General features: G+C 37.9%; 3 protein-coding genes across 3 annotated transcripts; 2 read left to right on the top strand and 1 right to left on the bottom strand.

Moving 5' to 3' along the window:
• The first annotated feature begins 12,274 nt into the window (after positions 1–12,274).
• LOC115925089 (uncharacterized protein K02A2.6-like) lies at positions 12,275–16,243 on the top strand. The gene has a single exon (XM_030988267.1). It carries the CDS (start codon positions 12,275–12,277, stop codon positions 16,241–16,243), a length of 3,969 nt encoding a protein of 1,322 aa, XP_030844127.1.
• Positions 16,244–35,320: 19,077 nt separating this feature from the next.
• On the top strand, positions 35,321–100,222 carry LOC105441437 (ubiquitin carboxyl-terminal hydrolase 24). Its single transcript, XM_030988643.1, has 51 exons — positions 35,321–35,740; positions 44,728–44,917; positions 46,085–46,296; positions 46,788–46,949; positions 47,403–47,474; positions 48,414–48,554; positions 49,120–49,278; positions 50,326–50,440; positions 51,084–51,187; positions 51,674–51,781; positions 52,359–52,616; positions 53,552–53,635; positions 54,568–54,717; positions 55,303–55,434; positions 56,107–56,295; positions 62,038–62,178; positions 62,752–62,918; positions 63,478–63,658; positions 64,381–64,479; positions 66,890–67,012; positions 67,512–67,630; positions 68,531–68,615; positions 69,684–69,827; positions 70,281–70,477; positions 71,158–71,383; positions 72,593–72,761; positions 73,202–73,360; positions 73,764–73,998; positions 74,438–74,499; positions 74,953–75,144; positions 75,997–76,111; positions 79,852–79,996; positions 80,686–80,802; positions 81,502–81,729; positions 82,465–82,547; positions 82,913–83,051; positions 83,802–83,921; positions 84,559–84,776; positions 85,354–85,496; positions 86,280–86,412; positions 87,017–87,242; positions 87,862–87,965; positions 88,346–88,459; positions 89,115–89,334; positions 90,236–90,328; positions 91,015–91,126; positions 92,338–92,462; positions 93,345–93,458; positions 94,002–94,140; positions 94,807–94,961; positions 95,606–100,222. The coding sequence occupies exons 1-51, from the start codon at positions 35,465–35,467 to the stop codon at positions 95,921–95,923; spliced, it is 7,812 nt and encodes a 2,603-aa protein (XP_030844503.1). The 5' UTR covers positions 35,321–35,464; the 3' UTR covers positions 95,924–100,222.
• A 562-nt stretch (positions 100,223–100,784) lies between these two features.
• LOC580832 (glutaryl-CoA dehydrogenase, mitochondrial) lies at positions 100,785–115,639 on the bottom strand. The gene is made up of 9 exons (XM_030988631.1): positions 115,458–115,639; positions 109,798–109,977; positions 108,842–109,075; positions 108,163–108,292; positions 107,664–107,886; positions 105,851–105,954; positions 104,947–105,072; positions 103,427–103,587; positions 100,785–102,750 (listed from the first exon to the last, which is right to left on the bottom strand). Exons 1-9 carry the CDS (start codon positions 115,558–115,560, stop codon positions 102,677–102,679), a joined length of 1,335 nt encoding a protein of 444 aa, XP_030844491.1. The 5' UTR covers positions 115,561–115,639; the 3' UTR covers positions 100,785–102,676.
• Between the last annotated feature and the right edge of the window lie 28,540 nt (positions 115,640–144,179).

Here is a 144,179-nt window from a genome sequence, read left to right as displayed (position 1 = left end):
TTGTTCTTGCAAAAAGACCTAGTCCCCAAAACTCTTTTCCAATCATAAGTTGGTTTTTGTGTTTTGCTTCCTACTTGCTTTTCTTTCAATGTGCAATTTTCATCTTTTGTGTACTAGTTATTCATATTTATTTTTCACATTCATTTACCACATTTCCATGAAAAGCCATTAAAAAAAGAGTTTTTTTAAAAAATCCCTTCTAGCTTTCCTCTGCTCTATTCTCTCATCTTGTCCTTCTCTTTTGTTGAAAAGCTAACTAGGGATGGAACCTTGATAGCTAACCTTCTTCATCTCCCCATCCCTCCACTCTCCTCTGACTCCATCTTCAATCCTCCTCCCCTCCTTAGGTGGAGAGGAGTACATGTATGTATCACAGACTATTTACAGATGCCACCAATGTCCCAGACTTGAGAAGCCACCTTGGGCTTGAACCATTGTATCTAACCTCCTTCATCTCCCACTGCTCAATCCACTCTCCTCCGGCACCATCTTCAATCCTCCTTCTCTCCTTAGGTGGAGATGAGTCTGTATCACAGACTACTTCTTACTTTACAGGTGTCCTACGAATGACCCAGGGTCAGTTACCTTGGTGTTGAGAAGCCAACTTGGGCTTGAACCATTGTATTAATTCAACACCGCGCCCCAGTGGGGTAGCCAGGAATTCCAGGCTCCAACACACTTCACACAGACACAATGAAGCACTTTAGAATTTCATCCTACAATGGCCATGATCAATACACAGCAGGAGTAGATATAATTAAGCCACTTAATCAGGATAATTGGCAGCGAATCAATAACTTCAAGTTTTAAGTGAATAAGCTTTTAAAACATTGTGGAACAACAGCAGAAAAGCTGAAATGAGAAAGAAAGACAATTGATACTATGCCTCCTTAAATTTCAAGATAGTGTCTCTGTGGTTATTCTTCTCCACTAAATAGGCTTCTAAAACATAGCGAAATGAGAAAGAAAGACAATTGATCCCACGCCTCCTTAAATTTCAAGATTGTATCTCTGTGGTTACTCTACTCCGCTAAATGTTCTCTAACTGTTTCCATCCTTTCTCTCTTCTCGTCCGGCTCTCGATCTTTCTCTTCTTTTAGTTTTCCTGGATGTTGATTCCATCTTCCATCTCCCGGTTGACAAATAGGAGGAGATGAGTGGAATAAGAAGGGTAAAGAAAGAGATCTCCCATCACACTCACATCCTTGCACTTTTACCTTGGGTCAGCTGCTCAACTAAATCTTCCCCAAAATTTCCCCAGAGTTCACGTCCGAGCTAGAATTTCACATTCCACAGTTTGCACGACTGGAACTCGCCTCAAAAAAACATTGACGGAATGAAAATTTGTCTGTGATGTATGATTTGTTTGTCAATTGTTGCAGCTTAGAGGGATATTCTGCTACATTTGAAGATTTGGTATTAGATCTGTCAGTTGGATGCATGTGGATGACATGACATATTGGAATTACAGGTACAAGGCATGCCAACCATGTCTATAGGGATATCATCATTCTTGGGACAGCGTCACTTTCGCTTTTCTCCTCGCCTAAAATAGAAATACTCTCTCGAGATGGACTCCAACATTTTTTCTTTCACTCTTTGAGAATCCTTTTTCAAGATAAAACAGCTTTTCCCTTTTTTTGTCAATTTTCCTATGAATCATAAGTATTCCTGTCTTAAAAAGTTTTACTTCAACTGAGAAAATTGCTTTCAAAGAGGCAAGTTCGCAATGTTCAAATAGCACCTACATGTAGGATTGGGGTTGGGGGGGGGGGCAAAATCCTTTAACACACCCAAACATTATAAGTACATGCCTACAGGAGGTTACCAAAAAAAATGAGGAGAGGGGCACAGAACCTTCTACACGCACCATATGGGAGATATAAATGCAATAGATGGGGAGGGGGCAGCACCCCTTCTTCTGCAGCCCCTCTGGATTTGCTATACATCCTTTCAGCGACAGCCTTTCCTTTCAAATGAACATGCATGGCTTTATGTTTAAAGGTCAAGCTCTCTGAAGAAACCAGGATAATGATAAAGAAAGTACAAGAGGATTTGGCCATGTAACAATTTAGGTCTCTGATAGAAACATCTTGGATTCCGCTCAGGGTTTTACAAAAGGTTTCCCTCCTTCCCAGACGTAATGGAGAAAACAAATGTGGGGAACATTGTGTGAGAAACACAGGAGAATTCAAGAACATCTTATAGTCTAACCAGAGACATTTTATGTTAATCCCTGCTGTAACATCCAATGATCCAAATATTTACTAATTTTTCAATGCCAGCAAATTCACTTTACTTACATTAAAAACAAATCTTGTCTTGTCTGCTCTGAATACAGCCATTCAATTTGTTTGTAATAGAGATGGACGCTATAATAAAACATCTTGAAGAATGGATTAATAGTCAGATGGTTCATGCAGGTCCATTTATAAAATACAACTGTATTATGACATTTCATTAAAGATACCTTGACAATGACATCATTTTGTTGTCAACATCGCATTGAAAGGTTTAAGTGCGAGTCCATTACATCAAATTATCTCTCTGTTGCTCAAAATGATTTTATCTTTAGCCAATTGCTTTATTGGTCAAACTTCATCCTTTTAATATTTTTATAGCAATGACATCATCCAGGAAAACAAGGAAACCATTTCATACATCAAATTTCAAAGAGCAATGCCGGTACATGTACTTGAAAACATGTCTTCATGATAATTTCTAAGATTTTGAATTATTGATTGATTCTGTTAATAAACATTATCATTTGCTTTCTGTTTCTTTGGAAGAATTGACTCTACATGTATAATATATTACCATTTGTTTTCTCTTCCTTCATGAAATATTGCTCAATCTATTGATAGATAGAGATGGTTTGCGGATCCCATCTGAGTGATAGACTATCATCATAAGCAATATCATTGAAAAGCGATACGAAGATGATACCGGGGGAGTGTGTGCGTCATCATTACTGCTTTTCTGATTTCCCAAAATTGAAAAACCAACTGCTGCCGCTTTATTGGGAGCTTGTACGGATAGATGCAAGGCGAAGGGTCTGTGGAACAGCACCTTTGTATCCATTAATTGGGTTGCCTTTTCAGCATCCTTCCACAGTTCAAGGAGTATTAAATAGATGTAGACCTGACTAGCTCTGCGTTCAGACTAACAGATTTTTTCGTTAAGCGATATGATAAGAAATTACCTTTTTCTGCTCTGAAAATTTGTACAAAGAAACATTGTATAACGAAACATCATATAGCAAAATTTACATGTCTCTGTGCACTGTTCCAGCCAAAAATTTGATAAAGAATCTAGATCTGGTTTTAGTCTGATGCTATTTTCTACCCTGTACACCCCTTTGGCTATAAAATGATTGCTTAAAGATAAAGTTGAGTTCTGGTCATGTGATTGCATTGTGAAAGAAACGGTGTGGAATCTATCAGAAAAGGTTGATCATCTAGTATATAAGTATTTGTGTGTATTGTAAGGTTCTGGAATCATCAAAATGAAAGAAAGAAAGAAAGAAATTTGGCCAAATCTTGGCAAAGTTACAAGCACTGTACACAGAATGATGTATATGGGACTACACGAGCACATGGCGAAAAAAACCTACCCCCCCCCCCAATTTTTACGATGTTTCATGTCATATTTAGAATATGAAGGCATTTGAAGAGCCATGCTTTTCAGGGAACATGTTTAATCTGATGTTCTTCCACCCTTGCATAATGACAATGATAACGCTCACAAATTATTTTTTACCTCTTCCCAGAACTCAACCTTCTCTTTAATAATGTTCCTTTAAACAAGTTTTGTATAAAATTTGCTAGAGTCTGAACAGACTATTATTAAGACCCACTAGATTGTTCCTGACAAAGAACTTGAGGTTTCATTGTTCACACTACAGCTGATACAGTCTGAAAATATAGAGACCGCAGACCTGACAATGGACCTGAACAGCATGCCGCCCGCCTGTTCCCTCGAAAACAGCATCACTCCTTGTATCAACATGAATTAAATATCATCTATTGCAAGTCTACCAATGTGTAACTACTGTACACTGCTTGTTTCTTGCTACTCTCTCTTTCTCTCTTTCTCTCCATCTCTCTCTCTCTCTCTCTCTATATCTCACTTATTTACTTTTCTCTCTCTTTCATGTACACATTTAGAACCCAATAGGATTCATTTGTTCAAGTCCATTCCTGTCTAAATTGTATCACAAGTAATGCTAATGGTGCAGACTTTATTGCAATTGTATAAGTTCAAAATCACCAACCCTCTTCTCTCTGCCTCTGTCTGTGTCTGTCTGTGTCTGTCTCTGTCTCTCTCACTCTTCTCTCTCTCTCTATCTCTTCCTTGATTGCCTTCTCTTTAAATGGGTCACTATAAATACTTTTTAAATGGATTGATCATAAAAAATTACAAGTTCAGGTGCCTTGGCAAGGTCAGAAGTTGCTTTTAGAATAGATTTTAAACCCATCTTCCCTCATAGAAGCTGGTGGAATAATAGGAAAGTGACACAGCTTAGATACCATCTCAGCCATGTATCATGTATCATTTAACATACACAGAAGATTTTGGTTAAAAAAGACCCCCTAGGCCTCCATGTTGCTTCGAAGTTCTGTTCAATGACCCATATCGCAATAAAACATGATCAATCAATGCTTTCAATATTAATTGGATATAGTGAAAAATTGTCCTTCTCAGTAGATTACACATCTATCAGACCTGATCATCACCGTAATCTAATATCACCAAACATGCATCTTTCTTTGCTAAATGCTGTCAGGAAAATACAGGTCCTTTCACACAAGAAAAAACACTGTACAGTGTATACAGAAATATTAGATAAAGAAACACTAGAAAACGATTGTAGAGGTGAAAGGGTAAATCATGCATTCTGTACATGGAAAGTAAACCTTATTCTTTACCGAGTTCACAAAAAGTTTTCCAAAACTTTGTATGGTAACACGTTCCAGTACAATACACCTACATGTACATGTACATCTGTACGTTTCATTTTCATACAATGTTTTAAAGACCCTAACCGATGAGAATGCAACTTTAAGTTTATATCAATGGCAAGCTGAATGAAAGTAGAATACAAATATAAAGGAATAAAATAGCATATAATTGATATTATTGGAATATCTGGAGCTTTCCGTTGATATATAATTCATCAATTTCATTTTTCACTTCCGACAGGGGTCTTTACCATTGACCATTAACAACAACAGAATGAATTGATCAAAAGAGAAACGTGTTGTTACGCTCCACTATTCCAGACTCCAGAGTTATCCGAATGTTGAAATTACCTGTCTGAACAGGTTGGGAACGAGGTAAAAATCAACTTTTAATCTGTTTCTGCTTGATTTGACGCATCCAATGGCGTTATTGTGGATTAGTTACTACCATCATTACCCTCTGGTAAGAATGAAATATGTTATTGTCCCCGAGCTAAAGATGACAAATCGAAAAGCACCCTTTCTTCATCACAAAACCACCACAAAAAAGATCAAACTACAAAGGAGTGGCAGTACACATGGCATGATCAATCGTACCCCTCCATTCTCTTCGCTCGACTCCTCCGTCTAACCGATGACGACCAAAAGAGAAGCCAACGTATAGCTCTCTTACAAAGCAGTTGGCATAGCGTTCTACCAGTGCACAATTCCAAGCTTGATGCACAGCACACCGTAGTCTCAAAACGTGTTATAACCAACATTTGACAGAGGGCAAGGAGTGGCAGTTTTTCCAAAGTGGTCAATCTAACACTTTAACGTGCTGGACGCAAACTTTGGAGTGTTGGTTCCAGCAAAATATATAAATATAAGAATAACAGTTAACATTTGCACAGTACTTCCCCTGTTACCTACCTAATTCTCTTATCCACATAGCCTTTATACAGGAATTTAAAAAAGTTCCCGTAGGTGATGGGGTAACATATACCATTAAGTGATTTACAGAACATTAAATAAACAAGAGAACAATAAAGATAGATAGTGATAACAAATGGTTTGAGAAACAACATTTGTAAATGCTATCGCTCCTCCAGAGTCCAGACTTCCACCCTTTCATACTATTTTAGAGAGTTTTTAGGGAGTATCCTCAGGCTTTGTGGACGCTCCTTGGTCATTCCTGCAATTTGAGATAAATATATCCTACCTGACCACTTCCTCCACTCTATACACCTCCAGTCTTTTGTCTCTACATTAGGATATCAATAATAATAATAATAATACATAACATTTATTAGGCGCTTAATACTGATGTTTCTAAGCGCACAGTGTTCTGATTAAGAGAAGACTATAACCCGTAGAATTAAATTAGAAGAAAAAGCAAAAATACAAAAGTAACATAGATAAGGTAAGAAAAACAGTGGCAATCAACTAAATAAAGACAAATAATTATGGTGCGCACCTCCATTGACCGACGCACAACTGCAATTTACAATTTGAAAAGATAGGTTTTGAGTAGAGATTTGAATTGAGATACAGAGGGGGCGCAGTGAATAAAGGCGGGCAGTTTGTTCCAGAGAGCGGGGGCAATAACTGAAAAGGCGCGGTCACCATACCGGGTGTTAGTGCGGGGTCCAGGTGTTAACAGTAATGTGGAAGATGAACGAAGTGTTCGTGACGACGTACGGGAACGTAAGGATATGAGATCGGAAAGGTAAGAGGGGGCTAAGCCATTGATAGCTTTGTAGCACAGGAGAAGAATTTTGAAGGATATGCGGTGGTGAATTTTAAGCCAATGTAGTGAGTTCAATATTGGAGTTATGTGCTCTGATTTACGCGAGAGAGTCACAAGCCGAGCAGCGCTATTCTGTACCCTTTGAAGTGGGACTAGATGTGACTGAGGGAGGCCAGAAAGAGAAGAATTACAGTAATCGATATGGGTCGAGACAAAAGCATGGACTAATTTTGAAGTTGTGGGTCGGTCAAGTAGCCTCCTGATTCTACTGATCTTATATATACCAAAGGAAGCAGACTTACAAATATTACTAATGTGTTGTTTGAAAGTAAGATTGCTGTCAATATTTAAACCAAGGTCACGCACAGAAGCACAACAACTGAGAGAGCCATCACTCATAACAAGATCAGGAAAGGGGTCTGAGTTCCGAAATTTAGAAGTAATATGAATCATTTCAGATTTTGAATCATTAAGGCAGAGACAGTTTTGAAAAGACCAGGTTTTGATTTCATTGAGGCAACTGGTGAGTTTGTTCGCGGCTACTGTCCTGCTGTTTGGGTGAAGAGTTACATAAATCTGGGTGTCGTCTGCATACATAGTGTGTTGAATATTCTGATGAAGGTTAATAACATTTGAGAGAGGGCTGGTGTAAAGAATAAACAGGAGGGGGCCGACCACGGAACCCTGAGGAACGCCGCAGATGAGGGGAAATGATTCCGAGTTGGTGTCATTGATGATCACCTTCTGAGTTCGGTGCATGAGATAGGAGCGAATCCATTGAAGTACGGTGCCGGTGATGGAGAAGTCGTTCTCTAAGCGATGGAGTAACAGGTCGTGGTTGATAGTGTCAAATGCGGCAGTGTAATCAAGCAAGATGAGGACAGCTTCATTACCCTTATCTACAGCTAGAAGTAGGTCATTTAGGACCTTGACAGTTGCAGTCTCAGTAGAATGATGATTCCGATAGGCAGATTGGTGGATTGGAAACAAACCGAGATTGTCAATGTGGGCTTTCAGCTGTAGTGACACAATACGTTCCAAAACCTTCCCAAGGAATGGCAGGTTTGCGATGGGCCTGTAGTTCTTAAGTCCATTCGTGTCGAGACTCGGCTTCTTTAGGAGGGGAAGAAGCAGAGAAGTCTTAAAAGACTCTGGAACTATTCCGGATGATAACGAGAGATTGAACAGTTTGGTTATGTGAGGAAGGAGTTCATCGAGGACTTCCTTTAGAAGCCAGGTAGGAATCGGATCTAGCTTACAGTGTTTAGAAGGAAGCGAAATGATGAGCTTCCTGACTTGTGAGAGGGATACAAGGCAGAAATCAGAGAGTTCATGACGAGGGCCTGGAGCAAAAGATCTTGAAGCTGGTGCTGGTGCTACATTAGGGAAAGAGGATACAACTTTGGCGACTTTTTCCCTGAAGAATGTAGCAAATCTGTTGGCGAGTTCACTATCAGAAGAATGATCTGGAAGAGGTGAAGATTGAGTGGGCGTTGAGAGTGTCTTCACAAGACGAAACAGTTCTTTAGTGTCAGCATTCTTGATGAGATCTTTGAGATACGATGACTTCGCATTGAAGATGCACTCATAATATGACTCGCATTCACGGCGGTACAGCTCTCTATCAACAAAAAGTCCAGACTTGATCGAACGACGTTCCGCACGACGCCTTCGCCTCTTGGCTTCCTGGATATCATCGGTAAACCATGGCGCATCAGGTCTGATTGATACAGTCTTGACCTGGATTGGAGCGTGCTCATCAATCAACGTCCGCAAAGATGAGTTATAATGCTCCGCGGAAGCAGATGGACAAGATAGATCAGGTAGTGAATGGAACATTGTGTCAATAGAGTTGCGTAGAGAGTCCTTGTCAATGCTGCGATATTTCCTGAAGGAAACCTCTTTCTTGGGATTCTTCGGCCTTGCGATATCCTTGTTAGAAGCGATCGTCATGGCAATCACTCATTTTGATCTTAAGTTCACTGCAGGACATGATAGAATACTTTCTGGGCATTTTCAACTGTCCCAAATTAAAGCCAGAGAATACATGAACAGGCATTCATTTTCTTACAAGTATGCATCCATGAAAGTTTTAAAAAATAATAACTTGCATACAATTTATTGAAAACAAATTTTTGGCCTTGGTTAACTTGCAAAGAAGGTGTTTACTGGACAATTAGAAAAAAAACATGAATGTGCAGGCAATGTTCTACAACAACATGTTCAAGAACATTCATAGAAGTTACAATGAAAGAGATGAAATGTACATTTCCCTCTGTACATGTGGAATGTAATTTTCAAAGTTTAGATCCATTTGTGAACTTCATTGCTCCGAGGGATGTGTCACGTTGCATAGACCGGTATGCAATTATAGGGTTTTCATCAAAGATTTACATCTTACAAAGGATTTGTAATGAAAGGAGTAGAAGTTGACTCCTTGTAAATTTGTCAAAAGCTTTCGTAATAACATGAGCAAAAGAGAGCAAGGTTTTCTCCCACGAGTAGTAGCTCTCTACAACTGTCAAATCCATTCAACATTCATCAAAGTGTTTACAGCGTTTGCTCCGGCCTATATTTTCTTCTTATTTGCAGTGCTTTCTGCTTCTGATGTCAAAATAAAGCAGTCAAACTCTTTGAATGGGTTTTCTCTTCCTTGTTTTTATGTTTGGTCTTGCTATTTCCCTATAAATGTATGTTCTTCTGTCAAACATTCATTGTGTCCTTGTAATACATTTCTAATTTGTCCTACTGCAACAATTACATTGCTCTAAGTTATCTCTTCATCCAATCTCAACTACCTCCTTTCCCACCCCTCCAACATTATCCCAATATCACTCAAGTTTTGTTCATCTCTCTCATACTCTCATTATAAATTACTACATGTGTATTACTGGTCCTAATTGTCTTCCATTTTGTACTATCAATTTTATTGTTTGCAACAATATGAAGGATACAACTTACTACACCATTACAGTCACAAGTTCAAAATGTCTACAATTCTACATATTATTGCCCCCTCCCCCTTCTCCCTCTCTCTCTTTTAATCTTTTTCCAAATGAGTCTCTTCAGATCCCTCCTCCCCCCCCCCCTCTTCTCTCTCTCTCTCTCTCTTTAAATCTTTTTCCAAATGAGTCTCTTCAAATCCCTCCTTCTTCCCCCTCCCTCTTCCCCCTCCTCTTCCTTCCATTTCATATTCATGCACACACCCATCCCAACCCCAGACAAACATCACAAGAAGATCAGGCTGAAAGATATGAAGTAACCCCCAAGCTACTGACACACTTCTTCAACCGAGACCAGCTAAACCAAACACCAGCTTCGATTGCAAACACAAATTGTAGATGAATATCTCCCAAAGTCAATGTCATCTTACACTGCTACCCAATCAGCAGAGAATCAAACTTTACTTTCCACCCATGCAATCGGAATCGGACACAGAAGAGGAAATTACCAGAGTAAAATTGATCCAATAATACAAATATTGAATGATCCAAGGCTGAAGGTGGAAGTTATGTGAGAGTACAAAGACCTTGTTCTTGGCTTAAAAAGAATTGATGTAGACCTACAAATTCTTATCATTTTGATGTCAGATCAACAAGCACTTCCTTCCTTTTTCTTAACTGATCAACTATAGACTTGATCATGACCATGATATGATGTACAATGTACATGTATCTTCGTATATTTAGTTATTCTATTTGCTATATCTGATGTTGCTGGAGTGGGGGGGGGGGGGACTGTGTCTGAATAGTGTATTTAATGTACTGCATATTTGATTTGTATTCCCTTTGTGGCCATTTTCATATGTTCAGGTGCCTTCTGTTTTACAAGCCTTGTGCTTTTTTAAAGGTGTCCTTTCATGTAATATTTTTCCAATTGGAGTATTGATGACTGTTACACATGTACATGTACCAGTATATGTTTTTACATTGTTGGATGATGAATAAATTGAAAGTGAATTTATTGAATTGAATAATATCTCAAGGCCATGATATACAGACAAAGTTAATTATCTAGGAGTAAATGTGTGATATGATATCATTTTATATCTACATGTATGTTCAACAAATGACCTATATCATATGCCCATGATTATTGCTACCGCAGATTGTAATGCGGCTTCACATACATCTAATAAATACAACAAGTTGTTCATATTTGAGTTCTACAAAATCCAGCCTCAAGAAGACTCTTATTATAAATCATAATTAGTGTACAACACTTTACATGGTGGCAGCGGTGCCAGGACTTTGCTAGACCATTTTGAGTGCAGGTGGAGCCCGGATTTGGATTTTATGGACAATTTAAGCACCGTTTACCGGCCAGGCCTAGGTTGGGATTTCGTTTACGCGCATCGACCCCCTGTGCTAATTTGGCTCGTGTGTATGCGGTATGGAACTGACTAGCACGTATGAAAAATTACGCGCGCTAACCGCGGAGGAATTTTGAACGGAACAGTGTGAGTCGATTGTTTACATTGTGAATGACGGAAACTTCACGATTTGAGCAAGTTAGTTTTCCTCTACAACGATTTTGGACTGATATTCCGCTGAGATGAATTTTGAACTGAGAAAGGTGAAGCTCTGAACAGGTCAGCGATATATTTGAGGGACGTTTGAGTACTGCAGAAAACGACACTGATTATTTGGTGAGTCGCAAATATGAGATTTTAAACCCCCTACGAACTGAGACCGAGTGAGCCTATCGTCCGATAGCACAGCACTGATCGAGAAGTGATTATTTGACCTACATTCAGGACCAGCTTGATGCGGAGGCAGAACCAGAGCCTAGAGGCTCGCCAGGAGCAGAGCCTAGAGGCTCGTCAGGAGCAGAGCCTAGAGGCTCGTCAGGAGCAGAGCCTAGAGGCTCGACCGGGACCGGGAACAGTACAGTACAGCTAGGGCGCTATACTCCCAGCCCTGCATTTTGGTTTGGAACTGAGCCACACGGACTCGGAGCTCATCGGGAGGATCGACGACGTCGCTGGAGCTGGACACCTCGATCGACACCTAGTCTACATACCTATAGATCTAGACCTATATGAGAGTGAAACCTGGGAATACAGATCTCCGTGGAATAAGATATGAACTTGAACTGAGAGACACTAGATTTTAATCAAGATTCAACATTTTGAAATAATGGACGCTTTGCTGAATTCATTATTTGCACATGTTTGAATGGAATGGTTGAATCACCAACCTGACCAGGATCATTTAATGTGAGTAAATCCATGGATAGTATTGAAGGACCGGCTTATATTTAATAGAGACATGGAAGAGTTGGACTGGCAAAGGAATAGGCCTAAATTGCTTTGGAATTGTATTATTGATGATGTTTGTTGCGATGCAGTATAACAAATGCCATAGATATTTTGTCTCATTGCAGTATTGATAACACAGGATAGGGTACGTGTGAATTTTAATGTAACTTGTATATTAGGATAAGGCACACTATGACCTACTCCTTTATGTATAAGGCTGAATATGACTAGACTCTAGTAGTAGTTGTTTTTTATGTGACTTAGACTTCTAGGCTATATTAGATTTTATTGGCTGTTACAAAGTCACACACACAAACAAACAACATGGGAGAGATGACAGGAATCAACCCTCCCTGCATGGATTGGGCATCCAAAGATTTGCCGACTGAATTTAGAAATTTTCAATACTATTGTGAGTTGATATTTTCAGGGCCGCTTAACAAGAAGTCTGACCAAGAGAAATGTACATACATCCTGTTGTGGCTGGGTCAAGAGGGTATCAGGATTCACAAATCCTGGGGAAAGGACTTCAAGACCCCAGCTGAGGTCTTCGAAGCTTTCATAAAACATTTCGAACCAAAGACCAATTTCCGTCTGGCAAGATTTCAGCTGCAGAAATTGGCACAGGAACCAGCCGAAGCCATAGACGACTTCATGGCCAGATGCAAAATACAAGCACAAAAATGCAAGTTTGCGGACATTGAACTTGAAGGTCGCCTCATAGAACAGATCGTCATTGGCACCTCAAGCAAGAAGGTACAGCAAACATTGTTGGCCAAGGATGAGAAACTGACGTTAAATACAGCTTTGGACATCGCCAGAACCCAGGAGGCAACTGAGGCGGATATGAAACTCCTTCATGGTCAAGCCGTCAACGTTGATATGACGAAGCAACATATCCAAAGGAAGAAACAGTGCTCATTCTGTGGACTGAACCATCCACCGAGGAAGTGCCCTGCTTATGGCACCAAATGCAGAAACTGTGATAAAATGCATCACTGGGAGAAATGCTGCCGACTGAAGAAACAGGAACAAGAATCTAAACAGCAGTGGCAAAGGAAACAAGAAGCTACAAAGACATATCCGAAAAGGTCGCAAGCACAGAGATCAAAGAGACTCCATGAGATGAAAGAAGAGGAAGAAACAGAAGAAACTGACGACATGCGGTTTGAGACCATCTGTGTAGACCAGATCAGAAAGAACGAAGCCTTCGCTGTGATCGGAGTTGAGATCGGAAGAGGACCAGCGACTCTAAAAGCCAAAGTTGACACAGGATCTGAAGGGAACATTCTTCCATTACGCATTTATCAGAAGATGTACCCTGATCGCGTGGACTCTAATGGGGAACCTATCACAGGAAAGCTAAGAAAGTCACCGATAACGATAACAGGCTATGGTGAAAAGAGTGTTATTCCACAAGTAGGCCTACATACGCTGAGCTGTAACCACCAGGACAGACAAGCAAATGGAGAATTCTTTGTGGTGAAGACTCAAAGACCAGCCATCCTTGGACTTGAGTTGTGCCTGGATCTAGGATTAGTAGTCTTGAATTGCAGTCTGATGGAGAGCCATGATAGTCCCATCAAAGATAGAGAGCATTTGAAGACTTTGTATCCCGATAGATTTGATGGAATCGGAAAATTTGATGGGAAATACCACATCGTGATCGACAAAGATGCGGCTCCTGTGATACATGCAGTTCGACGATGCCCGATAGGCATAAAGGATGACATCAAGAAAGAGCTTGATGAGATGGAGAGTCTTGAAGTGATAGAAAGTGTCACTAAGCCAACAGACTGGGTATCAAGCTTGGCATACACCCAGAAGCCCAATGGAAGATGGAGAATTTGCCTTGACCCAAAGGACTTAAATAAGGCAATCAAGAGAAGCCATATGCCGATGCCAACCATTGAAGAAGTCCGACACCAGTTTGAAGGAGCAACAGTGTTCAGTACCCTGGATGCCAGACATGGATATTGGGCTATACAGCTAGATGAAGAATCAAGCCATTTGACGACCTTCAATAGTCCCTTTGGTCGTTACCGTTTCAAAAGACTACCTTTTGGCTTGTGTGTTTCTCAGGACGTGTTCCAGCAACGAATGAATCAAATACTAGAGAAATGTCCTGGAGTCATAGGAATGGCCGATGACATAGCAGTCGTAGGAAAGACGGCAGTGGAACATGACGCCAACTTACACAATCTGATGCGCGTCGCAAAGGAGCATGGACTCGTCCTGAACTGGAACAAATGCCACATCAAGCAAGACCGAGTGAGATTCTATGGCCTTGTCTTCAGCAAAGATGGAGTGCAACCAGACCCACAGAAGACAGCAGCCATATCAGCCCTGAACGCACCACAGAACGTGACAGAACTCCGAGAGTTCCTAGGCATTGTGACCTACATGTCACCATTCATTCCAAGACTTGCCTCACTGACTGCACCACTTCGGGAACTTGTGAAGAAAGATGTGATATATAGCTGGACTGAATCACATCAGAAGGTGTTTGAGACCATCAAAGATATGATCTGCAAGGAGACCACACTTGCTTACTTTGATCCAAAGAAACCTGTTGTCCTAGAAGTAGATGCATCGATGAAAGGCGTTGGAGCAGCCCTCACACAGGAAGGGAGACCAATAGCGTTTGCCTCAAAGTCCCTCACAGACACCGAGCAGCGATACGCTAACATTGAGAGAGAGATGCTAGCAGTTGTCTACGCATGTGAAAAGTTTCACACGTTCGTCTTCGGCAGAAGTTTCACTATCCTCTCAGATCACAAACCACTAGAGATGATCACTCTCAAGAACCTTGGAGCTGCACCACCAAGACTACAAAGACTACTGCTCAGACTCCAAGGGTATGACATGACAGTGAAATATAAACCTGGAAAGGAGATGCTTCTGTCTGATGCCATGTCAAGACTTAATCCTCTGCCTCCTGAGTCTCCTGAAATGCACATGAAAGTTGACTTTGTAATGTTCTCAGACAAGAAGCTACTGGAGATCCGCACCGCAACATCAGAGGACTGTGAACTTTGCATCCTGAGAGATGTAATCCTAGAGGGATGGCCAGGAGAAAGGCGTAAACTTGACAAAAGCCTGATCAAATACTGGCCATACAGGGACGAGATGTCCATTGAAGACGGGATTATCCTGAAAGGTTCAAGAATTGTCATCCCCAAATGCCTGACAAAGGAATACCTGAACAAGCTACATGAGGGACATCAAGGCATCATCAAATGCCAACTGAGAGCAAAGAGCTGTATCTTCTGGAATGGCATAAATCAGGAGATCGAGATGATGGTACGGAAATGTTCTGTATGTCAAGAATATGGGAACTCCCTGCCATCAGAGACTCTGCAGCCACATGAAATTCCTGTCAGACCTTGGCAATTTGTCACAACTGACCTCTTCACACTTGATGGAAGAGAGTACCTTCTTGTTGCTGACGTATACTCAAAGTATCCAATTGTAAAGCAGTTACCACAGCAAGCAACAAGTAGTGCTGTCATCAGACTGCTTAAGGAAATCTTCTCTGAACAAGGAACCCCCGAGAGACTAATGAGCGACAATGGACCTCAATACAATAGTGCCATATTCGTAGAGTTTGCCAGAGACTGGAATTTCCAACATGTAACCTCAAGCCCGAGATATCCACAATCCAATGGATTTATAGAGAGGCAAGTACAAACTGTCAAGAACACCATGAAGAAAGCTAAGAGAGATAACATAGGCGTCAACAAGGCATTGCAATGCCTGAGAGCCACTCCATTGGACAGCCATCTACCATCTCCAGCAGAGCTGTTACTGGGGAGGAAGATCCAAACCAACATACCGACCAGAATTCGGAACCAGTCACCCCAAAAGGATGACATCTACCAGAGACTGCAGACCAGGCAGGATGACCAGAAGAAATACTTTGACGACAAGCACGCTACCAACCTTCCCCCACTACACAAAGGACAAGAAGTCAGAATCCAAAATCAAGAGACTGGTAGATGGGACAGAGGAAAGATCACAAACAGGAGACCAGAACCAAGGTCATATGAAGTAGAGACATCATCAGGTTACACTCTGCGACGAAATCGTAGGCACATCAAACCAACCCAAGAGAGGGACAGCATGGAACAAAACCATCAACATGCTAGTGATAGACATAATGATGTACACGACCAGCAGAATGCACAAACAGAACAAACACAATGCAAACCAGACACACCATCGAATCACCACCAACCATACACCACCAGATCAGGTCGTACTATTAAGAAACCAGAGAGATACGATATGTAAAATATTGATATGGTTGGAGATAATTCAAATAATTGTTGTCTTTTGCTTTCTTTAACAATGTTTACAAGGTTTTGAGTAATTAGATTTAAAGAGACATATTGAATATGTCATGTTTTGTTTATTAATTAAGTTTATTGCATTATAAAGCAAGATGATAACTGAAGTCTGATCAAAACATTTTAGATAAATAAGCAAACAATTCGCATTCAAATGAAAAACAAATGTGATAGAATTTTCAAATTGTTTTTGGTGAAAAAACAACAACAAACAAACAAAGAAAGGGACGAAATTGTAAGTTCATATTAGCACAAGTTTAATTTCTTAAGCAAAGAATTTTAAAAAGATATTTTAAACAGTATGGATCTAAATATGAAATTAAGTTTTCATTGAGAAGAGGGATTGTGATATGATATCATTTTATATCTACATGTATGTTCAACAAATGACCTATATCATATGCCCATGATTATTGCTACCGCAGATTGTAATGCGGCTTCACATACATCTAATAAATACAACAAGTTGTTCATATTTGAGTTCTACAAAATCCAGCCTCAAGAAGACTCTTATTATAAATCATAATTAGTGTACAACACTTTACAAAATGGTGTCAAACAGAGTGAGTACATGTTGTTGTATTCATGCCATTACAAAAGCTGCATCTCAAATAAAGGTGTTACAGTACATGTCACTCCTTCTTCACTTACATGTACCTCCTCATTCTTTAAACTTTCTTTATTATTATTTCAAACAAAAATTCTACCACTGCTCTCTTTTGATGCATAAAGTACATGTCCTTCACCCAAGTACTGATGACTATTTCAAACATACACAAAGACGTAAGTGGGTCGAGCAGGCAATTCTAAATGTCTTATTTCATGCGTTCATTTGCTTTCCCCAACAAGGGTTTCCAGCCATGCCTCAGTCACACTGCAAATCCAACTAGAAACCAATCAACTTCAGGACCATCGGTGGTAAAGCAATTATTTTGTTTGGTCTATATTCAGTTGCATTTGTGTGACTGGGCTGTGAGAGTCATAGAAAGGGAATGAGATCACTAAACGAGAGGGTTGAGGAAGAAAGAAAGAGCAAGGGTCTGGCAGTAAACAGTTCAATGGACCTACTTATTGACTCTTCATCAATATTGACAGTGTGCACCTCGCAGCAGGAGCTTGATTGTATGGATCAGGACAACACGCTGTCACAAGTAACAATAATGCTCATTGCTCACAATCAAAACCTGCACGGCATGTGACAAAATAACAGGAAATTCCACCCTAAATGGACACTGGGTCGGCGGGGAGGAGGATGACGACATCTGAAAAGGCCACTTTCTTTAAAATGACAAGATGACAGAGGCCAAGTCACTATATAAATAACATTCAAGTTTCACTTCATGACTTACATAGTGAATGTTCAATAGTACATGTATAGAATATACTTGCGCGTTCTAATTGACAAAGATATTAACACCTACAGTTCATGTAGAGCCCTTGCCTTGTGGTATAGGTTTTGTGTAATGATTCACCAAATACAGTTATTCACTTATTATCAGAACTCCAGAGTTAGAGTATCATTTTGCCATGATTGGATATATATTAATTGACACATATTAAAGATAGCCATCGACCATAAAGATCATATCTTGCAATAAATAGCAACTGAAAATCTGAGTGATTTTAATGTATCTTAGGTTTTGTAGCACTTGGTTAACAGAATATCAAGTTAAACTATTTCAGTTAATGTTTCAAGAGAACATTGGTATTTTCTTTCTGTTTCAAGAGTTCAAATTTTACTAACAGGGATGCCATCACTTCCCACACAGGAGATGATAATAATCACAAAAGCACTTCCAACCAACTCAAGACAAGCTAGGATAACAGGTTACACAAGAGAGATCATCACTCTTCCAGGTTTTGCTGGGCCTCTTTTCTTCAAGGCGATCCAATCGCTAATCGATGTCTTGAGGAAATTGGCTCACACTGTAAATCTATAAAATACTATACCGGACCGTCATCATGCATAACCTGAGCTATGTACTGCTTTAGTATCGTCACGGTGATGAGGAGAATATGCTCTAATCACCCTCTGTCTTAGTGCTTCGATATCCTCTCTGATTACTATCTCCGATGGAGTAGTAATGAATCTTTTAATATCTGAGCAGGTTTTGGAGTCAGTGTAAAGATTACAGAGGCACTACAGTTTTTATTTGCTCCGCTCGCATCGGTGGAAAGACATGCTGTGAGAAGTCCCCTTTTATTAAGAACTTTGCAAGGAAAAACACATTAAGTTGACTATTTATGTCCTGCTCACTTAGCTAATGGTTTAACATTAAAATTTTCAATACCGGTAAACTAAATAATTAGGAAACACCTTCCTAAAACCTAATGCTCTTCTACCAGGAAACGGACAATTTACATGTATATATAACTTAATTTTACAAGAGTACAACCTCTATGCATAAAAACATGAATTTACCCTGAATTGGGTTGGTTTAAGCCTAGGAAAAAATGTATCAAAAGTTTCCTTCATTGCCAAACTCTCAAATATATTGGGTTGATATTTTTGGATCAATATATTTAACCCACTATGATTCATCTTCCTGTGAAACCGACATTGTGATGTATGAGGACCACATCAATATAATCAATACTTTGCATTTATTTGCAGTGCCCCATTAATAAACTTAGTGGGCGAGCTGTTAGATGCTTCCAAAGAAACGTTAGGTAATGTGATGACGAGAGAGGCTGTCAACTATAATGTATTGTATGGTATTGATTTTTAGGGGTAATTTGTTTCAAATGTCTGGTATGTGACAACATCCATATCCAGGAGGACATAGATGTTCAAGCAGTCATTCTGTTCTAGGCCATGTTTCATTTAAAAAAAATTATCAGTAACAAGTTACAGTAAATGTTACAAGCTCCTGAGATTGTGGCATTTAATTTGCTGAGAACAAATTTGTCACAGAAATTTAGCATATGTTATTGATAAGAAGTTTTACGAAATGTTCCAAACAGATGGATAGCTAAAACTCATTTAACTAAAATAACAGCATTACACCAAATTATGTAAACTAATGTTAGCCTTATTATTTTGCAAAAAGCCAGGGCTGTTCTCTGACAGACATTTGAAAGAATGTTTTGTCAACTTTGTCAGTGTTTGATGTATTAAAAATGACATGTACTGTACCTTCCATCAACTCAATTAAAAAATTCATATTATCTTATTCATTTTTTCCACATATTGTTAGATATTTTAAAATACATGATCTGATTTTATAAATATCTATCAATATTTTTGTTTAAAATGTGAAACAGTCCAAATGAACAACAGCAAAAAAAAAGTGGTATACTTATACATAATATATCCTGTATTTGTAGCCACTGCTCATTTACAGTAAGCCTCTAAGCATTTAAAAATGCATGAGTTTAGACTTTAAGCTTTCTTAATAGCTCTGCTGAATAAAGAAAACAATTGATTTTCAGCATCCTCATCCTCTAACACAATTGTGGAGGAGGATCTTGGTTTAATTAATAGCTTTTAAAATTCAATGGAATGGTGTTGGTGACTTTTTTTTTTATATTCTGCAGTTAAAATATTGCCTTAAAAAGACCATCCTCAAGTACCTAAACTTAATCCACTTGTTCAAGGATTAAGGATGGTTTTCCCTTGATTGTTGGGTATTCAATTAGAAGAATCAATATTACCAGTATACAATAGAAGGAATGCAGGTTTTAACCCCCTAAAGTCAATTGTTTACAAGTCTTCTCCAATACAAGACTTGAATGGGGCTTTTGTGAGGACCAACTTGTAACAAGTTTTCTCTTGTATTGTGGTCACGAAGTCCTTCCAAACATTTACTTTACGAAATGAGAACAATGGGATGAATAGTGTATTGACTATAAATAAAAAGAAATACTGATGTCTCACCATGAGGTCAGTAAAATTAGATTTAGACCAACTTGAAATAAGCATTATTTGCTAGTTTGTGGTTTAAAATCCTTGACAAAAGTTTTTTGATAACAGAAAAATTAGGGATTAAAAAATTATACTTAAAAAAGGGGGAAAGATGAAAAGAAATATACAGTCACACCATGTGGTCAGTTAAGTTAAGTTGTCTACAACTTGTAACAACCTTTTTTGTGATTACAGAAATGTTTTCCCAGCAGCTAAATATAAAGTATGAACAAGAAGATACATGTAGATTCTACTTTTAGAAAATGAAATAAACACAGTAACACTGTGTGGTCAGCAAAAGTAAACTGAGAAGAAAAAGAAAGTGGTTTTGTGGGTCAAGAAAGCAGCATGTTCCCTGGCCTGGGGATGGCTGTTTTGTAAATTGCACTTAGAACAAGAAAGAGTTGACAAGTGATGAGAGAAGCCAATAAAGAGTAAGGATAGCTACATTACTGAGATGTGAGTCACTCACAAACTTCCAAAGCAAAGACTGGAAGATTTGAAAACAAAATGATCTCAACTAGAAATATTGTGTGAACAGTGCACAAATTCATGATGACTGGAAAATATGTGATCTTGATTGCTTAATTTCATTTAGCTGTAATTTGAAACAAAAGGCATGATTATTAAAAATAAGACAGGAACTAAGTAGGAGTGGAATAGTTGCTCATATCATTTGAATAAGCACTACCCTTTCAATTTGATACAAAAAATTATTCATCTGGTTTGCTGATTTATTAGTTCACGCCTATGTATAGGTACTCTTACTCAAATGAGTGTTTTCATTGTTAAATATACCACCTTTGTATGTTTTGTTGAAATTTTTATAATAATTTTGGCATCACTTAATAAACAGAAACATTATAGAGATCAAGAAATTAATTTTCCCCAACTCTACATTGCACTTGCATTGCTCTACCTCCATAAGGATCCCTCCCTACCCCCTCCTTCTCTTCCCTTCTCTCTCTCTCCATATTCATACTCATATTTAAAGCATTCTTAATCCTGATTTCCTTATTAAATCTTAAGTTCTTCAAGTTAGAAATGAGTTAACGAAATTAAATCATAATTCATCTTTTACTCTAAAAGTATCAGTCTTGGCATGGTCCATTGATAATTTTCTACAACTCCATTAACAACAAAATAACTAAACATAAAAATAGCTTCACAAAGTTAACTAAACCATTTTCAACAAATATGTTTTTTTAATCTTCAAATAGATAAACTTACCTGTAAACTCTTTTAAGTGTTGAAAGTACTGTGCCGATGCTCCCTCAAATGTTAAAAATATCGCCACAATCGTGGCAAAATATATTCCTCTGGCCATAATTTTCACTTCTGTTGTATTTCCACTCTTTGAACTAACAGTGGAAAGATCCAATCATCAGGTTGTCAAGATGAAGTCACGATTAAGTTCCCTTAACAACTCCACTGAATTTCTCTTGAGTATTTTCTTCAAGACGACACAAAATTAATTTGAATACTTTCCACAGTAAATATCCGTAATTCAACTGTTTGAACGCGTTTATCTCCTCAGGCTCTTTATTCCCTAGATCCGCAGTCGTAGTAACAGCTTAGATCCCGCGTCTAAAATAGCGTCACCCAGGCCCAGCAGCTCAATGTTTCCTACCACCGCTAGATCCTCTCCGCTCCCCTGGAGTCCTCCGCGCTCCAAGCTGCCAGTTGGCCGTAAGACAAAAGACCGTGCAGACAATCCCCGCAAGACAATGTTTTCTAACAAAAGGTTAAACTATCATTTCTCGGATGGTTAATTTCTTTGTCATATGTCATGAAAATCCAAACAAAACAAAAGAGATCGATATAGTTCCTTCGCAGTAAGTTTTGACAGGTTGTTGCACGTCTTGGTATGAGTACCAATGTGAGACCTAAACACGGAGGCTTCGCTCCAAACAAAAATTAAATTGGTGCGGAAACTTTGGCGCACTCGAGCTCTCACACGCCGTCTCTCATTCAGCAAAGAGCGAACAGGCATTGGAGGCTGCGCAGACGATACGATACCAATATACCAGTGTTGTCCAGTAAAGCAGTGCTAAATCGATGGAAACAAAAATACAATGCTTGTTATTAGAATCCAATAAATGAATCAAGATTTGACATAAGTTGTATTTTATCGTAAGATTGATTTTGAACTGTGTTTTCATAAAGCAAGCTAGAATTGCGACCCGCTTGCGACATAGTTCGTGGTTGCAGGATTTAGAAACAATTTTTTCACCGGACAAGCTGTTATTGCGCCATCTATAGTATAAAACATTATATTATTCTTTCTCATTTAGATTACTTATTAAAATATATCTGTATGGATTTATCAAAGTATTAGTGCCGCCTGAATTAAAACCCAATTAGTCATTATAACGTTTATGGTACGACCTTAATTCTGGTTCGCAGCTTACATGAAAGTGTCACAAAAAAACTAACATGTTTATCCCCTGTGTATCACGCAATTTCGATATTAGGCTAATTAAGTCAATGGGAATTATCCAAATGTGAAGGAAATGAAATCAAAGATAATATGAGTAAATTAAACAATTGAGTTATTGTCAGTTTTTTAAAAATTCACATACCTTCCTCCACTTTTTTGTTCATGTAGAGCGTTTCATAAAAACAGATGGAGAAATATGTGGGATCTTTAATGGATTTCGCTTGTTATATTCGACTTTAAAAATGTTTCTAAAGTAATAGCCACAAGAAGAAAAGAGGTCTTGGATGATATTGTCCTGATGGATCGAATAGGGTTTATGAAGGGACGAAATATAGGAGTAGCGATTAGAATAATTAACGAAGTTGTGTTTCATATATCTCATTTAACATGCCTGTGCTTCTGATAGCTATTGAATTGTTTGCTTTTTTGGATTCGGTCAGCAGTTTCATATATGGGTGAAAATAATATAAAGTTGTATCTTTAATGCAGGAAAATCGACTGGCTATTTTAATGTGGAAATGGGTGTGAGACAAGGGGATTTTGTTTCTATGGATACGAGGTATTTTCAGATGAAATATGAACCATATCAAGGAAAGTAGATAATTGTAATAATAAATTTATACAAGTAAAAGGGAAGTGCATATTTTACAAAAACCTATTCGATAAATATATATACATAAAAATAACATATTTTAGACCAAAGTGGAAACTTGAGATCTTTTGCATATTTCCAACAGTTGGGATCGAATGATAAATGACTTAAAACGAATACAGACAATTTTATGAAACACGTGAAGTTAGCTGGAAAATAAATATGAGAAAAGACAGTGATACGATTCATGATGTACAAGGAATTGCGTTTGTACTGGGAAAAAAGTAATATATCAATGAATGATATTGTATTTTAAAAATTCTACACAGAATTTCTTAAACAGAAATCAGTGACACACAAAATATTTTTGAAATGATAAAAGATAAACATGTTTTTTTCTTATAAAACATTAAAAAAAAGATTTTTAAGAGACCACGACAAGGTTCATTAAATAGCCGATTAAGAGCGTTCCAATTTAAATTATTGCATGAAATTATTTACACAAACCATCATTTGTATCGTTTCAGAATTGCCCAAACTAAATTGTGTTGCTGCTGCAAAAAAAGGAAAAGGAGACGTATCGTCATTTGTTTTATGATGGTGAAAAAGTTCGTTTGATCTGGAACGACTGTAATAATATATTTGACTTTATATCCAAAGAGTTAGAAAGGAGGAAAGGAAGAGAGAGGGGTTCTGGGTAGATTGTGTTTTAATGAAAGAAAATTTCAAAAATGTTAATATTATAACATGTCGATAAATATGATTCTCATTTTTGTTTGTTTAATTATTTAGTCTTATTCTACAGAAGAAAAAAGCAATGCCTATTCTTTAGTATATAACATGTTGTGTACGAAAAAGAATATAGGCCTATAACACGTTTTTATTTTCTTTTATTAAACATTGGATCTTCTTTGAGCTGCAAGTTTATAAGTGACTCCGCTTTTGCACCATCTAAAAAATATCATTCAGTTCGCCTGTTCCCCGAATATAACCATGTATCATCACACACCTATCACCGTGATTACGTAACTTACGCACCCTATTCACACTAACTATCTAAAACACCATCTAAACACCCTATAACAAAACACCTATTCCTCATTCAGCCTGCAGATTCTTAGATTTAAAAAAGCTGTAATCGATATAAGTATAATCAATATTATTTCTTTTGGGTCTGAATATTGTGTACGAAGACGAAACGTCGCATAGCGAGATGGGGTTTGGAGCAGGGGCGGCGATTTCTTTTCATGACCGTGGGGGACGAAACGCATAATGAGCAAAAACTTTTCTTCTTTTTTTTGGGGGGGGGGGGGGGAGAATTTTTTTGAATCATCACCGCTCTTACATGTTACATGCAGGCCCCGCGGAACGTTTTTCAAAGTGGGAGGGGGGGGGGGCTAAAGTATTTGTGATCAGATAGAGCAAAGCAAGTGGCGCGTAAATTGGCGTGGGGTCCAGGGGCAAATCCCCGGCGGGGTCAAGGGGCGGAGGCCCATGAAGCTCAGAGCTTTTAGGCATTGAATAAGGGTCAGATGAGCATATTTTGATACCTTATTTGTGACACTTGCATGCAGGTCACTAATCGGAGTGGGCCCAGGGGCGAAGCCCCCAGAAACTCAACGGTTTTAGACATTAAATTACGATCAGATGATCATCCATGGGCTCGCTTAGGGCCCTGGTGGGGGTAAGGGGGCAGAGCCCCCGGAAGCTCAGAGAAAATCATGCCATTTCAGCAACATTTGTAAATTAGTCACTGGTATCGAATTAGAAACAAACCACGTTTGAATTTTATCGGGGGGGGGGGACTGCCCCAAGCCCGAGTGAGTGAGCATAGTGGACGAGAGGGGTGAAGGTGCCGACAGCTACCCCCTCACAGGTTTTGAAGTTTTGTTGTATTACAAAATTATATTCCTTAGGAAAACTATAGTATGAAAAGAAACAATATATATTTTTCACATTCACTTTTCTACAATATTTATTTGAAAATTTTGAAGGATATTATGCGAGGGAGCTTAGCTCCCGAGTCAGAAGATTTTTGCATTTGTATATGTCTAAACGCTGCACTCTTCGGTTCTCCAAAGCATAATAGTGTGTTGCAGTCTTTAGTCAGTATTTGCTGTACATTATTTTTTTTGCACTTTTTCAAATTTTCCGGGGGGGGGGGGGACGATCCCCCCTACAAAAATCGAGGGGGGGGGGGACGTGTCCCCCCGTCCCCCGGGATCGCCGCCCCTGGTTTGGAGCATCGTTTCAAATTAAAACTAAATAAAACACCAGGCTCTCTGGCCCGTGTAAGCATCGTATCGAACAAAGAAAGTAAAAAGAAATTCGTCAAGTCACGGTCATACAATCACCACCAAGAAAATATCCGCAGTCTCAAAATAAGGTTACCTGTAAATGAATGAAAGATAGGCAGGGACGTACATCCAAGGGAAGGTATGTGGGGGATAGTCTGCAGGCACAGACCCTTATATGACACTTTATCAACAAATCAGTGTGCCTTGAGAGAAGTCTAGCCCAGCTACCTACTGGTTGTGTCAATATAGGTCAGGAGCAGCTACAGTACATGGCCTATGGTAGTAGACTCACTTTTACGATTGACCAGGGTTTGTGCTTGCAGACTATGTGGGGGAGGCCATGGTGTTAGAATTTTTCGAAGGGATCTATCCGAATTAAAACAAATTAAAAAAAGAAGAAGTGTGCATTGTAATAGTGCGTGAATATTCCATCACACACTGTTAATGCTCTGAAATGCAAAACTGTCAGTACTCGTGGAAAATATTCACCATCGTACGATGAAGAAAATTATACTTTAACAAAAGAAATAAAAAAATCATTAATCAGTAGGATGGAGAATTTGCACAACAATAGAGGGCCGAGGAGGTAAGCCTGTGACAAAAATAAGAATTAACAATATTTGTTATTAGTCAAGTAGTTCATTGCGTACTGGATTCACTCAACTTCATATTAATAAACCAATCAACGGTATTCATAGTATTATTTTTAAAATCTTATTTAATCTTACGCGACATATGGAAGACAAAACAGGGTATGATACTCAATTAAGAAATATTTAATTCCTCATTTGTTCACCCTTTATAGTGTATTTTAAACAGTACTTCTATTACTCTTGATAAAAAAAAATATCAAAGAAAAGGGGGTCTTCCCTTTTCCAAAGCCTGAAATAAAAAGAACCTTTACAAGGAACTCCTAATAATTTTCAATTAAACAAGAATAACACGGGAACTGGGCTGCTGCTTTTGAGAAAATTAGATGAATGTGTATCCTAAATAACTCAATAACCCGACTTAGTATTAACACGTGTGAGACATTTTATAGGTGAACTCCGCCCCCCCCCCCCCAAATAAAGAAATCCGATAAAAGGACGAAATGTTTTGTTTTGCTAACCAGATAACTGATAACGAAATCGCAACTCTGTTGAGAGTTTGTGTCGTGGAGCTCTCATTAATTTATACCTCAATTGGTATGGATTTCTGTCAGTTAAATCCTATCGTCAAAACGCCATTTACGTCTCTGGTTGGTACATTTTGAGAACGTTTCCAATCGAATGTATTGTTTATCGTTTGAGGGACATAAAAGAAATATTTTCAACATTTTATATATCCCTAGCCTGAGTACAACTAATAGGCAGATAGGAAATCAGCTAAAGCTGACTATGGCTAACTGTTTGCTGCAGATTTTTGCTAGCTATGAAGAGTTACCCAGTGGGCGACAAGCACGTATATGTATACACCTGCATCATTATTATACAGATACGTTACTGTAGCCTGATAAAGAGATTACCAATCACGCCGATATGCCTGTGCATATTTTCATTAGGTCGTGAAAAAGGAACAATATTATACATGGAACAACACATACATGATAACAAGAGAGTTCAATGCTCCCGGATCTTCGCTATCCCTTTCGTTCAAAGTAACGCTCTCCAGCCTCTCCTCCTACCAACATTACGTAACTTTAGCACCTCCACACCAGGCCTTGAGAAGAAGCAACTTACAAAAGAACGACTAATGAGAGTCCATTGTCTCAGTGTAGACCTGCGCTCATTGGCTGAAAGTCTTGACGAATCGCATCAGCTTGCTATTGATTCCTTTTGTTTACTAGGAAGCGATTCACTCATGGCTTGGCCAATTAAGTCAGGTTACTCGGGGCAATCTTTCTTTGGATGTTTCGGTATAAATTTGAAAACAATTCTAGTTGTTCCTCAGTCTTCCCTAGACTTATCCGAGCCATCAACAAGTAACTTATTTGCATTTTTGTCACTTTTGATCTCTGTATTGTAATTTCGTGGCGTTTAAATACTGTTGCTGAAAGCCATATCCGAATTGTCTGATTTCTTCGTTTGGCTAATTTTTAAGCGCATTTCGTTCCGACTCAATTCTTTTTCAATATCTTTACGAGTTGTCAAGCGCATCTCATGGCAATATGTCTGTCATGTCGTGTAGCTCATCCGATTCAGATCACGAACCTCCTGTCGTTCTCGTACTCGGTCACAGTTACATCAGCCGTCTCAATCAATACATCGCGCGCGATCCCAAGCGGGATAACCTCAGTCTCGAGAAATCTTCTGTTCTCTCTTTCATGTACGATGTCGGTCATGACCAGCCAGGCAGCGTCTTCTCCGCGTCATCGCAGCTAGATCTCGTCTGGAATCTATCCCCAGACGCTGTGGTCCTCGATCTCGGGTCCAACGACCTGTGCGACAGTGGCGCGACTACCGAATCCACCGTGCTTTCGATTGTCGATCTTGCGCTTCGTGTTGCGCGCATACCCGGCGTGCGTCATGTACTCGTTTGTGGTATCATACCGCGTTTATTCGTGCCGAAGTGGAAGCCGAACTACAACACGAACGTGGCCGATGCCAACCGCCTGCTCGCTAAATTTCTGGAAGGTTTACCGAACGTGCATTTTTGGCGCCATCGATCTTTTGCAGTTAATCACGGCAAGCTTTTCGCGCATGATGGTTTTCACCTCAACGATGCCGGTATGTTGAGGTACTAGCGAAGCATCCGTGGCGCTGTCATGAAGGCTTATAAGATGGACTGATTTGTGCTTCTGACTTTATTTATTTTATATTTGCTCTTCTCATTTAAAAAATTCAAATGGAATAGAATACGATCAACTTATATTTTTGTAAAGCGAAATAAATAGATAAATGGAAAAATTTATCATGGTTTGTGCGTATATTAAATATGAGATACCTAATATTATAGCTAATAAAAAAAAAAGATCGAGTTTTCATGTTATCTCAATGTGTGAGTCATTTTATTATTTTTTTCGACAAACCTCCTTTGTGAATTCGGACCAGATAACTCAGTTTTAGATAACTCACTTTGAAATCATTTAAATTGAATGGGGGAAATGAAGAATGAAATGATTTCGATCTCGTATTTTTTTAAGCCAAATAAATAGAAGAATATGTTATGGGCTGTTCATAATTTGAAAGCATTTTTCAATAAAAACAAATATATATTTCATATTGTCTCAATGTGTGAGTCATTTTATTATTGCTCCTCAGAAATTCGAGAAGGATTACCAAATTGAAAACCGCTATAGATCATTTGATTTTAAATCACTCTAATAACTGCAAGTGATATACGAGAGTAAATAAGCAAGTGAAGTAGGTTATAAATATTGCAAAGAAGTATAATAACGATTTTTGTTTTGGTTGTGAGGGGGTTCTGTCATTAGAAATATATCCCAATTGATTGTTACGTAATGAGAACTGGTGTATTATGGCAAAATTTGTATAATTAAATTGTTACTGATTTCACAAATATTTTATGTTGCAACAGTTTAATCCTGTTTCCAATAATTTTTTTTATAGATATGAATACAATTAACTAATTTCGTTTAGAACTCTAAATAAGAAAAAGTAACGAAAAGTGTAGTGTATCATGAATTAAAAGATGGACTAAATATGGTAGCATCAAATCGTTAAGTGAATTAGACTGCCGAGCAATGAATTATCTCCTGCTCCTTGTCTTAAAACCATATCTTACTGTTTTTTTTTAAACGGTATCATTTGAATTTCTATTTCCCAGCATTATTTTGAACTGTCCCGAAATTTCTTTCCTTTCTTGAAATGAGACTACAGCCCTATCATATTCATAACTAGGCGTTGTGGTGTGCGCCTGTAATCAAGCTAAAAAGTGGAAGTTACAAACTGATTCAGCCGAGAACGCAGGTTCTAAACTGAGTCACGTCTTTCGGATGGTGACGTTAAAAGTCGGTCCCCAGAAATAATCATATCTGATTGATACACGTCTGTAAAAACCCAATTACACACACACACACACACACACACACACACACACACACACACACTCTCTTTTCATAGGGGATATTGAAAGTGCGTGTCCTCCCAGACAAGGAGAAATAGCCTCTACATGCAGACTACGCCATTTGATATGAATATTCATTTGTTGTATTTAGATACCATAACCTCATCTTTCATACGCCTGTCCGGCATGCATTGCGATCAATTTGTAGCCTATGTTTCTATCAGTAGCGTATAAAGGAGCTGGACTGGATGAACAGCTCTAACAATAAATGACTAAAAAATAATGAGTAACGAGCACATTAACCCCCCCCCCCCCATAATCTTCAATCTTGCACTTAGCCAATAACAAAGGCCAAGATAAATCTTTATCTCACACACTGGGCAAGTATCAGAATCACAGAAACGTAGAGCAGCAGAAGTGAGAGCAAGACGCCCTAACACACAGCCTGGCGAAAATCATCGAAATCGATGGATAGCGCCAACAAACCCAACAACAACAACAACAACAACAACAACAACAACAACAACGTGAATAAACATGATTATATGATGTCACGAAACGTCATCTGCATCGCTCAACCTGCTCTGTGCAACGGACTGCAGTACAGTAGGTATATAGCAGCCCTATGTATTTACTGATCATTCTTTAAATATGTTTCATTCTCCATAACTTCAGTCAGTTTTCTCACTCCTGCATTGCACAAGCCTATATAACCAAAAGATAATATGGAACTGTGAATGACTTAATAATATGAATTTATAGAATTAATGATAGATAATTATGATTCTATGAATATATTATAGAGGTAAAAAATCTAATGACAACCTTGCTCTAAATAATAAACTAGATGATATTTCTATAGAGAGAAAGACATGTACAAAGTTTCTTGGTGTCTATATCAATGAAAAACTTGACTGGAGCGACCATTCAAACACATCGTTACATCAATCTACAGAAATATTGGCATACTGTATTAGATAGATAAAATATTACTTATGCTATATAATAGTCTAATTTACCCACATAATATCCTATTGTAATATTTTGTGGGCAACATCCAAGTGTGTGACTAATAATATTCTTCTGCTGGAAAAGAAAGCTGTAGGCCTACGCTATTGCTTATCGTGATCATGTTACATATTTCCTTCCTCCAAATTGCCATATTTATGTCTCGGGGGTCTCAGTCATGTAGAAATGCTGTTAGCATGCGTGACCACAGGTTTCCAGACACCCCCTAAACGAAGATTTCTTCTCAAGCCAAAATATATCCTAAATGAGTATTTTGCGTATCCCCCCCCCCCTTGACTTCACACCCTAAACTGATATTTCAAAAACGTGTATCCCTAAACAAGTATTATAAATTTGTACCACCTTGAGCATTTTGAAGTGCGATAGGAATTACCATTCAAGTTGTTTACAAAATGTGAAATAAATCAAATTGCGCTTCTGATGTAAAGTTCACAATATAACAATGTATTTCAAAAGAGAGGCAATAATATCAACCTGTATACTTCCAAACGAGTTTTATGCACAGCCATCACAACTCCTTTGTTTGAAAAAAAGAAGAAGTAGTGTTTACAAAAAGTACACAGTGTACAATGGGAGGTACTATTTTACTATGCAAAACAAAATATAAGGGACCAGCTATAATAATAATAATAATAATAAAGTAATTTTTATAAAGCGCATAATAATAAATTCTCGATGCGCTTTACAACCAGCAATTATACAATAAATTACATGACTAATCTTAATATTTAATTATACATGAATTAAGAGAAATACATATCTATAGGCGTGAGACTTGGTAGGTCTGGGTCGAAATGAAGGGCATCCATCTTGATCTACTAAAGATCATACCAGCAGGCGCAGGCGGCGGCCGGTATAGTTTTGCCAAAGGGCGATTATTACCCATTTACCCCCCCCCCCGGTCTGGACCCCCGCGAGGGCTAGAAAAATAACCCTAAACGCGTAAACCGGCGCGTACAGCAGAATTTTGAACCATTTTGAAAAAGCGACCTAATATTGGTACACAGTGGTGACCAGCAGTGGCGTAATGATCAAAAACGTTTTTTTTTTTTTTTTTTTTTTTTTTTGGGGGGGGGGGGGGCAGACAAAAAAAAAAATCCGCATCACCCCACTCTTACATGCAGGCCCTGCTGTTTTTTTTTTCAAAGTGGGTGGGGGCAGGGGCGTCGCTAAAGGGGGGGGGGGTGGAGCACCATAACAAAAATCAACACCCCCCTCGTGAGCAAATAACCCCCGAACCCGTCCCCTAGTTTGTACGAGGGTGAGCTACGATGCTGACTAAGTTGACGAAATAAATCGTATATTTATGTCGTCGAGGAAAATGAACATGTGCGCATACGCAAGTACTATACTGTGCGTCCCAGAAAAAAACGAAACCGAGAATTATCGAAGTTTTATCATAACTTAATCACAATTATAATTAATAAATGACACACATTTGTAAAGCTTAGATCCTCCTCTTACATTTGATGCAACTCATATGTTGCATATTTCATGCATGAGTGATAAAAAACAATTTGAAGAGAGGGTACCAAAAAGTCATTTGGCGGGCGGTAACTGAATTTCAAAGAGAAAAATCACATTTCGAGAAAGGTCATTTTCTGACCTTTCATATGACACCTCAATCAGGAAAAATGAGCCAGGAATAACAAAGTTCTGTTTGTTTAAATTAATGCTTGTATCCATAATTTGATAGAACGAATTTGTTTTCACTGGTTGCCTGCCATACCAACAAACAGATGTGACAAAAGACTTAACTCCGTTTCGTTGACGATCAGCCATGCTCAAAGAAGACGAAAGAGCCCCCAGAAGCTTAGGGGTTTTAGGCATTAAACTTTCGTCAGATTAAAATCCGAGGGTCCGCCTTAGGGCCCTAAATGGGGTCCAGGGGGCAGAGCCACCGGAAGTTCAGGGGTTTTAGGCATTTAATTACGTTCAGATGGGCATTTTTTAATACCTTATTTGTGACACTGGTAGGACACGTATTGGCGTGGGGTCCAGGGGGCGGAGCACCCAAAAGCTCATGGGTTTTAGGCATTACATTACCTTCAGATGAGCATCCAGGGGGCCTACCTTAGGGCCTTAGGTGGAATCCAGGGGGTAGAGCCCCCGGAAGCTTAGGGTTTGAGGCAATTCATGACGGCCAGATTAGCATATTTCGATACTTCATTATTTTGTGACACTGGCAGGTCACTATTTTTTCTCTCTTACATTCTATTTCTCTTTAATATCATTTTTCAAAAAAGTGGGGGAAGGGGGGGGGGGGTGTCGGTGGGGGCTCGAGGCCCTTGAGCCCCGCCGTTCCGCGGGCCTTGACATGTAAGCCTCTATATAAGCATATTTCTTGCTCGGCTGTAAATGAGGAAATTGTCATTTTCCTACAAACGCATACAAAAGTATAATCTACTAAAAAGTGAGGAAAAATCTTGAAAGTTATGTTATTTCAGCAACATTTGTAATTCACCGGTATCGAATTATAAATATACCACATTTGATTTTTTTTTTTTTTTTTTTTGGGGGGGGGGGGGGCAACTGTAACCCCCCTCCATCAGTACGCCAGTGGGCCCTAGCTCCCGCCGATATACACCTTGTTGGCGGGGAAAATTGCAACTGACCTCCCTTGAGAGAGATAAGGGCTTTTTGCCCCCCCCCCGATCCACAACTTGTTAGCGGGAAAATTCCAACTCAATATCTCCCTTCTTTTCTTTTCTTCTTCCTCTTTGTTTCCTCCCCTTTATCTCATCATTTCCTTTTTTCTTTCCCTTTCCTTCCTTCTCTCTTATTTTGTTGAAGAGGGGGGGGGGGGGGGGCAACAGCCTGGGAGGCAAGGTCCTTTCGGTTCCCCCGATTTCCTTCTTCCCCCTTTTCTTTTCTTCTTCCTCTTCTTTCTTTCCCTTTCTCTCCTCTTTCAACCCTTTCCCTTCTTTTCTCTCTCCCTCTCCCTCTTTCTTTTTGCGGGGGGGGGGGGGGGCAAGGCCCGCTTGGCCCCCTGGATCCGCACCTGGCTGCACCTTGTGATATAGTTGCCTACATGTGAGCAAGCTTAGAAGGGGAGAGGTTAGTTGTATCTATACTATAAGCCCTATATGTTTGAATGAGGCTGACGTGGGACATGGGTCCCAGACCTCGAAGTGAGAGTAGTTTGAACTTTCCAATTGATTGAAAAAATAAATATATGCCTGATTGTGAAAAGTATGCCTATTTCAACAGTTGTATATTAAGGCGCGAAACGATTCGCATAAAATTGCACTTTGTTTTTTTCTTCAAAAAAGACCTGAGCGTATTTCTGAATTTCACAATTATTTGCGCTTTTATTGGCAGAAAACAATTGAGTCTTTCAACAAATTTTGGAACCAACTTGCCTGAAAAAAAAAACTTTTTTGGGTCTTAAAAAGAATGAAAATCCAGGGGCTTCAGGGGGCTCTGCTCCCTTAACTATCGCCGGGGCGTTGCCCCTGGACCCCTAGCCGTTTAAAAACGAAGCCCCCAATTGAAAACTCTGGTTACGGGCCTGTACGGTATACTAATTACACCTAGTGGTCAACTAACAACAGGTAAAAGTCATTTATCGAAGGGCAGTTATATAGAAAGGAAAAGGGACACCTAACAAAAGTAAACAAGGGGGAAATTACATCATGAAAGAAAAGAGGTTCGTGTCGAGTTAAGTGGGAATTTAACCGAGGTGAAATATGGCATTTCCCATACCAAAAAGGGCATTTCCCATACCAAAAAAGGGACATTCATTATAAGTAAAAATAGGCAATTGTTAGAAAGGAAAAGGGGCACGCGCCATAGAAAGAAAAAAAAAGTATTTTTGTCAGAGGTAAAAAAAGAATATTCATAATAAAAAGGGAAAGGGACTTTATTGCAAAAGAAAAAAAAGGTACTTATAAGAAGGGGAAGGGCTTTATTACGAAGGAAAAAGGGGTACCTACCAGATTTGAATAGGGGCATTTATCAGACATGGAAAGTGGCAATTTTTTTAGAAAGAAAAGAGGGGCACTTATCTGAAGTAAAAAGGGATACTTGAAAAAATGTGGGGGCAATGTTCCCCGTAGGAAGGGGGGGGGATCGCCGCCTCTACCGCAGGTCATCCACAAAAAACATTAACAAGTTCTATCCATCGGTCAAAATTACACCATTTTCGAGGTTTATTTAGCCTTTTTTTCTCGAAAATTCCCCCCCTCGAATTAATCAAACAAGTTTTAAAGTTGAGATTTAATCCAATCAGAAATACATTTTTTTCCAATACAGAAAGTATAATTTTTACGGTGCATATAATAGTTTTGTATTTTGACCTGCTATGCATAACATATTGGTTGGGAGGCCATGGACACAATGTTCTTAGGGAATTTTTGGTTCTTTTGAAGATTTTTATGAAAAAAAAACGTTCAAAATGCTTTACTTTTTGTAGTTTACTGGTTCCTTCTTCAATAATTTACACAGCTATAAGATATAAACTTGGCGAGCTATAGGACATCTTCTCCTCTACAACTTTGATGATGAAATTTAAAGGACGACAACATTTTCTGATCGGTAGGTTTTAGATGCTAAATGATGTAGTGTCGGTTACATTTGTTAAAAAATTGTATTAAAAAAAATGTGCCACTTTACTGATTTATAGTGCTTTCGACGAGTACTAGCATAGTAGACGAAAATGCACAGCCACAGAAAAGGCGATTCCACTTGTTTCTACATGATGTCGTAGTCGCACGGCGCGCTCGCAGGTTATGCGCGAGCGCGCCAAAGTTTATCGAACCCAACCCATTCAAGATGGCGACCTACAGTTGATCATAATGAAAAGGCACACAAATATAGGTTAAGACTGTTATTCGTCTTAAAGTCGAGCGACATTACAGATTCCGTTGATGAGATTGTAACTTAGAAGTGTTACAATGGAGCCTAGCGAAGAAAATGTGCAAATGCTCATAAATATGGGTTTTGGAGACCTTACAGATATCAAGAAAGCACTCCGCCTTGCACAGAACGACGTGAACGAGGCAGTGGCGATTCTCACGCAGGAACAACCGGGTCTGAGTTATGAAACAGTGGAGGAGGAAACGAAGGAAGCACCGCCACCGGGAACTCTCCGGCGGACATTTGGACCGCAAAACCGTCTCGCACCCGACCCGCCCCCTCCTTCCTATGACGAAGCTGTTGAACCAGTGGAGGTATTTTTAGTTGTTGTTGTTGTTGTAATCTTAAGTTAAAGGGTTTCTCAAATTATTTCAAGCCAGGTCAATTTCTAAAAATAATGTTCTGATTTGATTCATCAGAAATTCAGAATCAGACATCACAGTTGTTTTTTTTAGAGGAGGGGAAGCAAAACATTACAATCAATGATTGAATGAAATTCAACAAATTTAGAATATTAATTATGCCAGTTTAACACTTCATAAACAAGATTCAATTAGGCCTAATGATTTGAAAACACCACTGTCACTGATACTAAAAAACAATCATTTAAACAAGCCTCCAAGAGCGACTCAAATTGAGAATGTGAAGGCCTAAGGGCTGTGACGTAAGAGGGAAGACACAATGCCATCATAATATTATGCAGCGATGGAGGTGCTACACAGATAGCTTTTGTTTGCCCTTTTCTAAGAATACTTCCACCTGTGTCATTGAGTGCACTGCTTGTGCATATAATAACTTTCATGTGCATGTATCCAGTGTTCTGTCTCCATGTATTTCACAATTCGGTCTGCAATGACATGTATCTTCTCATGCTCAGACTGCAACTATAAACTGGCTTTTTAGCGGCGGGTCTTCCCTATTACGTCGAAAACAGAATTGCACAGCGGACAAAATTTAGAGTTGCAAATCGGTCATTTCAAACGAAGATTTTTTTGGCTGGATAACAATGTTTGGCTTTCATACTTACTTTATTTCATGTATAAGACTTTCTTCTTTATATTATGCAAAATTTATCCAAATCTGACAACATTGTTTTTCTTCTCCACCCTCCTTTAAAGTTACTCTACCGTATATCAGTTGTGCCTTGTGCATGGTTAGTCTTCACTCTTTTAGCAGGGTGTTCAGTTTCACTTACCTATTGAAAATTATGACAAAATATTGCCAAATTTTACAGTCTTTTGCGTCCGTTCTGAATTAATATGAAATTACCGCCAAGGGTCTGGAAATTTTGTTTGAGATTTGTATGATATTTCACTTTGCAAATATGCAATTATCTTATATTTGATTGATTGCTTTTAGTGATGAATCCGTTGTAAACTCCTGTGTGCGAATTGAGGTCTCGTTTCTTATAATGACGTTTTCTTGAGTTGCAGTGTATTCTGATCTGACATTGAATTTTGTCTCTGGAATTCTTTTGCGATATTAAATTTTTTCCTGTCGCACCAATTTGCGTCCATTTGGTTATAATTGATTAAATGTATTTGTGTAGAATATGAGAAATCATAGATCAAATATCACATTTCCTAATATTTTTAAAAATCTCAGCGAACCTACACTGTACAGTAGCTTACATGTATGTGGGCAATTCCGTATGGGAAAGAGGAAAATCACCAAATTCTTAATTTGATCCAACTTCAATAATTTGACATTTTCCATGTGGTCAAGAAATCACTTGTGACGGAACTGAAAACCGTTTGGAAATATCTTTTACGGTTTTTTCTGAAAAATTTATTTGAAGTTGGGGCTATTTTGGGGGCCACAATCACATGATCATGATTTAATTTCTTAAAATTCAGTGGAGCAATATATTTAAAACTTATTCCTCTATATTTATTCCTAATTGAACAACATCACAAATAGGAATCAAGATTTGCAAATTATTTTCAAAAAATGAAAAAAGTTTTTGTGTGAGAGATTTTTCAATTTTACCCTTAAAATGGCGTAATTCCGTTACCAAAATTTGAAAGAAGTTTTACTCACAAAGTTATTTCTTACTTTTTTTTTTTGAAGTTGCAAATTCTCTTCCTTTATCTACCTACCAACAGCCCTAAACATTAATTTCAGAAGTATCTACTTATTTTCCTATCAAAACACTGGTAACGGAATTACATGGTAACGGAATTACATTGGTAACATAATTACAAGGGGCAGCAGCATTAGTAATGAGTGGTTCGTTTTTCAAGAGATGGACCTGCTGCCTCATGTACATATAATGTATGCTGTGTTACAACATTTTTAATGGATTTTGCCCCTTGTTTTGAAGTAGTGGCTTATTATATTAACTGTCTAACTAAAGACTAAGATCTGGCTTCGATAAATTCAATGAATATTTTTTAAAAACTTTTTTCAAATTTGCATAAAGACTACAAACTAGGCTGGGAATTTTAGATGTGTTTATTTTCATTCACTCTGAACTTGCAATACCAACATCTCTTATGAAACCTTTTGATTTAAGCATGGAAATACTTCATATTATTTCACCTATTGCGATTTTAAACAGTGCCTTTTCTGATTTTTATTCTTCACTGATCTCATCTAATCTATCGAAAAAAGAAAGAAAAATTTCATTAGAAGTTATAAAGCTAAGACCATAGCGCACTAGCCCTCTTGCAGACTGTGAATTTCCCTACTCTACGTATTATACATATGGGACTTTTAAAGGGAAAGGGGGGGGGGGGCAGGGTGACTTTGACGATGTCCGCTAGCACTCAAAGAAAATACCCCACGAAAACACCCTAAAAAACAGCTAGGTGGAGGTTGGAAAGCAAGGTCTACAATACATGTAAATTACCAAAACAAAAAAAGGATAATTCATTAAAAGTTAGATGGCTACACATGTATAAAAGACCATAGTGGACTAGTCTTCTTGCAGACGGACACTTTCGTTATATGGATGGGGCCATTGGAGGGGGGGGGGGGAGGGGTGACTTTGAATCAGTCCGCTAGCACACAGAGAAAATACCTTTGCCGATGACTATATGTAGGTGGAGGTTGAAAAAGCAAGGTCTAATCTAGCGAAAAATATTTAATAAAAAGTAAAAAGGCTTTGGCAGGTACCGGACTAGTCCCGTTGCAGACGGTTACTTTGCAGACTCGTAACACGTAAAACATATGGGACTGAGGGAAGGTGTCAGGGTAACTTACTGTATAGGTCCGCTAGCGCTCAGAGCAAATACGTTAACAAATGACAAGGTGGAGGTTGAAGGGGAAGGTCTAATCTATCAAAAAACATGTATTTTATTAGAAGTTAAATGTAGATGGCTACGACCGTAGCAGACTAGCCCTCTTGCAGACGGTTAATTTCCATACTCTACGTATTAAACATAAGGAAAGGGGGGTGGCAGGGCGCCTTTGACTAGATTGCTAACGCTCAGAGAAAATATAACTGTTTGGAATGAAGAATGATGACAATGGTCAAGTTTGTTACATGTTGTAACAAATTCAAGAACACTGATCAAGTATGTAATTAATTTTAAAAGAATAATAACCAACTATTAAAGAATGATAACAATTTAGTGAATTGGCGTAATGATTTACAAGGTTTGACATTTTATTGCAACTCTGTTGATGACATTATCTTAATTAATTAGTTTTGAATCGGGTGCTAGCTTTTGTGGATTGAAATTGCAGTATGGAATCATCTGACAAGGTTTGTAATTAATTTTAAAAGAATGCTAACCAGTGCTCCCTCTAAGGCTCTACCATTAATGTCGAAAAATTGGCTCGACAGAAATATGAGATAGGGGAATGATTTACAAATTCTGGTGTGAAATATTATTGAAACGCTGTTGACAAAATGATAGCTATATTAAGCTCTCTTTATATAATTAGTTTAGATTTTGGTGGTTGGCTTTATGGACTGAAATCATTATAAATAAATATTCATGTGTTTTGTTTTTAATTTACACCAAGATCCCTGTGTTGGGTGTAGGCAGTATTATTAGTAGCACTTAAGTGTTTTGGAATTGTTTGAATGCTTAAATGTAACCATCCACGACGAACAGGTTGTAATGTTGCAATTTTCAATCGATTTTGATCAAACCTGCATAAAATAAGCTTTGAAATAATGTATTGCATGTGGTATTTGCTAGTTTAATAGGCCCTCACAATAGTCAATAAAACAATTGAATATCCTTTGTTTCCTATTGAATACTGTGGAGTTTATTGACCTGTTTCTATAAATTGGTCTTGGCGACTTCACAACCAGTTTGTCATGTATGGTCACAAAAGTGATCTGTATATGTGTAATTCCGTTACCGCCAAATGGGCAATAATATATGTAGTTTGTCATACTTTGTGTGATGTTCCTACTTGCAAACTAAACCAAATTAAAATTAGTTGTAAACTAGTATATGATAACACATATTGACATAAATTTAATCACTACACACCAATATTTGCTCAGAAATGTCATATTTACTTGCTATTTAACAATATAAAAGACACGTTTTTCAACAGTTTTTAGAAATGAAGTGCACATATGAATTGCTTTGTAGTTTAAATCAATTATTGCAACCCCTGAAACAATTAAACAACAATTTAAGCCTAAATAATGTTTACAAAATTACCTTTTTTCAAGCTTATTTCAGAAGACGTAATTCCGTTACCATTAATGTAATTCCGTTACCGCTACCTTCTTTCATAAAACCATTCGGCATAGATAAACCATGACAACTTCACCAAAAAAAATCTTGCCATGGGACAGTCAACAATATAAGCTCCCTTTATTAGCATTATTTCACCCCTAATTGGCTGCAGATTTCAGACGAAATCTTTTCAAAGTTAGTGTAAAAAATAACCTGATTTTTCTGCCGTAATTCCGTTACCGACACACTTTTGGTCCTGGGGTGTTCCGAATGTTGAAAAATAATTTTTTTAAATGTGATTTGCTACCAGGTGCATAATACAGAAAGAATAAAAAGATAAATAATCACCTAGGTCTAACCCCCTGTCTACAGTATATCAAAATAGAGCCCAAATTTCTCTGAAATGTAATTCCGTTACCGTGGAATTGCCCATGTAGGTCACCCCATCAAAAGATACATTGACTGAAATATGAAATCTATGAATTTGGCCTAGGCTAGGGCTGCCCCCAATGACTAAATTCAAAGAAAGGGGTGCAGAAACAAAAATCAAATGAAGAATTTCTTTTAAATTTCCAATGCTGAACATGCTGAGTTTGCATTTAACTCACTGTAAGTCTTTTTACACTTCATTAAAATCCAAGTCAAGATGGGTGAGTACACTGTAAAAGAACTTGTTGAGAGTTTTGGGAAATAAGGAAAGATAAATCTATATTTAAAGGTTTTGTATTTGACAGTTTTGTATTTGAAAGTTTTCCAGTCTTGCTGCTATAATAGTGTAAATAAACATACTCTTTTACTGTAACTACAAATTTGGCATGAAACTTTTCAGGAAAAAAAGTCAGACACGAGTCAGATGTGTATTGTCCTTGTAAAAACTACACTTGGTTTATGATTGTTTTAGTTGTTGTTGAATGCATCCTAGTATTGAGTAGGTTCCAAGCATCAGAAGTTAGTTCACAAAATCTGTCACTTTTAATTGCTATATATCTAAATGAACAAGGAAGGATAGTAGGATACTTGTAATTTTTATTTAAGACATATTTTGAAGAATATTGATTATGGAGCACCAACTGACTGAAGTGAGTGAATGCCAATTTGGAGGACTTTTAGTGCTCAATTAAGTAATTAACTACAGTAGAGAAAACTTATGTGAGCTTCCAGACTACCATCCAAGATGTGTAAACTATCTCTGGGCATATTACAAAAAAGTAGAAGGGCATTTCTAGGCAACCCTTTTCATAAGGCATTGCAACATGTACCATAATATCCTTCAGTATAAGAATGAGTATAAGAAAAGAATGAAAGCTCACAAATTATTTTCCATCATCACCAGATCTTAATCTCCAATCTCTCAATCTGTAAGTTGGACTGCACATGCTGCCCCTCCCCCATCAACATGCTGCCCCTCTCCAATCAAAATGCTGCCCCTCTCCCATCAACTGACACATAAACAAGGAGAAGTCCAGGATAAAAAGAGAGAAATGGGAAAGGGATAAGTACAAAAGGAAATAGGACAGGCTTCCACACCCTTCCTCTAATCAGAGGCCTCCGTATAAGATAGCATATCATTTTCAGAGTTAGACTGGTGTGCCCTCCACCCCCCTTCTCCGACGCTAATTTCCCCTCCATGACAAGAAATTGATGAGTAAAGGCTTATCGAGGTGGCTCAGTAATTAAAGTAGATATTCATTGATTTTAAAAACTAACTTTATTGTCATTATTGCAAAGTTGAAACTTTGATTCGACAAGGTTATCAAAATTCAATGCTTGGAAACATTCGAAGTAACGATTATTATAAATTACAAAATGCTTAAATACAGCCCCGGCATAGCACCGGAAGAGCTCTCTCCAAATGCTGCTGAGATGTGTGAGATCACAGTATGGACATGACTTGCACAAGCAGACGATGTCCCATGACATCTCACACATTTTCAGTGCCTGTGTTTTCATCTTCTCTTGAGTTCTTTCTCTTACTTCACTACCGTTACGCACGCATGGTTTTATTTTGATGAAAAATGCAGCGATACAAAAATAAAGGAATCTGTCGCTTGTAAACAAAATAAGACGTCATTGTATATTCAGCTGCACACATCGGGGTATGTTCGGCATTTCAAGAGGGAACAAATGCCGTCCTTAATATCATTCCGGGGGGTTTTCAATTTGAAAGTCTGGTTTCTTTGATTGTTAATTAATCCCTATCCTGTGTATTTACAAGCAAAAGATTTTAGTTGTCAGAATCGGGTCATATCCTCTTTTGAATGGTTTGACATGCCATTACATTTATATACACTCATTATAATTTGGGAAATAATAGCTTTGCAATTATGTTCATTCTCTATGGGATGTCGTCTGCTTGGATAGTGTTAGCCTATAATCTAGGCGGAGTGCCGATCTTTTTTCTTTGCTGCTAGACTAACCCTAAGCAGAACGTCTGATACGGCGAGACTACGAACCGTGAGTCGCGAAGCGGCTCACCGCCTATAATCACTGGTCTAGCTTTAGTCGTTGTTTTTTTTATTATCGACCATGAATCCGTGGCAGTTTTTCGTACGAAAAAACCTCATGAATACGAAATGAACTCAACCAATCAGAAACACGTATGGAGAAGAGTCTATGCATATGCATATTATAAATCACGTGACATTACGTCATTTTCTTCATCCAAGATGGCGGGTAGTTCATGCGACGACGATCTTCTGCGAGAAAGTTTATCATATGCGGCCAACAAACTAGGCATTCCTAATGGAAAATTCAGAGAACTGCAGGAATCCGCTATTCGTAGCGTTATTGAAGCCGGCAGGGATATTTTTGTTGCATTACCTACTGGTTTTGGAAAGAGTGCAATATACCAAGCAATCCCCTTGTGCTGTGATTTTCTACGCGACCACGGATTCTATGATCATGATGACTCGAGTCGTTGCCGTTGTGAGGAGACTATTTAGTGGTCCATTCAAAGCAAGGGGGAACCACTAATTTGTCATTGTAAATTTGATACGATAATTGTTTTACCATACAAAGATATATGTTTTATTGTTCACATAAAACTACAATTTTTTGATATTTCACAGTAGTAAAATGATCATTTTAAAGATTTTTTTTGTTTCATCTCCCCTTCTTCCTTTTTATTACCCCTATTTAGTAATGGACGAGCGCAATCTTTTTTCGTTGCGGTTTCTTATATCTGATTGGTCGAACGTAACATAGGTGTACCTTATTTGGTAGGGCTGTTGAATGATTCATAGATCCGCCATTTTGAATATATATGAATATTGATTAGCTAGACCAGTGATTATAGGTGGTGAGCTGCTTCGCGGCTCACGGTTCCTAGTCTCGCCGTATCAGACGTTCTGCTTAAGGTTAGTCTAGCAGCAAAGAAAAAAGCTCGGCACTCCGCCTAGATTATAGGCTAGGATAGTGTTGGTCCATATAGTGACGTCATCAAAACATCATTATTTTTCCGGCGAATCTCTCGTATATCCCAGCTGCTATGGAGGTGGTTGTATTTGTATTTTTATAAATCACCCGATATGTAGTTGACCTAAAACTTGTACGATGGCCATCTGTTAGCTTACCAGTTTCTAGTGATACATTAGTTGGCACATTTGTGATCTTCTTTGAATTTCACCTTTAAAGCATTTGCCTGTCAGTTTAAGTCCAACCCAGGCAGGTGACTGAAGTCTGTGTTGTATGTTAATGTGCCCCTCTGCTGTTCCACTGATGCAAGCTAGGTTAGAGTAGAAAATATGCCCTTGGATAGGATGTTAAATGGAGTAACCGTGTAGAGGAGAGTAACCACCTTTGCATGTTAAGAACCCACTGTTTCCGGACCCCATGGAAGAACAGGCGTATTTTGTTAATACGCCTGAAATGGGCTATCCGCCGTATATCTCATTTATGTATGTATTTGTATGTTGTGATGATTTTATACGGAAATAAAAACAAACAAACAAACAAACTGCACTAGTCATATTTAAGAGTAGGGGGAAACCCTGGTGTATTGGTTCATCACCTCATCTGCACATCCCAATCAGTTATACCAGAAGGAGAGACCTGAGGGTTTATTGATTCAGTTTACTTTTTGGTTCCCAGGCACAGGTGATCGTAAAGATGGTTATGATGGTGGTGGTGGTGATGATGGTGGTGTTGGTGGTGGTGGTGGTGGCGGTGGTGATGATGATTGTGGCGATGATGGTGATGGTGCTGATGATTGTGGTGGTGGTGTTGGGGCGGTGGGTACGGTGGTAATGATGAAGATGATGATGATGATGATGACGATGATGATGATGATTATGATGAGTTGAATTGATGATGATGATTAAGGTGATGATGATGATGATGGTTGGACTCTTGCTACGCCTCTGTGACTACACATGTAATAATAATAATAATAATAGTGGGTTCTTGTAATAGCGCTCATGTCTGTCAGACTTGACACTCCTGGCGCTCCCGATTATTACCCTGGCTTTTGCACAGCTGCCATTACGGCGCTCAAGGAATTAATTCCTGCCAGGTACCCATTTACCCATCACCCGGGTTGAGTGTGGCAAATGTAGATCAATGTCTTGCCAAACGACCTTGTGATCAACAGTCCGGTGACATTTCCACTCGACCACGACACCTCTATATTGCTAATTTGTACACCATCTATCTTGCAGGATGAAGATCCTAGCTCCAGCAGCGTGGAAGCAAGAGAGGAGGAGAGTGTGGAAGTTTCCAAGGAGTTCCCTCAAGGAAATCTTTACGAGCTGGAGGGCAGAGTTTTCACTGACCAGTGGTCAATACCTTACAAGAAAGAGGAATCGCTGGGGAAATGTTTGGTCGCTGCCACCAGATTAGCCAGTGAAGGTGATTATTGATTGGTGTACTATTTTATTTGAGTTATTAACATGGAAGCTGGAAGGATGTATAATCTTCAAACACTTGCACCATAATAAACATACCTTCTATGAGGAAATATTTACTGTTGTGAACCAATAACATTGATGCACTTTTTAATGAGGCTTTTAAAAACATGGTTATTTTAGTAAATTTTGTAGTTCAGGAGCTATTAAAAATGAAACTTAAGGTTCAAGTTTATTCCTTTACCTTCTGTTTCACATTTTTGAAGGCCAGACTTTGAAAATACCCCATACTAATCATCTATAAATATGATGTTGGTATCACATAAAGTTTCTACATGTATGTAATTAGATTGCTTGGTTCATGCTGTAAACATTGATATCACATGACCGGCACATTACACATTTCCTGATTGAGAAATGTGTAATAAAACATGGCCTAGTCTGTCATATATATGAATAACAACACAGCAAGAATGAAGGAAGCCTGTCTTAAAGAAATCAGGCTTTCTTTAACCAACAGCAGGTCTGTCTTTCTTTAATTTACAGATTACAAACACTGATACTAATTAGTCACTGTAAGAACAAGAAGATTTTCCCCCTTTTTGTCTGAAAGCAACACAAACAAATGCTGCTTTGTTAAATCCAAAAGGAGTGAATGTAGGATGCAGTAGAAAGCAATTTTTCTGAAGATTAATGTCTACAAAGTTAAAGACCAGTGTCATAGATTTCTCTGAACAGTGTTCCCTTTGAGAAAAAGTGTTTATAAAGAACATCTGAATATGGCCTTGATTGTTTTTCCTCCCACAGTTTTGGTACATGTCTGACTGCACCAAGCAGTACCATATGAAAGGGATTGAAAAATGGAGAAATCATGTCTTGCCCGATAAAACAGCACTGACTTTGGCTTCGTACATGTAAATGGGACATCCCAGTTCCAAAACTATGATTACAAGATGGTTGTAGGAGTGCAAGTTTGAAATGGCCATGTTGCACGTATGAACAGAAGCCAGCATTTCCAATCATTCTTTATGTTTGACAAATGCTTTGTATAACAACAACAAAAGTTGAGAAACTGTTCATACCCATGTCTTATTTTATAAAGCATGATAGATATAGCTCAAGCCATTTCCACTTGGTTTAACAATATTACTTTTAAACTTTCTCTATCCAGGTTTGCTGGAGAATGATGAGAACTGCGTGCGTTTTGTGAACCGATGCATGCCTGAAGCTTTCCGTAAGCTCATGACTTCCAAGGCAGTTCATCGATGGGGCGCTGAGATCCATGAAGGCATCTATAACATGCTACAGCTTTTCATTGAGCTAGTGGCTGTCAGACTCAAATATAAACCTGTACCCATAGAGCTTCTTGAGGTCCTTGGCATGGTATGTGTTGTATTTCTTGGTTACTTAAGTGTTGATTGGAAATGAGATAAGTGGATGGATATCCTGGTCTTGTTGTGCTCAAAAGGATTTGATTCATAAGAGCCCTTGATAATATATTTCTTAGGCGTAAGTTGTTGACATTTTACAGCTGTTCTTCTTCATATTAGAAGCACTTGATAACCTTTGTAATCAAATGTATTGAATATGAAGAAAAAAAGTTGCATGGAGGGAAACTATTTCTTAATACTAAAAATTGTCAATTTCTATGACAAACTAATAAATGATAGCTGCTAATCCAGATGCATAATATTATTGAGTTTAAAAATAGGTAAGGGTACTGCATGAACTGCATGCGAAAATTAGGCTCTTGAGAAATTGTACCAATGCTATATAGAACCATCAACAGAGAATTCGACAAAAATGTATCCAAGTTCAATTTCTGGTATTGTAAAGAAAGGTACTTATACTGTTGCTTGCCTCTATCCCTTCAGGCCTTAAACCCAGAGACAGAGTTCCATTATAAGAACAGGGCCAAGAAATGGGACCATATATTCTGGGAAGAGAAGTTTGGTGTGAACAGCACATTCGCCGTAAGCCCGCCCTTCGAGACGTACAAGGACCCCTGTGGATGGCTCGTCAATCTGATCAATGCTGTAAGTCTTGATGGGTTTCTTTGTGATGTGGTCTGAATTATGGCTTTTAGTCCACTAAAGAATTCAATATTATGAGTTTATTGCATAATCCATTTATCACTTATTTTAGTTTGAATAGAGTTGAATAATAATAATAATAATAACAATATTTATAAAGCGCAATATATCCATCTCTAGAGATGCTCAAGGCGCATACAAATAATTTAAATTAATATTCAACATACTTAAGATTAAAGAATTATTAAATGTTAACTTGCATTAGAGTGAAACATTTAGTTCTGCAATGTTGTATGAATCAAAACAGACTGAGTCACTGAGCTGTTTTTTTAAAATTATAGACTCTTTTCCTTGTTTTGTTATCGACTTAGTGCTAGAGTGGTGCATTCATTTTACACTTCCCTGTTATATGAAATATTCTCACTTTTTCTTCTTCTTTGTTTTTTATAATCCTAGTTTGCTTACCATGGAGGTATGGATCAGATTCGAGACAGAGTACTGGAATCGTTAGATGACGTGGATCCTCCGGTAAGATTTATACTCTCTTTAAACTCCCTTGCATCAAAATAGAGCATTGAAGATGTTATTATATGTGTATGATAAACAGATCATTTGTGATAGGATGTTAAGGCATGAAGCCTCTTCTCCCATTTCGATTCTTTTGACTGTGCTTGTCCTTATTAAACCGGTTTTTCAATTTTTGTTCTTGTGTTTCCCCTCTTTTCCCTTCTTCCCCTTTCTTCCTTTCTCACTATTTTTGTATTAAATCTCTCCATACCTCCTTTTCTTTTTAGACTACTCCCCCCCTCCCCCTCTCTCTCTCTCTCTCTCTTCCTCTTTTTATCCCTCTTTCTCACTCTTTCCCATTTACTCTCCTTCTCTTATCTCATACATCCTTCTTGTCATACCACTCCCCCCTCTCTCTCTCTCTCTCTCTATAACTTTTTCTCCCTTTGTCTCTCTTTCTTTCTCTTTCTCATTCTGATATGCTTCTCATCATCTTCTATACCTACATTGCTAATATATCTTTAACTTGTTATTTTTCACTCTCCTTGAGTTGTATGGCTGTTTTATGACAATTTCTATCATTTCCCTGCAAGTATATAATCATCCACTAGTGGACCTTCAAGTATTATCCTAAGGGCTTTGTAAATGAGAACTTATGCTTAACCGAATGACCCTTATCCTGTTCAAGCCCAGAATCTCCCAATTACAAGACGTTTGCTCTGCTAATTCAATTCAATTCAATTCAAACTCATTTTATCCTTGAACATTGAACAAAGCATCAGATTGTACATTCGTAACAAATTACATTTCAACAAGAAAAGAACAACAACAAAAAATATACACTTGAAAAATAAGAAGCCTCTAGATTATTACATTTTAATGAACCATTACGCCTCCTCGTAATGTTCCCTGAACACTTACACATGTCAATTTTCCCCATTTTCTCTTTCTCTCCTCTAGACTCTATCTACATTGATGCAGCCGCTGGGTTACTGTGGAGAGTACCTGAACCCTCTCAAGTTTGCCCCCTTCATGAGTCAGGTTGAGAAACAGGTCCTCAAGTATGTCCAGGACCTCAAGGAACATGAACTCAAGAGAAAGGTCAGTACCATAATAATCAGGATCCCTCTGCGCCTCAGAATAGTTTACTAGATCGAAGACGCATAACAAATGTTGTATATTATTAGTACCATCCCAACCATTGAAATCGCTGAAATATGAAAATTGCCCAGATGACTAAATGAATCAAAATTGTGCGTATGGACAGGTTTCCAGTGAGCTTTCGTAGCTTATTGGAGAAATGTTGTTATTGATGTTGTCTTAAAGTAGATATGTGGAGAAAGAAAGAATATACTGTGGTCCAATCATTGCTCCACTAATCTGTAGGATTTGGAGTAGGTTTGCAATTGGATTTTAGGATAGGTCTAGGGCTAGGTTTAGGGTTAGTTGGGTATAACACTTGGTCTATGGTTTTAATAAAGTAATTTGGTTACAGTAGTTTAGAAAAATGACCCAGAGCAGTTGGCACTGGAGCATGCGTCATACCAACAAACAAAACTATACATTTTTTTACAAAATGTATGATCGTATCAACACTTTGTATAGCCTTCAAACTGTTATTCGCTGTATCCTAACTTGTATGATGCTTACTATCCTTCCGTGACAGAAAACCGGGAGTATCTCTGAGTTGCTGACTACCATGAAGTGTCTTTGCCTTCACTTCTGGGTAGACGATGTTAAGAAGGTCGATGACCTGAGACTAAGCGTGGCTCTGCGTATGCTCAACTCTCCTCACTTCAATGCTAAGATGAACAGTCTCAAGGAGGTATGTTGCTTTGCATTCTTTAAACAGATCAAAGGTGTATTTTGTTCTGTATCCAAGAGATTAAATGTTTCTGTAACACTATCCACATTTATACAGTAGGCCTGCAGTTGCACTATGTGAGAGGGGAGGATTAGGGAGTCCTGAAATGAACTGTTGGTAACCTTTCTTGAGTTTATAGTTATAAAGAGAACTATAGCGCCGATAGGACCTCAACCACTCATCCTCTCCTACCGGTGCTATTATAGTTTTCTTTAGAACTATAAACTCAAGAAAGATTACTATTCACTCATTCTCTGGACTCCCCAATCTTCCCCCTCTTACATTGTGCAACCGCAAGCCTACTGTATAAATCACCATGCAAACCGATACTTATAAGCAGCATCTATCCACATTAACATTCAAATAGTATTAACATTATAAATAATCTGATGAACATTTGTCTGAAGAAAAGAAAAGAAAAACTCCTGATTGATTGATTCACCTCAGAAGGGGATACAGAGAAACTGATTCTTAATAAGGATTTTCAAAATTATTATAAAAACTAATTTATTACCTTATTTTAGAAGTATGTCATCATATAACAAGAAATTTATGGAAGACTCAATTTCAATTTCTTTGTGTACTTTTTTTTTTCTTTCTTCAATGCACTGTTAAAGATAAAAAAATGTATGACCAAGTTGAATTGATAATGTTTATTTTATCTGGGGGGTCTTTCACAAAGATCCTAAGTCAAACTTAACTCTAAGTTGGACTTTATCATTATGGAGAGCCATTTGTAGCCTTAAAATAAAATATATTCAAAAGCGAAAAATTCAAGTATTTTAGATTTGTTATAAATTCCACATCAAGAACATGAAATCTTCTTGATAATAGAAGATATGAATGATATGAATCAACATTACATGTCTTTTAAAATAACTTTTACAAAATATTTTCATACATGCGAACAGCTTTCCATAATTGTTAAGTCCAACTTAGAGATAAGTTCAACTTAGCATCTTTGTGAAACACCCCCTGCTAACCTTTGTTTACCTGTCCATTCCAAAGATTACCAAGATGATCGAGGATACAAGTATATCCAGCAGGAATCGGAATGCTATTGAGGAAGAGGTCATCTTGGACTGGTTGGTGGAGAATAAAGTTCTATCAGTAGCACTCGAAGGTGGGATACCTGTATATAAAATTGCACACCACATCAACAATGACGTAGCTATCTTCATTTCTTTTACGAAATGTACCATTTGAATCGCTTGAAGTAGTCAATAGACACAAAAATAAGTTTAAGTCCACCCTGAAAACATATTTATTTCAATTGTTGTAAACAATTAAGAGGAACTTGGTACCGTATATTTCTCTTTGCTTTTCTTTCTAAGCACATAGGGACATACTTTGTTATGTGTTATGCGCTATATAAAATTTTATTATTATTATTATTATTATTTAATGTAGCATGTTCTCACAAACATTCTCAGAAAATTACATGTTAAGAGATTGGTTCAAACAATGATTGGGAAACAAGGTTATATGAGCGATATCATTGATATGGAACTCCTTTGAATATACTCTTCAGTCAGAATGATATAATATCAGAGATTATTTGTACCATGGTATGAATAGAATACTTATTATTCTAGCGAAAATAAACATTGATATTCATCGTACAATAATGTGATCCTAATTTTCAAACATTTAGGGATGCTTCCTCTGTCATTTTTAGACTAAAGATGAACAGTTGAGCTACTTTCATGACCATGTCACAATGCTGATTAGTCCATTCAAACCAATCTTGTCTGTATTTCTTACAGGTAATATAGACCAGTCCCAGTATGCTGACAAGCTGAAAGGCATCGTTGAGTTTCTAGGACCAAAACTCTCCATTGAAGATCTCACCAAGATATGGAAGATGCAGGTCAGTACATCATTATCAAATTGGCAATGCTGTTTAATTATGATAATGATCTTGAGGTTATGTAAATCTTGATGCAGAGGTCTGCAAACACTTCCTCATTTTCACAGTTTCATAGATTCTGTATCTTTTACCAAATAGAAAAATCGTAATGCTTAAAAAGGTCAACAGAGTTATTGTGTTTTTCATTCGAAATTCGATTGAACAGAATAAGCATGAAAATGTGAGGCAAATTTTCATGGATATCTTGTTAGCAGTTGGATAAAATTCAATTTTATATACTACACTTTGCTATAGACTCCAAGCTGATGTCATCAATTTCAGTAGATGGCATTTAATGATTTATTGTGAGAGTCCATGTTGAAAGATTTTAACTACAGTTCATACCATGATTGTAGGTACAACCTATACTGAGATGCCATCAGTACATCTTTATCCTATGTGTATAATTTTTACGCTCATACTCTGTGTGTGTTTGAATGTATCTAGAACGACCAACCACTGACCGTAGTGGACAACATCCATTCCATCATGGCAGCTGCAGCGGTCAAGTTCAGTGGCGAGCAGCTGGAACACCTCTTCCATCTCATTCAAAAGGTCAGTGATATCAAAGGAAATTTCGAAACTATCGCTATCTAGTGGGATGTACTGGTTTGCAGACTAAACCATTGTCACTTTCAGTGCAGTATCTTCATGATCTGAGCCATAGACTACACTGAAAAAAATAGTGCATGGTTTAATCGATCCAGCATGTAGACTGCATTTACACATGCCCTGCTCTGTAGCTGTTGCTGAAAGTTGATGAGTTGTTGAGTTGTCGATTGTCAAGATGATCCAAATAATTGCATATTTCTCCATTCATTTTGTAACTTGTATTAACGACAATGATAACAATAACAGTACATTGGTTAGGATGTAATACACCATGGTTCTCAGCTTTTTTTCACTATTATTAGAATTAGGGAAATGAGTGAGAGTAAAAACATAGCATAGTGTGAACATACGCATATGAGAAAAATGTTTACATAGAATTAATATAAGAATTAGTATTTCTTGATTTTTGGAAGTTTATTCTAAAGTTCCTTATCCAACCTTTTGAAGTAAGATCCTCACACAGGTATGAACTAGTATGGATTAGATTTAAGAAAGAAGATTTGTCCATTTACACCCTCAGGCATGGCAGAATGAAAACGAGCGTGTGCAGGAGAAGCTCTTGAGCCTGATCGGTAGGATAGGTCGAGATGCCAGGAGTCCTAAAACCACCTGCAAGGTCCTGGAACTGCTCTGGGACCTGGCCCACTTACCAGCCATTCCTAAGAACCACATGGAACATGCCTTAGAGGAACACCTCTTTATCCTGAGTGACTCTCTAGCTGTTGGAATGCAAATCAAGAACAAATACGTTGCAAAGTGTGTGGAAGATATCAAGAGGGTAAGAACATTAATTTTGTTGTAGTTTAATGAAAACAAATTTGTAGTTGCTAAATATATTACTCATTGCGGATATAGTATCGAAAATGATATCGCTAGTGACATTCGTTTGTCTCGCAATTTATGGTCAAAAAGGGATCTAAAAAATCACAACGTTTCGTATGCCGCTGCTACACTTCGTCAGGTGATAACAAATATGCTTACAATATATTTTATCACCTGACGAAGTGTAGCAACGGCACACGAAACGTCGTGATCTTTTAGATCCCTTGTTGACCGTACATTGCGAGACAAACGAATGTCACTAGCGATATCATTTTAGAAATTTGTAGTTGTTGTTGAACATCTATTCATCGTTAGTCACTCTCTGGCTATAGAAGATCAGATCAAGAATAGATATGTCCCAAATCATGTGAAGGACATTAAGAGAGTAAGAATGTTTTTCATTTGTTAGAAATTTGTCTTCATAAACTTTTAGAAGAAAGCTCCAGAAAGTGCTGAAATCCTTTGGCAATTCTTTTTGATAAAAAAGATACCATCTGTATTGGATGAAAAGTACTTAATGGTGTCTGTCTTGTCCATAGAAAGATGGTTTATGATAATGACAACATATATTTATACCATCTTAATATCATGTTTTCAGTATGCCTTAAGGTGCATTAAGCTGCAGTATTGTCCTCTAAATTTCTTAAAACTGGAGAAGTAAATCATTTGTCAATTACATTCATCCTTTTTCATGAAGTGATGAATGATTGATAAAATGAGACTGATGTCCTTTATGGACGAAGTGTATCAGAAGAGCCTTTGTTTTAAGCTCAACATTTTCATTTCCTTTTAAGAGAAATCTTAAATTTGTTTTAAATCATTGTGATTTCTTACGGAATCTAGAAGTGCCTTTGTTTTAAGCTCAACACTTTTGTGTCCTCTACTTAACAGTGTCAGTTCGTAGTACCAGCCCTGAGACAGATTCACCAGATAGCCAAGGGTATCACCAAACAGAGCTACAGCAAGACTGATAAGGTATGCCATTTGGATCAGTTCTTAATGTATAATCATTGTTTGTACAAAGTACTCTTGATGATACTGTATCCTTTGATACATGTATGTAATTTATTTGTTTTATTTTTCATTTTATAAGAAGCAGTGAACTGTAAGCTCTTGAAGCCTTATCTTATTCTATCAACTTGGCTCTTATGTCATTAAGGAAAACATATTATTTGCATTGCTTCTCTCAATTAAATGTGTTTCTGGTAGGATGCAAAAGGCAATGTTGTTTGTTTAGCATAAGAGTGTCTGTAAACAGGCACCTTGTTGGAATGCTCCTTTTGGAGTGGAAAAGTTGCATATGTGTACATGTATATTGTATATGTATATTGTATATGTATATTGTATATGGACAAGCCTGAATCTGGTGACTAGGGTAATAATGCATCTGGAAAGCACTTGGAGACACCATAGATGTATAAGGTGCTATATAGATTCAGAATATTTGTCAATTAAATTTATCCTTTTTCTGTAAAATTTTGAAAGAGTGATAAAATGAGACAGATGTCCCCACATGGACAAAGTGTATCAGAAGTGCTTTGTTTTAAGCTTATAGACACCATAGATGTATAAGATGTAGCATAGATCCAGAATATCATTGTTATTATTACCCTTTTTGGTGTGATGTGTATTTGGCAGAGTTTACCTCAGGAGCTAAACAAAGGGCTATATAGATCCAGAATATCATTGTTATTATTACCCTTTTTGGTGTGGTGTGTATTTGGCAGAGTTTACCTCAGGAGCTAAACAAAGGGCTATATAGATCCAGAATATCATTGTTATTATTACTCTACTTTAATGTGGTGTGTATTTGGCAGAGTTTACCTCAGGAGCTAAACAAAGTGCTATATAGATCCAGAATATCATTGTTATTATTACCCTACTTTGGTGTGGTGTGTATTTGGCAGAGTTTACCCCAGGAGCTGAACAAGACGTATGACATCATCAAGCTGACCACACAGAGTCTCATGAAATGTCACAAGATGGCTATCAATGCAGCTGGGCAGGATGGCTTGTCTGGTAGTACTATAGTGGATGGCAAGTACACACATTGTGAGGTAAGGCTTCATTTGCCAACTTAGTATCGAGGGCAGCGCTTCACAAAACCGTTGTAAGAACATGTTCACCAACATCCAATTGAAACACATGTATTGCGATTAACACACATTTCAATGGGATGTCGGTGAACTTGTATTTACGGCGGTTTCGTGAAACGATATCCTGACCTTCATCTAGGTGATAATTGTTGTTTTGATCCTAAAACAGGAAATCATGAATAATAATAACAATAATTTTGGATATTTTCAAAGCGCACGTATCCACCATGCAAGGTGCTGAAGCCGCCCCAATATTACCCCGGAACTGCTAGGCTACTGATATCGCTTCTCACAGCATAAAAAGAATTCCTTCCTACCGTTCCCCATTTAACATGTGGGGAATGTAGAAACATACACCCAACCTATGTTGTCCTCTCATTGAAGAATTGAAGAAAACTGATTATTAGGTTCGGATTAGACCACTTACATGCACTTATAAAAAAACATTTTCACCAAATCAGTGAGCTCGACCAGGACTATATATTACCTTCATTCCATCAAGATTTCTTTACAATTGTCTTTCACATGTTTTCATTTTGTTATCAGCATGTTGAGATCCATCTGAAATTCCTTGCATTCATTCTACAAGAGGGCGCCCTCTATCTCCAGTGGCATCGAGCGAGGGAGATCTGGGATACGTTGGTAGCGAACCCAGAAGCTTGTGAGGCAGACAGAGAGGTAAGTATAGTCAAACTGTCCCATGAATTGAGATCCCTGTCTCTTTTTTATCTTGTCATGGTTAAATTGTCATTGTATTTTGTAGAAATGTAACGTTTTGCCTCTCAGCCAGGTGATATACAGAGATACCTTTAGGAAGAAATTCCTGGAATTTTCCTAGAACATCAGGACAGCTTGGGTAAAGCTAGGGTAATAGTGGTACTTTGTAGGTACCTTGAGCTTCCCTTGGTAGTTGTATTTGGGACATCATACATTTAGCTATATGATTATCTGTTTTTGAAGATGATCAAGGGTGTACAGAGATGACAAAACATTAGCTTTGATGGGAAGAGTTAAATGGCTGATCATAAGACCAACTCTTATCTAACCGAACCACAAGAGGATAGAATGGTGTGTCAGAATGTCCTTTGGCAAGACATTAATCTACATTTGCCATTCTCTACCCAGGTGAGGTAAATGGGTGCCCGGTAGGAAGAAATTCCTTGAATGCTTGAGCACCTTTTATTGGTAGCTCGGCTAAAGCTGGGTAATGATATGATTGCAGGGCCCTCGGGGAGAACAGTATGTATACTAATGAGGCTACCCTGGGTAAACAAGACATCAAGATTATTATTATTATTATTTTTAGAAGTGACTCGTATGTGCTTGATTGATCCCATCCTCTCCTATCAGACATGCTATGAGTGGTTCCGTCATGGTCTAGCGGACCTGGAGACAGAGACACAGATGCAGCTCTTCAAGGATAAGCTACTCAGACTAGAATCAACCCACCTCTCACCCATGGGCTTTGACTGTGTACGAGCGTTCTTTGAGTCTATCAACACAAACAATCACAGTCTACGCAAGGGTGCTACAGGACTGGTAACTATCATTTCTTTGTGTTTGTTTCATATTGGTCGGTATCACCAACATGTGATATACAGCGAGACTCGTCTTCAGAGACCACCCAAGGGAAACAAGATAAGTGGTCTTTATGTACAGGTCATACCATAGTACATGTTTCAATGAGAAACCATTTTCACGGGAAACACAAAATATGGTCTTTGTAGACAGGTGGTCACTAAAGCAGGTTTGACTGTATTACAAACATGTCATCTATATACAATGAAACCTGTCTTTAAAGACCACCCAAGAGAGACAAAAAAAGTGGTCTTTATAGGCAGGTGGCCCGCACGCTCCTGAATCGTCAAGCTCAGCAATAGATGATAGCGATAATTTAAGTCTTCACGCGGAGGATCTTAATGTAAACGCTACAAATGTAATAAACATCAATGAGAAACAAACGCAAATTGAAAAAACTACAGCTTCCAAGGATGAAAGTGAACTAAATGAAGGACACAATGTGACAAATACACAAGGATATTATGAACTTGTTGATGGCATGATTCCGGAACTCTGTTCAACCGGTTTAAAGATATGTCATATAAATATAAACTCTCTCCCACACAAAATGGATGAACTGAAAATTCTTCTAGGTAACGATCCATTTGACATTGTTGCAATTTCAGAAACACATTGTGATTCCACAATTACGGATTTAGATATATCATTAGATAATTTTTGTGTAACTCGAAAAGATCGATCAAGACACGGAGGAGGCATAGCGCTCTATGTAAAAAATAATATAAGTTTCGAAGTTATTAGTCAACTTGATAATGAACTAGAAGTAATTTTTGTCAAAGTTAAACAAAAACAAACACATCCTTTGTATCTGGGAGTTGTCTATAGACCTCCGAATTCACCAAATGAGTTTTTTGATAAGCTATCTGAAATAATTCACTCGATCAGTGAGAATGCAGGAGAAATCATAATTATTGGTGATTTTAATTGTGATTTATTACCAGAAATCTGCACTCCATTTTCCCGAGCCCTTTTGTCATTAATGGATACTAATCTATTACATCAACTCATTAGTGTACCCACCCGTGTTACGCCCCACACAAAGTCATTGATCGATCACGTATTTTCATCCATCCCAGAGGAACACCAACACACGGGAGTGGTGAAGACTCATATAAGTGATCATTATCTAATATTCACTGTTTTTGGATATGCAAGGGCCAAGCAAAAGAATGATGATAATATTATTGAGTATCGATGCTTTAGACATTTTTCTAATGATAATTTTGTCACCATGTTACAGAACTTGCCTTTCAACGAGATTTTAAATGATAAGGATCCAAATCATGCTTGGCAATGTTGGGTTGACTTGCTCATAAGTGCCGTCAACAAGCACGCACCAGTAAAGAGTAAACGTATTAGATCCAAGTTGTGCCCGTGGATTACTGGCGATTTAATAGAGGCCATGAATAGGCGTGATTGGCTTTACACAATGGCAACTAAGCCTAGCAATCCCGATAGCTCTGAATTTTGGTCAGAATACAAGTCATTAAGAAACGAAATTACGTGTATGATCAGAAATGCCAAAAATGATTATATAAATGCTCTACTCCATGAGAACGGCGGAACTCCTAACGCCATGTGGAAAACTTTGAAACTCATATCATCATCTAAAAAAGAGAGTAACCTTAAACTGGAAGTAGATGGTGAAGAAGTAATTGATGCCGAGAAGATAGCCAATCACTTTAACAATTACTTTGTGGACGCAGTTGATACTATGTTTAATCCTCTTAACTTTGAAAATGATGTTAACAACTCCACCATTGATAGAGCTAGTGAACCATCTGTACACAGCGATACTGTTGATACCGTTCCTCCAGTCAATTCGTTTGATCTCCCAGTTATAACAGATGAATTTGTTATGAAGGAAATCGAACGTATCCCAATTAAAAAAGCCACCGGCCCAGACGATGTTTCAATAAAATTACTAAAATTTGCATGCAATTCTCAAAATGTAATACAAAGCCTTACTTATATACTTAATTCATCTTTGGATCAGGGAATTTTTATGCCTCCGTTACGAAGTAGCCGGAGGCATTATGTTTTCGGGTTGTCCGTCCGTCCGTACGTACGTCCGTACGTACGTCCCGTTCTCGTGATCGCGTTATCTGAAGAACCGATTGATGGATTCCTGCCAAACTTTGGTCATGTATGTATCTTTCAGAGCCGATGAACTGATTAGATTTTGGGGTCACGAGGTCAAAGGTCAAAGGTCACAGGGCTCATTATGTATGCAAAAACAGCTTGTGATCGCGTTATCTGAAGAACCGATTGATGGATTCCTGCCAAACTTAGGTCATGTATGTATCTTGCAGAGACGATGAACTGATTAGATTTTGGGGTCACGAGGTCAAAGGTCAAAGGTCATAGGGCTCATTATGTATGCAAAAACAGCTCGTGATCTCGTTATCTGAAGAACCGATTGATGGATTCCTGCCAAACTTAGGTCATGTATGTATCTTGCAAAGACGATGAACTGATTAGATTTTGGGGTCACGAGGTCAAAGGTCAAAGGTCATAGGGCTCATTATGTATGCTGAAACAGCTCGTGATCGCGTTATCTGAAGAACCGATTGATGGATTCCTGCCAAACTTAGGTCATGTATGTTACTTGCAGAGCCGATGAACTGATTAAATTTTGGGGTCATGAGGTCAAGGTCAAAGGTCATGCGGCTCATTATGCATGCAAAAATAGCTTGTGATCGCATTATCATTAGAACAGATTGATGGATTCCTCCCAAACTTAGATCATGTATGTATCTTGCAGAGCCAATGAACTGAGTAGATTCTTGGGTCATGAGGTCAAAGGTCAAAGGTCATGGGCTCATTATGTATGCAAAAATAGCTTGTGAACGCATTCTCATTAGAACTGACAGATGGATTACTATTTAACTCGGGACATCTTGCAGAGCCAATGAACTGAGTAGATGTTAGGGTCATGTGGTCAAAGATCAAAGGGTCATATATGTATATGAGAAATTGCTTGTAATCACGATATTCTGAGAACCTGTTAATGGATTTCAATTGAACTTGAATTTGAACAATTTCTTCTGTTTTGGTTTGTAAAATTGCTCTATGACGGAGGCATCATTTCGACTGCGCGCAGTCGAAGTTCCATCTAGTTTTTGATGAATGGAAGATCGCACGAGTCCAACCTATTTATAAAGCTGGAAGTAAACTCAGCGTTGAAAATTATAGACCAGTTTCGTTATTGTCCATACCATCCAAAATACTGGAAAAAGCTGTGAACACGGAATTTCAAGAATATTTAAAAGTAAATAAGATATTAACAGAAAGGCAGTTTGGCTTCCGCCCCAACCATTCATGCGAAACTGCCCTGCTTTGTATGGTAGATTTATGGGCCCAAAACGTGGACAAAGGCAACTTAAACGGTGTTGCGTATATTGATATGAGGAAGGCATTCGATGCAGTGAATCACTCAACTCTATTAATGAAGTTAAAAAACGTTGGTTGCACGGATAGAGCCATAAAATGGTTTCGGTCCTATCTAGGAGGCAGGAGCCAGTTTGTGTCTATTAAAGGTAAAAAGTCATCAACGAGAACAATTAATTACGGTGTACCCCAAGGTTCTGTCTTAGCGCCATTGTTATTCTCGATATTTATTAATGACTTGCCCACTAGTATTCATAGTGCGGACATGTTTTTATTTGCAGATGACGCGACCATGTCGGTACAAGGCAAAACATTATCTGAGATCCAAACGAAACTAAATCTTGCTTTAGATGAAGTGTATTCGTGGACGCAAAAAAATAAACTTCTATTGAATACTACTAAAACAAAGGTAATGGTTATTGGGTCGAAGCAAAAGTTACAGACGCTAAACGAAAATAATTTAAATGTGCGTATAAAGACAACACCGATTGAATGTGTGACACAGTACAAATGCCTCGGTGTTATAGTAGACAGCAATCTCTTATTTTCGAAGCATGTCGAAAAAGTAGCTTTACAAATGAAACAGAAATTAGGTATTCTAAGAAGACTCAAAGGCACGTTCAATAAACATTATCTGAGTATGATATACTGGGGCTATATTCTACCTCATGCTATGTACTGCTGCACTGTGTGGACAAATAGATCCCTGCATAATTATGAAACTATAAATAAATTACATAAACGAGCAGCATATATTATATCTGGATGTTCGTGGTCAACTCCTTCACACGAGGTTTTATTACAACTTAATTGGTCAACACTTGAGGCATTGTATTCAAGAGCAATGGGGATTATGGCATTTAAATGTGTTCACCATCTTGCACCTGCCTTATTGGCAAACAAATTTATTTTACATGATGATGTAGCACAACGCATGACACGTAATTCCCATCAACTTAAGCTGGAATCCAATAGGTGCAATACAGAATTTTTTAAGTGCTCCTTTGTAAACTCTGCAATAACACTCTGGAATAATCTACCCATAGAAACCAGGTTCTCCCCCAATCTGAACGTATTCAAAAGCAATTTATCACACTGAGTCTGGAACGCTCTTGTTCATTGCCGTGCAATATGAATGCTGCAATCTCCTTTAACATTTTATTTTAATTAGCACACGCCAATAATGAATCTTGCTTACTTATTTTATCAATATGCTAAACAACATTATCATTGATGTTTTTTTTTTTTTTTTAAACCTCAATCAAGGAATCTTTGAAATTGTATTTCATGTACTTAAGCAATACCATGTTATGAATTGATTATGATACTAACATATGCATGTTATTATATTTATGTGCATAATATGTCAACTATTTGTTTTTATAATTAATAGTTTAAATTATTAAATGGGAAAGTATTAATAGTATATATGGTATAACGTAATGGTGACGGCAAACTTTTTTAACATTGGAATATATTGCAATAATTTGTTTTGATATTTATACCATACTTTGTTTTAACTTTAACCTAATACTATGTGTTATTGCGTACAAATGTCAACTACATGTATATATATATATATTTTAATTGTGGGTTTTTGTTGTTGTTTGTTTACAATAGTTTTAATTATAAACTGGGAAAGTATTTAATTGTATACATTTTATAATTACTCAATGGTGACGGTAAACTTTTTTTAACATTGAAATATTCGCAACAATTTTATAAATATCTATAGCATACCTTATCTTAATTTGAACTTCGTATACTATGAAATGTACTGTATCGCCTTTTTATTGCATGTCCGAATTATCTCTCATATTATAATGTGCATTTATCGTTGTTTTGATTGACATTATTATTGAACCATGTATGTTGTAAAGGGCCCTGATGAAAACCAGCTCATGCTGATCGGGCTACCCTTTTTAAAGATGTGAAATAAATAATAAATAAATAAATGTACAGGTCCTATAGTACATGTTTCAATGAGAAACCATTTTCAAGGGAAACAGAAAATTTGTTCCTTGTGAAGGCATTTAAAGAGCCATGCTTTTCAGGGAACCTTTTTTCTCTGATGTTCTTCCACCCTTGCACAATAACAATGAAAACACTCACAAATTATTTTTCACCTCTCCCCAGAACTCAACCTTCTCTTTAAGCAAGCTCCTCTATATATATCAGTTATGTGATTCATCATTAGGATTATCCATACTTCATATCCGATTTTGATTATCCACATTAGTTTGAACCCATTTGATGACAGAAAATGAAACTGCATTTATTTCTTCTCTCTTGTGGTACTTACTCTTTCAGATTGTTGAGAAGCTGGACCTGTTTGGCCTTGATTTCATGTGGAAGATGGTTCTAGAGTCTACCAACGAATCCATCGCTGAGATGGCTATCAGACAGATCATGAGCATGTCTTATACCAATCTAGCTCAGAGACTTAAAAAGGTAAAAGATCCTTGGTCGATAGTGTCTTGGCTCAACAACATTGAATTCAGAACCCTAAACATATACCAGGGCTCTGGTTCATAAAACAAATGTTAAGCTTCTATGACAAATTTTCTCTCAACCAATCAGATGCCTTGATTTCAGTAGCTTATAACAGTTTTTGTAACTTGTGATTGATAACAAGTTTTATAAAACAAGCCCTGATGCATTGGCAGAAAGCACACAAACATATCTTTTCACCTCATGCTTATTTTGAATGCTTTGCTATTTGGCAAATAAACATGAACATAAAAATCCAGAAATTGGCACCATCTTGAAAGTACAAAACTAAATAATATAATTCCATATGTATTGGCATTTTTCGAAAGATTTGAACTAAGTCTCTGTTCATGTGTATTTTTTGCCAATAAATTATTTCTCAATAGAAAAATGTTTCCCAAGTCGACAATTTGAATCGGTATCTTGTAGATCAAACTTTGCTATATGATAAAATATTATCATACAAATTCCTCAATAATATTCCCTATAAAAAAAATAATTCATTTTCAACTTTTATGATTTGTTGCCATGTAGGATGTGCTTGATCTTCATAAGCATTTCATCTCCGAGTGTTACAAACGTCTTGAGCTGGCGTACATGGCAGTCAAAGGTACAGCCATGGCAGAGGCTGTTGCTATGGCAACTAAGACGTTGACAGCAGTGTCCGTGCCCGAGGCAGCCATTGTACCATGTCCATCAAGGTAAGAGAATTTGTAAACGTTACTCATAAAATGCCTTAGGTTGCTTGAAGATCCTTTATCTTAATGTTGTATATTTTGCTTCCGGACATTGAAAACCTTATATTCCTCATGACTGGTTCTATAATGCACATGATTGGTTTTCTTCATTTTGAAAAATGACAGGGCAGGTCAGCAACTATACATTTAGAGGCTTGTACGTCTAGCAAAGATCTATGTTCTGATCTTTTAAACCAGTTCACATTACTATAATTTTGAATAATATTCTGCTGATTAAATTACGAAGGTTGGCTGAGTAAACTACAACATTGCTAGAAATACAGTGGTTCCTTTAAGCAACAAAAACCTATGTACTGTAGCTACTAATTCTAAGATGATAAAAAGGTTATTCCCTGAAACTTTTTTGAAAAATCACATGTATATTCAGGGAAGGCAGTACAGGCTCCATAATCTATACTTATCTTAGCTGAGACCTACTTAGTGGCTGTTGAGGACAAGTTCAGATCATTAATTTTATTGTACTATTTGTTTTAGTGGAGTTTCATTTATTTCATCATGACAGGGCGGGTAAGCTACTGGAAATCGAGAGGCTTCTGCAGCTAGCGGAGACCTACGTCGTGACTGTTGAAGATCAGTTCACATCACCACGCACAATCCTTCCACATGGTGCATCCTTCCAGGGTCATACCATCACAATGCATGTCACATGTACAGACTCGCATCGTAGTGAGTTTGTTATAGTGGTAAGATAATAATTCTATTTTTTAACTCTTATCATGCCACATGGCTAATCCCCATTGTGCCAAGCCCCAAATCCCTCCGTGCCAAGTTTATTTTGAGATAATCTGATTAACGTGATGGTTCTATGAATAGCGCGTGCAAAACACACAGCACAGTCCAATGAGCATGAACAATAACTGCTATTACGAATGCGTGCAAGCATGCACCAGGCATTGAAGCAATGGCTCGCCCGCATGTACAAAGCACTATAACGGTAGCGTGCATGCAGCCTTATGGCAGGCTATGAGCTAAATCCTATAGATTCTTTTATTGTACCAAAATAAAAATTTCTGAATACTTGAAATATGATTTTCAGAGTCTGGGCCCCCATTTTACATCTTTATCTTGGAGATTGGTCCTTATGCAAGTGAAAATTAATGTAGGAGACTTGTGTGTTCTTAACACATTTGCTTTCAACACTAATCCAATTTCTTTGAGAGGCTTTTCACAGAGAATTCAATGGACTTCAATTGTAATATTCAAACATATAGCTGTCGCTTTGTTTGCATTAGTTTAGTTCAGCGTGCCTTTGAACCGAGACATTTCGATTTTGGACGTACTTGTATAACAAACTACACTATAGATACTATTACTAGCAAAATATGCTTTTCTAGATATGTTCAAATTGCACGATGTTTATTTATTGATGTTTCATTAATTATGATGTAATCATTTTATATTGCAGGGTCACAGCAATGAAACATTACAGAGTGTAAGACACAAGATAGCACAGCGTCTCAAGACAACACTAGACAATGTACAGATTATGGCCCATGATCGCCTGGTAAGTACCTCTTAATGATAATAATAATAATTAAACATTTTTATATAGCGCATAACATATAGGCAAAATTGCATGTCTCTATGCATTTTAAGAAAAAGAAAAAACAATGCACTGGGCTCGTGATTCTGATTGTTAATGAAGTGGTGAAAAGAAATGTCTTCATAGAATTGATAAAGGTTTTTATATTCCACATAATAAGAATCTTGCTCTACGATTGGTCAAAAGTAAATCACGTGATGAAAGATAGTTCGCCCATAATTCTCGCTACCCCAAATAGCGATTCTGCCGAGATCCGGGGAAAATCCTGAAAACGCGCATTGCATTATGGGATAGCTTTTCGACATTACAGCTTCCTGTGCAGGCGTTCGTGATCACAACCCTCTCTTTCACGGTAGAGTTTAACGGCCTTTTGTGCTAAAGTCACTAATTCTGCCCGAAGCTTTCCATTGCATATTATAATCTGTACAAATTACACTGATTGGCATCGATTTTAGCGTGCGTGAAAACTCTGCACAGCGAACACAGGCGCTAGCGCCAGCGGGATGGGACTCTATACCGGAAGTTGTAGTGACGACCCGAGAGAGTGAAAATTACCTCGTCTCGCGAATTTCGAGATTTTCGTTCCTATTTAGGGTAGCGAGAATTGCTGGGAGAAGCAAAAAGTTTGTTACACTGTGTAGATAGGCTACTATCTACACAGTGCAACGCACTTTCACGGAAGATAGAAGTCCTATCTACACACTGCAACACACTTTAATCATCTACATTGCGTATTGCTCTCCTCTTTAAACACGTTTAGTGTTAGTATGCAAACTGTGGTCACGTGCGAGCTATGGTCACACTGCACCATCATACTGCATACACTGTACGTTTTGTACACCGTTTACTAGATGTTAATTGATGACTTGTTGCTCTAGAAAAAAAGGAAGAAGTGAAATGTTTCCAATGTGGAATATACACTGTACACTGTAAAGCAAATAATCACCTTTTGGTTTCAGACGATGGCAAACTATCACTTCCGCGGCAATCTGAATGTATACGCTATCTTTCCTCAGCTTCGCTTCGGAAAGATAGCTACATCCAGATCGCCTCGAAAGTGATAGTTTGTCCCATCACCTTCACCAACAGTAGTTAATTGCCTATTATAGGATCCTATACACACTCTTACTCCAAGTAGGAGTAGTGTGATGTCAGTACCACTGTGTTGTGTGGTTCTATCACTTGGCTAACAATCAAGAAGTTAACTCTATTTAGCCTGGGCTATTTTGTAACTGCATAGTCCAGGGGGGGGGGGAGGGGGGGCTTCTAAAGCCCCCCCCCCCTATGATCTCGGCCGTGTAACGACCGATCGCCGCGAAAATTTGCATACATGTCAAGTGAAGTGTATAGAATACTATGGTAATTTCAATTTTTTGAAAAATTTACTCATTTGCATATTTATGGTAATTTATGCAAATAAGGTCATAAAATTCACATTTTTGCCCATAAGTCAGACATTATTCATATTTAAGCATTCTTTTTCACTACATATATTTGTTAGACCATTTGGAATAATAATACAACACAAAAAATTGAATAACCAGGGTTATTCCTTATATTATCTATTGTTTTGATAATTTCTTATGTATTTATTTGTTTTTTAAACTTATTATTTCATTGTTTTTGTTGTTTTATTTTCTTTCCAACTATAATTCAACTATTTTGACCCCAAAATAAACACCTAAACTATAAACAAGACCAAATAACCAATGTTTTATCTCTTTATTTGAAAAATGAGATTTCCATATGTTTTGTTCACAAATCACAAAAATGAGCGATTTTCGGGCTGACATGCAAAGACAAAAGGACACGTGACTTTGTAATGGTAGGTTCGATTTTCGAAAATATTTCTTTCAAAAGATGCGCACGACTTGAAAGAAAAAAGTCACAAAATTTCAGTGCAAGATTTTCTCGCGTCAAAAAAATTATCGCGAAAAATGTCGAGGGGGGCTAAAGCCCCCCCCCCCCCCAGCTAAATAGGGTTAAGGGATGGAACCCCTGTCTGATGCTTTTGTGCCCTGGCAAGGCATTTTATCCATAGTCACTTCTCGTGACCTAAGTGAAAGACTGTCGGCTTTGTGTACAGGAAATTACAAGTGTATAATCACTATCGTTCACTTGGGCTAATCCCTTGAGTAACCCATCTGTCCTCTTGTGCATCGGATCAAACTTCAAGCGCTGTAGATCTCTAGAGCTTATTTACAAGCATTTACATGAACTTAACTCACAGGTAAACTACTCTGTTAAGGTACAGTCCTTTTAAACTTAGTCCGTATTGGGCCAAATGAATTTTTGGAAGCTAACCAACTATCCATATCTTGCTTTTTAGCAAACGTGGATTAATCCTTCAATCGTTGTACTTACTTTACAGATGCTAACTACCAAGGATCAGAAGCTGTTATCTGAACTTGAGTTTGATGAGGAGCAAGATCTTAACATCAAGCTTCATGGACCGGTCAGCTCAACGGTCAGCAATAGTGCCCGCATCGATGAGGTCAGTAGTCAGTATCGTTATTAGAAATGAAACGTCTCAGTTTCAAAATCAGAAGCTTCACACACTCCTATGTATGTTCCATAGTGTGGGGAAAATAATTGGAGCTACTAGACTATAATACTCTCTCATTTGCCTGCAAGTAAAGTAGATGGGATCTGTATTCATCGTTGTAAATAATGATTAAATATCTCAGTTTCAAGGTAAAAAAAAGTTTCACACACAATCCTTTGTTCCGTAGTTCAGGAGCAAGTAAGCTTATTTTCCTCCAAATTTACCATTTATTATGTATGGCAAAAGAAATTCCATTAAAACAGTTGCAAATTATTCTGTTTTATAAGGGGCTTGTAGAATGCAACAAAATTTAATATACAGTGAATCATGCATCATTCTCTTTTATATTTCAATTAAGTTTTGACATGAGAAAATGATTCAACTGCAGCTCACTAATTGAGTTGAATTTGCATATAATGATAGTACTTCTTCTGATTTTCCATTTTAGAACATGTCAAGTTTTGGACAGCAGTCTGAGCTGGAGCGTTCGTTACCTGGTGTCGTCATGGCAACTGGTGGTCAAGTCTTTGACATGCTCTATCAAACTGCCGATATAGATGAACCAAGGTATTTTGATAATAACATTGTTTAGTTTGGTTTTTGTCTGCTAAAATAATGAAGGAAAAAAAAAGCCTTGTTTTATCACAGAGTGCAATGTGCCGATGTAGTGCATGTGTGATATCTTCTTGTTCAAAGACTGCTTATCTTACCAATAAATTGTTAAGCCTTTGTACAGGTTTGTGTTTCCAATATTCATTTATGCTGCAAGAAAAGTATGAAGAGATTGATTAGATAAATATTAACATGGATCATCTGTAGAAACAGTCCAATACCCTGTTCCAAGACGGATTATCTTACCAATAAATTGTTAAGCCTTTGTACAGGTTTGTGTTTCCAATATTCATTTATGCTGCAAGAAAAGTATGAAGAGATTGATTAGATAAATATTAACATGGATCATCTGTAGAAACAGTCAAATACCCTGTTCCAAGACGGATTATCTTACCAATAAATTGTTAAGCCTTTGTACAGGTTTGTGTTTCCAATATTCATTTATGCTGCAAGAAAAGTATGAAGAGATTGATTAGATAAATATTAACATGGATCATCTGTAGAAACAGTCAAATACCCTGTTCCAAGACGGATTATCTTACCAATAAATTGTGAAGCCTTTGTACAGGTTTGTGTTTCCAATATTTATTACGATGTAAGGAAAAGATAAAGAGATGGATTAGATAAATATAAAAAGTCAAATATCACTCTCAGGTATATGGATGTCGATCAACTTGTCTTTCTTCAAGTTAAGAAGTATACACAATGTAAGAGATTTATGATCAAATATACTTTCTTTGGGGTACTACTACAATAGTACATACCTTTTCTCCCTATTCAGTACTATTTTTATATAAGCATGTCAAAATGTGAAGTTTGAAGTTAAATGAAAGTTGTGTTTCAATAAATTTACAGGATAACAGAGAGAGTTCGGAAACTTCTCATGATGATTCCCACGGATCCATCGATACCGGAATCATTGGATTCTATATGTAGACAGGTAAGCTAGCATTCTGTATCTCCTTAAAAAAATTACGCTGTGGAAACATACCTATACAGTATGTGCAAGGATCTTTTCTCTATGTTCTTGTTTTAGGGGCCATGGAACATTACTACATCATGCATTACATTTAGAACGAGACCACTCTAAATTTAATACTCAAGATACTTTTGCATGTATGAGACTTTCATGAGTGGTTCTGATACACACAATTTAATTGACTCAGCACCAAATATTTTTTATCTGTGAATGATCAAATTCATCATGATCATATTCATCATGATCATCATCATCATGATGATCATCATCATGATCATCATCATCATGATCATATTCATCATGATCATCATGATCATTATCATCATTATCTTCATCATCATCATCATCATCATCATCATCATCATCATTGCCTTCTTCCTATTCTTCTTCATCATCATTGATATCATCATCATCATTGTTATCATCATCATTTTCTTCTTCTTCTTCTTCTTCTTCTTCTTCTTCTTCTTCTTCTTCTTCTTCTTCTTCCTCTTCCTCTTCCTCTTCCTCTTCCTCTTCCTCTTCCTCTTCCTCTTCCTCCTCTTCCTCTTCCTCCTCTTCCTCCTCTTCTTCCTCTTCTTCCTCTTCTTCCTCTTCTTCCTCTTCCTCCTCTTCTTCCTCTTCTTCCTCTTCTTCCTCTTCTTCCTCTTCTTCCTCTTCTTCCTCTCCTTCCTCTTCTTCCTCTTCTTCCTCTTCTTCCTCTTCTTCCTCTTCTTCCTCTTCTTCCTCTTCTTCCTCTTCTTCCTCTTCTTCCTCTTCTTCCTCTTCTTCCTCTTCTTCCTCTCCTTCCTCTTCTTCCTCTTCTTCCTCTTCTTCTTCTTCTTCTTCTTCTTCTTCTTCTTCTTCAATATGTGGGACCTAAAGCCGTCGGCCATCTGGTTGCTTACTAGCAAGCATTTATGCTTTCTTAGCAGTCAGGTAAAATAATCACCACCACCACCACAAGAAACTGCATAGTTATCATCATCAACATCAACATCGTCATCATCATCGTTATTATAATATTACCTTATGATTCTTTTCCCACAGACCTCAGACAATGTAACTAGTCTAGGTGGAGAAACGTCAGGGTCTGAAAGCAACAAGGATTCTTCCAGGGCAACCCTAGAGGGTTTGTTCAGAGCTAACAGTACACATGGCATGTCAGCATTCAGAGTGCTCTACAACCTTGAGGTACAGTTTATTTTATCTGATAATTGGAGCCCCAAATCCTTCCTCCTTTAACTTTGATTGGCTCCGTTGTGAGTTTGTAGTTTAAGCATATCAGTGTATTTTTTTATTGACAACACAACTATTACATAAACTGATTTTTAGTTTAGAAATCAGTGATTTCTTGTGTAAGTCAGAGAGTTTGTTTGTAAACTTTCCAATTTTTATTTGTAGTGGGAGAAAACACAAATTGTCATGGCAACTTCATCTTCAAAAAAAGTGAAAGTGAAAATTGCTTGAATTAGTCAATATTGTATTCTTGGTTTCCTCAAAACAATTTGAAATCAAGGACACCATCAAGCTTTATCATATGATAGACAGTGAATATTGTTTTTATATTTTATACAGCATTTTCTTTCATAAATACCATTTCAATTCAATTCAATTAAATGTCCTCTTGTATTTGATTGTTCACAGGTTCTGAGTAGCAAGCTGATGCCTTCAATGCAGGAAGACATCGGTACCCAAACCAGCGCACAGAACTTCAGAGAGAGCTTCCTCAATGCAGGAGGTCTGAGTCTAGTCATAAATGCCTTGCAGAAAGATTCCATTCCACAAGATGTTGATGATGAGACCAGGAGGGGATGTTATTCTATATGTCTACAGTTAGCAAGGTGAGAAGGGTTGACAGGGGAATATTACAGATGGACATGGTGGTAGCAGTATTGTTACTTCACTGATGATGATGGTGATGATGGAGATGACAATGATGATGACTTAGATTGTGTTAAAGGTGATGATGATGTTCACAATGATAGTTATGATGATGATGATGATGATTGTGATGATGATGGTGGTGGTGGTGGTGGTGGTGGCGGTGGTGATGATGATGGTGGTGGTGGTTATGATGGTGGTGATAATGGTGTGGTGGCGTTGATGATGGTGTTGTTGATGGTAATGGCGGTGGTGATGATGATTGTGGTGATGTTGGTGGTGATGGTGGTGGTGTTGTTGGTGATGGTGGCGGTGGTGATAATGGTGTGGTGGTGATGATGATAGTGATGTTGATGGTGATGGTGGTGATGATGGTGGTGGTGTTGTTGATGATGGTGATGGCGGTGGTGATGATGATGATGATGGTGGTGATAATAGTTATGGTGGTGGTGGCGATAATGATGGATATGGTTTTGATGATCATCATATTGGTTGTGTTAATGATAATGTTGATTACTTGTATCATGAAGATTGAGTATGGTGATCATTTCCTCCTACATGTATATTAATCATTCAAAATCTTAAATTGGAAAGCATCGCATGAGTTCAGAGTTCTTATTGTTCTTGTCACACCAACTAGGTTTCTACTATGTGGACAGACGACCACTGATCTCAAGGAAAGTGATCTGTCACTCAATGACAGCAGTGTCTTTGATAACTCTGGAGCAGATTCATCTACTGTCTTCTCATCTAGCTATGGAAGCTCACCTCGTAAGATGAGTCTGTTAGAAAGAATATCCAGCGTAGAGGCCAGTGGGGATCTAGCAAATAGAGAGGGCACTTCGGTGGCAATCACCGTCATTCAGGTAGGCAAGACAGATGTTTAGTTAAAGGTAAAGACCACTATTGGAAACACCCCAATTTCAAAAAATGAAATGGAAGCTCTCATTACCAATCATGTGAAAGAATATGTTTTGACTAATACATGATGATAAAAAATTTGCCAGGAAACCGCCTACTAATTCATATATTTGGTAAATTTGTTTCTCTCATGGTCTGTGAGAGATATAGGGTAGTCCCATATACATCTTTCTGTGTATAGTGCTTGTAACTTTACGAAGAATGGGCCAAATTTCTTATCATTTTGATGATTCCAGAACCTTGCAGATGCTAGATGCTAGATGATCAACCTTTTCTGATCGATTCCACAACGTTTCTTTCACAATGCAATCGCATGACCATAACTGGTCTTTACCTTTAAGAGCATTAGGCAGTTAATGTAGATAAATTTGTAAGATGAAAGAAAATAATGATGAAAGCCACTAGGCTAACAGAAGATAGGAAGGTGTGGCAAGCCATTGTGAAACAGAAGCCATCATACATCCCGTGATGGTATGGACGGCTTAAGTCAATGTCAGTCATAGAGGCCAATGAACAGGGAAGGCTTGTTTGTAGCAATGGTAGTCATTCAGGCGAGTTTGCGAAATGAAAGTCGAGAGAGTTTTGAGAAAGCATATTGCCAAATATCACTTTCTTCTGGATCATTCTTTACATGTTTCTGCATGCTTTCTGAGGTATTACTATAGTGTTTTACTTTCGCAAAGGCAAAGAGATTATTTGTAAACTTGTGGATAAACTTATTTAAAAGTTATACTGCCTTCATCTTGTGTTATCAAATGACTTTGTTTATGAAGTTCTAAGGACTATCATGACAGGCATTTCACAAAACTTGTCATCAATGACAAATGACAATTTGTGTTATAAGCTACTGAAATCCTTGCTTCTGATTGGTTATCAGCAGATTTGTCACTGATTTTTGTTATTTGTCATTGAAAAAGGGCTTTGTGAACGCCCCCTAGTAGTATACTCTGGTCATTACAAGCACACAAAATGTACATTGATAGTGTCACCATATTATGGTGAAGTCGGTCATAAACTTTGGCTTCCACTTGTGATCTTGTCCTTTTATACTTTAAACTATGAATACCCATGACTTTATACCAAGGGAAGCTACATGTAGTCGTTGTCTTTCAACTCACACAATAATATCATAATGATATCCTTTTATCTTTTAGACTATGAATGCCAATGACTTCACATCGATGATCGCCTGTCTTATGCGTGTTACCTGGGCAGCGGCTGCAGGTCAGCTAAGATTAGCCAGCGCTAGCCAACCCATCAAGGAGGTGGCCGGTGGAGGGTTTGCTATGGGCATCGGTAGGAGGAGTAGGCATAGCAGTGCAGGTTAGTCAAATAGTGACAGTAATTGATAATTTTTCTGCACTCCCATTCTTTTCCAATTTAAGCCTTGACCGTCACTTTAATAAAGTTGTGTACACCTTGTGTTTAATGTGTCCTGATGGTCAAAAGCCACCAACAAGTCACCAGAAACACAACAAGAATTCAAGCTCTTCCTTGAACTGCATCACTTGTAGTTTATGTGGTATCAACCACTGAATTGGCAAAAAAGCAACTAATATATCTATTCAGAGAAATGCCTTACCTCCCCATCCACCCCATTGTCAGATTTGTTTCTAGTCGTTGATTTGTAAAAATACCTTGGAATGAATATACTAACAAATATTGTGTGTCTCAGTATTGTCTTTCTTAGATGATTTATATGTTTTTGAGATTTGAATAAAAATATTCATGTTTTCTTTTCCTCATGTTTCTGTTTTCTATAGGGAGTACAAACAGTTCATCCAGTCATGATAGCGAGTCTCAGGTATTACATGCTGGGATCTGTCTCAATACTACGGCTGTCAGTGGGAAAGATGCAGCCATAGCCAGGGAAGCTCTGGAACTACTTGTAGCTTGTCTCCAGCTTAGGACACATAACCTAGGTTGGTACTGATAGATGATAAGAGATAGAGAGAGGGAGGGAGGGAGGGAGAGGGAGACAGAGAGAGAGACAGAGAGAGAGACAGAGGGACAGAGAGAGACAAAAAGACACATAGGAAGAGAGAGGGAGAGAGAGACAGACAGACATGCAGACATACAGGCAGACAGACAGACAGATAGACAGAGACATACATTAAAATAGAAAGGTTAAAAAAAATGAAGTGAGTGGCAGTAACAAACCAGGAAATTTGGAAAAAGAGAGAAAGAAGAGTAATAGTAAGAGGAAATGGGAAAAGTTGATTATCTAAATTTTACTGGTGGGTGAGTGTACATGTATACTCACCAAACTAGACTGCATATTCTTCTTGTAATATTTCTGTCTTCAACTCTACCTCCAACACCAAGGTGCCTTATATACCCTGCCTGGAGTGAATGACTTCATCATCGACATCCTCCTCTCCTCGCCCCACCCTGAGGTGAGGGGTGCAGCCCTGGACCAGTTCTACACCCTCACCTCCACCAGCATCAGTAACGAGAGCGTGAGGATCCTGCATCCTCGGGACTTTGTGCTCCAGGTCCTCCTCCAGGCCCGAGTGCCTCTCTGGACCTCCAGCTCACTGGTTAGAGGAGCTAACCAAAGGTATGACATCAATTCAGGGAATGGAATTCAAAATTGAATTAATAATTGAATTGATAATTGAATTGAAAGGAATGTTATTGGGTGGATTGAAATAGAATTGAATTGATAGTTGAATTGGAATGAATGATATTGGGCATTGAAATAAAATTGCATTTGTGAATTGAGCCGAGCCAACCGTGACCAGCTGTTGTCATATGTTGGCTCCATTTATGAAATATATAGTTATTGTCATGCTGAAATTTACTCAATAAGTGTCATCGTACATGTAGGTTGGACAAAATTATGTACTGATGGTTTATCTTTAGATCCTTTTGTATTTGTTATCCTTGAGGTATCTTTAGATGTAATGTCATTGATTTGTACTTGGATTGAAATCATGTGACCCAATACATATTTATTTATTCTCAAAGTAAATGGTTTTGATATTTTTCCTATGCAGAATACTGAACCAGTCCGCACAGTACTTTGAGTTGAGATGCCGTCTTCTGGAGGGATTGAGGGGTGAGCTATAATTCAATTCTTGAGATAGATCCATGCTGGTGTGTGTTGGGGGGGGGGGGGGGGGACATCGGAGGGGCAAGTACATCATAGTCACACCTTTGTAGCATATGGTTTGCTATCTCTTTATTATGTTATTTACTATGTTAAGTTTATAGTCATTTTAGTAGTTATAAGATTTGTCTATTTCTCTGTGTTGATTCCTTTTATGTGATTATATTTCTCATCATTATGCTTGTAAAGCGCATACAGAAACTTATGTTTATTATGCGCTTTATGAATATTGTATTGTTATTATATTATTATTATGTATGATATTCATGTACATTTACAGATCGATTCAAACAGAGACTCCAATGGGAACTTATAGTTATGCATAAGTCTAGCAAAGACTATTTTAAAGAAAATTAAATGGATTTTCCACCTTTTATGATTCCATGCTTTTATTATCTACAGTGAATGAGCAGAAGTTCTTGAAGGTCAACATCGTGTCCATGCTTGGTGATGAGATCGACTGGTTACATAACTTTGAGCCTGGAGACTCTGAGGATATGAACCTATCTAGTACAGATAACACCATCGTAGCAGGTCATCTTCATCTTATCAGGACGCTACTCACATGTGAGGGGGTCGACAAGAGGAAAATAGGTAAGATTATTTTTCAAGGATTCTTGAATTGGTGTATATGCATCATATTCATTCAAGTGTAATTGACAACAAATTCAGCAGAAAAATTCAAATGAGAAAATACACATTCACATATTTCCAGATTACGGCAAGAACTTTTAAATGCCTTCCATTTGCCAAATAGAACGAGGTATTATAACGAGTGAAGAACGGTTTAACAGCTGCACAAATGCAACTTTGAGAATTCCTTCTAGTCCCTTATTCTGACTTGTTTGAAACATAAATCAGCACAACTTGAAAGGAAATACATTCCAGATGAAATAGATAGCTATCAATCAATCAAAGTGGGTTCTCTCTAGGAAAGGTGATAGACCACTAAACAACCGTTTGGAAGATTGGAAGATCTCTTTATCTCTTTAAAGAGAAACTTAGGTTCTGGGAAGAGGTGAACAATAATTTGAGAGCGTTATTGTATAATGCAAGTGCGGAAAAACATCAGATAAAAAATGTTCCCTGAAAATCATGGCATGTTACATAAAAATTGGGACAGATTTATATATCTTTCTGTGTACAGTGCTTGTAACTTTACCAGACTGGGCCAAATTTCTTATCATTTTGATTATTCCAGAACCTTGCAGTACACACCAATACTTATATGCTAGATGATCAACCTTTTCTAATCGGATCCACAACAGTTTTTTTCACAATGCAATCGCATGACCAGAACTCAACTTTATCTTTAAATCCCCTGTTACCTAAATGCACCTGTACCAGTGCAACCACATGTCCCTTTGTTGCTTATTTTAATGCATATGAATTCGTTCTCGTACTAAATATTCCTTGATTAATCCATTGGTTTCTCTATGTGTACAGGTGAGAGACTACTGAACAGTCTACTGAACGAGTACCTCTTCCCTGCATCACGTCTCGTCATGCATCAAGGAGATAACAGTGAGAAAGGAGACTCGAGAAGAGACTACAATTCAAAGTAAGACCCTGTCCTTTTAATCATGGAAGTAATCAAAGGCCTTGATAATGTTGTGATTCCATATAGTATGTAGGACTTTTTACATGTATTTCTTAAAAGAAGAAGATAGCCTGATACATAATAATATTAGTGAGCAAGAAATTGCATGATATTTTTCATTGTGTAATAAGGCATGTGATTTTTGTGAAATTCAGAAGTATAGATATCTCCTAGTTTGACAGCGTAAGTTCTAACCATACTCACAGAGTGGTTCTCAATCGATTGGGTGATAATCGGTGTGAGCTTCCTATCATTTTGCACACTTAATTTCAAACAAACTATGTTTGAATTACTGCCGTGACAAAATCTGAGTTGATAAACATCTAGTTTCAAGTTTGGTTGCTGTGAAACACCAATTTAATTCTCGTTTGATTGCTGTGAGACCCCAATCTAATACCAAATTACTGTGTATTGTATGTTTGGTGGCACTTCCTACCATTTCTATTGACAATTTTATCAAATTATTCATGTAGACGTCTATGGGTTAACATATTTGTTGGGTTCTGGTTTCATATCATTAATTTCACCTCCCATAATCATTGGGGCGGGTGGTTGTAGTAGAACATATTAGTATGTACAAATTATCTCATGGTATTGTCTGGATACCAAACCAGTCTCTGAAATATAGGAACAAAAATTAGCTATTGAGAGCTAGTGTTTAGTACATTGCTATGAAACACAGCAAATTGTAATTATCAGCAACCAGAGAGTAGTACTTCCAACCTTTATGACTAGGATAGACTTTACATTATAAGTTTGACTGAGGTACTCATCCCATAGTTCTAACCATCAAACTGTCATACTCAAGAGCATAGAATTAAAGTGATAATTGTGGTTTAGAACAAATAAGAAATAAGAAGCCCTGCTAGGTGTTTAAGTAGCACTCCTTATCTTATGCACACCTTCTCAGTGTTGACAATAAATACTTGCCTGTATTTCCTCAGTATCCCCCACTCTGACACGAGTGAAGGTTTGAGACACGCATACTTACACAAGTAAGTGCTCACCCTTTAATATCCCACTTTGCAATCTAATCCATGTATCACTGTTGAGCACAAGGTCAAACTCTGTGGCAAAGCTCACCAAGAATTTGAGTTACTTTGACTTAGAGATGAAAATTTGAAGAAAAAACAACATGTGGTCAATGACAAATTTTGAAAGCTTTGGAAGTCATGGTTTGGCATGTCCCTGTGATATTCTGTTATCTCTAATCAACCAGGGCATTGTTTCACAAAACTGTCATAAGTACAAGTTAACCAACATCCTATTGATATGCTTATCAATACACGCGTCTCAATCGAATGTAGGGGAACTTGTACTTATGACGGTTTCGTGGAACGCTGCCCATGTTCCCTGCACATGAATTTCATACACGACATTACAGCTGCAAACAGCAACAAATTTTTCTATCTATACCCCTTTGTGAAATTGGTGTTTGTCATTTTAAGTGGGAGATTTTCTTCACTTTTTCCAATTGGTTATACTGATTTTTTGTTATTCAAAGCAACTTGTAGTCCTAGTGGAGTTTTCTTTTAACCATAATAACTTAATAAACAAGAATCTTGAAGGTATTGTTGATGATAAGAAGAAGAACAAAATGAAAAAGGAATATAACTTTTCAAGAACATAAAGTCTTGTGTTTGAAGATTTTAGACAATCAGTGCCTTTAATATTTTAATCAACTCTTTGACGTTGTTATTCAATAGTTTGATGAGAGTTTAAAAAAAAAATCTTTAGAAATCAGTGACTCTACCTTTAAGATGCTAGCACTCTGCTTTCTATGTTTATGGCTGGCTGCCTTGGAGATCTACTTCTCTATAAAACCCATTTATTCACTCTCTAACATTTGTCGTTGTCACTCATTGTTTTCTTTAATTTCCTCCATATTTGGGAATACCAGAAATGGCCAAGAGTTATATAATAAGCTAGTTCACTAACATATTCAAATTTAATGCATGCTTTTTATACATAAGTTGTTCTTAAAAACCTGAAAGCTTACCCTTTATAGCAACAAGTATTATATGCAGACTGGATTCTGAGTATTTTAGTTCATTCATTAATAACAGATTAATGGAATAATTCTTCACTAGGTCCCCAGGAAAGGAACATCCATAAATATATGTTAGTAAGCCGGTGTATTATCTATGGCTACTTTGAAAGAGAGGAAATAACATGTACAAGCATGTAAATCCATTCTTGTATTTTTTTTCTTTTGCAGCTCGGTTAGTGAAAAGCTGAACACTATATTGATCTTTTAAAACATTGCATATGAATATGATGTGAATTGCTGATTTTTAAGTGTTTTCAACTTCCCTTTACATTACTTATAAATGGAAATTACGTAGGCCTTCTTGTAAAAGTACACATATATGTATGCATGTAAGCTTTGATAAATGTACATTGCATAAACTTATACAGCAAGACACAAAAAGTTTACAGTTGTCTTCAATTCCTTCATATGCAAAATATTTTATTCTACCAGATGGTCCATCTCTTTAGGAGACTGTACATGTAATATTAATAATAAAAGTAAGTTCATGTATAGTTCTCATGTATGTCAGACTTGACACTCCGGTCTTGGTGCTCCACTATTTTTACCCCAGCTTAAGAATGTACATTCTCTTCTGTTTTATATAATCAGGTCTATCAGGATAACCGTTGCACAGTCAAACCTACTTTAATGACCACCTGTCTACAAAGACCACATTTTTTGTTTCCCTTTAAAATGTTTCTCATTGAAACATGTACTATAGGCACCTGTATACAAAGACCACCTGCCTATAAAGACCACTTTTCTTGTCTCTTGGGTAGTCTTTATAGACAGGTTTCACTGTATATCCTTGGTGTGCATGTGCTTTACACGTACATGTAGCTTGCCATTTTAACCCTATGAAATGTTGAACTCTCAGCTATGCGTTGAGCATTTAATTTTTAAGTGGATTAGGCGCCTTAAAAATCCTATATATTATTAATACTATAAAGAATCCATTAGAAGTATGGGATTTAGAATCAAGTAAATCCTTCTGAATCACAGTACCTCTTTAATCTCAAATAGTACACCTTTCTTGCTTTATCTTTATTTGTATGAAAAAGGAAAAAATGCCCCAGTCTGCTGAGATGCTTCGCTTATAATCAAGGGCTCTTTTCCATATAAAGCCCTAGATTAATGGGCTTGTTTGTACTGTGATTTGATGGGTGTATGCTTTACATGTGATTTCACAGTTTAGTCATGGTGTCATGGTATATATATTTTCTTTGAAACTCATTTCACATCTTGCACAGATGTTGTTAACTGGTTTCTTGGGGAAAATTTGCACTCACTTTATTTTCACAGTTTTCACATCTTCATTCAAATGGTTCACATTGACTGTCTCTTGTTTCTCCCTTACTTTTATCAATAACTTTGTTTGATTAACTATGTTGTTTTCACTTATAAATAAGTACAAAAATTGTTCAAATGTTGTTCGTGATTTGTGTGTGCTCATTATGTTGGGTACACCTAGACCCAGCCCTGCGACTAGGCTCGATCACATACTACCAATGTAATACAAATAGTCAATTCTGACTTATTCCCCAAATGAAACCAAATAAAAAGAATCAGAAGAAGAAGGTACATGATATAAAGTAAATTATTCTTTGTCATTGCCATTTTAAAAATCATTGTTCAAAACTATTTATTGTTTGTTTGTTTCTCTCTTTAGGATATCTGGCAAAGAATCACGTGTAGCAGCCTTTGAGCTACTTGTAGTACTGTGTGAGGGCTGTCCATACAATCTACAGAGGATTGCATCACAGCTCATTAATATGCATCATCAACTGGACCCTTCCATTGCCAAAGAGTGGGAGGTAAGTCAAGCTGAGTGAGTGTGAGGGAAAGTTTAAAGTGAAAAATGTATTTCTTTCCAGATTCCCCCTGAGTGATATTTTGATACAGAATACAGAACAATGTAGGTGAATTGAGTGTGAAATGTCATAACATTGCATGGTAATATGATGAATTAAGTATCAAGCTTATTTGTCTGTTACCCTTTTGATTGCAAGATGAGAAGCTTAAGTATGTCCCTGTTCAGTGCTGTTCTCTTATAAAGTGGCAAGTTCATGGCGTTTAATTGTAACTTTGCCATCAATATTAACTACCATGGTAACATCACTCAACAGCCAATCACAACAAGGCTTCCATGGAAGTTACCATTAATGGCAAAGTTACAATTGATGCTAAGTTTTATTCATCGGGGGCCCTGGTCATGTGATGTCACAAAAGGTACCTAATATTGTAATGAGATATGAACATGAATTCATATTAAAGCTGTCATAGTACATCATATTTTATCTGGTCTCAGCTCTCGTATGATTATTGATCTAATCTTAGATACATGTAGATGTGGTCAGTAACATTTAAGACAAAGAAGCTTAGCCTGGATCATCAACTGAAACTTGTTTCATGTCATCTATGGAGAAGTTTTGCCAAAGGCAACACCATATTTATGATAATATCTGATGAGATTCTTTTTGCTCCTGTTCTTTTTTTTTTGTAGTTCTTGCCACCAGTAGAAGGTAGGATGACCAAGTATGTTGGTCTGAAGAACGGAGGTGCTACATGCTACATGAACGCTGTTATCCAGCAGCTGTATATGACTCCAGGCATCAGGGAGGTGAGTTGATTAAAAAAGCTTAGGATTGTTGTCATGGTAAAATGATTGATTAATATTGTATGTGATATGGTGTGAGGGAGGAAGAGGATGGTCATTATGATATGATTATGATGAGGAGGAGGAGAAGAAGGAAGACGGAGGTGCTACATGCTACATTAACTCTGTCATATGGCAGCTGTACATGACCCCTGGCATCAGAGATGTTAGAAGATTGAAGATAAGGATTGTGGTGGTGGTGATGATGCTGATGATGATGATGATGATGATGATGATGATGATGATGATGATGATGATGATGATGATGATGATGATGCTGATGCTGATGCTGATGATGATGATGAGATGGAAATGGGAGATGAATTTATCAATATGGTTATTGCAAGAGGGCATTAGAATAATCCCTATAATGATGATTAGAAAGAAATATTGATTCAAAAATACATTTTGTGCGACTATGAAAGACATTAAAAGGTAGCATACGGTACAAAATGAGAACATGTAAGAAGGCAATTTTTGTTCACAGCCACATAGGTATAGGTCACCCTGTAATGTATTTGTTCACATCACAATAGTACAACTGCACTATCACTCAAATTAAAGTAACAAATGTATGGCTAATGTAAAAATGCATTATTGGAGTTCAAGCAAAGTCATCTTGTAATTCCATCTAATTCCTCTCCATTGCTGTATGATCCACAGGGTATCCTTGCTGGCCACACCCCTGAGAAAGAGAAGGGAGAGGACACCATCTTCTATCAGATGCAGAATGTCTTTGGCCACCTCCTGGAGAGCAAGCTACAGTACTATGAACCCGAGAGGTTCTGGCAGGTCTTCAAGTTCTGGGGAGAACCAGTCAACGTCAGGGAGCAGCAAGATGCCTTTGATTTTTTCACGATACTCACCGATCAGCTGGATGAGTACCTCAAGGTAAGTTGGGGATTTCCCCCCTATACATTTGGGAGTTCCCCCTTTTGAAAGCATGCTAACATATAAACAGAAACTCTACATTCAGTAGCAACAAGATGCTTTTGATTTCTTCACCATAGTCACTAATCAGCTGGATAGATATGTTGAGGTTGGTTAGGGATTTCCCCCTCAAGTAAGACTTCACTCAACATCCAAGAACAACAAGATGCCTTTGATTTCTTTACTTAATTACTAAGTACCTTAAGGTTAAATAGGGATTTTCCCAAAGTTTACTAAGGGTCTTCCCCTCTTTAAAATCATGCAAACACACTGACATGACTTATGACTTACCATATTTACTGATCAGCTGTACGAGTATCTCAAGGTTAGTTAGAAATGTTCCCCTAAAGTTAAAAGGTGTTTCCCCTTCAGGTTAGTCTGGGACTTTCCCCTTTTGAAATCATGCAAACACACAGCCATGCCTTTGATATCTTTACTATACTCTAAATTCACTAATTGGTTGAATCGGAACCTCAAGGGTAGTTAAAGTTTTCCTTAGTTGTAACACCCACTCCCTTTTGGAAATGTACAATAAAGAAAAAGAAGAATAACAATGAAAATCCAGCATAACTTAAGCATTGAATTTTAAGGAACTAGACAAATTTTGAAGATTGTTTATAAAATAAAATCTTTAATAGTCTTATTTATTGAGTTCACACGTTAGGTATCTGATCATGTTATTTGTCAATGTTGCAGAAATCCGGTCAGAAAGAGGTGATGAAACAAAAATTCCAGGGTCTCTATCTCAATCAGATGATATGTCAAGACTGCCCTCATAGGTAAGCAGTTTAGGTTTGTACAGATGTGTAGCAATCATATTCGATAAACAATCTGAATGTTGAATTGAACTTTTTTTGTTTTTTTGTTTCATGGTGTTCAAGGAAATAAGATAGAGTTCCTTGATGCCTCCTACATTTGTTTTGGTCTATAGCACATAGTCAATGATAATACATGTATTAAAGTGATAATGTCCAGTGTGGGTGACGTCAGTAGCATGCTGAGCAGTATCAAAATGTCCACCTGTGAAGGTTGTGCAGTCCTTGAAGCTATGGCTCTGAATTCATCTTTCTATTCTAAAGAATTGATACAATAGCATCACATTCAATCATTCTATTATCATCTAATGATCTTTCTCTTTTTTTAGGAAAGAGAGGGAAGAAGAATTCTTTGCCCTGAACCTGACAGTCAAGTCAAACAATCTCAACGATTCTTTAGAGCAGTTTGTGAGAGGAGAGATGTTGGAAGGAGAGAATGCTTATCTATGTGAAGAGTGCAATGAAAAGGTAAATCATTGGTGCATAGACCATGAACCTCATGTTTGGGCATTGGAATTCTCTAACCATTCAGAATGACACATATTATCACTGATCATGAGTAAAAACATGGGGGAGAGAGAGAAAAGGAAAAATAAGAAAAGAGAGGAGAGGAGGAGAGAGAAAGGGAGGGAGGGAGGGAGGGAGGGAGAGGGAGGGAGGGAGGGGGAGGAGGGGAGGGAAAAGGGGAGTGATGAGGGGAAGGGGAGGGGAGGGGAGAGAGGAGAGGAGAGGGAGAAAAGAAAAGAAGAAAAATATAAAACACTGCATATTGAGTGTTCATTTGTGTTGCAGTGTATATCTATTGTTTACAAAGATTTTTAGATTGGCATATTGTTCATAAAACTGGACATGGCTAATAATGATAGGGAATTTAACAGGTGCGTGATAATACAAAGAATTGTACATGTAAGTCAGAAACCTACCCAAAGGACGCCTGACTGCCAATCTGAGGCCATTAGTTAATCATGTGTCACTATTTACTCACCCACAGTCTCCTGTGTAATGCTATATATAATCTCGATAATTTCGTACAAATCTCCGTGTTTTACCATTGTCTTCCCGAATTTCCATTGTCTGAAAATCATTCGTACAGCGTTCGTAGCAGTTCGTAATGGCATTTGTGACCGAGGCTTTAGCAACATGAATTGCATCATTATACATGTAGTCTACACTGAGATGATTGTGAACTATTATCTATTTTGATATTTCGTTTAACAGAGGAATACGATCAAGAGGACATGTATCAAGACACTGCCACCAGTCCTTGTCATTCAGCTGAAGAGGTTTGGTTACGACTGGGAGGCAGGAAGAGCTCTCAAGTTTGATGACTACTTCAAGGTGAGATACACTGTGTGGGAATCAGAAGATGGTGATGATGATGATGATGATGATGGTGGTGGTGGTGGTGGTGGTGGTGGTGGTGGTGGTGGTGGTGGTGGTGGTGGTGGTGGTGGTGGTGGTGGTGGTGGCGGTGGCGGCGGCGGCGGCGGCGGCGGCGGCGGCGGCGGCGGCGGCGGCGGCGGCGGAGGAGGAGGAGGAGGAGGAGGAGGAGGAGGAGGAGGAGGAGGAGGAGGAGGAGGAGGATGGTGATAATGATGAGGATGGTGATTGTGATGGTGATTGTGATGAGGATGATGATGACGATTGTGATGATGATGAGGATTGTGATGATAAGGATAATGAAGATGATGATGATGATGATGGTGATGATGATGATGATAAGGATATTGAATAATGTTGGTTGTGGTGGTGGTAGTGGGGAAAAATACATTGAGTGGTTTTTTAAAAGATGTATTTTGTACTTTCACCATGTGTAACTTAACATGTGACATTTTAAAGGGGAGGGGGGGGGGGGGAGGTGGCATATGAGAGGCAATGTATGTTAAATTTTGAAATACATTTAATTTGTGGTGAATACACATGTATATGACATTTGTGAAGGGATTCAACATGTTCTTCCCATCTTCTGTATCAGTTTCCCTGGGTGTTAGACATGGAGCCGTTCACTTCCAAGGGCATGGCTCGTAGAGAGCAGCAGCAGCAGCAGGCCGATGATCCACCCAGCCCTATGAACTACCAGAGACACGTCTCCTCTCAGAGCTCTACCGATGATCTCTACCAGCTGGTGGGAGTGGTCGTTCACAGCGGACAAGCCAACGCTGGTCACTACTACTCATTCATCAAGGATAGAGGGTAAGTTGCTGTTTTTGAGATGTTATTCTGTCAGACTGATAAAGAAATTGGTCAAGAGTAGAGTGAATAATGTATAGACAGTTCAGGTAATAAGTCAAGATAACCCTTTAACCCTTCCTCATGTGTCTCTAGGACTCGAAACTAACATTAAGTTGCAATCCTATATAAGAGCAATTGGCGAAGAGGGAAATTTTTCTGGGAGGAGTTATTAAACTTCTCTTAGTCTAACGTTATGTGTAAGTTGGTTTCATTGGATATATCATGGGGAAAATTTAGAATCTCAAGTTTCAGAAAATATAGACAAAAAAACAACAACTGAATTCTAGAAAGTTCTTGTGGTTTTCATTGTTGTGTCTTAAGACTGCATTATTGACCAGATGTGAGTGCTTGTCCATCCTGTTCAAATGATGCTTCTCACAAATAACAAAAACAAAATAGTTCTAGGAAACAAACAGTAGTTTTTAAGAAGCTCTAAGGGCTTGTTAAAGTTGAAAGTTTTAAGAAATGTTCACTTTTAAAATGAATCATCCAAACAAATAGATAATAATAACATGAACTTTCCTCTTTCCTCCCTCAGAGGTACATCCATGACCAACATGAGCAAGGGGAAGTGGTTCCGCTTCAACGACACCCAGGTTGAGGAGTTCATCATGTCGGATGCTGCCCTCGAGGCTGAGTGCTTCGGAGGTTCATTCAGGTCCAAGTCAAATGAGACTACAGGTCAGTGTAAACCCAATACCAGGCCTCTTTGCACCCACCCAGGGCTGTTATCAACAAAGTCCCCCACAAACCCCTTTTTTTAATGTGTGCATTGTAGTGTAATCGTGTAACAGGATTTGTATAAGCATATCAATCATATCTTCATGTCTTGAGACCGATTTTGAACGTAACCGTCTGGAAGATGCAACTTTATTTCAAAGTATGGTCTGTCAGAGTTGGTCTGTATCTGTACTGCTAGACCAGCTCACATCATACATTATTTTTCACCATATTTTTGACATATTAGCTTAAGTATGTGGTCTTGCAAAATTATTTCAAAGATATATTGAAAGATATAAAGATCAATGTTCTTGTGTCCCCTGAGTGGTCTTTATATATAAATTTCACTATATACATACAAATATGTAGGATGTTAAAGTTAAATATATTACTCATTGCGGATGTAGTATCGAAAATAATATCGCTAGTGATATTCATTTGTCTCGCTTTGTATGGTCAACAAGCGATCTAAAAGATCACGACGTTTTGTGCGCCGCCGCAACACTTCGTCAGGTGATAAAAAATATTGTCCCTCGTTGACCATACATTGCGAGACAAACGGATATCACTAGGAATTTTATTTTTCGATGTAGGATGTCGTTATAAATCACTGAAATGATTTTCTCTCCAGTATTCGCTGCTATGGCAGTTCTTGTGTATGGGATATGAAAATCCACATTTGATCGAGTAAAATGATGAGGAATATTAATGCTCTGTATTTTTGTTTGTGTTTTGTCTGCCCAGGTTCATACGGACCTGAGAACAGATTGAGAACATGGAGTGGTTACATGTTGTTCTATGAGAAGATGGAGGGGATGAGAAGCCCTGACCCTATGGCTAGGATAGGACGCAAGGGATACCATGGTGATATACACGGGTGAGTACATTCATTGCAGATCAATTACTACTGTAGCATTGTAGAAATGATGTGCTTGATACATTTCAATTGAAGAAATGGGAAAATAGTGTCAGTTGCCTCTTCAAGAAACTGTGTAGACAATAAAGAAGTTGTTTACTAATATTTTGAGTCTTTGACAGAAATGGAAATGAAAATTATCCATCATGGTATCTCCTCACAGTCCAGAATCCACAGTCTCACAGCCCATTATTCCACTTCTCTGTTCTCCACAGTTCTTGAACACATTTGTATTATTGGTCCACTCCAGGGCCACTTTTCACAAAACTTGCTATCAATAACAAGTGACAAAATTCAATGACAACCTTGCTGCACACTTATTCCACAAGTTTTTTTTTTCAGTAATTGCCTTTAAAAAAAAATAAGAACAATTTTTCATGATACAGGGGCCAAGGTCCTTATATTTTATTTCCTGTTTGTTTTTCACTTCCTGTTTTTTTTTAATGTTTAATTTTTCTTAATATATTTTCTTCTTAGGAGTCTATTTTTCTCTAACCTCGTTTTCTATATCTTCAAACAAAATTATGATTTTTCTTCTTTTTAATTCCACTTCTGTTCTTCTCAGGAGTATGGATGGTCTGAGTTCCCCCGAGCTGTCCCCTACAGGAGACAGGATGAGTGAGCTCTCAGCCCTGGTTCACAAGGGTGAGAAGAGAGGGTTCTTCTTGGATAAGATGCCTGCACCAATCCAGAGACAGATAGAGGATGAGAACCTACAGTTCTTGAAGAACAGGGCCGTCTACAACCAGGAGTACATCACCTTTGTCCGCAAGCTGGCATCCTGCAGTTTGGTGAGTGGCCTTTGGAGTCTGGAGATTGACTGTTTAAAGAGGAGGATATTGACAACTTGACTTGTTCTTCGAGTTTTGATGGACCCAAATTGACCCAATTGCAAATCTATAATGATACATTTAGAGATTGTAAGGTTGTGATTGATATGGATCAGTTACAACTCTTTGTAAGACAACATAATATCCTTTTATAAAGGTAATGCTTCCTGGGAGAAATTTCAATTATTTCTGACTTGTTTTTCAATACAGATCGATCAATCGATCTTATTTACTGGGTGTAAGCCACAAATATGTTTAAATAAACATAATTTCCATTACAAATATTTAAGTTCCATCTTGAAATTTTTCTTCTACTTAATTTCATACCTCATATTTGGTATAATATATTCAATCAGGAAAATAAATGGCAACATTTACATGCTTGATCAAATTTGCTTGGACCTGCGTTCACTCACATCATTCACAGAAACTCTGCACAAGGTGTGGAGATGGTGAACTTTTATGATAATAATCAGAAGTAATGAAATAGGTGTGCATTCGACGGACTAATGTCTGCATATGAGTTAAACGTGAGTTTAACTATTATTATTACGCTGGAATCTGTGTTGTTTCTCCTTAGCATATGACATACCATCCAGCATACAGTATGATGGCCCAGCAGAGTATCAAGCTTGCCATGCACTTTGTTCTCAACACTCTCTTCAGAACAAAGAAGAAACTCCGGTAAGTGAAGAAGGATAACATCACGTGAATATTGATGTTAAGATTCTAGTTATAGTAACAATGGTGTGTTCTTGTATAGCGATCATGTCTGTCAGACTTTGACACTCAACACTTAATACACACCTGTGCAGGAAATAATCTCTATGATAGTACATATATATGGCACATTAGAAGTATGATCTTAATACTGCTCATGATTGGTAGAGCTACCTCCATTTAGCCAAGAAATTTTGACATAAAAATGATTAAAGAATTGCCAAATGTTCTTAACAGAATCATACAGCATTTAAGACTTGATTAGGTTCTGTATCACACCATATATACCTCTCTGATGCAGCACATGGCCTGAGAGTAATGTTTATGATCTTGCCTCTCTGCAGGTATGATTTAGAGGACTGGAGAGATCTGATTGATAGCATAGTGAAAGACAGTCCGGAAGCTTGTGAATGGGCCCTGGAAGTCTTGGCATCATCACAAGGCAGAGACTACCTCAAGTAAGTAGAATAGCTGTTATACCTAGCATGTTAAGATGTTGAAGCTGGTCTTGTGTAGTGAAACAAAGTAGACTCGCACTTAGTATGTAGAATCTCCATAATGTGTGTATGAATCTGGCATGCTGCAAAAACATTGAAGCGACTCATGGAAGAGAATTGTAGTGAGAATTGCTCAAAGCATATCAATGAGAGATAGGAGAGCCTTCAGCATGATTCAGGTTATGAATTTATTTTGATGAATTTTTCTCTTGTGGGAGGCTCTTCTAAAGAATTTGTGAATGATGTGCTCATCATTACAAAAGACTTGTTCACTCATAAAGATTACATCCACTTTTTGTGATTCTTTATGCTGTTTTGCTGATTGTTGTATTTTGCCATTGTTGCTTGTGCTGTTCACATAGCTCCTATTTCTACAGACAATGTTGGTGTAAATGTTTATATTGATGCTGGTGGTGATGTTGCTATTGTTGTTGTTGTATAGGTGTTATTGCTGTCACTTATGTTGCTGTTGGTGATATTGTTGTTACATTATACATTTTTTCTTCAAGGTCTAGACTTAGAAAATCTGGTTAATGTTGTTGATGTTTTTATGGCTATGAGTGTTATCGTTAATCCCTCAATCCTGTAATATTTTATTGATTTCTACATTTACCAGGGCCTTCCTACTAGAATGTCCCAGTCAAGAGGTTCGGATGGCTATGGCTAACATCGTCAAGAGTGTCATGCAGAGCTTCGTCCTGCGATCCCATGACACGCACCAAGCCAACCTGGATTTCATCCTTGAGCATCTCCTGTCTCTCCTGGACAAGGAGGTCCTGGAGCACTGCAGGAGTTGTGTCCAGTACTTCTGGCTCCTCAGCATGTACTTGGAGCTGGTAAGACAGCAGGGACCTGTTTCACAAAGCCTTTTTTCAATGCCAAATGACAAAAATCAGTGATCAAATCTGCTGATAACCAATCAGAAGCAAGGATTTCAGTAGCTTATAACACAGACTAGCATTTGTCACTGATGACAAGTTTTGTGAAACGTCCTCCAGAAGTAATCTTACCTTTCTATAGATTTTACTCAATCTGTGCTGTTTGGTTTACCAACAGTTTTCATACCTGTAGAACTAACTATCAGTAGGAAATTTCTTAGTTTCAGTTTTGCTTCATTGTTGAGATGGACTTTTGCAAACTTTAGAGTGAAACTTTTCAGTATCTACCCAGGTCTCTTGAAGCTCCTCTGCAATCAATGCTGTTGTAAATGTTATTAGCTCATAATTTCAAGTATTGTGATGAAGTATTTTGGATTGTTGTGAGTGCATTTGGATACAATCAAGACAATTAGTTATGCAGTGTGTCGCATACTTTTGATGATTGCCATGCTAGGGTTTCATATTATACCTTAATATTCTGTATGTTTTGTTTCATAGTTTGTATAACAATAAGTAAAATGACTTGAAAGAAACGAGTGTTACTTCAACATTACCCTTAATGGGTGTACAACTCTGCACACAGCAAACTCGTAGTCTACTCAACCAATACCCCTCGTCTCTTGGAGAGTCTTTCGGTGATGCAAATGTCAGCAGATACAACTTAACCAAATGGGGAATAGACAGAGCATTACATAAAGCTTGTTGGTCATAAAACTGAAGGCTAATCCCGGTGATTTACAACACGTGATTTTGGGTAAACACCTGAACGATGTCAAATTCCCCATGAGAGTCCACTTTTATTTGTCTTTAAAGTAAGAAACCCCAAACTAATGACCTTCTCTGTATCTCTATCTTGCAGGGTTCAGATACCTGTGAGCACCTGTTCAGGAGGAAAGCTTTCCAGAGACTCATCACATTCCTCATAGGACCCCCTTCAGAGCTGAATGACTTGGTAAGAATTGTGAGGCTTGACAATATGTATGAAGTGGTATCACTCAAACCAGTCTTAAAGGCTGTCTGTACTACTTGTAGCTAGTTGCTCCCTCTATATAGAAAACAATGCCTAATTAGTGACCATTGGTCTAACTTGATCCCCTTTTTCTTATGTTAATTGAGAGCTGAGTTGATGAGATAGCCACCTGTCAGTGACCACCCTGGGTGGTCTAATCCCTCCTAGCCAAACTAGTACAGATGGCCTTTAATTAGAAGTTTGTAACTACCCGGTACTCATTCGGCCAAAGGAATGTTTAAAACATGCTTTGAATGGAGTAGTTACAAACATAGACTTGGAACAGTTTTGAGTAATGGTACAATAATTTCTTTGTTCATGACACACAAGGACTTCAATTTTACCTGGACATGGCAGTAATTATGTATTTGAAGCATTCATGTATATTACTTTTATTTTGATCTGACACTATCATAGAATATGCATGGTGTAACAGAGTAGCAATTAATATCTTACAGGGATTCTTAACATCACCTACTATAATTGCTTCTATAGCCTGGTTTATCAAAGGGAATACCTCAATCAGTAGTTATGCTGTGACTTAGGACACTACATATGAGATCTCCTGATACCAAGCCATCATTCCAAACATTGAGCTCTTTTGATGAGATTTCTCTTTTCTTCTCCAGGACATCCAGACGAGACGGTGGACATCACTTCAGACTAGAGAGTTTGGTTTCCTGCACACCATGCTTGCTGCCATGGTTCTACACTCAGATGTATCTCCATACTGGTCTGTTGGTATGTACAGAAAGAAAGATGTGATCGTTTGCGTTCGGTAAAGCATGGCATATGCTCCGGCAACAGTTGCTTCACTGTCAAGCTAATTCTTAAAGGGGGTGTATCATGGCAATTACTGGTTAACGCCATCTACGACTTCTTTTGGACAACTGCTCGTAAACAAATCAACTGGATTAACGGTCAGCTTCGCGAAACAGACTGGAGTTCTCCTCACGCTTTGGTTTTGCGTATGCTGCATGCACGTAAATACTGCGGTCGCGTCGTCCATAGTCATATTATACACGATTGGCCACGAGTCAGGCCAGGGGAAAGACATGTAGTCTTGTCATGCTACACCACCTTTAAATTCTGAACTTGACCCTTGGACCCAACACACTAACATAACACTAACCCTAACCCTAAAATTATTATAAACCCAATCACAATGAAAGCTCCTACTCTATCTTTGAGACGGTAAAGCCTGAAGCTAATATCACAGGGGCAAACATTGTATCTGGACTTTAGTTGATAGGTGTTGTGAGAGTAGAAGGATGGTTTCCTTTGTACTTTATCACCCGCCTTGGTACTGCACTCAGATATTTTCTTTCCTGTTTGATCTTATATACAGTAAGAGGGGTTTGAGTGTATGGTGGTATTGATAATGAGAATTTGAAAGTATTTAAAATTTGTTTCATTTTCAGAAGTGTGATAAACATTGCATTTCAGTTTGTAGAGATAACCTGGTATTTGAACATTGCATGTTTACTTTTGATCTCCTTGGTTGAAAAAAAAATACTTAAAGAGAAGGTTGAGTTCTGGGAAGAGGTGGAAAATAATTGTTAAGAATATTGGTATCTTCGTATTATGCAAGACAGTGTGGAAGAACATCAGATATAAAACGTTCCCTGAAAAGCATGGTTCTTCAAATGCCTTAGTATTCTAAATATGGCATGTAACAGCATACAAATCGGGAGGGATTTTTATCCCACATGTTTGTTTAGTCCCATTATCATCTTTCTGTGTACAGTGCTTGTAACTTTACTAAGACTGGGCAAATTTCTTATCATTTTGATGATTCCAGAACCTTGCAGTACGCACCAATACTTATATGCTAGATGATCAACCTTTTCTGATCGGTTCCACAACGTTTCTTTCACAATACAATCGCATGACCATAACTCAACTTTATCTTTAAATACTTTTTTTCCTTCCAAATTATTCTCTTTCATCAGACCTTGGTGACAAGCCTAAGAGGAGACCCATCTTGATCCTAGAGAACCTGAACAGATTATTACCAGTGCCAGAAGATATGAGACATACTCTGTTTGGTCCTCCATGCCTCAAGTATATCAAGGAGGTATGATAGATAGATAGATCATAAAGAAATAGATGGATGGATGAATGAATATATAGATAGACAGACAGATAGACAGACAGACAGACAGACAGATAGACAGACAGACAGACAGACAGACAGACAGACAGACAGACAGACAGATAGATAGATAGATAGATAGATAGATAGATAGATAGATAGATAGATAGATAGATAGATAGACAGACAGATAGATAGATATATAGTCAGACAGACAGACAGATAGATAGATAGATAGATAGATAGATAGATAGATAGATAGATAGATAGATAGATAGATAGATAGATAGATAGATAGATAGATAGATAGATAGATAGATAGAGAGAGATAGATAGACAGATTGATAGATGGATAGCGGGATAGCTGAATAAATAGATAGAAAGATAGATAGCAGAATGTATGAATAAATAAATAAATATATAGATGAATAGATAGATAGATGAAAATATAGATTGATAGATAGATTGATGAATGTATAAATAAAAAAGAAGATTGATATATAGGTAGATAAATAAATATATGAGAAATTCAGAGAGATTGATGTTTTCATAAACATGAAGAAAAGTGAGAAAGAGGGGTATTAATGGAGCTATCACAAACTTTCCTTGATTATAAGATGCTGGTATATTAAGGAAAACCTTGTCTCATAGACCTTGATTGTTATGTTCATACACTGCTACATAGAATTGGTTTGATATTTCTGCATGTTGTGTCATGTAAATTGAACATTTTCAGCCCTTGGGTCGCTTTTAAGTGTATTATTTTGTGTCAATAAACCAATACAATTTCAATTTTAATTTCCATAATGATCATCATAACATCTGAATAATCAATACGTTCTTCCTTTTGATTCTTATTTCCAGTCTGTGCTAGCATTCCGTGAAGTTCATTCCTCGACCACACCCATTCTTGATATGTTGCTACATTGTAGCTTCTGCAATGAAGGATTCACATTCAATGTCATGATGATCATACATGTAAGTAAAACCCCTCAATGTATTGATAATTCTTGGTCATGGTGTTACAAATAGTCTGTAGGTTCTTCTCCCTTTTTTTTATCTTTTACAAATGACTTATTCAGTTTGTAATTTAATTTTTTCTCATTTTATTCTTTACAAGATTATGAGATTTATTTCTCTTGTTAAATATATGTATATTTAAATTTGTATTTCTCTATCTAATATATGGCTTTCTCCCTTGCATTTTTTTCTTCTTCTGTTCTAATCTTTTATCTTTATTTGTATTTCTACCTATTCATCCGTCACACTTTTCCCTTATTTTTTATCCATCTTGTTGAACTTATTCTTTTTTCTATTCTTCTTCTAATAGGAATGTATTCTGAAGTAGTAATCTCATTCATTTTTGTATTTAACATTTTTTTTTGTTAATCCGGCTTCAACTGATTTTGAACTGTGCTCTTGTTAGTAACTTAATTCTTTTAAAAAATGTATGACATTACCATTAACACAAACAAAAGTAAATTGTACGAGTGATGTGATTGGTCTATTTTGTCCTGATAGAGTCAAGTATCGTCTGCTCCAGCCAATGAGCTGAAGGCTATCTTTGTGCTGCTATTAGAGCTACTGCTACTAGATGATCCTCTACAGCTAATAAGATTGAAGCTGGCCATGGAAGGCAATGAAAGCAATGGACTCTTCAGTAAGTCAACACTTATTAGGGAGATATATATATATAGATATATTGATGTTATTGTATGGATAGTAATCTATTCTGTCGGTCAGCATGGTCTATAATGAAGAAAACTTGATAATCCATACTTTGTGTTTTAACTAAAAGGAATTGAAATTATATTGTTTCAAACCAACAAGAAAATAGAAAATTAGTTTTTATTCTTATTTATTTTTATTAGAAGTATGGCTTTTGAATCGGTTATAGCATTTCAAAATCAAATCAGTTTAATATTACCCTTGAGTAAGACACTCATTTACAATTTTTTTAGCCGCTTGTTCAAGCCAGTCTGGGTTCCCTAGAGCTTTGAAAGGCATTAGAGATTCTTGCTGTCTTAAAGCCCCACTGCACTAGTTTGCCAGGAGGGATTATACCTCCCTGATCGGTCACTGACAGGTGGTTATCTCATTAAATAAGATCTCAATTAACATAAGAAAAGTGGATCATGGGAGGCCAATGGTCACCAATTGGTATATAGAGGGCGCAAGTAGCTATAAGTAGTGCAGTGGGGCCTTAAAGTGAATGGTGAATAGTCTGAATAGATAAAACAAATTTGCATTTGCAGTACATCTTGTAAGTGAGTGACATTTATTTTCCTTTCACCCTGTTCTCCACGTTGCCCTCTTTGCTCTGCAGGTATCATCCGTAACTGTACGGGCAATGACAGCCGGCGGTCCTACCAGTGCATCAAGTTCTTGGTCCATCTGTCCAACAAGTCACCAGCAGCCAAGGAATACCTGACATCGGTCTCCCAGAAGTGGCACTGGGCAGTCAACTGGCTCAAGAAGAAGGTATATAGAACTCTTACTGAACCCATTAAAGCCTATCTGCACTAGTTTGGCCAGGAGTGATTAGACCTCCCTGGATGGTCACTGACAGGTGGTTGAGTCATCAAATCAGCTCTCATTTAACATAAGAAAAAGGGGACCATAGGGGACCAACGGGTACCGCTTAGGCATTGTTTGCCATATAGAGGGCGCAAGTAGCTTCAAGTAGTGCAGTCCCACTTCAATTAAAGGAACTAAGTGCTAAATTGATGATAATTTTTTCTTCAAGTTGGCAGACTATTATTTTTTCTTTCCTTTTTTCCCCTACCTTTGTCTGATACATCATCTTGAACCTGAAAAATGGTTGTGGTTAAAGGGTACATTAAAGAGTTATATAAGTTGTCAATTTGAAATGAAATAATTGTGAGATATAACTTTTGAATATGTTGCAAGAATTATGATACCCCTCTGTTTGGAAAGAAGTGGCATTTGCTAGATGAAGAAGGTACATTTACTTCTTAAACCCTTTGAACTAATAGTTTTGAATTTGAATTGTAATTGTATGATTCTTGGAGAGATGACACACCTCTCAGAAACCTCTCTTGAACTCAGATATGAAATGTAAAAGATAATGACTTTTAAATTGTATGGCATTGTGTATTAAACAGATGACAGAGCACTACTGGAACCCTCAGAGTTCCATCTCCAACGAGTCGTCCACCAGCAAGGGTTTCCAACGCACCATGAGCGCTCAGGACACCCTGGCCGAAGCCACCGCTCTCCTCACCGATCTCACCACGCAGGATGAAGACGAGGATGATGATGCTATCACCAAGGAGGAGGATGAGGGAGAAGAGACCACAGAGGGCACCGTCACTCCCAGGATGGAGGTCAACGGGTCGTCGGAAGGGTCAGAGGTCAATGGAAACGGCGGTGGGGAGAAGCCGACGGAAAAGATAAGCGGGATAGACGATGTGGATGGATAGCTTGATGATCAGGAAGGAAAGAGATTAACTCCTTCCCTACTGGAACCAGATGGCTCATGTGTCAAACCTATGTGATTGAAATAATGCAGGAGTCAATGGGTTGAGAGAGAAAGGAACCATGCCTGAGAAGTTGATTGGGATATAGGGTATGGACAAATTATTCTGGTCTGCATGGCTATGATCTGAGCGAAGGAGATTGGTAGCAGAGAGCTTTAATGGAGAGGATAGCAGGTCTGTAAGGATTGATCCGGACGATACACTCTACGTGTTAGTTGATTCTGTGAAAGGAACATGGAGGAGTACGGCATCCTCTTAGCTCCAGAAAGAACAGTAAACCAAGGGTTTGACTTTGACGAGAGTTTGAACTCCATTGCATGTACCTGGAGAAAGAGTGATCATCACTGTTGGAATGAATGCAGGTAGATCAAGAAACTAAGGGCCTTGATTGTGTTTTCCAGTACCCAGACCCAGTCCTGGGCCCCGTCTTATAAACAGTTGATATCAATTGCAACTTATTTTGTGATTGATATCAATCGCAACTATGTACATAAGAGATAGGAGACTGTAAACTTGCGATTGATCGGAGGACTTGCGGTCGATTTGGATCAATCGCAGGTCTCTACAAGACGGGGCCCTGGATGCATATCTTGTCCAATATCTAGTCCTTGTTCAGAATCTAGACCTAGGCTAAGACACGGAATCAGTCTCATCTATCCCAAGTTTTTGCAGGTCTTTCTCTCATAGCATCCTTTTAGACGAGATGTGATGATAACCCTTTTGATGAATGTGTTTTCATTTCCATGGTTAACGAAGAGCTGTTTTCAGAAAGCTTGAACTCATGATGCAGGATATTACATTCTGATAGATGAACACAAAAGCATCATTTATTGATTGTGCAAAGTGTGTTATTGAAATATATATATATCTAGAACAGATTTTGTATGATGTATGATTTTAATAATGGCTATTTATATAGCGCTGGTATCTGCCAGGTACTGGTGCTCATGGCACTCAATTTTCTTCAGAGAAAATGAATCTACTTAAATTCTCTTTCGCTAAGATGTCATTAATTAGGTGGAATATGGTAACTATGACAACATAATCAGACAAAGCAATATATTTCATGTGAATGATAAGCATGCAACACATAGTGGAACCATTTCACTACTTTTTGTAGATGTTGTTGCAATCTTGATGCAATGTATATCAGTCTTGTTGAAGTGACCTTCATTGACCTAAGTTCAATGACCTTCAATGACCTGTCAGCAAGTTCAGGGTAGTTTGATATAGCCATACTTTTACTCTATTTTTCATATCACTTTTGAAAATCTCTGAATATGGATGTTGAAATTGGGTTGTTTTCTGGCCCCTTCTATTGATTTCCCTACTAGCAGGAACATTATAACAATGATGTAAATTCCTAAATTGTAATTTAACAAACTGGTAATTAATCTGGGTTAAGGGCATTATTTAATCAGAAGAATATTTACATCGAAGCTGCCGTCGCATACTCAGGACAATTATGTATGACCTACATGTATGTAGTCATATGTATGTCATAGGCTTATACGCATTTCACCAATTAGAAATATATCAGCGATATGTGTGTTACTATATCTACATATTAATTACTTGACAACTGGGCCTATGAGGTTCTAATGAATATGGGCCCAGAAGTCTGGTAATGATATTTAACAGAATGTAAGGATAAGAGCTTTTATAAGGGAATTGGGTAAATAAATTTTACTGCTGAACTGGTTTTGAAGTGCATTTGTATTCATTGGTGTACATACACACAAGTGCCATTCTGAAAACGATGCAAGTTTGACAAGTTTAATTTTCAAAAGTTCTTACATCTGTCATGTTTCTTTGATATTTAAACCAAACTTTCTACTGAGATCACAGACTTTATGAATACGTAGTGCCTCGATGTTACATCTGCATCCATACTAAAACTTTTTGGCATTTTCATAGAGATTGCAACGTGCTTCACTGTCACAGATCGGCTAGATATCCAGTCTTTATACTGGCTCTTCTGCATGAGTCATACATGTAAAAGTAGGCAGCTCTTTTAGAAAGTTGAATATTTATGCAGTAAAGTTAAAATGTGGTATAGTTAACATGCGCTTTGTCATATGAATAGTCAATGCTGAAACAATGCTCATTATGGTTAATGCCTTTCGCTAAATGAACACGTCAAGGTCACTAAGTTATCAACAAAATACAATTCTGAAGAAGAGAAATGTGTTCCAATTTGGAACATTCAAGAACTGGTGATGATACTGATACAAGCCGCGGTATCCATGACTGGTTTTAGGGTCCTTCTGACAATTACCCAAGAGTATACATCGTCTGTTTGGAGTGAGAAGGGCGTTAACGCATATACTGTAACACAGAGTTAACACCCTTCTGGCTCTGAACATACGATATATTCACTGAAATATGATATAATTACAATTATAATTATAAATTTGATTGGGTTTCCTTTGTATGTATATCAAATAAATAATTGAAAGAATATAAATTGAAGTTGAAAAAAAAAAGTGGATCTGTACGTTGAGAATTTGTGAGGTCAGTGTTTGCAAATTTGCTTTGATGTAGTACTACAACTTATTCTTCTTTTTCCTCAGCTGATGTTGAGGATTATTTCATATTCTTCCAAAGAGGAAATGCATGGTTGTGTTAAGGTCAACAGACAGTTATATTTTTTTATGTGATATTTTATTCTGGAATTCGATTTGGAAAAAAAAAAGGAAAGCAATATTAAGTTTAATATACAATGTGTTATGCAAAGCATTTCTTTTTATTAAATCATCGGTTAGAAGTACAGATTCTCATAGAGCAATTTGAGGGAGCGATTTTTGGGGAAAAGAAACATGACTGGACAATCGAAAAATTGACTGAGTTTTTTGCTGTAGGATCCTATGAGTTTGTAGTACGAGGTCGGAGGAGTGAAACTGATAGAGATGTATTGTAACTTGCAGTACTGTTAAACTGAACAAAATCAACTATGTGCCATTGTGATTTAGATTTTAGAATGACATTAACAATTGAGATAGAATCGCATATTTTTTTCCTTCTTTTTTTATATACTTGTAGTGTTTTCTCTTTTAATTTTTTAATGAATTTTTCCACTTCATCTAATGAAATAAAAGGCAATTCTATTCTCATAAGATGCATTTTACTAAAATATTAAGATAAAATATCAATGATCGGAAAAAGTTACCAATTCTTTCTGGCATAAAAAGTTGTGTGTAAATGCAACTCCAAAACTTATATGCAAGTTGAAAATATGCCGTTGCAGATTAGTTGATAGTCAAGTTGCGTTTATTTTGTTTAGTTGCGTTTAAACACGAGCTTTTATGCAAGAGGATGCAGAAATGTAATATTCAATGTCGCTATCAATATTTTTGCTTTGATAGGTGGTGGTAAAACTTGCACCTGCTAACATTCTGAATGAACTAATTCATGTCAAATTTAATATTTTTAAAGTTCTTTTATTCACAATCATCTGCATCCTGTTTGCATGAAGACTGAATTAATGAATGCATAACTTCATCATTGGTTGGACAACATTCTTTAGTTCTTTACATGTATGTCCATTTTACACATTAATGCTATGTTTTGATATGCCTTTTTAATTCACTTCAATTTGTCATTTTGTTGTTGGTTTTTGAGTTGCTTCCATAGAAAATTTTGAAAAAACTGAAACTTTGTGATAAATGCTTTCAATGACTTTGTATTCTATTAAGTAGTAATGAATAATTCACATGCAATACAACAATATCTGTATCACTATGCTCCCCACCTAAGCATAGTACTGAATAAGCTTTGCAAGATATTTTGAAATAATTTTTCTTTTTTAATGTGCAAAATGAATTGACTTATTTTGATGTGTATGTGTTGATGTACTTCACTGTTGTCCATACAGAAGAAAAGAGATATACGAACAAAGTTATTTAGAGATGGATGTTTTTAAACATGGATTTAGATTGTCCAATGAATAAGAGTACTGTGTATGTATCTAGAATATACTCAGGTACCTCTCAGTGTAGTTTAAGACTAGAGAAGTTGTTTATATATGAAGGGAAAAGAAGGTTTCTATGAAATACAAGAAAGTGTTTTTGATGCATTTCTTTCCTTTTTATGTTGAGAATTTTATCGAGTGAATTAAAAAGAGGTTACTTTGCAATCAGATTGGAGGAATGTACAGTTTATTTGGATGAAATGTAAAGAATAAATGATGTTGTGCTGATGAGAGTATAACATGAATAAATACTATTTCAATTTGAATTAAAATGTTTGTGTCTTTGACTCTGTGCAATGCGTAGTGTGACGTGCCAGACTTTCAGTCATACAGTGTCATTATGGCTTTGTTTTCACATGTGTGTATTTTCCCATTGTGAACAGTAATAAGTGTGGGCAAATTCCAAACATACATTCACATGTACATGTACTAGGTGTAAATGAACAACATTTACCACTTTTGATCAGTAATAAGTTAAAAAGTTAAAACCCCACATACTGTATTAACAAGATGACCTTTGCTCAATGCAAAATTAGAAGGGCGCAGATTTTAATTTGGTGAGTTTTATGTTGCCAGAAAAATACTGAGATATTCAGTTTAAAGCATTAGTTTGACTCAATATTTATTTACAAATAAAATCTATTGTGTTCAACATCTTGATGTAGAACATTTCAGCTTAAGATGATTTGCCACTTAAAGAGACATTTATCAATCAAAATTTACATTTTTTTACACCTAGGTGACCTAGCACATCCATAGTTTCTATTCCATGCATACTCCCAAGAGGAATCTACAACAACAAAATTAAAATAATAAATTCAGTAACAGGCCATGTTTCTGCTTTCAAATGCTTTTATTCACTCACACCATTTATACATGTTCAAATAAAAATATACACTTTGTAATTGTTGACATAATTCTTCTTTCAACGTCTATATCCCCATCAAATATGAAGAAGGATTTTGCGCCATTCTGCTTCTCGTCAACTTGTCACACATGACATTCATAATGGCATAACACATGGAAATAGGGAAAAATACAAGTTATCTCAAGAAAACAAACGTTTTGTGGAAAAATAAACACATTAAAATCATGCTAGTATCAGTTGAAACAAAAGAAACATACCCAACATTAAACATGACCATGCTATTGGCATATCAACAAAAACTTGAATGTAAAATGTGCCAGAGAGTTTTAATTTTTTTTAATTGCTAAATAATGCACTTACTAAAGTGACATGATTTTCACCAAGGCCTCTACAAATTATAACTTTCATGTTGGCATATGATTGATTTGCAACTACTTAACCTTATTTCCACATATTCAAGGACATAAATTAAAACAATAATTAGTGCATGCACTTGTAAGCAAAGAGATAATGAATCAATTGAGAAAAATAGTTTTATGTCAACACTTGATGTAAGCTCATAAACATGACATCGATTGACCCCTTATTTGTAATAAGTTGTCCCTTCTACATGTATCTGTACACTAATGTGTATTTGGTAAGGGGTTACATTTAGGAATTCATTAATGTAATTTAAATATGTAAGTATTTAAGTATTATATTAAGTAAAAAAAAATATGATACAGATGCATATATAAATCAATTCAAAACTTGTAAAAGGAAATTAAGTCTATAGCAATATTTCAGACACAACTACAAAACATACACAGGCATTGTGTATTTTAATATACGGGTACATGTACATGTAAATTCACACATATTTTTCAAACATTTTCCCCCCTTCAAATTCAGCACAGTCTTATTTTTCTCTCCAAGACGTATAAATAACCATAAAAATATATGTATATTGGCAGAGGAGACAGTTTAATTTTTGTTCACAGTTTTATACTTTTGATGTATCATTCAAGTCTTCAGCAAGTGAATCTGCTAAATGAAACAAAATAACTGCATTCTATATTTATCTATCATTTCTACCGGATAAACGATTGTTTGCTAAATTGCTAAAAGACAAGTTCCATTTCTCTCACTTAACAATGTGGGGCAAAGAGGGAGGGGGGGGGGCAATTACAGTAATAATAATCAGGATAGTTGAGATTGTGATTGGTCAAAAAAGACCATGAAAAAACATGTGAGATCTATCAACACTTTTTATCAGGGACAACGCATAGCACACAGTTCACTACCCATTGGTCATTTTTTTCAATATTCATCTAGTAACAATTACATTTTCATTAAGTAAATGACATTTTAAAAATGGTCTGAGTAGGCAAATACTGTTGACACCCACATGTATATTTTGATACAGCATACTCTCACTACAGTAAGAAAATTTGGGGAGGGGAGGGGGTTTTAACTTTTTTCACGTATTGAATCTGAGTCCTAAAATGCAAACAAAATAATTAAATTTCACAAAAATATGGTGCATAAAGAAAGAAACAAGTGACAATACCAGAATGTCAAAGGACTTTTTTTACGGGCAGCTTTAGTACATCCTGTTGGTAATTATGATAGATATCTAAGACTTTCTCCAGAAATAACATGAGGAAGATAGTTAGCAAATGTCACACAAAGTGCAGGAACACCACGAAACAACTACTTCTTAGAATTACAGTCCATGCAAGCCCGGGCTAGGGGAAGGGAAGACAGGACAAGATCACAACCCCTGCCCCTCTCCACAGCTGGATCACATCAATAACATTGTCAGAGCTTTTTGGTTAAAGCTTAAGGGTAAGTCCATCATCTACTATGGTCCCGTCTTCTAGCCTGTAGCTGTGAACGACTGGAGTCCTGTGATAGCTCGACCAAGGATAAGCGCATGGATGTCATGTGTGCCTGCAAAAGATGCAACAATTATCAAGTTAATATATCGCATATGCAAACAATCTGATGCCATTGGTGTGGGGCATCATCTACACTTATAGAATGTGATATGAATACGATGGAATAAAAACTAGGATGCCAAGTACTTGTAAGTTAAGTGTGCTTGGAGGGTCACCTACTTGCTGTAGAACAGTTCACAAACCCATTGAAATTAACCAGTATACATCTTATAAGAACTAGATATTCCTTATAAGCCTAGAGCATGTAAGATGCTAGCAAGCCGTAACAATCAATCAATGTTTATACCCTGCATTTGACATCTGAGAAAAAAAGACGTACAAGTTGAAAGCATCACTATGAAATCAAAACAAATCATCTATGAATTGAATAAATTTGTATTATTATTTGTTCCACTTTCATTTCAAATGGGTTCACTGTCAAATCATGTCTTGCTCGGCATTCAATGATACAACAACCACACCTTGTTCTTATCTTATGTCTAAATTAGCATCATATTGGATAGAATGTGTAATTACAAATGTATACCTTATTCTTATTCTCTTCACACACTTTGGGTTAGGGTTAGGATTTCTCAAGGTGGCACAGTAGGTGGATTTTGATACTAGAAGACTTCAAAATCATGCATGGTTTGCTCTGGAGAGCAAGCTAGAATATACAGATTTCTTACCTTCATATGTATTAACAGCCTCTAGATTCATGACATGTCTGATGACATGATACTCATCACAGATGCCGTTACCACCAAGCATGTCTCTAGCTACCCTAGCGATGTCCAGGGATTTACCACAAGAGTTCCTCTTGATCAGGGAGATCATATCTGGTGTAGCTCTGATGAAAAACAAAATTTATTTATTTATTTATTTATAATTTTATTTATTAGTCTTTTTTTAGTAGGGTGGCTCCATCAGTAGTTAAATACCGTTTTCCGTGGAGGCCCTACAACATAAATACAAAATTAACAAACATAATGAAAACAAACAATCCAAATCGAAACAAAATGAATTAAGTTACAACATTTTCAAACAAAAGAAAAGAAACAAAAACAACACAATGGACCAGTTCATTGATTTAAATTATTATAGCGCCAAAACAAAAGAGTAAATGAAGAATTTGATGGCGCATTTAAAAAAAAAATAGGTAAAGTATTCCAGAAAGCTGCACCATCAAATGAAAAACTTTGTTTCCCCATCTGAAAAATTACAAGGTGAATGTGACTGAATTAGAAAATGACAGCTCAAGAAGTACAAAACTACAGTCAAACCTGCTTTAGGGACCACCTGTCTACAACGACCACATTCTTTGTTTCCCTTGAAAATGGTGTCTCATTGAAACATGTACCAAAGGAACCTGTCTACAAAGACCACTTTTTGTGTTTCCCTTGGGCAGTCGCTAAAGACAGGTTTGACTGTATATTAAATGTTGTCAGTAGTATTTCTACAATATCAGCATGATTGATTAATCCTTCTCGTGCTGTAGGCAACAATTGCCAACAATTAAAGAATTAATGAAAGAAAGAAACTGCAAAATACAGCATTTCGATCAATCCATTGTCAACATAATTCTCTCATCCCCAGAAGCTACATACAGGAACTGCCTGATTTGTGTCGGCAGTGGGTTAAATGAAAGAAATCTGAGGACTGTAAAGCATAGTAATAATCATTGCTGGAAGTTTCTTTAGACTGTTTGCATGAATCAGGTTAAATCACTTTCTTGTAGGAGGAAAGTCCAACTCAAGAATCTAGACATTATTTATTTTAGGAGAAGGAATAATTAGTTTTTTACTTCCCAAAAAAGAACAGGTACAGGTACCTATCTGTTCAAATAGTATGGCTGTTTGTTTACTTGGTGTCACATATTGGGTTTTGAGAACAGAGAAAAGAAAAGTTATCTTCTTTAAGAAATTTGTTATGGTATTCATCCTTTGAATAAAAAGAAACCCTTAAAAAATCTGTGAAATCAGGCATGAGCTCTGATTTTGGACATTTTGATGAGCCTATTCTTAAACATTGTCAGGAAAATTTCAAAAAAGGATTATACCAAGCGACCTGAATTAATTCATTTCATGTCAATGCCTCTTTACTTGTTAGACTGTCATCCCATCAGCCATACATAACCAGATTTGTTTATGAACTACATGTATTTCGTCATCAGGCAAGATCTAAAATTACATCTAAACTTTGTACTCACTTTCCTTGATCCTTGAGTCTTCCAACCTGAATACATGATTGTAGTCCAAGGGAGATCTCTGTCAACATGTCAGCCATCTTTTTCTGCATCAACTGATTCCTGGCCAACGGTGAGCCGAACTGAACCCTGGGAAGGCAAGATGACATTATAGTCAAACAAAAGTCACTCCAGCGCCCTGTCTTGCAATCAATCCTTATCAATCACAACTCGATCTGGCGCTGCTCAGTGGCTGCCGGGCTCACGATCAATTAGGCAAAAAGAATTTCAGTTTTGGTTTAATAAAATTTGGAGTGGACTATTAGGCTATTATTATTATTATTATATGATCATATAGGCATTCTACAAGAGTTGCCCAGGGATGAAGTAGATATTTGATTGTTACACTCTATCAAGGGAATGAAACAATATCATGACCAATCAGCCTTAAAAAGTGCTCAAGTTACCACCTTGCCTAATTTCACAGCCTTCAAATCATACACATCTATGTCAATTGAAAAAAAAAAAAATTCTACACAAAATTTAAAAATTATAAAACTCAAATTAAAAAAAGAAATACAGATTGTCCTCAAACTGACTATTATATTTATGTGTTCAAGTAATTAAAGAATAAAAACTACCAGAAAAAAATACACAAATTTCATAGAAACATCATTCAACAAAATAGGAGAGGATGAGGAAAAACCACACCAAATTCAGACTACGGTAGGCGTTGTGGCATGCGCCTGTAATCTAGCTAACAATGGAAGTTACAAACTGATTCAGCTGAGGACGCAGGTTTCGAAACTGAGTCACGTCTTTTGAATGGTGACGTTTAAAGGTCAGTCCCCAGACGTAAACAATCATATCCGATTCATACACGTCTGTAAAAGCCCAATACACACACACACATTTTTTAAAAACTTACCTGTCCAGTGTGTACTGTCTTGCTGTCTCCAGGCAGAACTCAGCAGCACCCAACGTGCCCCATGCGATGCCGTACCTCGCATTGTTCAGACAACCAAACGGACCCTGCAAATATGAACAAACTTGTAATAATGCGTGAACTTACGATTGCTCTCAGGTGCACTATCGGAGTATGAGGGATCATGATGAATAAAGGACTGCATGTCTTTACTTTCGATGATGGCTCATTACCACAACTAGAGAGCCCGTTCAATTTGTTAGGTAGTTCACATAACTCTTTGTCTTTCAATAAATCACAACCTGTGAAAATGGGATTAGCTAGAATGTTCCTCAGTGGAGTGGGGTTTAACCCTATTTAGCCCGGGCTATTTTGAAACTGCATAGCCCGGGGAGGGGGGGGGGGGGGCTTCTACGGCCCCCCCCCTATGATCTTGGCCGTGAAACGACCGATCGCCGCGAAAATTTGCATACATGTCAAGTGAAGTGTATAGAATACTATGGTAATTTCAATTTTTTGAAAAATTCGCTCATTTGCATATTTATGGTAATTTATGCAAATAAGGTCATAGAATTCACATTTTTGCACATAAATCAGACATTATTCTTATTTAAGCATTCTTTTTCACTACATATATTTGTTAGACCATTTGGAATAATAATACAACACAAAAAATTGAATAACCAGGGTTATTCCTTATGTTATCTATTGTTTTGATAATTTCTTATGTATTTCTTTGTTTTTTTAACTTATGTATTTTATTGTTTTTGTTGTTTTATTTAATTTCCAACTATAATTCAACTATTTTGAACCCAAAATAAACACCTAAACTATAAACAAGACCAAATAACCAATGTTTTATCTCTTTATTTGAAAGATGAGAATTCAGTATGTTTTGTACACAAATCACAAAAATGAGCGATTTTCGGGCTGACATGCAAAGACAAAAGGACACGTGACTTTGTAATGGTAGGTCCGATTTTCAAAAAAATTCTTTCAAAAGATGCGCAAGATTTCAAAGAAAAAAGTCACAAAATTTCAGTGCAAGATTTTCTTGCGTTAAAAAATAATCGCGAAAAATGTCGGGGGGGGGGGGCTTCTAAAGCCCCCCCCCCGGGCTAAATAGGGTTAAGCGCTGTACAGTGCAGAATTGCAACTGAATCCAGTGACCATGGTAACGAAACTAAAAGCACTTTGGTCGGTTACATAACTTACATTGTAAATATAAAGGTACCATATAAAAAAACAGTTGTTATTATCATCAAAATAATTAGCATGCACGAGCAGGACTGAACATGAGCTCCGAGTGCTCCAGTATCAAACATCCTCAGCAGGGCCCTGTTTCATAAAAACTTGTTACTAATAACAACTGCCACAGATCTATGACAGATCTGCTCACAGCCAATCAAATGCTAGGATTTCAGTAACTTATAACAATACACCAGTTTACGGTTATGGGCGACATTTTAATTTAAGGGTAAACAAACCATTGACCTCTAGAGGTCAGTGGTTTACGCGTAAAATAAGATAGCGCCCATGCAAATATGATGTGAGCGCACAGCGCAGGCAGTGTCATCAATGTTTTCAGATGTGCATGTATTGTTGCATCACTGCCTGCACTGTGCGCTCACATCATATTTGCATGGGCGCGTCTTAATTTACGTGTAAACTGACCTCTAGAGGTCAGTGGTTTGTTTACTCGCAAGTTACCCGCAAGTTAAAATGGCACCCATGTCAGCGCATGCGCACTGTTATAACCGTAAACTGGTGTATTAGCGTAACTAGGAGTAAGGGGTCAAAGGTCAAGACTACTCACCCCAAGGCCCTTGACATTAGGCAGCATGTTCTCTTCTGGGATCTCCACATCTTCCATCACAATCTGTCCCGTGGCCGAAGCACGCAGGGAGAACTTGCCATCGATGTAAGGAGCAGAAAGACCTTTCATTCCCTTCTCTAGGATGAAGCCTCTGATCTTGCCACCTTCCTCGTGGTTCTTGCCCCACACCACAAACACATCAGCGATTGGGGAATTAGTGATCCTAAGTAACGAGATACAAAAGTGCTTGGTTTAATTAAGATCATTTCAAATGCATAATATTTGTTATGTCTACTTTATATTTGCCTCTAGAAAAATTCTCTCCCTGCTAAGATAATTCATTTCTATTTGATCAACATAAATGTTCATAGTAGGGTAAAAGTGATTTATCATGTACAATGTATCAATTTCTCATTCATATGTGCAGCACAATGTCACGTTTTCAGCTTTTGGATCACATCCCCTAGAATAAGAAATACTACCCTGGATGGATACATACCATGACTTGGCTCCATTAAGAGTGTATGTCTTTGATGACGGATTGTAGACTGCCTTGGTCTCCATACCTGCTGGGTCACTGCCATGGTTGGGTTCAGTCAGTCCAAAGGCTCCAATTAGCTCTCCAGAAGCTGTATGGCATAGTAGAGAAGAAGAGACAAAGAATAAGGTTGTTAAGTCCTGTGAAGTGTGAATGCTGTGAGAGCTTCCTGAAAAAGTGTGCATTCTTGATGAAGTCCAATATGACAGGCTACATGTATGCGCTATATTACTGGTAACCCATGTTGTTCCAAGGGTAGGTTCATTCCCATTGAAACAAATTGTTTTATGCAGTTGAAATGGGTTGCTCAAATTCGTTATTAAGAAGCAAGATTTCCATGATTATTTTATTTAGGAAAAGTAATGTTCAGCCCTGTTACAGACCCTGCATGCTCCTGCTCTGTCTCTCACTCTCACTGACTCCCCTCCCCCCTCTCTCTCTCTCTCTCTCTCTTCTTTTTCTTCTTCTTCTTCACTACCCCCCCCCCCTCTCTCTCTCTCTATGTCCGACAGTATTTATATTCTCCATGTGTTTCTCTCTATGTTGCATTCTTTTTCTCTTCCCCTCCATCTCTCTTCAAACATATCTTTATCTTTCTCTCTCCCACGCTCTCTTTCTATCTCTCTCTATACATCCTTACCCAGTCTTGGTAGGTATTTCTCTTTCTGTGCCTCTGTCCCATACTCATTGATAGGATGCATAACGAGCGAAGACTGGACGCTGAAAGCTGACCTGTAGCTGCTATCTACATACTCTATCTCCCTGGCAAGTAACCCATAAGCAACAGACGATACCCCAGCACACCCGTAGCCCTTGATGGTTGGCCCAAGAACTCCTAGAGCACCAAGCTCATGGAAGATATCTCGGTCAAACACTGCACAGGTTGAAAGGGTAAGAAAAAAGAATTTATATTTAAAGATAAAGATCAGTTCTGGCATGCGATTGCATTGTGAAAGAAACGTTGTAGAATCCATCAGAAAAGGTTGATCATCTAGCATATAAGTATTGGTGTGTACTGCAAGGTTCTGGAATCATCAAAATGATAAGAAATTTGCCCAAGTCTTGGTAAAGTTACAAGCACTGTACACAGAAAGATGTATATGGGACTACGCAACACATTCACGATATCTATCCGGTCCAGATACATGTAGATATACTAATTTACCAAATACATCAATTAGGAGGCGGCTTCTCGGCAAAATTTGTATCAAAACACATTCTTTCAAATGATTGGTAATAAGAGCTTCCATTTCATTTTTTGAGAGGGGGCGTTTCCAAAACTGGTCTTTATCTTTAAAGCTCTACAAATTATACCTTAAGAATGATTTGTACATTTTTTATTTGAAATAAAAAGATCGATCAACATTTAAAACATGCACCATTCTTAAAGTCTTTCATATCATTGGCTTCTAAACCAAAATTGAGTCACTTAGTCTCGACTCCATTTTTTAGAAATTCAAGGTCCTGCCATTTTTAAATGAATAGTAACAAGCAATTCTTGGTCATGAGGCTATAATGAAAACTAATCATAATCTCAGGATATGACTCTATTTGGTGCCTTGACCTGCTATCATCCTGTTCTAAACAACTATTTACCTCCGTTTCTATTTGCCATTAGGATCCTAGGCATGAGCTTCTCTTGGCAGTAAACTCTGAACTGATCCCGAACCATGATCTCTTCTTCTGTCAGCTGGCTCTCCAGATTGAGGGCATCTTTCCAGTTGAACTCCACCTTTCCTCCACTTTTTTTATCACTAGAATCTGACCTTGCAACAGCTATCATCAAAAGAAACATGCGGAGTTAAGGAAACTATAATTGTTGCAATTTTGTGGGTGGTACAAATAATTAAAAAATATATATATGCCAATAATAGCCATATTACACAAAGTAGTGCAAAACATTGAATTTTCTTCAAAAGAAATTTGATGGAATATTTTTAACAGATTTTACAGATCATGTTTCGGACATACAGGTACAATGAGAGAATGGAATGGAAATGGGTTTAGAAAATAGAAGAAAAAAATGCTTTGGAATATTGGGGAAAGATATGAAATCAAAAAATTACACTGATGAAAAATATACCGGTAAAACTTATTTTTAAATCTTTCACAAGAAATTGTGATACTTTGCAAAGTTCTAACTAACATCAATTTGCTGAGTCTTTCCCGAGTCTCTGAGATTGAGAATAAATTGGTCAACAAATCTGAAACGTTAGTATTTACTCATTAGATTCTACATTTGTTTACAACTTTACATCACATAAATATAAATATAAATATAAAAGAGAACAAATTCTGAAAGCTTGGATTTCACATCATTTCAAATACAATTTTCATATCTTGGCTAAAAAACAATCTCCTAGCTCCTCCCATCCATAAATACAATAATGCTGCTGATGCAATGTCTATGCTAGCCCATCCCTCTAAACCATGACTAGGGTGTCTGAACGATTTTTCAATTTTCCCTTTGGGATCATTTTTCACCATTATGGTTGGATAATTGAAATATAATACATTTCAAATTTCAAGACTCACCGATGTTTCTATCAAAAGATACAGCCCCCAAAATCTAAGCAACATTCATTCAATTTTTGTCAGAATCGACAAAAAAGACGTACATGCAGAGTTATTTTGTTTTGCTAAATGTAGCAAAACAGCGGCATTGCGCAATATGCAAGCACATTCCTGTTGCTTTAATACATGTAGCTGTATGCGCTACTTGGACGCGTTCGCAAGCTCCACCTTCATGGTCTTCCGTGTGCGGGTCCGTATGGCAATTCACAAACACACACGCGATACCGCATGTGTGTCCGAATGCATGCATGTGCAGATTCTACGCGTGGTCACCATGGGTTTGGGCTGAGCAGAGCTCACGCCTCGCTACTTAGCTAATACGGGAAGGGTACTTTCAAACTGTAATAACTTGTGATCCCATGGGCCTAGCTAAAAAATAAGTGCATGAATATATTCCTTACGACTGGGACTACTTATCGGTCTGGGAGTCATTTCTAAAAAGTGGCTAATTTCGGAGCTGGGATGGGAACAACATTTGAATCCCTGCTTTGACCAAGATATTTTTAGAATTCCGAGATGACACCCCTTTGGAAATATGGAGATTAATCTGCTCTTTCATATGACACCTCATTTCTTGAGTATCACCTTCAGGATCACAAGAAATAAAGGTTTGAATCTCGATTTTTAAATATTAGCCTAGAAATGACCACAAAACGGAAAAAATGACATTTTTTTCTGACAAATCTGCCAAGAGTCTGGGATATAAATAAATGACAACTAGGCACAGTAATACAAATACGATTTTCTGAAAATTCAGGTGTGATTTTTAAAGTTTCTTTCAAGTTTATTTCTGCGCATCGCAGCGCTAATTTTCTTCATTGCTTCAAAATCAATTTTTTTTTTGTTGCAACAAATTTGATACAAGGTCTGCGAGTGTTCCCTGTTCCTTGCGTGTTGGAAGTTAAGTCATAGTCTACATAGGTTGCATTGACTCTAGGGCTGCGACGAGTAGTCGAATGCTCGAGTACCCGCACTGTTGACAACTACTCGAGTACGATTTCTCATACTCGAATATTCGGCCGCAAAAAAAAAAAAAAATAGTGACTGCCGCTGGCATGGTACCGTCGGTAAATCACTCAGTCAGCTCAATCACTTTCAAACTCACCACTCAGAGACTGGGACCAAATGTCCGGATTTCTGTTTGGACTCGGAGGAAAATGGATTATTCTGCCATCTTTGGTTTTTAAAACAGCATTGTTTACTGTTGTTATTATTATTAAATCTGCGCCTTCAACTGCAACTCAAAGTAAAATTGCATGAGTTTTCGGAGACGGACCTGGGATACTGCTTCCGTGGTATGGTGGTGGCCAAAAAAAAAAAAATTATTAAAAAAAAAAAAATATTCGAGTATTCGCTTGTAAGCCTGGGAGTGTACTCGGGTACCTCATTACACGGTTGTGCACAGCCTTATTTGACTCGCACATGAACAAATGGGAGAAAACAAAATGTCAAATGGAGAAATAAACAAGCTTTTGTATAGTTATTAGAGATCTACCAAGGTTTGTTTGTTGGTTTAATTTATTATATAGTCTCAATTAGAATTCAGAATTATCTTACTGAAAAGTTAAGAACACCGAAGATGTTCTCGATCGTAGTTACTTTCATTTTGCCAGCAGCCAATCTAGCGTTGTTTTGGCAAAAAGCTAGCCTGTTACCTTCCCACTGCTAACCTATCGAGTCCCGGTAAATTTGCGCGCTGCGTATCTCCGAAGCTGCATTGGTCTCGTGGCAAACTCCCAGCCCGCTAGCTTCCCACCATGGACCAATCGTGGTATGGCGAGAGTGTGTGTGCGAGGCACGATTTTTAGTACGGTTACTTCTTGGTCAGTTTTCTTATTTCTTTGGTTGTAGAGTAAGACTGCCAAACTTCGGACGTTGCCAAACTTTGGACAAAATTACTTCAACGGCACGAACGCAAAATATGAGCCTAGCTCAGGCAGGTACATGTAACTTGCATGCATTTGATACTACCACTAACCTACATGTATATCGTTAGTACAGAAAGTTAGGGCAGGTTGCCGTCTGCAAAACTCACAACAAACATCGAATTCAGAGACAGATTTCAGGTTACCTAGATTTTTACAGTTCGTTAACAGGGGAGTTAAGGTGTAGAGCCTCCAATATATCGATTACAATCAAATCCTTGGCATATTTCAGGTGGTTTCTGCCAAAATTATGGGAGCTTATGAGATACTTTTTAACACTATTGCGAAAATTTTCTAATGGCGGCCATTACCACGGAGCTAGGGGTATAAACAGACTCCCCTACTGGAAGATGGCGCTCTTCCACGCTTCGGACAGGCAACATTGAGTGTTATTTTGACTACGAAAAAGTAGCGTTTTCGTAAGATTTTAGCACCAAAATATTGTGTGAGTGTTGTGAAATACACCTTTTTGATAGTTTTACCAAACTTAAATCTACCCAAAACAAGAAAATAATACTCTTTTTCATGAAATCAACGCAGTCAAATTTACCCCCGTCGTACAATTTTTGATCTGGTTTCCAAACCTCTGATGAATGCGCACTTTAGCGGGCGCGCTATACATGCGCTATGCGCTATACGTGCGCTACACATAAACAGGGTCCAGACAACTCGCCTCGCCACAATACCCTGGACATCTCGCCACAATACCCTGGACAATTCGCCATGGGCGAGTTGTCCAGGGTATTGTGGCGAGTTGTTTTGGGGCGGGTTGTCTTTGTGGCGAGTTGTCTGGAATTCACATGAACGTCCAAAGTTTGGAATGAAAAAAGGTTCGGCGGGTAATTAAATAATTCTAGTTTTCCATTTCCTTTGCTAATTTTCTTTTACATGACAAACATAAACAGTATTTGCACAATAATAGTATATTTGGTCTTTCAATAATTAAAAAAGAATTTAATGTTTTCCCCCGTTATGTCTTAACCCTTACTGTACTGGGCTATTTTGAGCACCCACTGACTGGGGGAGGGGGGGGGGGGCCTGGGAGGCCCCCCCTATGATCTCGGCCGTCGATTGTCCGATGAACACGAAAATTTGCACGTTTGTAGATATTTACGTAAGGAACAAGATGGTATAATTTTTTTTTTCCGAATATGCAAATTTTTGTCGTTAGCCTAATTAATTATGCAAAAATGCTAATTTTATGCATTTTACAGAAAACGTTTCAAACTCCACTTTTTGAATGTTGAAACTCATTATTCATTTGAAACTTCTTTTTTAACTCAAAAAAGTTAATTTAATGTAATTAATAATGATAATTTATGCAAATTTTGATGCAATTTTTTTTTTTTGATGACATGCGCATACTAATTGTTATGTAACGCCTTACAGGTATATCGACGAAAATGGTATCAAAATGTGCGTGAGACTTGAGGGAAAAAAGTCATGAAACGACAATTCAAAATTCCAAGCGGTTGCGGCGCAAACTCCGAAAATGTCGAGGGGGGGGGGCCTCCCAGGCCCCCCCCCAGTACAGTAAGGGTTAAGTGTCCGAAGTTTGGCGGTCTTACTCTACAACAATTAAAAAGATAATTTCTTTAAATTAGCTGCTGACGTGGTTCATACTAATTGTCTGATGTGTTTTCAAGTCAATTTTGTGAATATTTTTTTTGGTATGAATTTGCCTAGGCTCTAGATCTAGAGTAGAGGCTCCGGTCTGCGGCCGATCCGCGGGAACTGCCGATTTTATTTTTATGCAAATACTCACAGCATACTGCAATACCCTCAATGTAGAGTCCATATACTTCCTCATTAAATAGAAGGCACAAATAACCTAACTGACCCACCGCGTGGTCAGCATTGTCCACTTTCGAAATGCTTCGAGTTGCCCTGAGTGCGGCCATGCATTTCCCGGCGGGCGGCATGGCTGGCACGCATTGCGTCACAAAGCTTTATGCGCAACGTCACAATCAAAGCATGTACCAAATTACTACGGGTAACCCAAATTCTCATGTTTATCTGTTGTTACGGTAATTTTGTCAAGTTTTAAACAATTTCACCTTTTCCTTGAATAGATCATCCCAACTAGGGAGGAACGGGGTACAAACTCCTAGAAACTAGCAGGTCATAGCGGGTACACACATCAGCACACATACCATCGTACACAAGCCTGCATGTTATGTGTGTATTGACACCCCCGGCCGCACACGAGGCAGGCACGCAATTACGACTCGGTTTGCGGCCTCCCCATGAAACTAGCCCTGCGGCGCGGTGGCACAATCAAAATTTCTGCGATAGGAAACAGACCACAGCCATCATACTTCCACAACAACATCAAATTTCACCTCCAATCAGACAAAGAGAGCTGCAATATTGATCTAGGCATGACTCGATCTCTTAACTTAAAAGTTAGCACCTGCTGGAATTTTTATCGCCGACTGGTGTCGTAGATTTCCGGCAACGCTGACGGATACTCCGTACCGATCGGAGCATCTGCTACAGACGTTTTCGGCAAAGCAGAACCTACCGGGGAAGCCACGGTAGGTTTCAATCGCATATTATTGATTTGCATGTATTTTTTTCTGTGGTCTATTCCATGCCGCAAACCACAGCATCTACTCTATGAGGGGATTTTATTTTTAGCACACAACATACGGCGCGCGATCAGATACCGTACCATGACAACAATATAAGTATGTGGTACAATGTATTATAAAACCGCTATTACATCAGAGATCTTTGTTTATAAATAAAGGATACATTCAGTTGCTGGTAGCGTTCCTAAGGATCTACATGGTAAAAAAACAACTGGTTGAACTAGTTTCCTCAGTAAATCGGATGTTAAAATTCTCCGGACGGCCATTATTTCTATTATTCAGTCGTAGATATGATCACTCTGACGAAGTAGGTTTTCTTTTTACGCAATCTAATCAATGACGTCATATGATCAATAGCCTTCATTTCAAACGACTTCAATAATTGCTTGTGAATACAATTAATGTCAAAATTACATTATTTTCATTATGAATATGAATATAGATCGAAATTGAATTCTGTAAATCAAATAGTATATCTAAAACAAAAATAGGCCCTTCATCTGTTGCATTTGTCATCACATTTTTAGTATTTTATAATGATTCAAACAAAAATAAACCTTAGCGACTAGACAAAATTTGACGACGGCTATTCATTTCGACCAATAAGAAACACTGAATGCAACACACCTTCATCCGCAGCAACGCTGCAGTTCTGAGACAAAAAGATAATTTGGCAAAATGATGAAAGGTGAAAAAGAAATAAAGGAAGAAAGAAACAGGAAAAAACAAACACATAGTGAATCCATGAACTATTGTTAGAAGAAGTTATAGATCGGAACAGAAAAAAGTAAATCGCAAGAAAACAGAAAAAAGTTTTCAAACAAAGAAAAAAAAAGAAAAAAAAAAAAGAGAAACATTCAAGAGAGAAAGAAAGAATCGCAATTTTTGGATTACGAAAGAAAAAATTTGTATACCCAGGCGCGGATCCAGGATTTCTTAGGGGGGGGGGGGGGCCAAATTTGAAAATTATGCAAGCCAAATGTTGGTACGAAGTGGTGACCAGCATTGACGTAATTGGGGGGGGGGGGGTGCAGGGAGGGGATTTCCCCCCTCCCTCCTCCGCAAGGCGCCGAAGATTTGACGTTTCGTTAAATTATTAGAGAAAGAAGACGATTCGTTGTACCGTTCTCGAAAATAGTCCTCGTCTGAATACAGTTTCCCCCTCCCGCGCGAAGCGCGGAAGCTTTTACGTTTCATTAAATCATAGGCCAATGCTAGAGCGCCGCAATGGCAGCATAGCTAAAGCTAGCTGGGGTAATAATCTCCAAGTTTGGAAGCGCTTAGTGATTCCCCTTCTTTTCCCCTTCTTTTTTCCCCTTTTTTCTTTTTTGCAACAAAACTGAACGAGTTTACAATAACCATTGTAATAAAACGGAATTCATTAAATAAATACATTAGACAGAGTTCGATACACCACTAAAAACCATCTGCATGTTGTATGTACAAGGTGAAAACAGCAGCTGGTAAATGAACTAATGAATATCCAAACTTATAAATATCTTATTCCTCCTTATTTCCGTGATCTGAAAAGATACTGGTACTTTCAATGAACACATGTGATATATCCTGGTTAAGGTTGTTTGAAAACATTCAAGCATTTTGCACTCTGTGCTCCGTCAATGTTTGCTGTATATGCAAATACTTTTATATTTTTAATTTGACTTTATAATTCTATATTAAGTCCTCCGTATGTGTCGTACACAAATCACCAATAGCAATTACGTGGTATAGTAATTTAAATGTTTTATAAGTGAATGGTTTGTCGTGAACTAGTCAAAGGCAAGTATATAACTTCATTTGATGCATTTCCTTTGTGTCTACACTAAATTACCTGAACCTGAATGTATCAATGTGTTGTATATGAACAATAAAATGAAATTGAAAAGAAAACAGAAAAAAGAAACCGCAATTGTTCTCACCTTCTTTTCACCCTTTTCTTTTTTTTCTTTCTCTTCTTTCTTTCCCCTTCTCTTTCCCTTCTTTTCCTTCTCTCTCTCTCTCTCTCTCTCTCTCTCTCTCTCTCTCTCTCTTTTTTCGGGGGTGGGGGGGGGGGGGGCAAGGCCCGCTCGCCCCCTGGATCCCCTGGGGAGGGGAGCACTAATTTTTTTCCCGGAAATTCGAAAATCGCGCCGACCAATATTAACCCCTTAACCCCCCCCCCCCCTGCGTACACGTCTGAGTGAATCCATGTAGTAGTGAAAGAAGAAGTGATAGACCCAAACAGAAAAATTACATAAATCGCAAGAAGAAAAAAAGAGAGAGAGACAAATTAAAAAAAGAAAGAAATAATCGCAATTCTAGATTTCCCAAAAAATAAAAAAATATTTGTGTCTTTTTTAAATTGGGCCTATACTTTCGTTTTAAATCGCTTAGGCAACAGTCGTTATATCTTTTTTTTTTTACATGAAAGTCTAAGTTTACGTTGTATTTCAAGTTCTCCTTTAGATCTCTTTTAAATTTTAGAAATTACATAATAACTAAATTAAACTGTTTGCATTTCAAATTATTTAAAACATTCACCTTATAAATTTTATATTGAGCAAACCATAAGATAATGTTAAAGGAAACCAAACCCCAAGTAATAATTCTACTTTTTCTGAGAGATTTATTAAATTATTGCCCATAAATCTACAAGATTCCCCACCAAAGTGTATGATAGAGGTATAAAGCAAAAATAAAGTACAGTTTCTCAGCACGACATGTGCATCGCCATTTTCTTGATAATGTAACGTACTATTCGAAGTCGTTTATCAAGTAAATGCATTCCAATTTATGGATGCTTCTTTCCCAGACGTGTGTAGTGATGAAGCATTTCATTCACCTGCTATTATCCTTTGTACTACAATTGCCAGAATGCAAATTGCATAAATAAGTTAGTGCTCTTCCGGGGTGAAGATTTCTCATAAATAAAATGGATTTGTCAACTGCTATAGTGTAGTATTTATAAATTAATTTTGTTACAATTGTGCCCCTGTTATTTATTTTTCACCTAATATTATTTCTATCATCTCAGTTATTATTTTTGTTCATCGAAAAGTAAAGGCTTCGTTATTGAAATAAAAATTCTTTCCAACTAAAGCTTGGTGCATGATACATGTACAACTTCAACAGGTACGTCACATTTTCAAAAAAATGGCTGCGCCCATGTTATGCTGAAAGCCATCACATCATGCGCAGAATATCTTCATTTATATGTATCTTGTACATTTTCGTAAGGAATATTGAACATCAAAGGGCATGAATACATCTCATTTTTCAGAATACCTACACTTATTCTTTGGGTTTAGGTTTCCTTTAAGAAGAATCGTATTTTTGTTATCAATGTCATCAGGGGTGTCTCCAAAGGGCGGGTGTGGGGTGCGACACCCCCCACCTGTCAGGATATTGTCGGTCAAATTGCGCTGCCGTCGGGAAAAAAGAGAAAAGGGGGAGGGGAAAAAAGAGAGGGAAAGGGAAAGAAAAGAAAAAAAGAAAATGAAAAGAAAAGAAAGAAAGGAAAAGAAAGGAAAGAAAGGAAAAGAAAGGAAAGAAAAGAGAAGAAAGAAGGAAAAAAAGAAAAAGAGAGAAAAAGAAAGAAAGAAAAAAAAAAGGAAAAAAAAGAAGAAAAAGGAAACGAAAGAAAAAGGGGATGAAATAGAGGAGAGAGAGGGGAGTAAGAGCCTGATAGAGGAGAAGTGGGAGTAAAAGAGAGAGGGGGTTGTTGGGTGGAGTCGTCTCGTCGAGGGAGCAAGAAAGACACGGGTAAATATTTTGCTGTGTCGGGTCAGCTGTGTCGGTATTCTTGCTCGATCCTCGTGTACTATATCAATGTTTGAAGTCGGTGAGATGTATATTGTCGGTCGGCCGACAAGTTTTTTTCCTTACGAATTGTGACTTTTTATCCGCTGTGACGAATTCGAGAGTGACTACAACTACATTACTTGTATTTTCTCGAAGTTTCACTTTCCTATAATATCAGCTAAAGAAGTCAGAGGTTCACATTTTCAGGTAAACTAAATTCAAACAAGGATTAAGAGTCAACAACGATACGACGAATCGTCTTCCTTTCTCTATATTTTGATGAAACGCCAAAAATTCCGCGCTTCGCATGGGAGGGGGAAATTTCATTTAGACGAGTCGAGAACGGTACAACGCCAATCGTCTTCTTTTTCTAATAATTTAAGGAAACGTCTAAGCTTCCGCGCTTCGCGCGAGAGGGGGAAACTGAATTCAGATGAAAAGGCCTAAGAAGAGTCGAAAACGGTGCAACGAATCGTCTTCTTTCAATAATAATTAAATCAAACGTCTAAGCTTGTTGCGTTTCGCGCGGGAAGAGGGTTACTGAATTCAAACAAGGATTAATAGTCGAAAACGGTACAACGAATCGTCTGCTTTTTCTAATAATTTAAAGTCAAAGCTTCCGCGCTTCGCGCTAAAGGGGGAACTGAATTCAGAAACTTAGGGCTTAATAGGAGTCGAAAACGGTACAACGAATCGTCTTCTTTCTCTAATAATTTAATGAAACGTAAAAACTTCCGCGCTTCGCGCGTGAGGGGGTAACTTCATTCAGACAAAGAGTCGGGAACAGTACACTGAATCGTCTGATTTTTCTCATAATTTAATGAAACGTCGAAGAGGGGTAGAAACTGAATTCAAACAAGGATTAACAGTCGAGAACGGTACGGCAAATCGTCTTCTTTTTATAATAATTCAATGAAACGATAAACTTTCGCGCTTTGCGCGGAAGGGGGAGGGGGAACGTCATTCAGACAAGGATTAACAGTCGAGAACGGTGCAATAAATCGCCTTCTTTTCCAAATAATTTAAGGAAACGTCTAAGCTGTTGTATGTTGGGGCGCCTTGAGGACCTTGCAAGGTCGATACGTGCGCTATATAAGAATCCAATATTATTATTATTATTAAGCTTCCGCGCTTCGCGCGGGTGGCCTATCAACCACACCGCTCTTTAAGTGATTCGCTTGCTCACTACCGCCCCTCCCCAAAATAAGATACTAGCTCCGCGCCTGCATTAAAATATATATAGCTATGACGCTGACTAAGTTGACGAAATAATTCGTATATTTATGTCGTCAAGAAAAATGACAATTTTCGCATACGTAAGTACTATAGATAGTCCATAGGAAAAACAATTTAGCCTTCGGCCCTGGGTTTATAGGGTTAAATTTGTAGATATTGGGACATTTAATTTTGTCGGTAATGGTTGCTAGTTTTGTCGGTAATCGTTGGCCTCTACAACCCCCCCCCCCCCCACCGAAAAAGGTCTAGCGACGCCCCTGAATGGCATACCAAGTAAATAATGCTTTTTCATTAATATGAATGTACACATCATTAGCAGAATCGATTAAGCATTTACTTTATAGAACATGAAAAGTATCTCTGTTGCAGTATTTGCACGTAATATCAGATGCAATCTTCCTACTTAAATATATCATTGTGTTGATTTGTTTAAACGGTAAGATCTTCTGAAAAACTTAAAATTATATTGCTTTGTTCCGTTATTTATCAACTTTCCAAACTTATCTATCTCTCTAGCTCATATATTTATATATATATATATATATCTCTCTCTCTCAAATCTTTCTCTCTCTCTCTCTCTCTTTCTCTCTCTCTCCCTTTATTTCTCTCTCTTTCTCTCTCTCTCTCTCTCTGTAGTCTCTGAGACTAACTGTGGAAAAAGTGCAGGAACGCAATCATAAGCGATGCTTGACTAGGATGGCGGCCTCAAAAGAAAAATCTTTTAGTGTGAGCCCTTTAAACAAGATGTCAAAAGGCCTGTGAGACCGACATTGTTGGCCTTGTGGTATGTCACCCTAAGACCAATTATACTCTAGGATCACGGATTTGTCCACACTAGTGGATATAGTTAGAAAAGTTGGTTTCACTATTCTAAAGAAATAAGTCCACATTAACGTTGATTAATGACACCTCAATCCAAAATTTATTTAGAACATTAACGGAAAATGAATTAACAGTACTTTATAAAGTTAAAAAAATATTGTATATTTGAGATTATGTACATCCATCGCAAAGAACACAATGTGAAAGCTCTATTAATGTCAGCATCATGACATATTGTTAAATACATGTACAACCCGAAAATGAAAAACTCTCTTCGTGATATTTAATGTGTTATAAAATTATTAAGAGAGTAGTTCTGAAGCAACAACATCAATAACATCATTCTCTTTTATACAGATAGGCAGCTTTTAAACAGAGAACAACAAAGTTAAAATTGAGACAAATAATCAAGGTGATAGAGCATAACATAGAAAATGTTGGGAAGATAGTTTTAATCTATTTAACAAGTTTTACACTCCCGTAATTTTAGTTTGCTTTTTTACGCTAATCGTTTCATTGCAATCACTCTAAAAGCGTATTTTTCTTAACGTGCATCCAAATAGAATCCATACTCAATATGTGACTGAACAACCATTTTATAACCATGGTAAAGTAAGTAGGCACAATTAATGTTTCATTTTCTAGAGGAACCAATGAACTCAAATAACTACCAGTAAGTGTTCCCCTAACGGGGAATAATCGGGGCAGCGCCAGGAGAGTCATGACTTGACGGACATGTGCGCTATATAAAAAGCCATTATTATTATTATCATTATTATTAACCTAGCAGACTTCAACAAATAAGTACTCTTTTTATTTTTACAGTGCTGTAAACAAAATAAAAGTACAATTATTCTCACTTATGTTGAATGGAGAAAACAAAATGGAAAATCTGTTGTTTCATTTTGTCATTGTCTTCCTTTATGTTTTAATCGATTACAGATGTAAAGTGCTTAACACAGTTTTAATTATCATAACCCTGCACACGGCCAGCACACCATGCGTGCAACATCTCACCTTATCGCGTCCCCACATAAGTTCATGCAGGGCAATATGAGTAGACAATCACAACAATTTTGTACATCTTACCAGGTTCCTCATCCATGTATGGAGCTTCCTCACAATTCCAAGACTACAAAATACATTTCCAGTCCAACCTTCCAAACAGTTACTTAAGGCAATGAATACAATTCATTCATAAGCGTTCTTCCTGTGTACTGGTTGATAAAGTGAAAAGCAAATATATTTAAAATATCCCTGTGCTTGTTTGTGAGTAGTTTGCATACCTTTCAGGTCTACATCAACATACTGGCAATCATTGACTGACTGATACATACACTACATTTTGATAAGAAAAAACACATCATGGAAGCAAGCTTTAGAAGCCTGATGCCCAGGTCATATGTGTCATGCAAATGTTAATGTAATTAGAATATTAAACAGGGTTCTATCAGATTTGATAAAACTCACATAAAATAATGTCACATTGCTTTATCCTATTCTTTTACAATCCAAAATTTAATTCATCAAATACTTTCAACTCTTTTATATTACATTTGGTAAGGGCACAAAATCTGTTTGCCTGTTATAATAAATGGTAATATGGGAACAGCTTTTGACATTTGAATTCATTTAGGTTCTATAAGTGATCAGCATGATGACCAGTGAGCAAAGAGATGTCAGCAATGTCACACAGCTAGAAGTGAGACCCTCAGAGCTGGATCTTTTGTCGTTGCAAGTTGGTTCAGTACAACAGGATGTGCAATGTGTAATAATACTATTCGCCATCGTGCAGTAAGGTCCACCACCTTCATGCAATTCAATGCATGGCTCATCTATGCATCCACGCGACACAACCGTGTGTGTTGAGTTCTCATAATGATCAGTCTGCAAGAAAGGAAGATTATGGCTATGTAACTTGATCTAGTGTAGAATTTTCATTTCATCATTTGATTTCTTCAAAATACAAATCGCACGGCTCTTTCCCTCATCCAGTTAACTTAAGGTGTTGTCTTTTTGTCTTTGATAGATGTCCCACTATTTTTGGTCTCTTGCTTCGTAGTGTATTTGATTATTGTTTTCTTTGATTTGAAACGAAAATCAAGCAAAAGAGAAAAACAAAACAAACAGACAAACTAGCACTTACCCCAAGTTTATGAAGACGGAATAAATATACAAATAAGACACAATATAAGATCAGGTAAAATTCTAGATTAATGTTTACTTTGTAAAAATTTATGTCTTCTGTTTCACAACATCAATTAAGAGATGTATCCTTATTGTATTTTCAATTATCAACCCAAACTATATACCCATGCTAGATTAACCCTTAGGATACTGTGAAGAAATGTAAATGTCAAAGTATTTGAATACCCAGCAACGCTGTCCTTCATAGCATGTAGGAGTTAGTACTCCATCGGCGCTTGCAATGTCATCAGTAGTAGAGCAAACATCCGATATGGCATCAGTCGAACAAGAATAACATTGAAGAGTCTGCAAGGAAAAGTTAATGCACATGGTATTAGTTTCAAAGGTATTGAAAGAATGGATTATCTAATTGTATAATACTTGGATACGTGGTCAGCTTGTATCGCTAAAAATGCACAAATACTATCCATTCCATGTTCTACATAAAAGGTGAACCCAAACCATATTCAGATACAAAATTATGTTTAGTGACAAAACAAATGTAAACGGCAGAATTGTAAAATAATTTCTAAGCAAACAATTTCTGTTTTTGTTCAGAATATCAATTAAATGTATTCTGTAGGCAACACGTCATTACCTTTAACATGGAGAAGGTTCTTTCTTAAGAAATCTCTTTCACAGACCTTCCTAACAAAAAATTGTATATTTTTAGATCATTATTAATGATAAATACATTATACATAGCCAGACAAAACGTGTACAATATTGAAAAAGCCTCTCCCATCAAGCTTTAAAAGATTTCATTTCACTTACCCCTTGTATTCTTGTGGCTGGGGTAGTCGATGTAGTGTTGGCAGTTTCACTTACACTGGCCGGGGTAGTTGCTGTAGTGATGGAAGTTTGATAATGTATCATTATTGATATGATGTAAAGACATGAAATGTTATTAATACATAATTATGTTTTCATACCTTGCTAGGTGATTCAGAAGCAGGGGCGTCGCCAAAGGGGGGGGGGGGGTGCGACACCCCCCGCCCCACCTGTCAGGATATTGTCGGTAAAATTGCGCTGCCGTCGGGAAAAAGAGAAAAGGGGGAGGGGAAAAAAGAGAGGAAAAAAAAGAGAGGGAAAAAAAGAGAGGGAAAGGGAAAGAAAAGAAAAAAAGAAAGGAAAAGAAAAGAAAGAAAGGAAAAGAAAGGAAAGAAAAGAGAAGAAAGAAAGAGAAAGAAAAAAAGAGGGAGGAGAGGAAAGAAAGGAAAAGAAGGAAAAGAAAGAAAAGAAAGGAAAAAAAGAAGAAAAAAGAGTGAAAGGGAAACAAAAGAAACGGGGGATGAAAGAGAGGAGAGAGAGGGGAGGTAAGAGTCTGAGAGAGGAGGAGTGGGAGTAAAAGAGAGAAGGGGGTTGTTGGGTGGAGTCGTCTCGTCGAGGGAGCAAGGAAGACACGGGTAAATATGTTGCTGTGTCGGGTCTGCTGTGTCGGTATTCTTGCTCGATCCTCGTGTACTATATCAATGCATAAGTTTGAAGTCGGTGGGATGTATACTGTCGGTCGGCCGACAAGTTTTTTTCCCTACGAACTGTGACTTCATATCCGCTGTGACGACTTCGAGAGTGACTACAACTACAATACTTGTATTTTCTCGAAGTTTCGCTTTCCTATAATATCAGCTAAAGAAATCAGAGGTTAACAATTTTCGGGGAAACTAAATTCAAACAAGGTTTAAGAGTCAACAACGGTACGACGAATCGTTTTCCTTTCTTTATATTGTGATGAAACGCCAAAAATTCTGCGCTTCGCGCGGAAGGGGAAACTTTCATGTACAACGAATCGTCTTCTTTGTCTAATAATTTAAGGAAACGTCAAAGCTTTCGCGCTTCGCGCGAAAGTGGGAAACTGAATTCAGACAAATAGGGCTTACTAAAAGTCGAAAACGGTACAACGAATCGTGTTCTTTCTCTAATAATTTAAGTAAACGTCAAAGCTTTCGCGCTTCGCGCGAGAGGGGGGGGGGGGGGGGGGGGGAAACTGAATTCAGATGAATGGGGCTTAATAAGATTCGAAAACGGTACGAGGAATCGTCTTCCTTTCTCTATATTGTGATGAAACGCCCAAAATTCCGCGCTTTGCGCGGAAGGGGAAAACTTCATTTAGACGAGTCGAGAACAGTGCGACGAATCGTCTTCTTTCTCTAATAATTTAAGGAAATATCAAAGCTTCCGCGCTTCGCGCGAGAGGGTGAAACTGAATTCAGACAAAATTAATAGGGCTTATTTAGAGTCGAAAACGGTACAACGAATCTTGTTCTTTCTCTAATAATTTGAGGAAACGTCAAAGCTTTCGCGCTTCGCGCGAGAGGGGTAAACTGAATTCAAATGAATAGGGCTTAATAAGATTCGAAAACGGTAGGAGGAATTGTCTTCCTTTCTCTATATTGTGATGAAACGCCCAAAATTCCGCGCTTCGCGAGGAAGGGGAAAACTTCATTTAGACGAGTCGAGAACAGTACGACGAATCGTCTTCTTTCTCTAATAATTTAAGGAAACGTCAAAGCTTCCGCGCTTCGCGCGAGAGGGTGAAACTGAATTCAAACAAAATTAATAGGGCTTATTTAGAGTCGAAAACGGTACAACGAATCTTGTTCTTTCTCTAATCATTTGAGGAAAGATCAAAGCTTTCGCGCTTCGCGCGAGAGGGGGAAACTGAATTCAGATGAATAGGACTTAATAAGAGTTAAAAACGGTACGAGGAATCGTCTTCCTTTCTCTATATTGTGATGAAACGCCAAAAATTTCGCGCTTCGCGCGGAAGGTGAAACTTTATTTAGACGAGTCGAGAACGGTACAATGAATCGTCTTCTTTCTCTAATAATTTAAGGGAACGTCAAAGCTTCCGCGCTTCGCGCGAGAGGGGGAAACTGAATTCAGACAAAATTAATAGGGCTTATTTAAAGTCGAAAACGGAACAACGAATCGTATTCTTTCTCTAATGATATGAGGAAACGTCAAAGCTTTCGCACTTCGCGCGAGAGGGGAAACTGATGAATAGGGCTTATTAAGAGTAAAAAACGGTACGACGAATCGTCTTCGTTCTCTAATAATTTAATGAAACGTCAAAACTTCCGCGCTTCGCGCAAAAGGGGGAAGCTTCATTCAGATTAGGATTAAGAGTCGAGAACAGTGCACCGAATCGTCTGCTTTTTCTCATACTTTAATGAAACGTCAAAGCTTCCGCGCTTTGCGCGGGAGGAGGGGGAAACTGAATTCAGAAAAGGATAAACAGTCGAGAATGGTACAGCAAATCGTCTTCTTTTTTAAAATAATTTAATGAAACGTCAAAGCTTTTGCGCTACGCGCGGGAGGGGGGGGGGGGGGAAACTTCATTCAGCCTAGGATTACCAGTCGAAAACGGTACAATTAATCGTCTTCTTTTCCTAATAATTTAAGTAAACGTCTAAGCTTCCGCGCTTCGCGCGCGAGGCCCATCACCCACACCCCCTAATGAGCGCGCTTTTAAGTGATGCTCTTGCTCACTGCCGCCCCTCCCTAAAATAAGATCCTAGCTCCGCGCCTGCATTAAAATATATAGCTATGATGCTGATGCTGACTGAATTGAAGAAATAATTCGTATATTTATGTCGTCGAGGAAAATGACCATTTTGCGCATATGCAAGTACTATAGATAGTCCATAGGAAAAACAATTTAGCCTTCGGCCCCAGGTTTATAGGGTTGACGTTGTAGATATTGGAAATTTAATTTTGTCGGTAATTGGTGGCTACTTTTGTCGGTAATCGTTGGCCTCTACACCCCCCCCCCCACTGAAAAATGTCTAGCGCCGCCCCTGCCCCCGGCCCCCCACTCAGTGTTATTTAGGGTACGCATAATTATGCTCGTACCCCCTATCTGACGACTGCCAACATTTCCGAACCCCCTTTCGCGGGCTTTTCGCGGGCTTTTCCTGCCTTGGAGACCCCCCTAAATCATGAAAAATGCTCAATGTACCCCCCTAAATTCGGAATAATTTCTCAGGAGTCCAAAGAGATGGAGACAAAAAAAAGAAAAACACCCCTTTTTTAAAGAATTCTCCTGGTGAAAAGTCAAATACACCCCCTTTTTTTTTTTACAATTCTCGGGCCGGACTTTGTCGCACGAAAAGTACCCCTTTACCGGACATTTTGGCAACACGCATGCGGTCATTCCGACCTCTGAGTGGGGGGGGGGGGGGCGGGATGCACCCCCACATTCATTAGTATTGTGAGTTCGCAATTTGTTTCCCGATAAAAACCGGTGTCCCCCTGTGCCCCCTATTTCAGTTCCAGTTCTGCCAACTAAATTCGTGGACTCCCATTCCACCACTGTTTGTTTACTGATATTTTGTTGTTGCTGCCGCTGTTTTTTTAAATTCTATATAGATTAGAACTATAACTTAGAAATAGAAATAAGCAAACAAGTTCTTTGTGCTGTAAATGCTCTTCTTAATCCGTATTATTTCTTACGAAGGTCTGTACAGAAAGATTTTTGGCCAGATTATCAGGCGCGTAGCCAGAGTTTGATGTCTGGGGGGCACATACATGTAATTGATCGAGGTCAAAAAAAGGGGTCTACAAAATTTCAACCGATCCTGGAAATTTTAGGGGGGGGGGGCACGTGCCCCCCCCCCCCCCCGTGGCTACGCGCCTGCAGATTATCCATTGTATCAATCGTTTTGACACGACGTTTTATATTCTTTTAGGCCAAGGGGGTTGGCTGGGGGTTGGCTTGGGGCACTGCGGAACGGAGGCGGAGCTTAGCGTGTGACATGTTTCTGTGCCCCGATCGATACCCATCTCTCTCTCTCTCTCTCTCTCTCTCTCTCTCTCTCTCTCTCTCTCTCTCTCTCTCTATTTTATTACAATGCCATAAAACATTGGAATTCCCTTCCCAATGGTATAAAAAAAAAATAGAAAACTATGCTCATTTTAAGAGGAAATTTAAGGAATACCTAATACTTGAGAGTCAGAGAAGAGAAGTGAATGATATGTTATATGATTGAAATTTGTATTCTTCTGCTGGTTCATAGTTTTTCATTTTGTATATACTTATATTTTTGTACGTTATAGAAATTTTACAAATTCATCATTATTTTCCTCTTCTTCCTCCTCCTCCTTTTCTTCTTCTCCTTCTTCTTTTTCTTCTTGTACTTATTATCATTTCTATCATCAGTTTAATGTTGTTATTATTATTATTATCTTAAATAAGTAATTATTTTTCTTTTTTGTTTTTTTTTCGTTTTGTACAATCTGTAGGCCGGAGACACCACTGGAAATAAGCTCTCGAACTTTCGTGGGTTATCCTGTTCTAGCTGACTTAATTTTGATCTGTTATTATTATATATTGTTGTATGTTGGAAGCTTGTCGAATAAAAAATCAATCTCTCTCTCTCTCTCTCTCTCTCTCTCTCTCTCAGCTCTCTCTCTCTCTCTCTCTCTTTCTCTCTCTCTCTCTCTCTCTCTCTCTCACTCTCATCAATTCTATCTTCTCCTTTTGCAAATATTGTAGGCCTACTTGTTAGTGACATGGATGACAGGGGAAAAAAGGGACAAATCAGATTTAAAAAAAAAAGTTTTATTGTAGCTTCACCTCAAATTTCTGAGTGGTAAACATGCAAATAACAGTGCTGAGGTTGTAGTGATGATTTCTCAATTTGTTTATGATATCAGAACTGATGTAATTTTAATTTCATTTTGGTTTTTCTTAGACACGGTTAATTCTAAAGGAGATGAAAGTGTTTTTCCAATACACATAATTTATTATGTAAATAATGCTATTCTTGGTTACGCAGAATAACCAATTAAATATCCCCCTTTTAGGGCGGCTCCGCCGGTTCCGTGGTTTTTATTACGTGTAGCTCAGATCAGAGCAGTATCCTGGTTATTGATACATTATCGGATGCAATAGTGTCTAATTTTGATTATATCTTTCTCCACGGTGATTCGAACCAATTTCACTCAGAGATCATCGGCATAGCTCCCAACCCCGGCCCCCAATCCGAGAACGGACGGACCCCATGCGTGTTACCAAAATGTCCGGTAAAGGGGTACTTTTCGTGCGACAAAGTCCGGCCCGAGAATTGTAAAAAAAAAGTGGTGTATTAACTTTTCACCCGGAGATTTCTTTAAAAAGGGGGTGTTTTTTTTTTTCTCTCATCTCTTTGGACTCCTGAGAAATTATTCCGAATTTAGGGGGGTACATTGAGCATTTTTCATGATTTAGGGGGGTCTCCAAGGCAGGAAAAGCCCGCAAAAAGCCCGCGAAAGGGGGGTTCGGAAATGTTGGCAGTCCTCAGATAGGGGGTGCTTTCAAAAAGAGGGAACAAGCATATGCGTACCCTAAATAACACTGAGTGGGAGGGGGGCGGGCTCCCAACAGCTACCATCTTCCTGATTTTGTCTGGGCAGTTTCACTCTTGTGTAAAGGAGAAGAAATGGATGCCTGTAACCTTGTTCACTTCGTATGACAGCTGCTTTGTAACTCGTCTCTATGTTTTTTCCTGGTACTTATATCGGGTTATGATAGCTTTTTTTTTTTTAGCAAAAGAGAAAATATAAGAGATTTTTTGACAAAGTTATTGGACTGAATAATGATGCCAAATACGTTTGTAGACGACTTTATTTTTATTCATTAATAGAAACATCGTCTTCTTTAACAGTCAATATCTATGAAAATGAATCAAGTAATGTCTTAAGGTTTTAAGAAATATTCAGTTGTAAATATCGTGAATTTTCTTTCCGATGTGTTTTTACTTGATAGTCACGAGAGTGGACATCGGTATTTGCCCTTGACATTGTCACAGTCATTCTTGTCGAATTTCTTGAAAGTATGCACTTAAATTTTTTGTTTAAGAAATGCTACGAAATAATTATTACATTTGTAATACCATTATCTTAAGATATGAAATTGTATGCTGTTACCCATTTTTGGAGGTCGTTTGACCTTGTTCGACGACGATAGTTTTTACAGGTGTATTTCGGACAAACTATGTCTATTTTATTTTGGTAACAATAGATTCAACTGACCGAGATATTTTCATCGTCGCCGAGTTCTTTTCCGGGTATCGTCAATGCCTGGATTGGGTTTTCGCTCCCAGACTAAATGAAGTTTACACTATGAACCTTTATGTTAAAAGGTGAATATGCATGTGACACCTGTTCTACACCTTTTTACATAATAGCAGTGAAGGGATGTTCCTTTGTCTACCTGAGGAACTGTATATTTTGTCCGCTTTCTTTGTCAGTCATGTTCATATTATCCAAGTTCAGGACGCGGAACATTTTAGCTTCTCTGATCGACGTAGCACATTAACAGTCTTCGTAATCAACGTCGCGACATGTCTTCCGTCGACAGGTCTTCGCAGTGTTTTTTGAAAGACATTGATTTTTTTTTTTTTTTTTTTGCTTTAAAAACATAACAATACATGTACTTTCATTCCCACATTGTGAAGGCCCTATTTAAATGGAAGGTAGACGGGTATTGTTAATAGTTAAAAGGTTTTCTGTTATTAAATGACATAGTTTGTGTATCAGTTGATGTTCGGCTTATGAAATATTGTTCCTGATTTTGATTAGTAGCTTATTATTCCCATAGGTGTGAGTCAGTACAATATTATTGCAGTCAGACACACATGAAATACACATGACATATTCTTAATATCGAGTTTTTCTTCCCAAAATAAGTACTTTGGGGCGATTCTCATTGCGGTTTGAGCGGTTCGCGTCTTATTTTTTCGTAATAAGACGCGAGCTGTTCATCCATATCTCAGTGAGTTTTCCTGTTTTGTTTTTGTTTCTGTTTATTTGTTTGTTTTCGGAGGGGTGGGGGGGGGGGGGTTGGCAAGGTACTTGATACATGTTTTCCCCCAGGAATATAAAAACTTGGGAATAAACTGCCCACAAATTTTTAGTAAAATTGAATGTCATTCCAGGTGCGGTTACTTGCTTCCGACTTGGTTGCAAACACTATGAATATGATGGACAAAGAAAGCGGACAAAATATACAGTTCCTCAGGTAGACAAAGGAACATCCCTTCACTGCTATTATGTAAAAAGGTGAATATGCATGTGACACCTGTTCTACACATTTTTACATAATAGCAGTGAAGGGATGTTCCTTTGTCTACCTGAGGAACTGTATATTTTGTCCGCTTTCTTTGTCAGTCATCCCCTCTTTTCAGGTTCTTTCACTATGAAAGAACCTGAAAAGAGGGGACGGTCAATCAATGAATAAAAGAAAAAAGGCGGAGGGGGAGCCAATAACAAAATCCAAATAAAGAGCAACGAGCGAACAAACGAACAAATAAATTAACTAATATATAAAGCAGAAAATAAAACGAAATCGGTGAGATGACCACCACTTATCACCTTATTAATCAATCATGATACCCCCTACTTTCTTTCACTCTCTATCACCGATTTCAATCTTATTCCCTCTTTCTAATTTTCCTCTCTTCCTTCCTTCCTTTCTTTCCTTTTCTTTTTCAGTTGTCCTTTATATTGTCCTATTGTCTTTTGTTGTCTTCTACTCTATCCCCTGTCTCTGTCTCTGTTTCTCTATCTCTCTCCAGTCCTTTTGGATCTCTTATGTGGAGAGGGTGGATGTGGTTCGTTTGTTGTTTACATGCAGGTACCTTTTTCCATTTTCGGAATTACGAACCCTATTTCATGTTCGGAATTATGAACCCCTAGGTATGGGAAATTTGTGTTTCGGAATTATGAACCTTCGGGAAAACGACCCTTCGGAAAGACGAGTGCCCCCGTTCATTTGCCCTCGCTGTATACCCTCTAAAACATTCCTCCTCCAAGCCTTTTCTCTGGTCCTTTCTATCTCACTCTCCATTTTTTTCTCCCTTGTCAGTCTTTTTTCATCAGCATTTCAACTAATTTTCATTCTTTGCTTTCACTCCCATTGTTTTACATCACAAAATAAAACGAAATCGGTGAGATGACCACCACTTATCACCTTATTAATCAATCATGATACCCCCTACTATCTTTCACCCTCTCTATCACCGATTTCGATCTTATCCCCTCTTTCTAATTTTCCTCTCCTCCTTCCTTCCTTTTTCAGTTGTCCTTTAAATTGTCCTATTGCCTTTTGTTGTCTTCTATACTATTTCCCCTGTCTCTGTCTCTTTCTCTCTCTGGAGCCCTTTTGGACCTCTTATGGGGAGAGAGGGATGTGCTATCTCGGCCTCCTGTGTTCCTTTTAATCTTTGTTTGTTGTTTAGGAACCCTTTTTCATTTTCGGAATTATTAATCCTTTTTAATTTTTGGTAAATACGAACCATTGGAATAATGAACCTTTGTATATTAAAGAAAACCCTTCAGAATAACGAAACTTTGTAATAATGCCAAAAATGTTCGGAATTATGAACCCTTAGGCATGGGAAATTTGTGTTTCGGAATTATGAACCTTCGGGAAAACGAGTGCCCCCCCCCCCAGTTTATTCCCCCTCGCTGCATACCTTTTAAACCATTCCTCCTCCTCCAATCCTTTTCTCTGTTCCTTTTTATCTCACTCTCTCCCATTTCAGTCTTTTAAATCAGCATTTCAACTTATTCCCATTTCTCGCTTTTACTCAGGGACGTCGCTAAAGGGGTTGGGGGGTGGGGGATATTGGGGTGGGTCAGGATATTGTCGATAGAATTGCGCTGCCCTCGGGAAAATGAAAAAAAGGGGAGGGAAATTTTGTAATGCCTAAATCACCCTCCTTTTCACCGGAGAGGCTCCTGCAGTGACGTCATGTGCTATTGTGCGATACAGCTCCGAAACTGGGCTTTTTCCCAAGCGTTCTGAGTCGGTCATTTTTAAAGCTAGATTCCAGAATTATTAATGATTTCTAAGAAAAATCATTATCATGTTCGGAATCTCCGTCAAAAATTATTCTACATGTTTTTTTTTAAGTGATTCGCACGCTAAGGGCCCTCCCCCCAAAAAAAAGATTCTCCTCGATTGCTTTTCTGGAGTAGGGGAAGGCGGGCGGATTTTTAAAAAATTAATTTTAATTGTTATTTAATTATTTTTGTTAATTAGTTTATTTTTTATTTTTTCATTAAAAAAATAAAAGAATCATTGAGATGTCGCTTTTTTTTTTGGGGGGGGGGGGAAATTGGACAATTACGTCGTCAGATATTTCGTTCAGTGGCTTGGGGGAAGGGGGGGGGTGGGGAGGAGGAGGAGGAACACTTTTTTGTTTTGCCTCCTTCAGCACAAATATATATATATATATATATATATATATATATATAGTTTGTTAAATATTGAAACAAATTGAGGGGGGGGGGGGTATACGTGGCTGGCTAATATGCTGACTAAGTTTACGAAATAAATCGTATATTTATGTCGTCGAGGAAAATGACAATGTGCGCATACGCACGTATTGTAGATAGTGCATAGGAAAAATTATTTACTGAGCTTTCTGCCCCGGGTTTATAGGATAAAATTTGTAGACCGTATTTGTCGGTAATTGGTGCCCCCCCCCACACACACACTGAAAAAAGGTCTAGCGACGCCCCTGCTTTCACTCCCATTGTTTTACATCGGAATCGGTATCACCCTCTCTCTCAATCTCTCATTCGTTTTCGACACCAGCACGTGAACATCAACATGGTAAATAAAGACTCAAGACACGGTTTATTTGTTGTTCAGCTACTGTTTGCTTCTCGTGGTTTTTTCTTTTTTTTCGTTACATGAACAACAATAACAAAAATTCCATATTTACAATAATATAACATCATAATAGTACCCATGTGAGCAATAGAATGAGAAAAAGGATGAGCTTTGTCACATTGTTACCATTCCCATCTCATTGCATGTGTATAGACAAGCCATGGTGTGATTGTATCCCCAAACAAAAGATGACGCAGGAACGCCCGATCCGAGTCACGATCAGCCTCTACCATCCGTCGGTTAAAATGCACAAATTCGGCTAGTTGAGGAGAGAGAGGAGTGCGTGTGGGTGTGTGGCGGTGTTATGTCAGACATAGCACCACCACACACTCACTCGCACTGTCATCTCTCTCCAACAAACCGAACAAGTGCAAGATAACTGACGAATGAAAGAAGCTGAAAGTTTCCCAAACCGAGCGCCTCCCATGTATCCTACGTCACCAATTGCTAGGAGATAAATCACTCCATGACTGCTCTACACACACGCAATCAGACGGGAGTGGTAACAATGTCACGAAATAATCCTTTACTCATTATAAATAATAATAATAACGATAATTAAATTAAATTAAGTATGTGGGATAAACTAAATTAAATTAAGTATGTGGGATAAACTAAATTAAATTAAGTATGTGGGATAAACTAAATTAATTTAAGTATGTGGGATAAACTAAATTAAATTAAGTATGTGGGATAAACTAAATTAAATTAAGTATGTGGGATAAACTAAATTATACTAACATATAAATTAATCAATAAAGAATAATACATAACACAATAAATTATAATACTATAGTACTATAATACTAAGCAATAATAGGTAGATACATATGATTTATTGTGGTAAATAAAATAAAGCTATGAGAGACAATAGACACTATCATGACAAGGGCTTAATACCCTATAGATGTTAGAGTTCTTCTCATCTCAACCCAACAGACCCCTCTTACCAAATCATGGAGTTCGATGTCACTAGCACAGGCATCTTCAGGAAAGAGGAAGTAAACAGCTCTGCGTTTGGTCACAACCAGACGCATCAACAAAGATTTATCTAGTTGTGATCAAACGCAGAGTTTATTCTTCCGCCATTCTGAAGGAGAAGCCTGTCCCAGAGATATCGGAGAACATGATTTGATCTTAAAGCTGTTTGGTTCAAATGAGAATGCAACCCAACATAGTTAATATCAATAATAATATCAATGTTTATGATGATGATGATGATGATGATGATGATAATAATACTACTAATAATAATAACTAATATTAATTAACCATTAATCTAACCAATAATACTAATTATTTAAAGGATAATGGAATAATTATATTAAAATATTAATTATAATAATCTTAACAACAATAATAATTATATTAAAATATTAATTATTATAATCTTAACAATACTAATAATTATTTAAAGGATAATGGAAAATACTAATAATAAAAGCAATAACAATAATAATGTAAATACTAATGATAACTAATAGTAATTATAGTAATCTTAATAAAAATAAAACCATCATCATCATCATCATAAAACACTAATAATTGATAAAAGTTTCATCCCACTCAGCTAAAGGTAATGCACAGTGTCAGTATCAGCCACCAATTTGACGGGCAAATAAAATTACACCCCTCACTCCCTCCGCTCCTGGCTGGGGCGGAGGAGTAAGCTAAGTGAGGGACTATCATCGAGGCTTGTTGAATACCTCACCACCTATACTAGCTCAATCTTAAGGGAGATGCGGTGGATCCGCACTCGATATACATGACATGACTACCTACAATGTCTAGAAATGAAAATGCAGCTTCCCGGCTTTGAGTAGCACAGACCATACTTTCAATGAGACATCAATTAACTATTGAATGAGATGGTCGTATTTGCCTAGCCTTTGATCTCAAGCTGCTCACTTCAGATAAGAGAATAAGGATGATGACACTGTGCATTACCTTGAATCTCTATTAAAGTACGGTCAAACAGAAAATCCCCGGAAGGAGGGTTGCCCCTTTTTTAATCCTGTTGCTGCCAAGAGGAAAACACAATTTAAAAAAAATACATATTTGAGACTTTGCAAGGATTATTGGGTATCCTCCCCCGATGACTCTCCCTCATCCTGTGTACCTCCAGCCTTCCATTCACACTACCCCAGCCCATAATACATGATCCAACAACGGCCTGATTTTAGAAGAATACGCAAAGGGTCCCGGTGTACAAATCTAACAATGTCAAATCTTCCTCATCAAGGTTCCAATTGCTCTTGAAAAGTGAAGAACCTTGATGAGGAAGATTAGCATGAACAAGAATTAAGACCAAACCCTTTGCCTTTTCTCCCGAAACCAGGTCGTGGTGAGATCATGTAGTATGCGCTGGGCCTCAACACTCACACATCTGTCAGGTTAACAGTGCGCCACATCTCCCTCTTCTTCTGCTCTGCTCCTCTAGGGTTGCCTCAATACCATTCATGAGCCGATGATGCAGAAGGTAATCTGCATTTGAAGCCACCAACAGCTCTCCTGTATCATGCTTGTCACCTAAAACTGATCAGACTCAAACAAAAGGTTAGGCACTGCATGGATGATGCAGATTTCAAGGAACCAACACAGTAAAAGAGTCATGTAAAAACGCATTTGCCCCCTTTTTGCCCAATATTTGGTTCCCTAAAGTGTGTGGCTCTAAACTAAACTAAACTATATTAAAAAAACTGAAGAGAGAGAAAAAAACTCTCATCTTCCTCTCTGTCCCCACCCCGACCCCCTCCCTTTCCTCTTCTCTCCGTCTAAGTCCCTCGTCCCCACCCCTCTCCTCTCCCTCTCCTTCCCCAATCCCCCGATCCCCTCCCTCCCCTCTTCTCTCCGTCTCAGTCGCCCACCCGATCCCCCTCTCCCCTCCCTCTCTGTCCCCCAGATCCCCTCCCTCCCCAATCTACTCTCCCTTTCTTTCACCTTTCCCCTCCCACTTCCCTCTCAACCCCTTTCCTCTCTCTCACCCTCTCCCTCCACCTTAACATTTCGCGATCTTTTCCACAACCACAAGGCAGAAATAATTTTCCGCGCGTTCTTTGCAGTCTTTTTGAAACAAAGTTAGCGAAAATCGGGCATTAGTTGTAATGTGACTCATTTGGCCAATCAGATTGTTTGGGCGAGATTAATACGCGACCCAAGAGCTTAGCTTTCTCTATATAATGTTTCCAACAGTTCTTCAACTTTTTCCATGCGTGTGGCATAAAGGGTGCTGTTATCTGCATATCTCAGGTTGTTCAGACTCCAGCCAGGACTTCTGTTAACAAACCATCAGTTACTCTTCTCAATAGATGCAGAATAGAGAGAGGTTGAAATGAGATGGAGATGGTATACACCATTGCCTCCCTCGTCATGGTCCTAGGCATTGTCCTAACCAGTAACCGTCTCCTCTATAATTTAAGTGTGCTTCAATCATAAAGATCTTCATGAGCTGAATCAAATGGCATGGGATTCCCCATCGTCTATGTAGTCATGTCTCATCAAGTCTGCATAGGGATAAGATGAGATGGGGGCAGTGCACAGTATCACTTGAATCACTTCACTCCCAAGTAAAATCAGCCACTGACTCCTCTGCCAATGCAAAGATATGCTTGCTTCCATCAATTATGAGCTCGATCAAAATGACATTGTCTCACTAATCTCATCGTTTAGTGTGCCGGATGCTTGTTAAATCATCACAGGCTCCACAGCCTCTCCAAATGTAGCTTATCTTTGTAGGAAGCTCAGGTTCAAGTAAAAATCCTAACCCCCCCCTCCATTGATGATATGTAGCAAATACTTCCTTGTATGGGGAATAAAGACAATAGTCTGGTAGTTCATGCATTCAACCACATTATACAATCTTTGGCAGAGTGCTGAAGTTTTTCAATCTCTCCGGCCAGGATGTTGAGTGCTAAATCATTGCAGGATGTTCCTTATCATTGTATGCCATACAATGTATATATTATCTGTATTCCGTATTAAGCAGTCTTTCTTGGAACTCATTCCGATAGGGCGTCAATACCAGGGTCTCCTGCCTGCATGTACTATCAACTTGAGATGTATACTCTAGGTGCCATCTATCGGGCTTTGGCGGTCATACTGTTTCTCATCCCTCAGACTCTAGCATTCTCTGTCGGCAGTACTTCCAGGCTTCAAGGCTGTCGTATTTTCAGAGATGTGACTCTGCTGAACTTTAGAACGGTCCATTTACATTCATTATGAACAATAATATTCAGTGAGGCTGCTTAAAAGAGTGTCAACACATTTCATATGCCAGTTCTGATGTTTTCCCTGAGGAAAGAGGTCAAATTGGTTTGTTTGTCTGTCCCTAGTCCCTCACTCAGTCGGCTCTATATGCGTGTCATCACAAAGAGAGGGTCTAAACTGGTTTGGTTGCACATGTCCCTAGTCCCTCACTCAGTCGGCTCTATGTGGCGTGTCATTACAAGGAAAGAGGCCAATTTGGTTTGGTTGTTGGTCCGTATTCCCTCACTCAGTCGGCTCTATGTAGGATGTCATCACAAGGAAAGAGGTCAAATTGGTTTGGTTGTTGGTCCGTATTCCCTCACTCAGTCGGCTCTATGTGGCGTGTCATTACAAGGAAAGAGGTCAAATTGGTTTGGTTGTCCATTCCTAGTTCCTCACTCAGTCGGCTCTATGTAGGATGTCACGACAAGGAATGAGGCCAAATTGGTTTGTTTGTCCGTTCCTAGTTCCTCATTCACTCGGCTCTATGTGGCGTGTCATAAAAAGGAAAAGGTCTAACTGGGTTGGTTGTCCTTTCCTAGTTCTTCACTCGGTCGGCTCTATATAGGCCATCACAAGGAAAGAGGTCAAATTGGTTTGTTTGTCTGTCCCTATAGTCCCTCACTCAGTCGGCTCTATATGCGTGTCATAACGAGGAAAGAGGCCAAATTGGTTTGGTTAACTTGTCCCTCACTCAGTCGGCTCTATGTAGGATGTGATCACAAGGAAAAGGTCTAAACGGGTGTGCTAGTCCGTTCCTAGTTCTTCACTCGGTCGGCTCTATGTAGGATGTCATCACAAGGAAAGAGGTCAAATTGGTTTGGTTGTCCGTTCCTAGTCCCTCACTCAGTCGGCTCTATGTTGGATGTCATCACAAGGAAAGAGTTCAAATTGATTTGGTTGTCTGTCCTTAGTCCTTCACTCGGTCGGCTCTATGTTGGATGTCATCACAAGGAAAAGGTCTAAACGGGTTTGGTTGTTCGTTCCTAGTTCCTCACTCGGTCGGCTCTATGCTGGATGTCATCACAAGGAAAGAGGCCAAATTGATTCGGTTGTTGTGGGGATTTCAATCAGGTATCCAATTCAATCCAATCCAATCCAAACCAGGTATTCAATAAAGCGCCTTTTTTTTTCAGTTACACAGTTACCCACATTACTCCACAAAGTTATTTGGGTCACTTAAACAATACCAGGTGAGTCAACACAATCCATTGTCCTCTAACAATAAATAGGACTTCATACGTTTCTTGAAATAGTCAAAAGATGAAACTGTCTTCACAATAGTAGGTATCTTGTTCCATCAGTGGGTAAGACGTTCTCCCACACTTTTCTTAAAGAGACGATTAGTAAGCATGTAAATGATGGACCTGAGGACAACGAACCAGGCAATAATTTATGCACTCTGGACATTAATAGACTTGTTGACTAGCCGTAGGATTTTGAAAGCTATTCTATGTCGCACAGGTAACCAATGCATATTGAGTCCAGGACGTTGTGTGTGAGTCCTATTGAAGCGGAAAACACAAGCCTTGCGGCACTGCTAGTCAAAGTCTTCCAGCTCGAAGACATGCCGCTGACACTATTATGATCTTAAGTCATAATTGCCTCAATGAACATTTATAATCAACTCTGATTATTAAGCACGTCGCTGGCTGTACTGTTTACGGTATTGCAGTAGCAATTATGAGACAAGGTGTGCTCAAAATTGGCCAGACATATACAACAACAACAAATTAACAGGCGTGGTCCATCAATGCGTTTCATCTAGAATACAACAACAACTAAAAGGGGAGAAAACAAATCTAGACCATATCCCCAAAGAAGCCAGCAAACAGAAAGAATATTACATCGATAAGACTCGCGAAGTTAAAGGACACAGCAGGCCCGTCCCCTCTCCTTTTAAACAACCAACGGGCATACCCTAAATATATACACACCACAAAGGGAAGGAATCTAGGACATGCTCTCAAAGCATACAGATAGAAATATCTAATCATTAAAACCACTAGGATATCAAAGGGTCAGACCGACCCGTGCCCCCTCCTCCATGAAGAATCTAACTGACATACTGTAAGTAACTTACGCAAACAAGCCATCCCTTTAAAGTATGAATACCTCCCCTCCCACCTTACATCAGTCCACAAAGCCCCAGAATCCTAACTAATGTATGTAGAATACCATTTGGGAAATTTGACAATGTACAGCCATGCCGAAAATTGTCATGTTAAACCAATCATGACAGAAAGGATGTATTCTACATATTTTGGACCAACCCTTTAAAAAACCTTAAAATTAATGGCAAATGCTTTTAAACGTGACTTTCTTACTACCTTGATTCCATGAAATCTGCTTCTCATCCATCCAGTGTCGAAACCTGATGTTTGGGTCATCACAGTTCAGGTGACAAGCATGATCCAGGAGAACAGTTGATGGCTCCAAATACAGATTCCCTTCTGCACCATCTTCACATGAAATGGCAGGAGACGCCCCTAGAGGTTGGGAACAAGAAGAGAAAAATGTTTAGCCTGCTAACCTATGGATGTATGAGAGTGATATGCAGTGCGAATAAGGGGATGACCAGAGGTCAACATCCAAGAGGGTTTAGCCGGGGGAGAAAGAACCAGCGAAGCTCCGATTAAGAAAGTGAGGGGGAGGGGTAGAGAAATCTGATGTTAAAATATCGTCATCGGGTTGCCTACTTCAGTCACTGGTGCACAATAATATTGCATCCCAAAGAAAGCCTAAAGCACAGGAATAGATTAACCGAGAAGCCATGTACATGTTATATCCCATCTCAAAACACAAGATTAGTGTTATTTTAGCCATGGCATTTCTCGTCACATACTTGTGTTGTGCAAACTTGAACATTAATAGCCAAAGTGGCCAGCCCCCAAAACCTACTATATTTAAGGCATAATCAAAGATGTATAATTAAATTCTGTTACTTGAGCCAGGAACTATTATGTGTGACGTTTTAATGTTTTTTTTAATATTAAATTGCAACAGTAGTTACCTATAATAAAGTGCAAAACTCTCCTTTCGAGACTCTTTTTAGGGCAAAAAAACACTTTTATCAAAGGTCGCAGTAAAAAGTAAAAGTATTTTAGAATAAAAATATGTGTATTGCTCATTTTTGACCATTACGAGTACATCCACCTGTATCATTCCAATGATAATGTATACTATGAAGAAGTTTCTACCGTTTGGATGTCTGCGAAACTGAAATTTAGATATATGACCAAAGACATAGAATAACATTTTGGCTAGAAAGCTAACTTCCTGAAATGAATTTTTTGCCTTAATTGCAACAAGCACGTATCACCATTTTTATTTGAAGTAAGCAACCCTATGACTTGATATGAAACAAACATGAAAGAAAAATGCCTTTCAGAAAGACCTGCAAAGAAAACAAGCCTCCATTATCATTACGTTTTCCAGTGCAAAGTCCCAAATGTATATTATATCTGACTAATCAACCATGTACAGAGATGTTTGACCTTTAATCTTTAGTAGAGATTTGAGGAGGAGGGGTAACTACTGGATACCAAAGTGTGAAAACAAGACAATATGTGTCATTTCATTCCCAGGCCTGTAAACTCCCCCTAGATTGGGAATCAGGAGTTTCAGGAGTATTCTATCAAGGACTCTTCCCCCTCTCTCTAGCCAGAAGGAGCAAATTTAACGCCATGCACTAAAGCCTCGTTCAGATACCCGCGGCGCGCGGTTCTTTTATGACGCCATAAAGTGCAATACGCTTCACAGTTCTGTATCTTATTTGACAGAGCTAAGTGAATTCGTGAATCTGCGGAAATTTTGATATTGCGTCCATTATTAATCGATGAAGAATTCTAGCATCTTGTATAAAAAATCAAAGGTTTTATAAGAGATACAAAATGTTCAAAAAATAATTCTTGGTCCTATCAACGTACTTTTTTGATTTTGAAAACAAATAAAAGTGTAAAAAGGGGGTATGTAACGCACGTAAAGCGTATAACTATAAGTCAAAATGATTTAGTTTTTCTTGTCTATAACGGAATGTTGATAATTTATTTCAAGATTATTTTCTTTATGATTCTGAAATGAATTTATATACAATTTGACTTGTTCAACATAATGAAAATGGATACCTTATAAAATGACTGATTGAAAACAAATAGTCTATAATTATATTCTCATTTTCACAAAATTAAAAAAAAAAAATCGAAATCTACTGAAATTAATTCCCAGGTTGAATATCTGAATGCTAAATGAAATGCCACAGCCTGCCCCCAACATGTGAAGGTTTTATTCAGATTTAGGGGGGGGGGGGTATCCAAGGGTATTAGATCTAAGACCATCACAGTGACTACACTGACTACTGAAACAAGGACCTGTGAAGCTATGCCTGTCGAATATCAGCACTGTAAACAGTGCACATACTAAGCAAGCACTTGCCTCACAAATCTTTATTTCAATAGATCATACGCTCACAAACATGACCATCAGCAGCGGGATTTGACATCGTTCTCTGCTTGTTCTCTGGCTCTAGGGTTGTCTCTGCCATTCCATGATCCAGTGGTAGAGAGGGAAACCTGCTTTTGAAGTCACCAGCGGCACTCCAGAATCATGCTTGTCACCATAACTGATCAGACTCAAACAAAAGGTTAGGCACGGAATGGATGGTGCAAATTTCAATGAACCAACGAGATAAGAAAGTCATGTGTAAAAACATTTGCAACTCTTTCCCGTTTTAGTCCCGAATTTACTGCTGTAAAAATTCTACCCTATAACCTAAAAACAAAACGGGCTCACCTTTCTGATCCGTACAATAGCCCCCCCCCCTGGAAATACCCCCGTCACTCTCTCCCCTCCTTCCACTTCCCCTTCCCCTATTCCCATCTCTCTCCCCTTCCCCTCTCCCCTGCCCCTCACCGCCACTCTACCGCCCCTCCCTCCCCGCCACTCTCTCGCCCTTCCCTCCTCCGCCACCACTCTCTCGCCTCCCTCTTCCCGCACCCAATAGAAAGAATTACATTACTTCAAAACGTTTGGAAACCTATAGTACCAAGCCATCGTAAGGTATGGAACTTGAGTAATACTGAAGGGGACAAAGAAAAATGGGACACAGGCATTGTGAAATGCATGCCTCTACAAACATGATGGAAGAGGCCAATAATATCTGAGGTGTATACGCAATCCATGGAGCACTATGACTATTTCCAGAGATGAAGTGAATCATTCAAAAGGCTTACATCCCAAAATATAAATGGTAAGAGGTAAACTATGTTCACACGAAAACATAAAAACGTAAAGACATAGCAGTGTCATTGAATATACGGAAAACTATGCAAAGGTCTACAGAAAGAAAACAAAAATAAAAACAAACAAACAAACCAGTGTATAATTGAGCGTGCTGTTCACCTATAGTTTAAGGGAAGAGCCGTGTATGCTCATCATTCACAGCTCACCATCGCTCAGCCAGGAACTACATATATCTTCACTAACGAACCTCATGACCGATTGCAGAGAATAAAATCCGGAAATCATGCAAAAGACGAACATGGCATACAATATGGATACTCATTGAATATATACACGATCAAACAATACAGACATGGTATTTCTGGTGTCTGTTTGTAGGAAAACCTGTGTATGGCACTTAGTCCCCCTTAATTTGGTGGGGCAAAATTCAAATCCCCCCCCCCCCTCTACAAAAAAAAATCGACCGTCTGCAGACTAAAAACTAATAAACTAAATTCTGGTGAGCTTTTCGATTATTTTGTGAACAATCAATACCTGACAAAACTAACCTCTTCACCAAAATAGCAGGTGACTGGGTGCGCTGTTCACCTATAGTTAAGGGGACGGGGCCCGGTAAGCTCATTCTTCACCGGACACCGCCTCCCATCAAATGATTAACTACCCTATATTCTAGTTAGCCTTACAGCAAAAAAAACATAATTAAGTTTCTGA

This window comes from Strongylocentrotus purpuratus, unplaced genomic scaffold, assembly GCF_000002235.5.
Source record: "Strongylocentrotus purpuratus isolate Spur 01 unplaced genomic scaffold, Spur_5.0 spur5_contig_840, whole genome shotgun sequence".
Lineage (NCBI taxonomy): Eukaryota > Metazoa > Echinodermata > Echinoidea > Camarodonta > Strongylocentrotidae > Strongylocentrotus > Strongylocentrotus purpuratus.
Note: the sequence above shows the minus strand (reverse complement) of the source record. Positions and strands in the feature narration are given on the sequence as shown.

Coding starts and splice junctions, on each gene's coding strand:
- LOC105441437 (XM_030988643.1), top strand. CDS start 35,465: ATGGAGCCTAGCGAAGAAAATGTGCAAATGCTCATAAATATGGGTTTT. Junction 81,730..82,464: donor AGCTGGATGAGTACCTCAAG/GTAAGTTGGGGA, acceptor TCAATGTTGCAG/AAATCCGGTCAGAAAGAGGT. Junction 85,497..86,279: donor CAAGTCAAATGAGACTACAG/GTCAGTGTAAAC, acceptor TTGTCTGCCCAG/GTTCATACGGACCTGAGAAC.
- LOC115925089 (XM_030988267.1), top strand. CDS start 12,275: ATGGGAGAGATGACAGGAATCAACCCTCCCTGCATGGATTGGGCATCC.
- LOC580832 (XM_030988631.1), bottom strand. CDS start 115,560: ATGGCCGTCCGGAGAATTTTAACATCCGATTTACTGAGGAAACTAGTT. Junction 105,955..107,663: donor CTAATGTCAAGGGCCTTGGG/GTGAGTAGTCTT, acceptor TCATATTTGCAG/GGTCCGTTTGGTTGTCTGAA. Junction 103,588..104,946: donor AGACTCAAGGATCAAGGAAA/GTGAGTACAAAG, acceptor GTTTTTCATCAG/AGCTACACCAGATATGATCT.